At 42.1% G+C, this 144179-nt stretch overlaps 3 protein-coding genes across 5 annotated transcripts; 1 reads left to right on the plus strand and 2 right to left on the minus strand.

Annotated features, from left to right (window-relative positions):
* Positions 1-13921: 13921 nt before the first annotated feature.
* TGFBRAP1 (transforming growth factor beta receptor associated protein 1) lies at positions 13922-49309 on the minus strand. Of its 2 annotated transcripts, none has more exons than XM_086619573.1 (12): positions 49277-49309; positions 45805-46347; positions 38035-38229; positions 36882-37036; positions 31230-31312; positions 23761-24102; positions 22342-22399; positions 20905-21048; positions 19703-19849; positions 17965-18124; positions 15929-16362; positions 13922-14827 (listed from the first exon to the last, which is right to left on the minus strand). In XM_086619573.1, the coding sequence occupies exons 2-12, from the start codon at positions 46328-46330 to the stop codon at positions 14639-14641; spliced, it is 2433 nt and encodes an 810-aa protein (XP_086475699.1). In that variant the 5' UTR covers positions 46331-46347; positions 49277-49309; the 3' UTR covers positions 13922-14638. The 2 variants fall into 2 exon arrangements, with proteins under 2 accessions (XP_086475699.1, XP_086475690.1); XM_086619564.1 differs by having other exon boundaries at positions 45646-46347.
* A 1845-nt stretch (positions 49310-51154) lies between these two features.
* Positions 51155-61998, plus strand: TSLIG2 (tRNA splicing ligase complex subunit 2). 2 transcript variants are annotated; one of them, XM_086619589.1, is made up of 5 exons: positions 51155-51283; positions 53852-54018; positions 56528-56900; positions 59856-59923; positions 60013-61998. In XM_086619589.1, the coding sequence occupies exons 1-4, from the start codon at positions 51155-51157 to the stop codon at positions 59910-59912; spliced, it is 726 nt and encodes a 241-aa protein (XP_086475715.1). In that variant the 3' UTR covers positions 59913-59923; positions 60013-61998. The 2 variants fall into 2 exon arrangements, with proteins under 2 accessions (XP_086475715.1, XP_086475707.1); XM_086619581.1 differs by having other exon boundaries at positions 59856-61998.
* Positions 61999-63784: 1786 nt separating this feature from the next.
* On the minus strand, positions 63785-78970 carry FHL2 (four and a half LIM domains 2). The gene is made up of 5 exons (XM_009983640.2): positions 78815-78970; positions 70793-70967; positions 67551-67720; positions 65477-65663; positions 63785-63936 (listed from the first exon to the last, which is right to left on the minus strand). Exons 1-5 carry the CDS (start codon positions 78968-78970, stop codon positions 63785-63787), a joined length of 840 nt encoding a protein of 279 aa, XP_009981942.2.
* Positions 78971-144179: the final 65209 nt, after the last annotated feature.

The raw sequence follows: 144179 nt of genomic DNA on the forward strand, positions 1-144179 counted from the left end.
AAAGGTGTGAATGTCTGGGACAGACACAGCTTGTTTAATCTGGGCTAGAGATGCATATATTACCTATTCCAAGACAGAAAAAAGATGCTCATCAGGAGATCCTTCAGCTTATAAATAACCATCAAAGAAGAATGGGGAAAGTGTCCTAATATGAGTTATTATCAGGGAAAAAGTGGTTTAAAGACAATACTGGGAAACATACCTCCTATGTGAATCAAAGTAGGCTTTAGCGGTAGCCTGGAATGGATTTTGGCTTCTCCAGTGCTAACATTGTGTGGCCTCAACTGTTCTGACAGTGAAGTGCTACAGCTCCAGGTTTTCTTTCTCAGCTTCAATTACTGCAGAGCTACAACAGCCATTGTATGTTGCATGCATGCACAATGGGTACTGTGCATTTTCAAGGTATTAAAACTGCCCCATAAGGACTGCTGCCCCAGTTTTGTTTTGCTCTGGTGTGTCTTGTGTTCGTAAGATTTTAATGCTGTGAATACAGAAGTCTTGTCCTCACTCGTGTAGAAGCTCACAGGAACTGCCAGTGTCCCCTTCCCTAAAACAACCCCAGCGCTAGCTGCCTGGCAGCATCTCACAAAGCCAAGGGGCTCGCACGTGGTGAGCCTCCATCTCTCAGAGAGTCAGGGTGATACGTTGGCTGGATAAAGCCATGCATCCACAGCAGGTCAAGGCTCAGTCACATTCTGAAGAATTAAAAGCATTTTGGTCATTAATTGGCTGTACAGACCTAAAAACTAAACTTATCCAAAGGAAATGCAGCAAGCTGCCTTAAACTGCTAGTCTCAAGTGTAAAGACAACATCCTTCTTTTTTCACACACATCAGGGCCCTGCCAATTGTTTTTGCAAGAAGGAAACTGAAGAAGGTCAATGACGAAGCGAAGCTGCTGTGTCGGTGGTGACAAAGCCAGCTCACACTCCTTTGCTTACAGAGTTTTCACCGTTGTGGCTGTGCTTGATGTTCCACAGGCAGACATACACCTAGCCGTAACCTGCTGAGTTTTGCCTCTTTACCGTATGCTTCTCCCGTTAAGCTCCTTCCTATAGGAGCTGTGTCTGGTGCCTATATCTAACTATGTTTCATAGAATCATAGACTCATAGAATGGTTTGGGTTGGAAGGGATCTTAAAGATCATCTAGTTCCAACCCCCTTCCATGGGCAGGGACACCTTCCACTACACCAGGTTGCTCAAAGCCTCATCCAACCTGGCCCAAGAGTTTCATTGGTCTTTCCTGGTAGCGGGTGAAGGACCAGGCAGCTGCAGGCGACGGTGCTGCCTGGCGCCCGTGGGGCAGGACTGGCTGTGCCGCCGGATATCGCCTTCGCTGCTCTGCAGCCAGACAAGCATCCTGCTCGCTCAGTCGTTTGTGGCAGATGTGCATGATTAATGGATTATTTACCTTTTGCTGCCTGATTATTATTTTTTCTGTCTCTAACCTTTTCACTTTTACAAATTTATTTTGACTTTGAAATTCTGGGGATTCCACTTATAACCTTTATGTTTATTGGTGAAGTCGCTATTATTAGACTGTTTTTCCCCCCTCTTTCTAATTCTGGAGTTTAATTATATTTTTCCTTCTGCCTTTTGGTACAGGTGCAGTAATTAAATGGCATTAAGTCTGTTTCACGATCATTAAGTAGGCTCATTATTGTCCTTTTTGTATATATTTGAAGTTGTAAATAAGTCACCTTTCTAATGAATCTGCCTGCTAAAACTTCGACATGTCACTGAGATAACACTGCTGTGGTAATATGAAGAAATGTCTTGAGTTAAGTGTAGACCTTGGCCCTTTCCAGCACCGAGAGGTCAGGGTGGAAAGAGAACCGCTGCATTTCAGAGTGCAGCCTAAGGCTTGCAGAGGGAATGAGCAGAGGGGAGGAAAGGAGGAGGGCAGCAGGACAGAGATTTCATTTGATTCGTATCGGCACCATTCCTAAAGCCCCGTATGTAGGCGTCTCCAGCTGGAAAAGTAGTCCTAAGAGCTGAGTGGGTACTGAGAGGATACTTGCATAATCTTATTTTTCCTCTCCCTTTCCTTTTCTTTCACCTTGGCTTTTGCTCCTTTCCCCATTCTGCCAGCCCCCTCCAGCCTCCTCTCTCCATTTTTTTATGCCAGTTCTGTAGTTTTTCTGCTAAGGTGCATTGTGCTGAGTCCCTCCTTAGTTTTCCTTTGGACTGTTTCTCCCTCTCTCTACCTTTCCGATTGTTTACGCATGCTGACCAGGCACAGACACTCCCAGGACTCTCACTCTGTTGCAGCTGTTCTCCTGCATCAACTCTGTAAAAGTGGATCCGAATTGTGTTAAATGTTAAATGGTAAATAACAAATAGAACTACTTAAAACACTGAAATTATCCAGGTATGAGTTTGTTTTTAAACTCAGGCTTGTGAGCTCAGGCCACTTGGATGAGATTCCTGACATTTTCCGTGGGCATGTTTTTTTTTCAGTGTTGCTAAAGTACTGTGAATGGGAGAACTTAATGGGATCTTTTTTAAAACACTGTTTAAGAGGTGAAACACCAGATACCATATTGATGCAGTGTGTAGAATTTCAGAAAGGGTGAATTAATCACCTTCAGGTGATGGGTGTGCAGGAATGGAGCTTGCAAGAATACAGACCACACACTTTAAAATATTGTTATGGGAGACAGCAAACATAGTAGAAATGTCCCAAAGGTGAACTAGGGTGAGGAGCAGAGAGGAAGAAGAGGGGCTTCTTAGTAGCGTAACTCCACAATATTAATGCTCTTTCCAGTACTAGCTAAGGCTGGAAATTTATTCTCCATGATTACACCTGAGGAAAAACATACCCATCTTTTGCAAGGCACATGCACAGGTTTAAAAAATTTTTTGTAGGAAAAGCACATAGAGTTAAAAGCATGGACCTGAATAACCATTGCCTCTGTGGGGTATGCACCTCCATGCCATGAAAGATAAACCTGTCAGTCTTTTCTGGATTATGTGGATTTGTTCAGTGACCTTTACTGATGTCATCAGAACACGCAGAAACGTGTTGCTCCTGAGGCCAGGCTGAGTAATTCGATGGAACAAATAGGTCAAGTGCATGAGCAGTTGTCTGGGGGCATCACCAAGTAGGCTGGATGCTGCGAGTCAATCTTTTTTTTTTTTAAAATATACTGTTATTGTTCTGCTGTGGGGCACGTGGGACTCTAAAGTTTGTACTGGTCTGTGGTGCATCTCCTTGTCAGTGCGCTTTAAGAACAGTGGCATACTGTTGATGTATGGATCTTCCCTCTGGTGCCCTCCTTCCCACCTGCTGCTGGACTTGGCTCAAAGAGAACCTCCATCGGGAGAGGCCGAGCGAAGGACGGCATTGTGAACAGCACGTTTTGCCGCGCCACTGGGGACGTGGCACGGTTGCCTCCAACTTCTGTGCCCACCGCAGTGCTGGAGCTGGTTCTCTCTCTTCGCAGCACTGGGGATCTGCAGCGGGCAAAGCTACGCTGGCGAGGACTTACACTGGTACTGATGCCACCTGCTTTTGTTACAGCATGCTGTATTACCTGCTGGAAAGTGCAGTCAGCGTGAGCACAGTTTTAGCACTGCCACCATCGCTTCGTCGGTAGAGCATGCCGGTATTCAAAGAGAAACGAGGTCCTCTCTACCTCAGTTATGGTTTTCTTCCCCTCAAATGTTACAAAGAACAGGAAAAAAAGCTCTTTGTATGCCAGAGCATTCCCAGTGCTCCGAGAGCAGGACAGCTGTGTAAAGCAATGGCAGGTAATGATGCATAAAATGAGCATATTGACGTTGCTGGGTTTTTTATGATTTCCATTGCTGGGACTACCTGAAAAAGACATTTTGTAAGTTTTCTGTGATGGGTCTGACTCCACGGTGCAGGGAGCACTCAACACTTAGGTGCCATATTATACTAGAACTGAAGTATCTAGATAAGACATGATGGAAAAACATAGATAGCATTTAGCTTTTCCTCCACTGCCCTCTGCTTACCTCTGCCAGAGATGGAGGTCAGCCTGAATGAGAAACCCATAGCCCACGGATTCTTTTGCCTGAAACTGGCATGGACTTCACCCTCAAAATATTAGGCCAAAAAAAAAAAGTATTGTTCTTTAGGAAAATGCTATGAAATGAAGAGAACCATTCAAGCAGGCTGGGTAGCTTTAGCATTTTGATGTTACACTGGTGGCATGAAAGAAATGAGAAAGTTCAGATGTAGTCGTCACTGCTGTCACCCCACTGCCAGGGTCTCAAGCTAAATCCAGAGGGGCTTGGACATAATAAATGAGGAACAGCTCAGTTTCCTGCACTTTTGCCAAATATCCATCATGCTCTGGTGGGCAGGGATCATTGGTTTGGGGGTTTGGAGTTGAAGAATGAAAATTAAGTTGAAGGTATCTCACAAACTATCCCTGTAAAAATGGTTCAGCAATTAAACATTGTCAGTCCTCACTCCATTCATCTCAGCCCAAATCTTGCTACTAGAGAGTAAAATGAAGCAAAACTTGAAGTAGGTTCAAATCCATTTCCTTCGTTTCAGAAAGCAAGGACATCTTCAGGATTCACAATTTTTAATTCAAGACATCTTGTCTGAGACTTTTATTTCACATGAAATCAGCACTTACTATTTACAAGTCCACATACAGCAGGGCTGTCTCCTTGGCTTCCTCAGACTTCTGCAGATAGAGCTGGACAAAATTTGGCAGGACTGCTTACAAATGCCTGCAGACTCCTTTTGGTATTAAAACAGTAAGTTGACATAGTAGCCATTGTTTCCCTAGTAAAACCATCAAAGATGACATTTCGCCATAAACACTTCTTTAAAATAGTGGGTGGATGAAAAAGTTTCAGCATAAAAAGATATTGCTGCCAAGTTCAGAGACCTTGAATTTTTGTGTTAGAACACAGCTTTGCTCTTTATTTAATGTAGGAATGTTCTGCAAAGTCGGGGACCTGTTAATTTTTACTATCTAGCACTTTACTAAATCTTAATATCAAACTGTGCAAAATTTTGACGCAAGTCTGGAGGGGAGAGTGGTCAAACCCAAAGCAAACTCTGCGTTTTGCCCTTTTCACTTGCTCCCAGCTGTAGAAGTTTTTTACCAAGTAACTGGTAGAATTAACCCTCTCCCAACAGCAAAGGGGATTCTGAAAACTTAAAATCATTCACCTTTTGTTAGTTCCTTTCTACTCTCCCTCACAGAGTCCTTTAAAGCCTGTGCACACACCAAGATGTCACAAGAAGATACTAATGTATTTATTGTTGAAGAGCTGGACAGGTGAGAAATTTTTTTTTTTTGAAAAGACACAGCGAAAAAAGGGAAAACTCTTACAATGCCAAGTAAAAAAGGCAAAGATGAGAGAGGGAAAACAACTACTTCCAGCAGACCATGCCAGCAAAACGACGATGGGAACTACCAGTTTTGGCCTTTCCCCATGACCTGCTCCAGTGCTGCCCCTCTAGAGGCTGTGGTCCATCGCAGAGGGCACAGCTGCCAAGCTCCAGCTGCAGCCCCTGGGGCAGGGCACAGAGCCACCCAGCTCTTCAGCCAGGGAAGATGCCTGGAGAACAAGGTGCAGCCAAGCAAGGGAAGCAAGCAAGGAAGCTAGCTGGAAATTGACAAGAGCCTGCAGGCTCAGTGGAGATTGGCAGCACCTGAGAGCAGGAGCAGCGGGCTTTTACTCTAAGGGAGCAAGAAGGGGCTGGATGGAGGGGGCTTTGCAATTTAGGAGGCCCCTGAAGTCTGTTCTGAAGCCTAGAAAGTCAAAACCTGACTTGGTAAGACACAAGGTGAGGGATTTGCTTGCAAACCTTTAAAACTTTCTCCCTACCCAACTCATGAGCTTTTTCCATTTAAAAATTTTTCTAGCTCACGATTTCCTGCAGGCTAGCTTTCACATTCAGAGCCCTCTTGGTGCTTTTCAGGGTACTTGCTTTGAAAAAAGGCCCTGGCAGATCTTCTTGGCAGCCTTTGAACCCTGTCATGGCATGGCTTCAATCGAGGAAGTCTTTCCATTTCTCCTTCCACGGGGAGGAAAGTTATCAGCACAAGTGATTATTTGTACAAAACACTACACACACTTGTAAGTGACGGGAAAACCAAAAGCGCAGGATATTGAGGTATCAAAAATTAATTGCAGCTTAACAAGAGAATTCCTTCCTCCTCTGGGATTGAGATTTCTTTAGTTTGTAGGTTTTATTTTTGACCATCGCATTTCTACAGCCACTCGGCATTACAGAATGAGTGACTGCTGTCAGAAACACTCCTGGTGTGATGACCAGGGTGTCTAGGGGAGATGTACTGAGTGGCTGCTGTCCAGAAGAGGGGCTTCTAGAAAGGTTTTGAAGGGGGAACACAAAACCTTCTGCTTGACAAATCACTGTGTTACAATAGGCTGCAAAGATGCTTTGAAGTAAGATATGACAGGCTAAAACCTAAAGATGGATCAAACAAGTACAGAAATGAAAACCTCCTTTCCTCTTTGCAAATACAAATCCCCAGCGGATAACATTTTTTAAAAAGTAGATACAAATCCATCCTGTGCTCCTCCCTCCCCATCTTCAACTACTTGTGGTTCAAGTAGAAATACCTGTACTTCTGTCAAACTCTGGCAGCTTTCTGGCATGACACTGCAGAGCAACCTTGTACATTACAGGGACTCAAGGGATTGCATCATCTTTGCATGCAGTCTGTGACTTCCAAACAGCTATAAAGAACTTGCCTTTTATTTGAATATACTTCTCCGCGTCAGAGAAGCACTAAGATGACACACTTGAAGTTGTCAGCAGCAGCTCGTTATATTCTAGAAATTCTGTTTATTCAGTCCTTCTGTCATATCTGAAAATAAACCAACCAATTCCTCCAAGACTGATGCACCTTTTAGCCATTTACCCACCACAGTCTTGCAATGCTTAAGCAATACATTCCTCTGGCAAAGAGCTGACCAGAAGACATTTGAACCCTTCCCAATCTGACTTCAAGCTTGTCAGCACTGTTCTAAAACAACACAACCAACCTGACACAGGCTGACCCTGCTTTGAATTGGGCTTGGACAACATGGTCTCTGGAGAACCAAGCAAACCTAAATTTTTCTAGGATTTAAACACACATTGAGAACGTCATGTCGTACTCAATGCACGTACCATGTGGACAAGGCAGTATCTTCAGGGGGTTATTGGCAATTATAGGCAACAGTAATGTTGTTCATGACTGCTACAGGATTTTTAGGCATTATTATTATCAGTCTCATTACCTACTGAAAACCTGCTGTGCGTTCAGCCATCAGCTTTCTGCTGGCAACCCTGGCCTCTTTGACCCTATGCTATCCTGCAGCTACCATTGTTGCAGTGAACCGGACCTTTGGGGCTCATTTCTGCCAAAACTCGGCTATGCTTTATTGATTATTTGTCTTGGAAGGAGTTACCATCCAGATGATTAGCGTGGACCATTTTCTAACCACTGTCTAGAGGCAAAACTAGCTGAAATCCCACCATGTCAAAGCTACAACTGCTTTTTTCTTTTATGCTTTCTGTGTTGCCTTTCCTGACTCGATGGATGGTTGGGGAAATGCAAACCAGGGCTCTCCAGGGTGTATTTCCCACTAGCTGAGCTAACGAACTGATGCTTGTTGCAGTAACATTTTTCATTCCTTTCAGCATCTCATTGCACTCCAACCTTTGTGTCCCAAACATCCTCTGTAAGAGTGTCCCAAGTACCCACCAATGTGCAGCCTTTGCTTCAGCCAAAAGAACAAACTTGACCTGATAGGGCTTAGAAATCTTGCCAGGTTAATGTAGATGTAAACTTCAAATGAAAATCCCTTCACTGCAGTTCCCACTCTTTTGGATTTTCACCCTGACGGCTCCCCAGCTACGCAATCCACAACCTGCCTTCGGCATCCAGTAGATGCCTGTGGTGTTCCTACTGCCCTCATTGCCTGGCTGAGGGCTTGCCCTGTCCTCTACTGCGTGAGCACCAAGATGCTTCAAGAGGTTTGAGCTGAGTTCAGGCATAAGACATCCAGGATTCTCCCCAAAGTGCCTGAACGAGGAAAAATAATACAACCTATGCTTCTGATGAGAATCACTCAACCATCTAAGCAGCAGTTTCAGAGAAGTAGCTGAAAAATCAGGCAAGAACCAGCCAAACTGCACAAATTTTGCTGCTGCATCTTTCTGACCACCCCATAAGTTTTTAATGCACAAACCAAACTGGAGAATGAGCATGTTCCCATTTGTTATTTGGCTTTGAGACATCAAATAAAACTGCAACAGTGCAATGCTATCAAAGCCACTAAAGCAACTAAAACCAAGTTTACCGAATGACACATGGCTACTACTCAACAGTCTTTACGATATTATTTCTTTATATAAACAACTTACTTTTGGATAAAAAATGCAGCATCAAAAAGACAGGTGAAAACATTGTTTGCACAAACTTGCAGCAAGTCCTGATGGTTAAACAGGCTATGCAAAGAGCCACGTGATATTTAGCACAAGAGTAGTAAAAATATTGAGGTTCATACCAAAGTTAAACCACAGCTTCAGTGAAATCTGCCCATTTTATAGTTTCCCTGGACAACCATCACATTCACAAACTGCACGTGAGAGACAATGACAGAGGGATGTAGCAGGCAAAGGACATACCACCTCCTGATGATGCACAGGCCCATGTCAATCCATAAACCTAGCAGCGACCACTTCTCCTCCTGCCTGGTTACTGCCACATTCTCTTAAATTCCTTCCAGTGAGGTTTTTTTCAGTGCTGAGACACATTTAATCCAGTTTCCTCATTTCTCATTACCCAAAGGCCACCATTTGCCTACACTTTCTAGCCAGCATCCTCAGTACATTTCAGTCATGTACAGGATTTCCCCTATACCACAGGCAGGGAAGATGCAGGGAGAAAAGACCCAAGCACATGGACAGTGGGGCTGGAGACCAGCTGAATTAGGTCACGCCAGCACACCTTAAGTAGAGATTCCCCCCTCGCTGCTTCCCCTTGAAGATAACATTGGTTTCCTTGGCCTACCACAGCTTCCGTACCAGCCCTTGCCACCTTCCCTTTCCTGGGGTTTCCTTATGCAGTGGGGTCCTGTAGTGCTGCTGCGGCAGCCCTGGGCCCTTCTGCTGGAAGTGGGAAAACAAGGGCACCTGACCCTTTGGCCCTGATTTTTGCCCTGAGCCAGGACCATTACTCCTGAGAAGCAAGGAGGAAGATGAGTAACAGCATCTCCCTGCTGTAGAGTATATAAGCACCAGCCTCATTGCCACATTGCAGGGATATTCCTGGGAACATGGGCTCTGGCAGTAACTTTGCTTTGGCCTCCTAAGATTGAATTAGGGATCTCTAGTAACAAAAATAATTACCAGCCAACCTTGGTAGCACTTGCATCTTTGTTTTCCCTAAATTTCTGTTTTCACTGAAGAGTGTCCCAGTAGAGAAGCTGCAGATGAAACTCACTTTCTACCTGTTCCCAGAGGTGCCTCTGCGAACGGTGTCATCTGCTTTTACTGCTCTCAACTACCAGTCTATGCTCCCAGATCAACACCGGCCCCGTTTCCAGGTCTTCCCCTCAAAATGCATTAGTACTTCTGTTCGTATTGCTGCACGATGTCCATGCACCCGTCACTGACCAGACCACCCCATGTAAGAGCTGGCTTCAGTCACAGAAGGGATTGCTTTGGCTACACAGAGGCAGATCAAGGTTTTCCAGATCTCTAATGGCAGTAGCCACTTTTGCTCATATCTGTAAAAACTCAGATTCAGTTAAGGAAGAGGTGAAAAAAAAGTAAAACTTCTTCCCAAAAGTAAAATTCACTAGTTTTTAAGAACATCTTTTCATCTCCATTAACACCCTGCACTTGCTTAATCTGGCCTTTTCATCTGACCACTTCTGTCACCCAGATGAATCCTCTATTCACCACTGAAGAATCTTTCTCCTTCACTTGGCCATTCACATCCCAGGGTTTACATATCTAGGAATGAATGACAGAAACATAATTAAAAGATTTTTTTATTAAAAATGAACATATTTATACATTTGTACATTCCACATACTGCTGTGTATGTTCACCAACATAACCATTAAGTCAGAAAGCATTAACAGTACGGATTTCCATCTGAACAAATTTACTGCAGGGGAATTTCAATTTTGTAACCAATCAGACATTACAGAATGTCATTAACTTCTTTTCTTCTTTTCCCTTTAAAAGTAGCAGCACATTTAATTATCAGTGTTCACAAGGCATAAGCCCCAAAGTGTTGTACAGCAAGAGAAAAATTAATTAGTAAATATAGGCAATAGGAGGAGAGCTCATAATGAAAATGTATTAGTTGCTGCCTATTATAAACAGCAGGATGTTAATAAAACACTTAGAGCTATGCTGAATAGAGACTGCAGCAAATTGGGAAGAGCAATAAAATAAGAAGTTACTTCTTGATACAGCTTTTCAAAATAAAATATTTTCAAATGTCATTCAGGACAGGAGCCCTGCAAAGAACAGACATCGTTATAAAGATTCACACACAGGATAGCGCTTGTGTGTTCAAACGTGTAACAAAGGTCTTGGAGAACATACGCATACTCCATCTCTACCACCACCTTTCCACAGTTGACATTATTAGGGTTTCATACGGTTGATGCAATAAAAGTGACGTTTTACTGAACAAAGAGAGACGTGTTGAGGTGTCCACCCAGAACTCAAGATTCACACCTACCTCAATTAAGTGCTAGAAGAGTGACATTAACCAGGTAACGAAGGCTGGAAAGTTTTTGGAGATTGGGAGCTGGGGGAGCAAAGAGAATTGTTCTCCTTGTAATCCAGACTCCTGTGAACACCTGAGCCACCACGGATGGGCTGCCCAAAGAAGTCAGTTCATAGGTACCTGTGGCGTGCTCTGCGTAACAAAACCCAATTGCTTTTTTTCTCAGTATTCAGTATATCAGCATTCTTGTAATATTATCAAGTGATAACTTACCCTTTTAAAGCACAGAAGTGAAGATCTAACTGTTTTTTTTCTCATAAATGTACAGCCATTAATCTTATTTCCAGCAGAGTGCCAGACTCTGGGCAATTTTTTCTCATTAGTGTTTTTCCTCTCTTTTTGACTTAGAGAAGGGAAAAACTGCACATGACAACATATACATGTCATAGATAATTTTTATGTGAGGAAGCATGGAGGTATGGAAGAGTAGAAGAGGGTTTAACGAGTGCTTTTTGTATCTGTTAGCGACGAAACAAAGGATGGCTTAAAAAGTCAGAGTTCCACTATTTCTGTAATTAGAAGCTACATGTTACGCAAACGTGCCTCAATGTCTGCAAAAGCATCTATATGAGACACTAATCTCATCTGTCATATCCTGAATCACAGGCATGCTGTCACATTTACAAAAAAAAAAAATTGCACTACTGTTTTTGTTTCCACACATACAAAGTTGGAGGAGACTCACTGGGGCGAGGGGGAGAGGAGTGAGTAAGAGATGAATTACAAACACAAATAATTTAGTAAGAGCTAAATTAGGAAGAAATAGCCTGACAGTCTCCTCTCTCCAAGGGAAGGTCTAAGACACCCCATTCCCTAACTGGGGAGGAAAATATTGCATCAAGCTTAAAATCATAGAATTGTGTAGGTTGGCAGAGACCTCGAAGATAGTAAGAGTCCAACCATTGATCCCAGAATCCATTTAATCCCAGAACCCATTTAATTTCCAAACTAGGATGGCCAAGGAAATATTCCTCCTTCCTGCCTCTCCTCCTTCACGTATCCAGTCAGCAATTAATAACCAGATGACCATTCATTCCCTTCTTGCTGCTGCAGCCATACCAGAAGAACGTGTCACAGCAGCAAATGCTGTCCCAGGACTTCAGATACTCAAACCAAGAACGAGCAAACCGACAGCGTCAAAATAAAAGGAGGAACGAACTCAGTATCTCCAATGCGAAGTTCTTACCCAAGGGGTGTTGCAGCTGTCCTACCTAAGGGAATTTCAAGGCAGACACCTTTCATAAATTTCCTGGTGATAAAACACAGAATACCACGCACCACTCTGACGTAGGCTGTCATCTCCTCTGGTCGAGCATTATCCCAATTGCTCAAGCGCTGTACACAGACTGGAAGAGCATCCTCTGCCTGCCACTTCCCTGCTGAGCTCCTGTTCTACCTCAGCCTCACATTGATTTTTTTTTTTTTTCTTTTTGTTACTGTGGAAGTTCCACATTAATTCATTCAAATGAGTTCCGGTATAAAATTTAACAACGAAACAGGTAACTACACATGATCAAATGTCAGTGTTTTTCCAGTCCACATGTCTGAGGGGCTGAAAGAATCAGATCCCCCAACGTAAATATTCAGCACCGTTTTGGTCATCTCTGATTGCAAATACAGTATCTTGCATTATTCTGATTGCTGTACTTGTTCTGTATGTGCAATTATTGTTACTGTTGCATTTTAGCCAAAGCAGAAATCTGAAAAAATGTCGAATATTAATATTGTTTGATCTTTTACGGCCGTACCTTTTCATGCAGTAACAACTAAGAATTTTCTTGTGGTCTGGAATTATATGATCTCTATTCCATTGCAACACTGGTTGACAAGACTAAGTTCATTGCTACCTAATGGCTAGAATTAGTCTTTATCACGGAGAGTGACGATCGGTTTAATATCTCCTTATTAGACAGGAACAAAGAGCATACTGAGGATGCTTGAAGCAAAATAAAGTATTTCTTATGAATTGCATGCTCCTGCACACAAAAGGCTTTGTAAAATCACTTCCTCTCTATCAGCAAGTATTTTGAGGACAGGAAACTACAAATTTGTCATCATCGCCAGTTGCATACACAATGTTTGAAAACCATGAATACAAGATACAGAAGAATCTGCTCATACCAGCGCAACACAGAAGAATCACTCATGCCAGAATTCAGTCGGAAACGCTCACATTTGTCTTTTTTGAAGGTGCCTTTCACTAAATGTGGCTTACATGTCTTAGTACAAAGTGCTACAAAACTCCTTAATTGGATTTTGTTTTTTTAAAATCCAACACAACAGCTATACTTTTCTAATTTCAAACTCAGATCCAAAGGTCTTTTCCTTGAAGGAAAGACAAAACAAATGGGGTTATTTCTTTCCCCTAGATGTAGCCTGGCTGCCCCTTCCTGAAGGCAGCACTATGCTTACAAGGCTGTCTCATAAGCCAACTTTTCTGTACCAGGAGACCTCTGCCGAGGCTGTGTCTAGAAGATGCCATGCAGATATCCCATTTTGCTGAGAGTATCCACTCTGATTTGGAATGCTGAAACAGCAAGTAGCCCTACTAACTCCACTGCATGCTGGCCAGTAAGCTTGGTATTTATTAGAGCTTTACAGAATTAAAAGAAATGCTTTGATTTTGACATACTTAAGTTTTATTTAAAGTTGTCATTTTTGAACTTCTCTTGTGGGAAGCTGCTTCTTTTAAATAGATTACTTTAAAATGGTTAAATAGCAATGTGAATACTTATCAGGGCAGTAAAGGGTTTTTGTTTTTTAAAAAAAAATCTTAGTTTACATAATGTTTTGTAGAATATAACAAATCCAGTACCCCTGTAGTGCACCTCTGTAGATTTCTTCCCAATTATACCTTCTTTCCATGATTTTGATTGCACAAAGTCACCCACAAGTACTAAAACCTATTCTTGGGTGTTCCGATCTGCCTAAGTTATGTTATAGCAAACATTTAGCACATTTTCTGTACACTTATGTATCAGCTGCATCTTTATCCTCCAAGGAAACTCTAGAATGATATAAGATCAATTTATTCAACTGTATGTACAGTATATTTGCATATTAATAAATAAATCAATATTAAAGTTAAGGTCTCTTCCCCCTTATAAAAGTGACTACAGTCTGATCAGACAATCTGACTTTGTGGGTTTTTTTTGTTTTTGTTTTTTTTTCATTCAAGCACAGCTGTGACTGAGGCTACCAGTTTCCACTCAGTTTATTACAGTAACTGCAGAAGTCGAAATCTAACAGACCAGTGCTTACATTTAAATTCTATACAGTGAGGCGGGAGTGGGAAGGGGGGATGAGAAGTACTAAAAAGTGCATCAAAAGCCAACAATTTGTAGAGCAAAAACCAAGTTCATAATGTGATCCCGGGGAAAAGAATCCAGCCCAAAAGAAGACACACTGCAGCAAACATTATAACCAACACATATTTTTGTCTTGATAGTAAGCTGCCAGTCTTGTCACACAATGTTCCAAGAATTCGAACTCCAATAGATGCCATCTCCACCTCTACAAATTCATCCACATTCAGTGCAAAGTGACATTTCTTAAAATAACTGTTTGCCTTGTTGCCATAACATTCATCCTTACTGTGAAGAAAAGGTTTATCTTCTTTAACTGGTAATTACTATATACAGAAGAGCCTATATTTGCACCTCTCCATTTCTGGTTGTGAATTTTCTTTTCTATCTACATTCGTTAGAAATCAAAACGATAAGTGGCAATATTTCATGTTTACTGGAAGTCTTCCCATTAACCCAAGGATTAGCAGTTCATCTTGATTTGATACCTAAAGTAGCTGCACTTTGTTCTTTTTTTCCAACCCACTTTCAATGGGGTGTAAGTCATGGGAACCTGTGGGACCGGAACATATTTCAAGTCTGATTGCTGGAGCTGGAAGAGTGATGAGTCACATTTGAATTCTGATGTCTGTTTGCAGCACAGTGTGTGTGGACTATACCCCCATTTGGGTATCTTACAAATACAGGCTCGCAGAAAGGATTTTGGCACGCCTGACAGACCTTTTTGTCCGAAAGAAGAATTGGGGTTCCTTTTTGTTTAACCTAAAGAGAGGGGGAAAAAAATCCAAACATGAATCTAGGAAGAAAGGAAGGGAAATTGAGGCATATAATTTCAGCTGTACCAAATGGACAAACCTGGTCAATGACAGAGGTAGTAGGAAAAACAAGCTTGAATTAGTTAACTTGAATTCAATTTCCACATTTGTACTTACTCATTTTCATGCTTCCTCTTAGCACTGGGGTTTTTTGTCGTTTTTTTTTTTTTTTTTTAATAAAGAAAAGCACTCACATATTTAATGTTTAGGAAGCTGCATCTGGTTTTCAGTCACAAGGTGACAGGACAACTCCACAGCAAACTGAGCACTGATGCGTTTTTATTCCAGACAGATTCTGCTGGATATACTGTTGTTAAAACTAAATAGATTTAAGAATCTGCTGGAAGCTTTAAGCAATACAGCTCTAGCTATGAATAGAAGAAAGCTTCACAAATAAATTTACCACCACCAAGAGCTACTAACAAGCTTCAATTAATACTAATTAATACTTTCTTCACTATGAGAGTGGTGAGACACTAGAACAAGTTGCCCAGAGAGGCTGTGGATGTCCCATGCCTGGAAGTGTTCAAGACCAGGTTGGACGGGGCTTTTAGCAACCTTATCTAGTGGAAGGTGTCCCTGTCCATGGCAGGAGGGTTGGAACTAGATGACCTTTAAGGTCCTTTCCAACACAAACCATACGATAACTCTATGATTTTAAGTGCTGGCTAAACTTTTTTTGCAAATTCTGACAGGTCTCGATCCTAGTGAAAAAAACACTAACTCACATTTAGTAAAGCTTCTGCAAGAACTTTGTTAATCTGCAAATCCAAGATTCACTTCCATTCAGCCCAGGAGTTAACCAAAGCTTTTCCTATTTCAAGGCCCTCATGTTCCCTTTTGTTTTACAGAGAAAGCATAAAATTAAGTTTGAACCTAGTAGTCATGGCAAAACACTAGTAAATGCAGCAAGTTGAATTGCCAAGGACAAGGAGACAACTTTGTCCTAATTCTTCAAACTTCTTCTGATTATTATATAAGAAAGAACTTAATTGTAAAGCTTCAAAGTGCCTTTTTTAAAAAAACAAACAAACAAGCCAACACCTACCTTTTCGTGTTTGTAGATTAAGTTTTCAGCTTGTGCTAACCCAAGTGCAGCCTGAGTCATTCTTTTTGTATGAATGCTTTGCCTCACTGCTCCAGCCAGGAACGGCGAGAGGAGCTGCACTGACCAGCTGTCAGGCACCAGCTGCAAAACTAGAGCCGCATCAAATTCAGCAGCGTGGTTATTCAAGAGATCCACAGCAGCCATGACTAGTGCACAATCCGAAGTGCCTGGATTTAGATACACTGACAGCAGCATATGGAAAAGCCTCCGTCTGTACTGCACATCTCTGTCCTCAGAGTTCCATATACAGTATTCTTCAGCAGCATGGAAGTCCTTTAACTCATGGACAAGGATATGCAAAGCCTTCTCATGTTCTTCTAGCTTTCCATATAAAATTGCACTTTCCATATGAAGGTCTGTGCCCTGGATTTTGTCTGTTAAATGAGAAAGAAGACAATATTTGCTCAGTGGAGAAGACAACTACTCCTTCCCGCAGAGTCAATGCCAACAAGCCCAAAGAACTCAACTCCTGCTACTTCTGCAGGGGTGCTGGTAGCTATAAAGAGGACAGATGTTTTTAAGTACAAAAACGCCTAGATATATGGAAACACATCTCCAACAAAAAATACAGGGAAAAGAAATTACTAAATAACAGCTGATAAAATCAGTGGCACTGACATCTTCTAAATTCTAACATGTCAGTCTTGCACGTTTCTGCACACACTGCTACCGTGTATGATAAACTGTAAGATGAAGCTGCAATATTTACCTCTGTTTCTCCAAATATTTTAGAAAAGTATGGAATAAAGTCCATAAGATCAAATAGTACTTCCCTTTAAGAAAAGGTCACTATGAACTCTTAATCCAGTTTGACGGTTTAAAGTGTCAGCAACAGGCAGGGGAATGGCCAAGTTCATTTGGCATTTCAAGATAAAAATAGAAAATCCTCTACCTATGGTAAAGGTGATAAAGACTTGGCATAGGCCTCTGTAAAAGGTACGAAAATACAATGTTTTTCTCCCCAAAATATTTTGGTTATTCAGGAGGAACATACTAGCATGCATTGATCTCACCTTCACATAAGGTAAGAAGCTGTCATCTAAGAAATCCCGTGTTTTGGAGTACACGGATTTCAAGAGAATAACCCATCTTGTAACTCTTGCCCTTAAAAATTTGGTTAGAAATTAAAAGATGAAAAAGAGCAAGAGTTTCAACAACTGTGTTATACTTGTACGTTTTCTGTCATATAATGTTTTAATGACTGGAAAGGCAAGGAGACATTAAAGGTTGGTAAATTATTTTAGTTGCTACTCAGCTGTCTTTATTTCCACATCCACTGGATCTTTCCACTGACTTTCAGAAAAAACATTTCACATCTTTCAGTACAATAACAAGTCATTTCCCTTTCACTCACTGGAAGGTACATTAAAAAACCCAGTCATTATAAGCACTGGCCAAGGAAAAAATTTAGCTCAACTGCTGCTTGCCTTATACCAACAGGAAGACTTATGTTGCGCTTTTCACTCAAGATGCTGCTCAAATTTTGGCTTAGCATGAAACTCAGCTTTTGGGGTGAGACTGGGTTATGGACAACAAACAAGTCCTTGGTATTCAGATTCCTCAAAGCTTCGCTTCAGTTCACTGAGAAATAGACTGCTTAAGAAGTAAACTTGTTAACTCTTCAATTTGCAGAAGACTGTCAAGTTACATCCTCATCAATAAAAACAAACTTGACTATAAATTAAGAAGATAATTGTATGAAGATATTTTTTCTAGATAGTTGCAGCATTCTGTCTTTGGTGCAGCAGCAAACACACCATTATACCTCACCAGCTACAAGAGATCAAAGACAACAGTAACAGATACGCTTTCTAAATCAACTTGTGCCTGTTAGAAATACAGATGGTAAGCCCATCAACCAAACACACCTAGAAACCTCAGATCTTTTAGCTTTCTATGCTTACAAGCAATTTTTTTAAGTCTGCTTTCTGCTGGAACTAACATATAGCATTTATAATAGACACCATGCATCTTACCCAAAATAAAGTGAATTCTATAGAGATCAGACTTCTGAAGAAGACTGCGTAGTTTAAACAGCAGTTCAGTTGTTTCTGTACAATTATCTGTGGTCACAGATTTTAGCTGAAGTATTGCCTCCAAGTACAAGACCGCTAGGTGAGTATGGTACTTTTCTTTCTACAGATGAAAAGAACAATGTAAGCTCAGTTTACAAAGACAATCCCTTCTCCCCACCAATAACAGTGATGAATATTTACATAATTACATAGAAAAGTGTTTTAATTCATTTATTTAATTCAAGTTAATTAGAAAGTCTTTTGTTCATGCAGCTAGAAAACTTATTCAAGACCAGCTTCACAAGATACACTGTACCTATAGTATGAGATTCTCTATTTCATTAATACAGGTATTTCCAAAATGTAGATATGAAACATCTTATTCCTAAACCCTTCTCTACCTTAAACAAACAGGATCTATAAATAGCTTTTCTTGTGCAAAAATTACTTCCTTTTGAATGTTCACCTAATGAAAGTCAATGCAGTGAAGCAGGTCTCTCTCTCCCTTTGAGTACAAATATGATCTCGAGACACTGTGGCTTCTCCTTTTGTTTCCCTTGTAAAATGAGTAATTTTGATCTAATTCATTCTTCTTCATATTGAAGAATGTTCTTTGACCTTTCCTGTTTCTGCAATAAAATTGGAGACAGCCAACAGAGGTAGACAGGCACTCTGAAGGCACAGTGCTTTTTGTGTTATCCACTACCCAATATTCACCAAAACAAGTTGATGGTTTGACTGTTTGAAACATTTTCACTAACGCATTTACAATACTCTAGTACTTTCTAAAGAGCAAATCAATTTATGACTCAGCCTTTACTAGCAGGTAGATTTAATTATAAATTATTTTTGTTATAAATATTCTACAAGGCATTATGTTTAACTCAAAAAGTTTGTTTGAAAATATTAATGACATCAGAAACTAGACCATTCATCCATTGTGGTGTCACACACCTTGACATATTTGCAACAGCGTCAGAGAGAAAGCATTGATCTAGCACGTGCATTTGAAGGATTTAAATTAGTGAACTGGTCATCAGCTCTGCTGAGTTCTTTCAGGGTTCATTTCTTTGTTTTATGTGCAGGTTAAAGTAACTTATCCTGTGCTTAGTGTCTCATATCCAAGTACCATAACGTCTGGCTGCTTCTGCATTGTGCCTAAAAACCCAAGGGTAGAACACACTGACATTTATGACTTGTGAACACATCTTTTGGGCATTCAACATCTAGAGCTGTTTGGAATTCTACAGTAAGAGGTGCATGGTTTAATCCTATCATTAACTGCTCAAATCTCTCCAGAAGGATAGAATAAAACATAGGTATTAGCTATTTTGATAGCTGAATTAGCAATTTTAGTATATTGCTGCCGCAGTGCAATAGGATTAGCAGTTGCTCAATCATTTTTCTATGATCTTACCAGACAGAGGCTTGAGCCTCATCAGTGAAACAGAAAAATATGCAATAATCAGATATAAAAAAACCCCCAAAACTGAGGGGAGGTAAGCAACTGTCTTGCCATCACGAGAGTTGAAAAATTAAAAATAATAATAAAAGTAATCTTAAAACCACCCCTTCCCTACTCTAAGTACATCTGAAAGCCTTCAAATTATGCTTATTTCTTCTAGACTTCAGCTCTTTTCAGAGTTTTCATCAGAGTTTGCATTCCTACGCATGTTTTTAGCATTCTTGTAGGACTCACCTCTATTTTTCTTTCCAATACTAGATGTTCTAGATATTTAACACGTGCTTTAGGATATTTGTTAAGGCAACTGATGACATCATCTGGATTAATGTTGTTTTTCTCCTGTTCTTCCAAAGGCCTTTTAGTGAAAATCTGTACGCCAACCTAGAAAGAGTTAATTGCCTTTAGGAACTCAGTGGCAACCATTTCATTACCTTTTTACTTTAAATACTTATTTAAAAGCAATATCAGGCTAATTAGTGCAGTATTCAGGAAGATAAACACCACAAAACCCTGCTCAACATCACCAAGATTACACTGCTTGGTGCCTACCATAAGCCCGCTCACTTCTGTCTCCATTACCTCAGTTCGTAGTCTATACATTGTCCAGCCTATAAACCTTGTGTCGGGCACAACCTCCACCAGCCACAAAAAGTATTGAATGGATCTGCCTAACAGCAGAACAAGGGACTTCAGCCCTTTGCAGCAAGAAAGTGTAAGCTGGAGACCAGAACGTTTACAGCCTTACTGCTGCATATATTGTCACTTTTAAGCGACTTCTATAATGACCAAAACAAAGCTTAGAAATCTGTCATTGCATGTAATAACTAAGCTTTAAATTAATGCAAATTAGGCAGTGCAAGCTCCAACAGCACAGACTGACTGATACAGCATAAAGTATCCCATTTAACAGCACATCACACTAATGGATGTTACAAAATTGTTTTATTACTTTTGGTGGATTAAGTTAATTCTTGTAGCAATGAAGTTTTGTCTTCAATTAAGGCTATTTATTCCATATCTTACTGCACAGAGATATCACCCATCCCTGGCGTCTTTTTAGAAAAGAAACAGTGGCAACTGTTAACCTGTTAGGTGTTTTTTTGTTTGTTTGTTTTAAGATCTAAAAATTATCTTGCTTAATATGAAGAAAACCAGAAGACATGCTGTATCTTTCATTGTATGGAATGATTTAAAACTTTGCGTTCAGAAGAAAAAGAGGCAATTATCACTAGTGCTTGTTAACAGAGGGACTGACAAGACTTGAAGAAACCTGGAAGTTTTCCTCTGTTGATCACTCTTCAACTGGCATTAAAATACACTGCAAAAATGACCCAATTAGCTATTAAAATGGAACAATGTTAATGAACACCCAAACACTGCTACAGGGAAATACTTTGTATTTATGATTTTATGGGGAAAGTACAGCAATCACAGACCTCTTCATTTTTTTGTAAAATCCATTCAGAGTATTTCCACACTAGATCTTGGTCCGAGCAGAACGTAAGAAAGTCTACTATATATTCATAGAGATCTGAACGTGTAGAATCTTGAATGTCTCCATCAACTATTTTCACCCATAACTGCAACAAAAACACACAAAGATTAAAGTGCTTAAAACGTACTAGCTTTTCCAACTCAAATTTTATGTGAGCTACTACAACACTTAGTATGAGCCATTGGTACTTGCATAATGAGAAAAAACTCCCAGGAATGCCAATTACAAGAGACCTCACTGGTCACTAAATTCATGCCTCCTCTCCATCAGAGGCTTTTCTTGCATCTGCCATATTCAACTAATTTAGACTCTGTTTCATGCGGGTTCTCACATTCTGAGGATGACTGGCTTTTGATAAAAGGCCTTTTCTCAAACGCATGGCATAGTTTTCATGTGTTCTGTGTGTGCAAAATTAAAAGCAAATGATATAAACAATTTAGAAGGAAATCTGTTTTTCTGGTCTTCTTCCATTTTGACTAGAGAACTTCAAGTACCGCATGAGATTATTTTTATATAAATTATAACTGGAATTAAAAAGTGCCATATCTAGCAGACCAGTTTAGCAATATAAACCTTGTTCCTTAAAACAAAGAAAAATCTCTCGCACATGACAAAGTTTCATACGGGTTTTGTTGTCCTTACTGGTTTTCTGCTCAGGAAATTACTATTTACGTAACTGACTTGAATGCATGCAACACTGTTACTCTCATTAACACACTCAAAAAGCCACACAGTAAGGCAAAATACTTAAGGTATTGGATATGGTCTGAGATATACACGTTATTTATTGATCAAGAACATTGTAATTTTTCCAGATGAAGTTTTGCAAACAGAGATAAAATTATTTAGTCTCCTGTCTACAGACCACTGCAGGTCTCAGTGACATCAGAAGGGAGAGTCTCCAAAGGGATTACTAACCCAGCTGAAACCCACAGATCTTGCAGACTGTGTTCACTGTCCATCATCAGATAAGGAAATAAACTCCTAGCTACTGTCAGTGGCAGCCATGAGATTACAGTACTGCTTTGCTGTCTGTATGCAGACTAAACAGCACAGGATGTGTCTTTGAAATCCCTCAAGCACCTTTTTAAGTGATTTCTTGATTAATTTAGCACTTCTGTCCATCTTTTAAGAGCACAAACATATGTTCTGGTATGCAAAGTTCTGCTTAAAAAATAGCATACAAGCACCTAAATAGCTGCCACCTTCAGTAGGTTCTTCAGGTTTTTCCACATCTAGCATATTAATTTATTCAAGGAAGTCTTACATATACACATCACTATTCATCAAACAGAGAAATCAGCACGTCAGACTTATCTCTGAGGCAAACTGATCTTTTGGAATGGGTTACAGATGACACTAAAAGCTTTATTCTTACCTGAAGTGCTGCAGCATCCTGACCATTGTAGTGATACAGGAGACCAAGGGCAAAATACCTGTATAGAAAGGGAAAACAATATTAAAATCACCAGATCTTTCCTACCAGCTTCATTATGGTTTGATTAGCACAGAATAACAAATAATTGCTTAAAGTAGGATTTTTAAGTGACATGTACACTGCCATGTCTACACTTGAACAAGCATCTGTAGGCTTTTTCAGAATTAAAGAAGTTCTGTTCTAGAAACATGTCTGTGTCTCTCCTGTCTCTAAGTCAGCTTCTAGTTACTAGCTCCAAGTTACACAAAGTATGTGTCAAATTAGATGCGATTCCCATGATGTTCTCTGTATTTTATATACAGATTTAAACAGCTCCAAACAATAAATATTCCTCCAATAGTTAATCAGGTGTCATTAAATCAAACTTTTATGACGCTTTTAATAAAAACTCTGTTTCACTATCAGAAACAACCTCTTTACTGCAGCATGAAATCAAGTCAGGCAAGGAAGAGCTTTGTACAGTGCCATTACAGAGAGGTTTTTGTGTACTGTAATAAAAATAGAGCTGAAGTTCTGTAACGGCTGTTCTCATGGAACAATATTCTACCATTCACATTTGCCATACAAACCATACCTACCAAGAGGACTTAACAAAACATCCGAAATAAATAAAATTATCCTAAATCTAACCACAATTAAAGACTCCTCTTCATCACTGCAGTTGCCACTACTGCACCACATAGTTTAAAGATTAGAGAAGTTAAATTCAGGAGAGAGACACTACCTATGACTGCAGTTTGTATTTTACACATTCACTATCTAGCACTTCCTGCTTAATGACTACCAGCCAATTCCCCACCTGCTGGCATTTCCAATTTGAAGTCATTTGCAGTCATCTTAAGCAACCTGCTTTTGGTGAATCAGTGGGAGCACAGAAAGCAGGCAATTCAAAAGTAAGGTCTCTTTCCTTGAATAAGCAACTACAATTTTAAAGCCACTAACTGGTTAATAGCTTCTACCTAAGGTAGTGCACGCTTTAAGGCACCTTTTTATTCTGTCCACGTACCACTACTGTGTCCATTCAACTCTTACATTGTCACAAGCACAAATAACTGATCCCTTTTTATTTCCGCCCCCCTAAACCTGTACCAGTCCCTTATTTTTGTGTTGGACACAAACTTTCAGGAAGAACTCTGTATTTACCAGCATAAGACGGAATGCATCTCCTTTAACTCCGATTGTCAACTAATACCTTTTCACCAACATTTTTAAATGCTGACAAGTCAGGCCCAGTAGTCATTTTGACCTGAAGGCACCAAAACTACAAGAATTTGAACACGTTGCTTTAGAAGCCAAGAGCATTTAAGACCATTTTCCCCTCTTGGTCTCAAAGGTGCAATACTCAAAAAATCCACTCACTTTTTGTGTTTTTCCAGCCAGGCAGCACTATCCGTTAAAAGACAAAAGTTCTCTGAAACTAGCAGATCCAGCAGGCTTTCATGATTTGCCTCCGCATACAGCTTGAGTAAAGCTGTGTCGATATCTTCCTTGTAGCCGTTTGCAACCTCAGTGCTGCGGACTTCATTCAAGTAACTCATGAGGAATCGTTTGCATTTTGTCATCTTCTCCTGGTCCCCTTGGGTCAGTTGGTTTAGGTCCGCGTACTCATGCAGAGGGGGATGGGACCGTATAAATGAAGAGGAAGTAGGCAACAGGAAGGGGTAGAGAGAGATCAGCTCCCGGACATCAAGCTGGCCGCTTCTGCAATTACAGTGTCAAACTAGATGAAGCAAAAAGAAAGAAAAAGTATACATAGGCACAAAAAAATAACATACTGGGAATGTGTGCGCACATATGCTTAGAGTCAGGACACTAACAGGTTGTCAATTTCTGAAAGTTATTGCCTCCTATGCTGAAGAAAATATATTCAGAACAAATTTGGCATTTTTTTTTATTTCTATCTAAACTTCTTTATCATTGTTTTTCCTCCTCTAGACATTGAAAGCTCTGAGAATTCAGAGACTGGCAGCCTTTTGCCTCTGACATCCCACAGGTCTTTTGTGACATATACAAAAGTCAGCTGAATAGCCTTAGCCCAGTTCCTAGGACTGTCCTAGACTTCATCCATACATTATAGGAGCTAGTCTTCTGATGGAGGCCAAAAAAAAAAAGGGGGGGAGGGGGAAACGGAGAGAGTGAACTCTTTCAAACAAGCCACAAAAACTGTGCAAGCATAATTCTGTAGAAAACAAACTTCTCATAGAAAACTAAAGCTTTTGGAACATGTGTTTGTATGTTGCACGATGAAAACGTTTTCCCCAACCCTGAAATGCACCAGATTCTTCCTTCAGCTCACTTCTTAAGGAGGTTCTGAAAATGAACTGTGGATACTGATTATGCATCCACCTAACCAGTAAGTAGTAGTCTGTTCTACAGGCATAGGTGTTGGGTGTACATTGATGTCAGATACTATGGAGTGGCTTTTCCACTTTGCACGTGAAGGGCATCTACACTTTATCCAGAAGCAAGCTGTAACATAGATATGTTACAAAAAACATTTTTATTTCAGCCTAGATATTCTATTTCAGAAGAAATTCCTCAAAGTGCATGTTGTGACAGAAGAACAAAACAAGAAGTTTCTTCACACACGGCAAATAACTCCTCAATTTTCACAGCTAGAATACCTCCTCCTCCCAGGCCTTGCTTTAGAAGAACAGCAAGAAATCAGGATTTATATTTTATTTCACTGTCAAAGTCACTATTCAGAATTCGTCTTTAAAGATCAACATTCCTGAAACGCAGGACATACTGTTGCTGAACAATCAAAACGAACTGACAGTCCTCTGAAAGAAACCCTGGTTAGTTACTATTTCATTGCAAATAAAACTTTTAAAATATAGCTCTTATCTATCTGGTGATCAGCAACATCAGAAATATTTTCCTTTCACAACCTTGATTGGAAAGAATTCTAAAATGAAACAGGTTATAATCATGGAAGTAGATGAAGCAGCAGATTTCTGCAGGCAATAAAGTGTGAAAGATCCTCATAAGCAGGCTCGTCCCTTCCCGACTCTTGTAACATAACCAAAGCAGTAGGGCATACCCCAAGTTGTTCACTTCTTGCCAGAGACCCCGTTCCAAAGCCATCCAGGAAGCATGAACTAGTAGGAAGTATTGCCATGGCAACACCTATTTAGAACTTTTTGAAGAAACTATTTAAGACAGTAAATACTCTCCTTTGGCTACAACATCTAAAGCAGAAGAATGAAATTTTGGGAGACAGCAGCAATAGTAAGTCTAAAAGCAACAAATATGCTGTTCCAGCACCTAGTGACTGCAAAGCACAAGAACAGTGTCATGGTTTGATGTGGAGGGGGGGGTGGTGCTGGTGGCAGGAGAGGGGTTTTGGAACCAGGTTAGGCTTAGTTCTGGCCACCAGATCAGACTGCCATCCCCCTCGGGATTGAGCCAATAGGGCGCCTCTGCGAATTGCCCTATTTAAGTCAGGACAAAGGGACCAGAAAAGGTGCTTCGCCCAGGATCGAGCAGAGAAGGGAGGAGGGCACTGCCCCCGCTCCCTGGCTCCCGGCTGGGCAGCTGCCTGCGTAGGGCCGGCGCCGCCCACGGAGAATGGCGGCGGCAGAGCCAGCTGGGGAACTCGGGGGCACCCCACTCCCGGGGTGCCCGCTGGGCTGAGTTCACCCGGAGAGGACTGAGACCTGAGAGAAACAGCTGCATCGACAGCAGGTCAGTGAGGATGGAGCGGGAGGAGGTGTGCCGGAGCCGAGTTTCCCCTGCGGCTGATGGTGAGATGGCAGGCGGCCCCCCTGCAACCAGGACGACCTCGGTGGAGCAGAGACCCACTTGCAGCCCGTGAGGAGAAGATGCCTGAGCCTGAGGATGGTCGTGTTGGGGTGCACGGCAAGGCAGAGAGGCATCTGGAGTCTGCGTGACGACCCACGCCGGAGCGAGTGGCTACAGCTCCCTGAGTACCCGAGACTGTGGTAAAGCCCACACCGGAGCAATCTGTGGGGAAGGATTGTTTCCAGTGGGCTGGACTCACGCTGGAGAAGTTTGTGGATTTTTCCTCGTGGGTAGGGGATCCATTGGAGCAGGGGAAAAGGGTGTAAGGACTCCTTCTCCTTTAAGAAAGAAGCAGCAGTAACAGCACGGAATGAACTGAACTGCACTCCCCCAGTCCCTGCCCTCTGTGCTGCTGGGGGGAGGAGGTAGAGCCAGGAGGAAAAGGAAAGGGGGGGGGGGGGGGGGGGGGGGAAGGTGTCGGTTTTAAGATCTGGTTCTGTTTCTTTCTGTCCTCTCGAGTAATCAGTTTTTGTTTCCCTTTGTCCTTCTAAGTAATCATTAATAAACTCTTTTGCTTTGAGAAAGCCCTGTCTGGTTTGCCCGGGACCATGGTTGGTGGGTGCTCCCTCTGTTCTTGTCTCAACCCTCAGTCCCTTTGTGGTTTTTTTTTTTCCCTCTCCTCTCTACTTTAGTGGAGAAGGAGAGACTGTGTGAGTTTTAGTTGCTGGATCAGCCTAAAACCTCGACAAACAGCAACACAAACAACAGAGAAAAATCTGAATACGGGAAGCCTTCTCGTGAGAAGAGGTTTGAATAGCAGCTTTTCTGACTTGTACACAGAGCTCCTACTGCCTAAAAACCACCTCTACTCTAGAAAGGCCAGCCTCTAACTAAGAGTAAAGTGTTCATATCTACTGTGCAGTTTCTGCAGATGAAGTTCCTTAAATCCCTCTTTTCAGACTTCGTATTTGGTTTTGAAACTCTTAGATCTACATTATGATGGAACTCACAAGTAGATGAGGACTTTTTTTCTTTTTTTTAGAGGCAGAATAACCAAGTAGCAGCAAATTCTGTCAGTGCCATAACCTAATGGTTCAAAGAGCATTTGGGCTTTCAGTAGGAACTAAGCTAACTGCAGCTTTGGCTAGTCCAGCTACTCATGAAAGTTTAAGTCTTGAGGACCAACAGATAAAATAGATTACATGATTACACTAGAAAATTAACTCTATTTAAAGAAAGAAGACTTTTTTTCCCCCTTCCAAGGTTCTTCACTGATTTGTTTTAGAACAAGAGTTAACTATAACTTGAATAACATCAACAGTCTACTCAAAATTAGTGTAGAATCAAGAAGTCTTCATAAACCCACAGAAATTCAAGTATAAACATTGGTTCCCTTGCTGGCTATGCTGTCAAATATTTGGAGATGGCCTAAGCTGAGATGGAGACTATGACCATGGAGACAGACGAAGTTGTTAAAAATGCAATATTTAACATGCTCCTTTTACTGAGTTTTAAAACATTTTCTTACTTCTACGGTATCTTCTGCATCCTTTCATCTTACTATCCAGCCTCTCCTAGATGAGGAAGTACTCAGCTACTTCACCTCTGAACTTCACCGATTCTGGCCTTAATGACCATCTGTTTCCAAAAGATGGATGAAACCAGCTTCAACTCAGGCTAGCCCAAACCCTGGGCTGTGAATCACCAGCAGTTGTCTCAGTGGGTCTGACTCAAGCTCACGTTGTACAGATTTGCTCTCCCCACAGCAATGGTAATCAGCAATCAAGCAGCCTCCTTAAAAGCACAGCATCATCCAGAACAAACTTCTTCAGAAAAACAGCAAATACTCAAAAATGACCTCTCCTGCATGAATGGTTAACATTCATCTCAAGGTTTATGGCTCCTGGGATCTGTGGATGTGTTTTGGCTTTGACTCTTTTCACCACATTTGGAGGAAACTGTTTAGGAGCAGAAATGTCGAAGAAGCCCACATAATTAAGCTGTTCTGCCTAGATCCCACTGGCTGTAATAGAAGTTCACATTCTTGAATCACATTTAAGATGCAAATCTCACACTGAGACCTACTTCTTATGTCTTCAGGTATAAATAACAACAATTTTTTAACCTTTCCATTGTGAGAGAGACTTTTAACTATAAGTCTCTCTATAGCCTTTCCCGGATGAGACAACACTGTGAAAAGAGTTAACATTTTGATTTGTTAAAAAGAGCAACAAAGTTTAGAAAAGTTCCAATATCTGGCATGTCAGATTGTAAGCAACATCTAACCAGCCAAAGGACATAAAATACAGGGGAGAGAAATGGTTTCACTGTGACAGCTACCAACATTTCAGCAAGACAGGTAGAATTCAGCAAATGACCTGCTGAATATCGCTGTTTGGTCTAACTACATGTCAGCCTCCAACGACAGCAATATGAAATAGCAAAAATATAATATATAAATCACAATGATACAACACAATCATAATTCTGTTATTGTTTACAACAGAATTTGTCAGACCAAAGAAGCCTCGCTGTGACAGTTCACTCAGTTTAACGGATCCAGCTGAAGAAAGTTCTCCTCCCTTTGTTGAATTATTTGAGTTTCAATAAAGCTACCACTTCCTTCCTTTTTGTCCACTTTCTTCAGCATTTAGAAGTATGGGTAAAGGAACTTAGCAGGAAAGTATTCCTCTTAAAAGTTTCAATATTTAAGAACTATGAAGTTAAGCACGAGATATAATGCATCTTGACAGGGTTATCCAAGAAGGATTACTGATGCAAGAAAAACAGACCTTAAGTCCAATATAATTGTTTCCCCCATTAGCCTGTAACTGACAGGTACTTTCTGAGGAGTGAGACAATCTCACTTCATATTTGGCCAGTAGTCCCTCGTCACACCAAGTTCTTGGAGGTACTGCTGCCACTCTGTTTCACTGCTAAGTCCATCTTTTCTTAGGTACCAAGTTTCCCTTTGGCATTTTTAAGACTGAAATTGTTTCTAACTAACACTAGCTTGAAACACTTGCAGAGCAACACCTGGGGATAGGAGGAAGTGGTTGCACAGACTGCCATTATCTTTCCCATTTTCCTCCTGAGCATCAGTAAGTCTAAAATGAACAAGATTGAGTGCGTATCAGGGCATAATGAGATACTACTCAAACCGAGTTGTGTTCACCAGGGCTAAAAATCACAGAACCTGGATTCCGTAAGGAGTTTTTCAGAGTCACCAAAACACTCTCAGTATCTATGGCTGGCCGTAAGAAAGGCACAGAAAACTTTGCTTTGCTTTCTCCCCACAGCAGACTTCAGCAATTCATGAACAGTTGTTCTGTGTTGGAGTTGCAGCTTTTAGAGGAAGGGAACACCCTAGGATGCTGACTCAGGTCCAAAATTCATGCCTGGACAGCATGTTTTCTTAGGAAACATATTTCTTTCTATAGAGGAGTTCCCATAATCCTGTTCATTGAAGCTCATTTCAGACGGACTGCTAGCTGGATGGAGACTGCATAACTGATCTAGGCTCCTTCCACAAGGTGCTGGAGCTCCCTGCAGGATATGTTTCCCCCTTTTCATTGCTTTTAAAAGATCCTCAGGTCACTACCAGCAAGTCATGGCCTCCAGATTAGACCCCACAGAGAATTATAGCCAGGCAGGGTGGAATAAAGTGATAGGGAAAAAAGGTGAGGTTGAAGTGTCAGCCATCGTCGACAGCTGCAGAGGTATATAATTCTGGCCACCTAAAGAAACCTTGACAGCGAAGACCCTTTACAGCCAGTACAACCTCAGCAAACTACTTTACCCAAGCTGGCCACGCTGAAAACAGTCCGTTGGAAAGTCACACAGATGGGCTTTGTCGGAATTTTGTAAAAGGATTCCTGACTATATACAACTTGTACTACTTCAGATACACAACAGAAGAGAGATTTAGTGGAGTGTTTGGAAGATTACTGGGAAGAAGACTGCAAGTTGCTCATTAACACCAAAAATTAGAAGGTGATACAGAAGTGGTTGTGGCCAGAACAAACTGCCGCTAAATGCTGTTCAGGCCTTTCCTGTCATCCCCCAATCTTCACTCAGTGTACACTGCCCATTCAAGACCAGTGTCTCCCATCATCCTGGTGAGAAGGAGGCAAAATGGCGAAGTTCCTCATCAGTACTAACATTCCTCAAAGCTTTACTTTGCTCGACACATTTCCATAAACCCAAGGACAACTGTTTTCCTACACTGTACACACATACAATATACAGCAAATTGTGTAACGTTAATCCTATTCCATATACTCTAAACTGATTTAAAGTGAATTTCAGCAGATTAATAAGTTATTTTATGTGGTCAGCATGGATTACACTAACTCTGGACAGCGCTCCATCACAGAATGAGGCATGGCTAGCAGAAATGAAATTACCAGGTAAAATAAAGATAATGAGCTGCATTTTTTGAATGAAAGTGGAGCACCAAGGTCAATTTGTAAACAAGTGACTGCTGAAACAGCTAAAGCAAGGTTAGTACAGACTTCAAGAACAAATAATCTGTCTTCTGGAAAAGGCCCAGCAGAGTAAGCATTAAAACAAATTCAGTATCAGCATCCTCAAAAGAATTAGTGCAATTGTGTCAGTAATATTTAAATTGTAACTAACATTTAGATTGTAACTTCATATTAAATTTATTTTTTCTTAAAAAAAAAAAGAAGACGGGGGTTGGGGGGGGGGTAGGGGAAGACAAGAGGTCTGTGGAAAGAACCAAGAAATGTTCATGCTGTAAATCACAGCACAGGCTCAGTAATAAAGCCTTGACCTTCATGGGCATTAATTACAAAAAAAACCCACGCATACAACACTCAGATTACAGGACTATAGCCTTAATATTACTGTATGTTAGCATACCAAAATATCAGTTGCATTAACTCTTCAGTTAAAAAGTTATTTCAATGTTACTCTGTTTTACTCCCAACAAAACTATTTTATCACAGTGCACTCACATCTGCATCACCAAAAATCATTCAAGTGACTCAGTTTTTAAAAGCAAGAACACTAACTCCTTATTTAAAGAAGACAAATTAATAAACGTATTGTCACATAATTACCTGAAGAGTTCTTTTGCTTCAAGGAACTGAAGCTGTGCAAACTGTATAAAACCTGCTTGCTGCAGGATTCGTTTGTACATTACCTACGAAAGAGAAGGGAGGAAAAAGGTCTGTCATATTTGTAAGGAGTGATTTACATAGCACTAGTCACTACTGCAGTAACTGCCTGCCAAAAGCACTGAACACAGGATCTTCAACCAGACCTGCCAAGTTACATGCAAAACAAAGCATTGGTCCTCTACATTTTAAATTGTGTCTGAATACACTGAATATGCTGCCCAGACTCAGTTTCCTGCTCAAAAGTGTGTGTGTGAACACAACACTCTTCATGAGTACTTACTAAAAGTAAAGTCAACAAGTAGCAAGTTTAAGTTTTCTTATTCAAATAATGACTTATCTGACAACAGTCTGACGCCTGAAGTTTTTGCTCATGGTATTTGCAAATGTAAAGGCCAATGGCCATCTTTGAAGTTCCCAGTAATTCAGCAGGTACAAAAATAAGATTTAAACTCAAAGATCTCACTTGACCACACACAGTCAACTTTCTCCCCTTCTCACCTCTTCTGCAGCAACTTTGCTGCTGATTCTCATCATCTCATCCCCTGCTGATGACCTAATTTCTGATTTTCTGCCAGTTCTTGATTTTTTTTTTTAAAATAAAGATACTTCCAAAGCAGTTCAATTTATCCAATACGCAGTACATCATGCAATGTACACAAAAATATGGTTAAAAAGAGAAGCACAAGTAAACCATACGAAAAGCTATTTGTTATGAATTTTTACTGTTAAGATCATGCCTAAACAGAAGAAAGTTTACAAGAAGTTCACTAGAAGAACACAAAACTACTTGAAATGCTAGGTATTTATGTAACCTGGATGGTCGATTAGTCTTGAGATTAAATGAAACCCTGTGTCAGAATATTTCCAACAGCAAAAGGGAATTACTAAAAGTGAGGAACCTAAACCATGTTCTGCAAAGCATCCAGTGTTTGCGACGACGTTGGTATTTTGCAAATACACCGAGCTACGTCCACATGTTCCCAGTTTTTCTCTTCAACTTTCTCATGAATACAGAGCTTTCTAATATTTAACAGTGTAGATGAATGCTGTTATTAATGACAGAGTCCCATTTTCAATGAAAATACCCAGAGAAACTGCAATACATTAGCAACACATTCCAGGCAGGAATTGCTAAAGAGCATCATGCCTCAAGTAGTGTAGACTGATATTCTAATTGGTGATTTTTCACCTTGATTAAAGATTGTGGATTTACCAAGAGAAAAGCTTGGTTTAACTCCATTAAGTCCATGAATGCTTTACTAATGGATTATTTTAAGGAAATACTTAATCTCGATCATTAGTAAGCCATTAAAACCCATTGATTTGCATGGATGGGACTTTTCTTGCCTCCCCAGTGTGGAGGGAGAGAAGAGGGAACAGAGGGAAATGCTGTCTGGCACACCTTTTCAGACAAACGTAACAAAATAAAAATAAATGCACAATACTTCATGACATCCTTATATTATTTTATGTTACTGTCCTTTATGTCCAAGTGTATTAATTCAAAATACAGTTAAGTACAGCTAAAAGTAAAACTGCCCCAAGTGATTAATTCACAAAATATTCAAAATATTTTGGATTTACGACTGTGTTATTACATCAATACTTGGTAATCTGTGGACTAATGAATACCTGTCTGGTCACATTCTTAAGGATGCTGGTAAAGGATTTCAATCTGCAACTATCTGCATCTTGTGACACCAGAAAAACTTCAAAATCTGTCCTCAGACTTTACAGGGAAGGCTGAAGTACAAACATTTCTCACCCTGCTAGAGAAACTAGTATCAAAAGTAGGGTTTATATTTTTTTTGATCAATTTTCAGTCTTTGCAATGGAGTATAATATTTACATATTTAGTAAAAATATGTAAATTTAGTAAATAGTAAAAAAATATTAAAAAATCACTCCTCCCAGTTTAGTGTCATCAGCAAACTTGCTGACCATGCACTCTATTCCCTCATCCAAGTCATTGATGAATACGTTGAACAATACTGGTCCCAGTACCGACCCTTGAGGGACTCCACTGAATACAGGCCTCAAACTGGACTCTGTCCCATTGACCACTACCCTCTGGCTTTGATCCTTCAGCCAGTTCACAATCCACCTCACTACCCGATCATCCAGACCACACTTCCTCAGTTTAGCTGTGAGGATGCCGTGGCAGACTGTGTCAAACACTTTACTGAAGTCAAGACAGACCACATCCACTGCTCTACCATCATCCACCCACTGGGTGATGTCCTCATAAAAGGCTATCAGGTTTGTCAAGCACGACTTCCCCTTATATTTAGTGAATTAGGATATTGGAATGAAGTTTGAATTGATCTAAGACACTGAAAATACTGTTTTAACTGTATAGCTTTGTACAGCAATCTTTTCAACTAGGAGTTGAAAAGAGCTGGTTGATAGTGTAGATATAGGCTCAAGGAATCGGTTTTAAATCTGAACTGATTAAGCGGAATTCACTTTCCCTTAAATATTGACCTATCTTCCCTTAACCCTTACAGCCACGCAACAAAAAAGCTGTAGAATGCCTACAGAGAGACGCTTTCCCAACTTTAAATTTAAAGATGCAGTGATGGAATAGGGACTATTCGGGTTCATTTTTAGCCAACACTAGACATTAAGATGTACTGTGATAAAGATTATGGAAGCAACAGACCAGACTATCTGTGGAAAATTCAATAATGTCTCTTTCTCACAGGGTTTTAAAAACGGGCTAGAAGACCTATATGCCAGCCACATACAGTTAACTTCTGTTTATGATAGAAAAAAACATCTTGAGGTCTTCCAGACCTGTTTGCCAGAATACTGCCATAAGCTTCTTTTAAAAAGGTACTAAGTTACAACCAGCCAAAATTCAACACAGTTTACTCCCTTATCATTTTTGAAGAACCACCATAGGACTTGAAGTGCTTTAGTCAAAATCTATGTTGTTGACTGAATTCACACTAGCTACAAAAACATGAAAGATTTGTATTAATTCCTATCTGAAAGAAGTGCTAGAAAACAGAAAAGTGGCTGCTGAAGCTGCGATTGCTATAGTGAAGCCTTAATTCTCAACTGCTACAAAAGTTCTTACTAAAATGGTCAGAATTACCAACTAGATTGCCAAAAAGATTTTTTTCTACAAAGTCACTTCAGCTTTTGGTCAGGTTTGGGTGTAGTTAGTATGCTTTCTGAAGCCAAAAAGAAATGAGGAAAAAGAAAAAAGAAAAAAGAGAGATACCTATGCAAGATGTGTGTCAATCTAACCAAGGTCTTCACTACCATCAACCATGATTTCTGCAAACTTCAGCTGTCCTGAAAAATTAATAAGTAGTATTCAGTCATTTCATGGTAGTATGGTAGAAAGGCCTTTGTACTCCTCTATCAAAAATGAAATCCAGCAAAGCCATCTCATTGCAACACTTTTGCTTAGTGTTTCTTTACCTAGCAGTAATTCTTGATGCTCAAAGACAAAGGAATTTTCATCTAATACGGCAGAGATAAATTTGCAGACTGTAGGGACCATGGGTTAAGTAACAGGTTAGAGCTACTAATGCATGATCTGCTCTTTTCAAAAACTAAATGTTGGCTGTACACATAATTCTGAGAGTACGATACTTTCCCGTTTCAATCCCACTATCATTCTGCATTACCAGCATAATATATATGTGTGTTATGCTGATATAAAAGTGCTGATATAAAGAGAGACAGCATGTACCTGCATATGCACATATGTAACAGCAATGCTGTATTGAACTGTAGGAAAAAAATCTCCTGTCCTCAAGAACTGTCCTACAATACCATGACTGAGTTCAAGTCACACTGAAGATGGCAAAAGCCTTGGAAAACTGCAGAAACTAAAGCAGCATGTGGAAAAGGGGACACTATACTATATGTATCAGACAATCACTATTGCACTCCTGTACAGATAAATTACAGTGGCTGGATCACGTGTGTTAATGTCAAATCTCTGCCATCCTGCCCCTGCTTGTATAAAATGGCAAAATGAGGCCTTGAAAGTGTCAGCTACTCGGGAATCAGTAAAGCTTGCAAAACGGAGCAGGTCGAGGCAAATGATTCTGCCCCTCTGTTCACGTGAGACCCCACCTGGAGTATTGTGTTCAGCTCTGGGGTCCCCAACATAAGAAAGATGTGGACCTGTTGGAGCGAGTCCAGAGGAGGGCTACAAAGATGACCAGAGACCTGGAGCACCTCTGCTATGAAGACAGGCTGAGAGAGTGGGGGTTCTTGTTCAGCCTGGAGAAGAGAAGGCTCTGGTGAGACCTTCTAGCAGCTTTCCAGTACCTAAAGGGGGCTGACAAGAAAGCTGGAGAGGGAGTTTTTGCAAAGGTATGTAGTGATAAGACAAGGGGCAATGGATTTAAACTGAAAGAGGGGAGATTTCGGTTAGATCTAAGAGAGAAATTCTTCAGTCTGAGGGTGGTGAAGCACTGGAACAGGCTGCCCAGAGAAGCTGTGGATGCCCCATCCCTGGAAGTGTTCAAGGCCAGGTTGGATGAGGCTTTGAACAACCTGATGCAGTGGAAGGTGTCCCTGCATACTGCAGGGGGAGTTGGAGCTAGATGATCTTTAAGGTCCCTTCCAACCCAAACCATTCTCTGATTAGAAGAAACCTATTACCTACCTATCTAGTATCTATTATCTGAAGATAACCATTAGACAGAAGTTAGAAACGAGTGACTACGTGATCAGTTGAAGTATGCCAAAGAAATGTTGCAAGAGACACATGTAAGGCTTATGACTCGGTTGAACTCCATCAGATTTATATTATGAGAGACTATAGTAAAAGAAGGTCTGATGTGTTCGTAACAAACCTGTAATGACAGCATTACGTAGCAGAGGCACATCAGAAAGCAAGCTCAACATGTCACATTTCCAGCCACAGATAAGCTCTGAAAAATTGGACGAATGTTTGGACATTGAACTGAGCCAAGTTGAGTCATTTTAATATGAGTCAGTGGGAGACTCCATCAATTTAAGTTGGTTAATACCAGTCTGCAAACACAGCCCCGAACCAGAACAGGCTATTTCATTTGCAAGTAATATGTTTTCTGGTTTTTAGCAGTAGCATTGACTCAAAGTAACTGAACACCCTTGAAAGCACGTTAAGTTAGAAATATTCTTGGAAACAGTAGTTTCAGGAAGACAGACATTCTGTGCACATATGATATGTGTGAACAGAACATAAATCCTAAAAATTCTGATTTGAAATAAAGTATACTTTTTTAAACAGCAAAAGCAAATAAGAATCTTATTAATAATAAGTACTAAGGAAGCATTGCAGTGGAGTTCCTATCCCTAGTTTTTTGGTTTTGTTCTCGATTTTTTCAAGTTACACTTGAAAAAAAAAACCCACACCAAAAAACCAGCAAAAAACAGCATTCAACTCTGACAATGTCACAGCCTTTACAAACGGCAGCCAATTCAACAGTACATCTATTTCTTCAGGCTGAAAACATAAAACGTATTAAGATTTCTCTTCCATGTAAATTCCTCACCCACCCTCTCTAGTCACTTGAGTATTGGCATACACAGTCTCATTGCGAAAAGTATATTTTCATGAAAATTAAAGGAAGGTCAGACCTGAAATTTCTCTTTCGGAATATTCCTTCGAGCTCCTTTTGCTAGAACAAGGGCTTCTTCCACTCTGTGGCTAGCTAGAAGGTCCTGAATCTGTTTTTCCAAAGGTAGTGGCACCAAGATATACACACCCTTATTAGTGGCAACAATCACCTTTCCTGGACAGAGCAAACAGACATATTCAGTTTACATTCTCTTCAGAAAAAACACATTTCAGAAATAAGCTTTAAGATTTACTATTTAAGATACAAGAACCTAAAGTGTTAAAGCTCTAAACCTCATCTTTGTTGTTACCCTATTCACTAGATGGTATAGTTTACCTGTAAATTGCACCTCAGAAATACAGAGATAATGGTAAATTCATTTATTTACAGCAGATTTTGTTCCACTCTAAGTAAATGAAATTGGCTAGATTCTCTCATGATGAGCTAAGCTGTCAAGTACCACCACTGAAACTATCGTCCAGATTCCAGAGAATAGAGACTTTAAACTGCCTGATACTTCCACAGGCTTACATTATAAAATTTTAAGCTGTATCTCAAAGGTAGCAAGTAACATACAGTTCATAGAGCTAGTATTTATAGCTCTCCTGGGGAAAAAAAAAAAAAAAAACAGCAATGCAACGTATTCCACCCTTAAAAGTTCTTAATTGAAGAACAGATCAAAAGAAATATTTGTATTTTTTGTTTAACAATTCTTTACGAAATATTCCCTTTTAAACCTCTTACACAGATATTTTAGAAAGGAATACAAAAGAACAATTCTTAACATGTTAGAACCTTGTCAGGATAGCCAATGGACAAACACCTGGAGTGCACAATTATTGACTTGTAGCATTAAATTAAGATTGCTCCTTTGAAAGAAATAATTAAGTTACAAGAAAAAGCTCTAACCCCACAGACTCCTACCCAACAATTAACTTGACAATTAGAGCACGTTTAATGAGCATACATTTTGTTAGAAGCATGGAATTTTGGATGACTAAATTTCTCGTATCATAGTCTGCAGCAATCCAATCAGGAAAGCTTTTGCAATGAAAGTTTCAACAGTTAATGTGCTTGCTAGATATTTTGTTTAAAAAACAAACTGAAGTGACTGTGCCCACAGTGGTGGTTGTTCCAGAATTACTGATGAAAAAAAGTGTCCTTTTTAATACCTTCGAAGTCCTGTAGAATGTGACCTTCTTTAAAAGGCAGGGTTTGCTTTTGCTGCTGGTCCAGCATGCTGTGCACTGTAATGAACTCATCATCCAGAGCAACCACGTAAGGAAAGCACAAAGCTGCTCCAATCACGTTCTCTGACCAGTGCACGGGGGCACGCTGGGAAATGCCGTCTACAGTTGCAAACATGCCTACAAAAAAGCAAAAACAAAGCCTGAGGATTGTGCTAGTTGAAGACTGTTTTCCCAAAATGAAACACAGGTACCAAGGTACAGAAATAAAGTCTCAGAACCCATGTGGTACCAGGTGGCACGACGATAGCGCATCACACCCCCCTGGACCTTACAGACCTGTTTGCTAGTTGAGTTTAATTTTTTTTTCTTCCTTCTTTCTCATTCAACACAAACAGACAACATCAAAAACTGAAAAAAGAGGATACTGAAAGAAACTAGCAAGAATTATTCAAGTTTAGTAAATTTCAGATTTTTTTTTTTTTTAAAGAATTATGTCATGCAGTTTGAGTTAATTTCAAAAAACTAATATTCAGTGAGAACCAGCACTCAAGCAATGCCTTTAGTAGGAGCCGCAGACCTGTACTGCCTGACCCGTATGTCAACACAGGCATATTTGTTCCTCGTAGTGTCAAATGTCTAAAGAGCATTTTAGCTGACAGAGAATCATTTACTTATACTTCTTCACTTTTGCTACAGCAAAATTTTCACAGAACGATGGTCCGACTCCTTGGGATGAGTTGATTCCTGTGAGGCATCTGTGTTTTCAATCATTTGAAAAAAAATGCAGAGGCTGTGTATAAAGCATATTTTCCCAAAACCCAAGCACAGAGTAAAGACTTTTTTAATACCCCAATGATACCTCCTATGCTGTCTTCAAAATAACCGTATTAAATCTTCAGTTAATTTGCATTTTTCTTTGCCACCATCTTTCCTCCTATCTATTCTGTCCTCCTTCCTTCTCCTAGCTTAACAGAAGTTTCACTTGCTTTTGGACCACACACCACTGTTTCTGTTTATGCTACTTGATATTCCCCAGTTCTTCCTGAAACACCAATTGAAGAAAAACTCTAGTCAAAGTTTTCAGACCTAGTTCAGTAAACCTTTGCCACCTGAGCCATACTGAAGCACTACGTAAAACTTCTGTTCTAAACATGAACGCATATCCCTTAAAACCAGTATTTTCATGCCATTAAAGAGAGACACCTATGAAAACTGTTCTTCGGCAGGAATGAGCCACTTGACAGCTGGTAGAATAAGACTGAGCTCTAAAGAACAGAGGTGATTAAAAGATTATGTTATTCAATTTACAAAATCTCTTCCAAACAGAGGATAATGAGTTAAGCATAGCTGGGTACGAAGACCATCTTGCAGGGGGAAGAAAAAACCTCAACAAAAAAAACCCAGAAAACAGAAGGTTGTAGATTTTTACAGAACTATGGTGTGGAGACTAAGCTTCTGGATACTTTATGGCAGCTTTGAAATGATCAGCCCTTTACTAAGGGTGCAACACAAAATTAAAATTTCAAATCTATTAGCAAGTAAGGCTATTTGCTTTTTTACAATAACGACCAGCTTTTTCTATCAGGGTGCCTTACAGAAAACACCTTTTTTGGCCATAATATATAATTCCTGATTTCCTCTGTAGACCTTGATATTCTTACAGATCAGAAATGGACTTTCATGCCAGGCAGACCGCACTATCCTCTTTTAATGCCTTCCAGTTGTTACTAATTCCATTTCAAACAGTGGGAGGAAAGGTGAGTTAAATACATACTAACCAGCAGTAAACTGAGGGCTAATTATATTTGAAATACTAATTTCTAAGAATTTTCTATTTTTCTGACATTCTCAAAATTTATTATAGAAATCTGATCTTAAAATCTTTTTTGTTTTAAAAAAATGAGAGGATTTTAAGAAATCCTTTACGGAAGTGAAGGGGTATGCAGAGCAATGTACAGCAGTCTTCCAGGTCAATGTGTCTATCACTCCTCCCTCAATAGGAAGGGCTTCTGTGGTACAACGATGCGTTTTATGTCTTCATCCAGCTCTTACCTAAGGATAACAATAAACATGACAACCACAATCAGAAAACCATGGCCTTTTTATAGTACAGGGATGTGTTTGATGAAACTGAGATGAAGCCAGCAATCAATTCTGTATTAAAAATGCATACGCTATCCAAAGGTTACAAGAGTTACCCAAAACACAGCTACCCTCTTTGCAGCACCAAGAGATTTAGCAATTTATAGAATCATAGACTAACTTAAGTCAGAGGGGTTGCTGAAGGACATCCAGCCCAGTCCAGCCCCCCTGCCCCAAAAGTGGGACCCATGTAGATCAGGTTACTCAGGATTTTGTTCAACAGACTATAGATTTTGTTTATTTGTTTGTTTTAAAACAAAAAGCTTCTTACTGAAAGTATATGTAAAAATTGAAATAAAATTTATTATTACTTGTTTAAAAAGGAATATGAAAACTTTCAGTTATCATAAATGTTGACTGCATGAGGAAGGCTGTAAGTGGGTGGAAAAAAGAAGGGAACGTGCTGGTTATTGTTGACTATCCTGCTTTATGCAGTGTCATCAGCTATAAGCAAAGGTACTGCATAACCTTCTATGAATTATTCTGCTTAGTACCCGTGTGCTTCTTAAAAGGCTCAGTTCTCCAATTCCATTTGTAGTCTACTCAATCACTATGCAACTATTCAAACCATGCACCACTGAGAAGAGTTTATTCTGGAAAAGCAAATGGAATAAACTAAAATTAGGTATTTAACATTTGGGTGGGTTTTTTTTTTACTCAAAGTCATGGAATAGTTGAAGCAGGAAGGGACCTCTGCAAACTGTCTAGTCCAACCTCCCTGCTTAAAACAGGGTCAACTAGGACAGGTTGCTCAAGACCTCACCCAGTCAGGTTTCGAGTATCTCTAAGAACAGAGACTCCATATCCTCTCCAAGACCTGTTTCCTGGTTTGACCACCAGCACAATGAGGAATTTGTTTTCTTACGTTTACGTAGAATTTCCTGTATTTCAGTTTGTACCGACTGCCTCTCATCCTTTCACTGGATACAATACCACTGAGCAGGGACCGGCTCTGTCTTCTTTACTCCCCACCCCTACATGTTGATAAGATCTCTGCAAGCATTTTCTTCTTCAGATTGAACAGCCCCAGCTTTCTCAGCCTCTCCACATACGAGGTGCTTCAATCACTTAGTTGTCTTTCTGGCCCTTCAGTTGATTTACTCCGGTATGTCCATTCCACACCAGGGAGCTCAGTACCAGACCCAGCACTCCAAATGTGGTCTCACTAGGACTGAGGGGAAAAATATTCTTGATATTCCTCTCAGGTCACTTGGCCCTGCTTTCACCTCATTTGCTTCCTTTCTATATTTGAGTTTAGTCAAGAGTTGCTTGTTCATTAATGCAGGCCTCCTGCCACCTTTGCTTGTTTTCCTGCTCACTGGGATGGGCTACTCTTGAACTTGGAGGAGGTACTCCTCTCCAGGATCATATCCCGTGGGATTCTTTTAAGCAGGATCCTGAACCAACCACAGTCTACTGTCCTGTTGTCCAGGCTTGTGGTCTTTTTGCCTTATTCCCTTCTCTCAGGATCCTGAACTTCACTGTCTCATGGACACTGTAGCAAGACTGGTCACCTGCCATTCATATGTCTAATGAGGTTCAAGAGAGCACATCCCCTCACCAGCTCTTCAATCACCTGTGTCAAGAAGTTAACATCCATGGACTCCAGAAATCTCCTGGACTGCTTGTCACTTGCTGTGCTGCCCCTCTAACAGGTACTGGAGTGGTTCAAGTGCTCCCTAAGAACCTGTCTGCAAATGTAGGTTTCTTACTGTTATCTGAAGAAGGCCTTACCTACGCTTTCTTCCTGATAAGGTGGTCTGTAGTAAACACTCACCACAACGCCACCCATGTTAGTCTGCTCTCTAACCTTAATCTATAACCTCTGAGCTGCCTCCTCCTTCATCCCAAGGCACACGACTACACCTTTCTGCTGCTCTCATGAATCGGTAACCCCCACCTCCCCCATAGCTGTACTGATTTCCCAGAGAAAGTGAGAGAGCTTTCACCATCACATTGTTTTGTACATGCTTCTTTGTGTGTATATGCCTAAAGCAGGGCCTCTTCAGTCCTGTTTGTTGATGACGAGGTCTCTCATCCGCATCATCCTGCACTCTGCCAACTCAGCCTCCAACCACCATTCCTAGTTTAAAACCTCCTCACCAGGTTGGTCAGCCTGTTGGCAAAAAACACTTTTGCCTTGCTTGGCCTGGAAGATCCCAGCTCTTCCTTAAATAGGGATCCATAGTCATAAAAGCCAAATACCTTGTCACCACAAGCTGTGCAACCAGTTGATGACCTGCACGATCCACCCACTCCTCAAACTGTTCTTCCTCACCAGCAGGACTGATTACAAAACCTCTGTCTCCAATATGAGGGAGTCTCCCATTACTATTACTTGCTAATTCCTCCTGGTGTTACTGTGTTGTACAGGCTCAGATGATTTGCTGGACAGAGCTTCCTGCTTCTCAGACAGCAGAGCACTGAACAGGTTCTATAGATGCAGATCTGCAGGCAAAGAAGGAGAGTTGTTCCTTTTGTGAGAAGTCACAAGTTTCCAGCCTTCGCCATCACAGAACAAGCAGAGACTCAGCTTTCCCCTCCCTCAGTACAGCTGGGGGTTGAGACTCGCACCTGGGTCCTGTAGAAGATTAAATTTCTTTTTTGTCATCTCTGATACTGTGCACTCTGCTGACCTCCCTCTCGCATCTCCTATACTTGGCAACACAAATCCTCAAATAAGCACACATCTCCTGCAGGCAAGGACAAAACTTCCCCCTGCCCCAGTCTCAGCAAGAGGCACCAGGCACTCCCTTCAGCTCAAGACCTGAGGAGCTGCACCCTCCCTTAGAAGCTTGGTCAGAGTCGAGGCCTCTGATATTTTGGGGCAATTGCTCTTGCTGGTGCCAGGAAGTGTGCCCTGTGCCAATACACAAGAACTGTTTGCTGAAATTTAAGAAACGTAAAGCCTGTTTCCTTCTCTGGCAAGAAATCTGATTAGAGACACGCAACAAGAGCTTAATAAAATGAAAAACTGAATTTTGGTAAGCACAGTTTCATACATAATCAGACAGAACTGATTTTCAATTCTAAATGAACTAATTACTGGTGAGAACGAAGATGCATCAAAAATGAAATTCCTCCTCCCTTTGAAAGAATGAGCTCTATATTAACTGCAAGTAAAGCCAATGAAGCACTGAACGGCTAAGTCTATGGATCAACTATGAACAATTCTAACCATCAGTTTTAAATGCAAAGAGTCCATGTAAGGAAAAAGGTTACATATCCAAGAAACTCCAGGACGTTTTACTTAATATTTAGCATTTTAAGCAGTTGCTTTCTGACATTCTAAATTCCAGTCTTAAGTCAAAAGCAAATTAATCTAGATAAACGTCGCTTCAAACACTATAAAGCCAAATACACTAATGCAGAATACATCCATCTCAGTAAAAGAGGTTGAATTTAGCACAGATGCTCTACCAAGTGCCAAACGAACATGTCTTAACCAATAAGACATACAAGAGCAAACCAAAATTAGAATTGAAGATTCACATCAAGCCTTTCAAGTCAAATGCCAAGATATACAATGCTTATATATTATAAAGGTGCTCAACTATGTTCACAACTTCAAAGAGACAAGCGTTAAAGACACTAAGAATTTTACCAAGGAAGAACAGCAAGATGGATAATGCTAATCAAACCAACAGTGGGGGGGGAATAGAGAAGAGATGATAAAAAAACCCACAAGCTGAACCAGACGAACAAAAACTACACAATCCATAGCAAGCAGTCTTTGTAAGGTGTCTGAGCTAGTGTAAGGTAGACTTTGCCTGTGTTACGGAAAAAAAAAGAAAGTTTATAGCGTGTTTAGAGCTGCAGAAGTGCATTTGCTTAAGATATCACATATCTGATATTTTAACCCCAGAACAATCTACTTACACAAGGATGCTGGATTTTACAAGTAAAGGTCTTATTGTATAGCTCTTTTCCAGGACACCAGATAAAAGCAAAAGTTAGACTGAATAAAATTCTGCTTTCTGAATAAATACAATTATGCTTTTGAAAGTATATCTATTCTTCTTAAATAAAAAAAAATGAACCACTTGAACAGAATCTGGTTTGACATTCCTAAAAAGATAAATAAAGATTAAAGTAAGAATGGGATCTCCTTAGAAACATGTCAAAAGAAAATACTTTCAGTGAATTCACAAATTTTAACTTTCATAGCACTACTAAAACAGTTAATGCCCACAAATACATGTCCACATTTAAATTAACTAATTTTTAATAAGAAGTGGGCAACCAAGATGACTTAGAAAAGCCTTACGTCTGAAAAAAGAAGTTCATCTGGGAACATCTCTAACTTGCATAAACTGATATTCTAATGAGTCTATGTTTTTCAAGAAAAAACAGTGAGCTGACGCACATCTTGCATTCTGGTCACAAGACCAAGCTTCAATACAAACAACTGATTGCACTCTTGCTTTTCTTGGGAATTCTTACTAAAAAACTAAAACCCATACAGATCCCTGAATTAAGGACCTAAATATTTGGGATCTTTGTGCCATGCTATTCCTGATGTGTCAGGGAAGACATATAAACTGCATCTCCTAAATGAAGAGTCATATGGCAAACAGCATGAGAGCATTCTGCCTATGGTCTGCCAGCTCTGAGATATTGCAGCTTTTCTGAAAAAAAAAAAAAAAAAAAAAAGCTCCAGATTATCGACCTCACAGCATATTGTTGATTCAGACAGATTACAGCAGCAGTAGTCCTTACAATCACCTGTCTATTAGACAAGAGCATTATTTCACATGATCTAACTTAGGTTTTGCAATACTTAAACTATCAGTTCCCGTAATACAGAGCTGAAAGATACTATTAAAAAATTAAGCAAGCGGGCATATCTGGCAAAAAAAGACTGGGCAGTATCTGACAATATCTACAGTTAGGACAGAGTTTACTTCTACAGGAGTTAGATACAGTTTACTTCCACTAACATTTCTTACTAGCACTGTAGTACAACACACCTATTTGTGAATTTGTTACAATCTATAAAATGGACTTCATATGAACTCCTCTGAATAGCAACCGAGGAAAAAACTAACTTGTCTACACTAATTTAACAAATTATAGAAACATGAGGCTCCTCAAACCCAGTCCTGCCAGCCACTACAGAGAGGCTATCGGCCTCTGAAGTTTCACTTGCTATCAACCAAGTTTTTTACTCTAGGCTGCAAGATACTGCTACTGTTAGCTGTCTATACAGAAATTAAGCTTTCTACAGACATGATTAGAATACAAGTAATCAGATTTTTGCACATTAAAAAAGCAGGAGAGTTACAACACTTAGTACCAAAAATTTACTATCTATCTTTTAATCTCAACATTCCAGTATAGCCCTGTGAAGAAAATTATCATTATTGTGCACATTTAATTACCAAATCGAGAGAAATTAAGAGAGAGAGAAGTTAAAAGAAACGCAAGAAAAATTACAATCCTTAGTCTCACCTAGGCCTCCAGGGCCAGCCAACAGAAACTCTTGTCTGCCTATCCTTTTCACAATTGGTCGTTTCTCATCACTGCAGTAAGGAAACAGATCCTGGGAGACACCGGTATTGTAATTCAAAATGATATACTGTGTAGTAAGTGCAAGACATAAGTAATAACCATCTACAGCCACGGCACAGGGCTGCTCTGGAGTAAACACTTCCTTCACTATCTGGACTCTGTCTTCGAACACCATGAACATCTGAATGGTCCGCCGCTTGACCGAGATAATGCAGACTTCCACACAGAAAGGATCCCCGCTCACGGGGTTCTCGTTTAACGTGAACGTCACGGCACCTTTGATTCTCGCGCCGGTGGGCACAGGTTCCAAGTTCATCATGTTAACTAGTGTTATGGTGTTGTCGCAAAGCACAAGAAGCCTGGTGAGGGCAGAGGCTGCCTTCAGCTCACTAACGGGCTTCTTCAAGCCCAGGTATTTATGCAGTTGCTTAGTGGCAGCAAAAGTTATCTTTCCAGCTGTTGATATCTTTTCATCCAACAGAAAGTGATAGATAAAGCAGTCGTTGGTTCCGACATAGAGGTTCTTTCCGCAACACTCAATGCATTCGATGTTGATGTGATTCTTGTCTCCCATTAACATCTCCCGCTCAACAGCAGAAACAAGCTTGAAAGCTTTAACACTCATTGTGTCTTCTGGGTGATCTGATTAAAGAGACAAAAACACTGTTTACATCCACGCACATAATCAGACATTAGAGGTAGCAATTTAGCACTCACCAATATAAAAATTTTGTTACTTTTTTTTTTAACAGTCTATACTGTATTTCCAACCTGACTACACAAGCCAGAATGAGTACGTTAATAACCACAGCAATGAGTCGAATTGCATGCTTCCTCTACAAGACTATTCTGAAGCAGATTCACAACAGTACCCAGATGCTTTCTCCACAAGTAACCAACACGTTACTGGTTCCCTCAGACACCTTGGCACTACGAGCGCTTCCTGTCAGTACTTAGTGATTTATAAACCTGTCATGCACAAGTTTATATCAGCTGCACATGAAAACATGCAAGCTTTGGCTCTCCAATTTCTAGAGAAGCCAGAAGGCATTTAGTGCTACAAGTCAACACCTCTTATTGCTTTATGCTCAATTTAGGCCTATCAGTACATAGTCTCTTAGCGAAACATCACAGGCATTTTCCATTTTAACACATACTTTACATTCCTTACTCTCCAGCAATCAGAAATACGTAACTTTCAGGCCACTTAAGTCATAGTCTATGCAAGGTATGATCCAACTCATAATAAAAGTTGTTGTTTTGTGTGGGTTTTGGAGTTGGTTTTGTTGTGGTTTTGGTTTGTGTGGTTTTTTTTTTTAATATCTGCAGAGTGTCTGTTTTAATTCAGTGTTAGTTACACATTCTCTGTACGGGGCTATATGCACCAGCAATTATAAAGCACATTCCCACAGCAAATTTGGAAGCATGGTCCATAAAGCCTTGATTAAGCTCAAGATGCAGTATCATGAAAACAATAAGAGTTTCTGTTCTCAACTATCACAACCATTCCACAAGTCTGTCTTTAAGTACTAAGCAGTACTTCTAATAGTCATTCTACAAACTATATCTATCCTTTTGCAATCAAAATTTAAAAAATGATTACTGTTTTAAAAACAGTCCGTGCAATTTTACTGTACTCTACACTTTTTGTTATTTTTGTAAGAAACCAGCAGACAACTGTGCTCAACACATCAAAGAAAAACAGATGAGAAATCTCTGACCTTGTTTAATCATCTTTTAATTTGTCATGACTGGTCTGTAAGACCACTTATCCAACAGAGGGGAAGACACAACACTAAAAATCTTGAATGGATTTAAGAAATAACATACACAGTTACTTCTAGTCCACATGTACAATGGAGATATAAAACATCAAATGAAATTTCTGCGGACCAACAGAGAAACCAACATCACCAAGAAGCTCTTGTGAACAACCCTGAAACTAAACATAGACAAAATTAATTTAGTTTCAAATTACATCTAAAAAACTCCTTTGCTTTTTCAAGAGAACATTGAAAGCCATGGCAAAAATTTCCAAAGCTGAGTGAGAAACAGTAAGGTACATACCTCACAAGTAACCACCACATAAAATCAGATCAAGTTAACAACATAGACAGAAAGAAAGAGATAGCAGTGATCTTTTTTGCCAAGAACTTCCTATTTTTTTCTCAGATTTTAGTTTGGGCTTCCATGACATTTTCAAATTGCATCTTTACCTGCGGGGGTAAATTAGTTCAACAAAAAAAGCCAAACCCAGGAAGTACTAGAGAAACAGCCCAAGGTAAAATGATAATGCAAGTCTCTGGCAAGACAGCCATGTTATCCTCCAATGTTACCAAAAGAAACACAGCAAATTAAGTTAAAGATGACTGTCCAAAGGTTGACTGAAAAAAAAATTCTAACCGTTTTTAAGAGCCTGTATGTAGCCTGAAGTGACAAACTATCGTCTGGAGGGGTCAGGCAGCTTTCCTACCTGAAGCTGTCAACAATTTAAGTTCCTGTAGTCCAAGGTAAAAATGTTAATGTATACCGCTAGGAGATCTACAGAGTTTTGCTGTTGAGTAAGATGTATTAAAAGCCCCCAAAACCTTACTAAACGAAAGTAGATGAAAAGTAAAAGTAGGAAAGAAATCAAAATAGACACACAATCTCTGAGCAGAAAGAACAAAAAAACAACAGTACTACATAAGCCTGGTAGCAAAGAAGTTAAAATATTTATGCTAGAAAAAAGTAGTGAAAAAAACTCTTAAGAACAACCAACGCCAACACACATAATATGCTTGTGATTTTTTTTTTACATTTATTTTGTTCTCGTTTATAAGAGCTTAGGGGCCAGCGACCACTGCAAAGAAACAGGTTCTGTAGAACATGCCGTTCCTTTAAAGCACAAGAGGTCACCTCGCAGTTACAAATGGAAGCCAGTATGTTACGTTTTAGCTGGTCAGATGTCCGGAAAACACAGTAATGGGGATGTCTGCTGTCAAAAACTAATCATCGGGCAAACAAATTATCAGTCTACTACGCTTTGCTTTCCTAAGGAAGGGCACTAATATAATAACCCCACATGTTGTGCTCATTTCCGGTAAAGTGGAAAGCAGCTCTCTCCCACTTCTGTGAAGCAACACCTTTGCATTTACATTGTTTGCTGCTGCCCCGCAAGCCCGCTCCCCACCTGCCTTACCTCCGCGCTGACCCCCCACGCACAAGCTCCCATGCCCTGTGCAATTAACTGCGCGCGAGCTCTAATTAACCTCCGGATGTGATCCCACAGACCCGCGGCGCGGGGCCACCTCAGCGCCAGCGGCGGCCGGCGCCGCGGCCCCCCGGAGGGCGGGGGATGCGCTTCACCCCGGGAGAGCCCGCACGGCGGAGCACCCGCACCCTGCCCGGCCCGCCGGGCCACGCGGCGACAGCAGCGGCGCCGTTCGCTTCACCCCCGTCCCCTCACACGCCCGCAGCCCCGGCGGGCGGGCGGCGCCAACCAGGCCCGGCAGCGACCGGCCCCGCGGTGCGCCCGCCTCCGCGCCGGCCGGCGACGGAGCCTCTCCCCCCGCTCGCCCTCCCGCAGCACCTGCCGGCGCCAGACGCCGCCGCCACACCGGGAGCCGAGCCCGCCGCTTACGAGGCCGCACCGTGCGCTGCCGGCGGCCACAGCCGGGCGGGGCCGGGCGCCGCCTCGGGCCGCGCTGTCCGCGCCCAGGCCTCGCGGCGCGCGAGGGTCCGCCGGTGGGCGGGGTGCGGGGAGAGACGCGCCGCTTCCGGTGCGGCACAAGCCCCGCCCCGCGCTAGCGTCACCGCTTCCTGGAGGAGAGGCGGGCCGCCTCGCTGAGCTAGGCCGGGGCTTTTCCGGTCACGTGGGGAAGGGGCGCCCAATGGCTGGGGCGGAGGCTCGATGAGCCCGCCCATTGGGGGCGTGGATGGCGGCCGGGACGAAGCGGCGCCGGTGGGTGAGGCGGCTCGGCCTGCGGCGTCCCTGCAGGGGGAGGCGAGGAAGGGTAACGGTGGCCTCATGCTCCTCCTGTAGTGGGAAGCCCCTTCCCCGGGCCGCTGGGCCGCGTCCGGCCCGGCCCGTCCTCGCGGAGCGCCGGGCGTTGCACCCGGACCGCGCATCTACAGAGGGAGCTTCGATCCGACTGCCGGATCAGATCCGCCAGCGGTGCGGGCAGCACACGCCACTCGGGATCTGCGCAGGTCCGGAGAGATCTGCTTATTAATAATTTCCAAATGCTGTAGTGAGCTTACAGAGAGTAGTTGCAGACCGCGTCCAACCCTGACGCGCAAAGGATAAACGCAGGCGGAAAAAGCAGCTCTTCTAGGAAAACCCAAGAAATAACAGTAGCTGCGGATGGTTTGGGAGGAGGGGAAGGGGGAACGCACAAAGCAACATCGCATAAATTGCCCGAAGGCAGTTTTGAGGACGCAATATGAAATCATGGCAATAAACGTTATTAGATCGCTTGCTTGTACACTTAAATGATTTTTAAACATTCAGAACCTGAATTCGTCCTGTTAGAAGCGCTGCATATACGTAGCAATGACCTTACAGTCATACAGACGCGACTCGTTCCGCGTGCACGTACTGTTGTCACAGCAGTCGCGTTACGTTGTCGCCTGCGCCTCTTAACTCCGTAAAATGCATCAAGTGCTACAAATCACATTGCGATTTGATGTTGTCAAGACAACGTGGTTAATTTACGTTATTATTAATTATTTACGTAATTAATTTTTATTAATTGCAAACGTTAATTACAACGTTTGTAACTCCCTATCCCGCTTCTGAACACGTAAGCAGACTACTAACTCGAATGAGCAGGCGGCTGTTTTACTTTGGAATCGCAACGCAACTTCTGTCGCTACAGACCAGGACGCGTTAATTGCCCGTTACCGCTTTTACGGGCAAGACTTAGATCCTGTTTTAACTCGGTGGCAAAGCTCAGGCGTGTCGCAGCGCAAACGCTTTGTACTCTTGTACGCTGACGGAATTACAATAAAATAAGATTTGTTTCCCCTATTCGACGCCACCATCAGTTGGGGGATGACGCCACCTCATCACGGGTACTAAGCTCCTTGCCGACCCTGCCGGCGCAGCCGCCCGGAGGAGCCAACCCGGCCCGGGAAGGCGCACCCCCGGCGATCGCCGTGCTCCAGCCAGGCTGCGCACGTCATACACTGCCTCCCGCCCCAGGACGTGACGCGCGAGAAGCAGTGCCTGCCGCGGCGCGGCTGCTCCGGCCGCCCGTTCCCACCCGCTCCGTGCCCACCTGCCCGCGGCTCCGGCCGGCAGCGGCCACCGCCGGGCGGCCGCTCCGTAACACGCATTCACCGACGTCACGAATGTGCGCAGCGCCCGCGCGGCCCTGACGTCACGCGGCCGCGTCACTTCCCGCGCGAGCCCCCGCCCCCCGCGCGGCATTGTGGGAGGCCGGATAGGGGTCTCCGGGGGAAGAAGATGGCGGCACAGGGAAGGGGCCGGGCGGGCGGCAGCAAGGAGGAGCGGGGGCCGCGGCGCCCGGAGTCGGAGCTGCTGCTGCACCCGGAGCTGCTCTCGGAGGAATTCCTGCTGCTCACGCTGGAGCAGGTGCGCCCGGGCGCCGCCGGGAGCGAGCCGGCCCCGCAGCGGCGGGAAGGGAGGCTCCCGGGCCCGCGGCCCTGCTTCGCGTCGTGCCCCCTCCGCGTTAGGCCCGCCCTGTTTGTTTCTCCACTTCACTCTTTCCTCCTCCCTTGTTACGACTTACCTGGTCTTTGGCTGGTGTGGGGCTTAGGTACGCGGGAGTTGTGCCTTATGAGGAGGGTGACGGGCGGTGTGTACGTGTCCCAGAGCCGGCTTAAAGCAGGCTTACATTGTCCTGCTTTACTGCTAAATCCACCTTCTAGAGGTGGTTTCACACCTCTTTTCGTGGTTTTCTAGCTTAGAAAATGTAGCCCATTTCTTCCTCTCCATAGGCTATACCTTGACCTGTCGTTTTAGCGGGGTGAGGGCTGGCTGTTGTGTCCACTGTTTTGCTCTCAGAGAGGTGGGCTGGTGACGGCGGTATATAGGCTGTTTTGGCAAGGAGAGATTGGGTGTATTGTGGGTTATCGATTATAGAACAGGCTCCTCGAGGTGGATTTGGGGCACCGCCAAGTCGCCTACACTGGAGGCTTTCTAATCCCAGTCCTCCTGCAGTTTCCAGTTGTTGTAGCACCCGTAACAGGCACGCAGGAAGCAATCAGGGAAAAAAAAACCCAAGCAAAACCCGAGACAGTAGTTTGTGGGCTACGGACTTGCTTAGAGGAGGCTGGCAGTGTGAGATGTGTTGGTGTTCGCAAAGGGGCTGTGTTCAAACGCTGCAGCTGCTAAAGAGTAATGTGCCCGAATCAGCATGTCTGTGAGACAGTGTTTGTTTGCATGGAGTGAAATGATCTGCGGAAAGGCGATCTTTACTGTGCTAAAGTTGCCACGTTCGTAGCCGGTGAATGAAGGAAATATGTCCTACATAACCGGTCAAGCTAATGCTTAAGTATGCGTAATCGAAAGAATCCGAAAGTGAGCTCTAACCAGTTTTGGACTGTGTGAAACTTCGCATGATTTGATTTGGAATAGTTGTTGCTGCCTTGCCTGGAAATTCCAGGTGCATGAAACAGTAATCTAAGTTTTAGATTGGAGGGCTGGAGCACCTCTGCTATGAAGACAGGCTGAGAGAGTTGGGGCTGTTCACCCTGGAGAAGAGAAGGCTCCGGGGTGACCTTATAGCAGCTTTCCAGTACCTAAAGGGGGCCTACAGGAAAGCTGGAGAGGGAATTTTTACAAGGGCGTGTAGTGATAGGACAAGGGGCAATGGATTTAAACTGAAAGAGGGCAGATTTAGGTTAGATATAAGAAAGAAATTTTTCACTCTGAGAGTGGTGAAACAGCGGAACAGGTTGCTCAGAGAAGTTGTGGCTGCCCCATCCCTGGAAGTGTTCAAGGCCAGGTTGGATGAGGCTTTGGGCAACCTGGTGTAGTGGTGGTTTTCCCTGCCCATGGCAGGGGGGTTGGAACTAGATGATCTTTAAGGTCCCTTCCAACCCTAACCGTTCTATGATTCTATGATTTTTGTATGAACTTGCTGAATTTTGCATGATCTTGTCCTTGTAGCTTATGTGGACAAAAACGTACGGGTTTTAGGACCACATCAGAAGTCAGGAAGTGTTGTCAAAACCAGCAGTGGCAGAGACTCGACCTACTTTCAGTGACCTCTAGTTTGCAGAAAGTTAGTGTTTTTTTTTCTCTTTTAGTAAATTTGGCAGGAGGTACTGAGAAGTTTTGTTTTCACAATGCTGTATGTGATTAGAAGGAGAACTGGTGTTCAGTTATAACTGACAGTTACTAGAAATCTGACTTATTCTTTGGGAACTGGGGAAGGAAGTACGGCTCTATGTCTGTAAGGTTGAACTGCATTATGTTCTAGTTGCCTGTTGTTTAGAAGTGTGAAGAAGAGCCTCTGGTATTGTAATTGAATTCAGAGAAGTGTGTATAAGAGTGCATGAAAACATCAGTCATTAACAGTATGTCTGTCATAACTTTTTCCTTTTGTTGCTATTTTTGTTAGGAAAAATTGCAGGGGTTTGGATAGGGAGGGGCTGCAGGGTTGACCCATGTGGGCAAAGGTGCTGAACTGCCCAGTACTGGTCACAGCTGGATCCAGCTGTCTCTGATGGAAGCAACCCATCACACACCAAAATTTCAAGCAGACGAGCTCATGCAGTTAACAAAGAGCAGGAGCCACCAGGGGCAGGAGACAGAAAAGGATGCACAGGAAGAGGCACATGAGGAGATATGCAAAGAGATGCACTTGCAGGTAGTGGAAAAAGAAACCACTATGCACTGACCCAAACATGGCACGTTTCCCATTGCCTGACTGAAGGGAGGGACCGAGTGTAATCCACACAGAAAATGAGGAAAGTTGACAGTAGGAAAGCAGGACACCAGGCTGTCATTGGTATGGGGCGATTCGTGGCCTCTCTGTACCAGTCACCTCTGCAGTCCCCTCAGTTCTGAAACCCTGGTATTTATGTCTGATACACTACCTTAAAGTGGCTTTTGAAAAAAGAAGTTATGCCATCACTAAGATATCGTGCTTTGAAATTGTCACAATAATAACAACATTTTTCCTGTTCTCTGCAGAAGAATATACTAGTTGAAAATGATGTAAAGATGGACAAAGACGGTCTCACTGATCTCTATATTCAACATGCCATTCCTCTGCCTCAGCGTGACTTACCAAAAAGTAGATGGGGGAAAATGATGGAAAAGAAAAGACAGCAAAATGAGTTGAAGAGTGAGAATAAAAGGTAATTGGCTTTTATTGGGCTAGATTTGGAGAATTTGGGACAATGCATTTAGTTTAACGTTTGTTTGCCTGATTAATGAAATTTGTGCATATCTTAGACATTGTTCCCTTTTACAGAGAATGTCGTGTCAGGTCTCCTGTGTGAGAAGTGTTGGATTCTACTACTACAATAATAGGAAAAAGGGGAAGATAATCTTTTTTTTGTCATCCAAATGTTATTGATGGTATCTAGCTCGTAGTGCTCCTTTTCATAGAATCATAGAATGGTTTGGATTGGAAGGGATCTTTAGAGTTCATCTGGTCCAACCCTTCTGCAGTGAGCAGGGACATCTTCAACTAGATCAGGTTGCTCAGAGCCCTGTCCATCGTCACCTTGAATATTTCCAGGGATGGGGCTTCTACCAGCTCTCTGGGCAACTTGTTCCAGTGTTTCACCACCCTCATTGTAAAAAATACCTTTTATCTAGTCTGAATCTGCCTTCTTTTAGTTTGAAACCATTATCCCCTTGTCCTGTTGCCACAGGCCCTACTAAAAAGTATGTTCTCATCTTTATTATAAGCCCCCTTTAAGTATTGAAAGGCTACAATGAGGTGTCCCCGGAGCCTTCTCTTCTCCAGGCTGAACAACCCGAACTATCTCAGCCTTTCCTCATAGGAAAGGTGTTCCATCCCTCTGATCATTTTTGTGGCCCTCCTCTGGACCCCCTCCAACAGGTCCATGTCTAGACAAAAATTCCTAGAAATTGTAAGGTTGTAAGTGATGTGCAAGTGAGAGACGGGAACTAAGCGTGCAGTTAGCTGGGTTTAGAAGGCACATAAACTGATTGATCATGGAAACAACAGGAGCTTTCTGATGAGTTCCTCTGTGGAAAGTGCAGCTTTACAATGCGCGCTGGAATTAGTATGAGGCTTGGAGACTTGATCAGCCCAGCCCAGTGTGTGTTTGCATACATCTAGTAGTTACAGATAGGAGGTAAAAACACACTGAAATTTAAAAGTCAGTGTTGAATATTGTGTTTAGTTTTACTGCTGGTGATTGATGGCATATCCTAAAAGACTTACTGTACTTCATCTGAGTTGCTGTAACATGTTATACCTTAATAATACCATCAAACGTCTGAGGTCACAGATGATGGTTTATACATCTTCTTACTGAATATTTGATCTTGCAGACAATCACACCAAATAAAAACCAAATACACTGTCCAACTTCAAACATTTCAGAAAGTATTTGTGTTCAGGGACAATCAGTTTCGTAAATCTGTAAGGTCATCTTGCCTAATGGAAGAAAGGGGATGATATGTAGTTTCCGAAGTGCCAGTGAGTCTGAAGACTCTCACCTGCAGCCTCCTGGTCTCCAGGAGCACTGGCTGTGCACGCTCAGAGCTGTGGCCTTGGTGGAGCTTATTATTTCTCCTTAGTCGCCTGAAAGGCTGCTTCAGCGTCCTCTGAGAACTCCTAATGCACTGATGAGTTCATTGTAAAACACGGTACTCTAACCGGTTTCAGACATTCACAGAAGAGGTAATCACCTGCCCATTTTGGTGAGAGGTGAATATTTAGGATAATCAGGGAGTGGGAGCTAAAACGTACACTTCTCTCTGGTTTTAGGGTGCTGCCTTAAGTACCAGGCTAAGCTAGACAAGAAGAGGAGAATTTTTCATTAAATTGTCCTCATAATTGGGAGTTACCAGAGACTGTCCTGACTACATGAGTAATTACGTGAAACAGTGAAAACCCCGATTGCTCCTGTAGAGAAGCTTTTGCTTCCTCTAGTAAATCTTGTATTCTTTACCGTGCGCTACAAAGTAAACAGCAGGATTAGCAGGTGCCCTCCGTTCAGCCCTGCCCAATGTGAGCCTGGAGCATTTCTCTAGGATGTAGATGTGCATTGAAATCTAGATTTCACAGAGAGTGTCCTGCAGGAGGGGTCACGATCCCAGAATGTTTCTTTTCAGCTGTTAGCTAGTGTCAGTGTCCTCCCGCATAAGAGTGCTGGCTAACATGAGTCCTGCTCTGAAGGTTTTAAGCTGCCTGTACTTTATATAAAGAAAGTGAACGTCACACCCACGATTCGATGTTCTTCTATGAGCCATGTATCTAAAAATTAGATGTGACAGTTCTTGGTGGCACACACTTTCTCAAATATTCACCTTTTGAACTACTTAACAGCTATTATCTCTTTAGTTACTCTGGAGTAGCTACAGTGGTATAAGCATACAGGCTTTGGTCACACAACTGTAATTCTCTGCCCAGGAAGTTCCTCACACAACCCCCTTTGCTGAGGAATGCTGTTCTTCACATGACTCCCTGCCCCACTACCCCTTTGTATTTTGGAAGCAATTTCTGTTGCCTAAGTTTGGAGCAGCTGAGAGTTTAAGGTTAGTATTTTGGGATATATTTTTTACTTCAGGCAAGATTGAATTAGATTTCACTATTCACATATTGGATATGCTGTTTTTGGATCATCTAGCTTGTGTTTCTGAGGATTTTACCGTTTGTATTTTCAGTGTTACAACGGTGGAAGGTTTAAGGAAGCGACCATTAATAGTATTTGATGGCAATTCGACAAGTACAAGCATAAAGGTGAAGAAGACAGAGAACGGAGCTGTTGATCGCCTAAAGCCTCCTCCAGCTGGAAGCACCACCAACACTGTTAGAAGATTATCAGTTCCTTCAAACGCCTCAACATACATTTCGGCCTCCAGTTTCTCAGAGGACGCTAAGCTGGGAATGAGAAATAATGAGGCTAAGCAGGACAATACTTCAAAGACTAACAGCAGTGTATTGGCTAGTCTGAAGGTGTACCCTTTGTCTCCAGTAGCAGGAGCTACTGTTGTGAAGTTAAAGAGAGCTGTTCCAAAAGAAGAATCTGATTTGCCGGTATGTACATTCAGAATCTTGTTTTGCAGCTTTCTTTTTAATGAAACTTGCAGGAGCCAAAGGTAGACTCTTGTAAGAGTTTCCAGGTTTATTTTATTTTGAAGTAATAGTAGAGTCTTTGTTTAGAAATAGGCAAAAGAGTAGCTGATTTGGGAAATACTAGAAGGAAAGAAATGAAGTACTTTGTAGCTTGTTCATGGGAAACTTCTGTGTGAGAGAGGCAGCTTTGTAGAAAACATGCATGTAACTTTAAAATGATTAAGTAGCTAATACTTAAGGTGACGCTGGTAGGAGTCAAATATTAACACAAACAAAATAATCCTACTGGTAGGTCTGAGAGAGAGAACAGGTATTATAGAACAACATGAACAGCCTTAAAGGGAGGACAGGTGGTCTGTTTTCTGTAGTAGGGAAATAAAAACTGGAGTGATAACATTTGTAATCATTACACTTGAGTGGTTGAGTAGGACAAGCTTTCATTTGTCAGAGTGAAGGAAGAGATGTTACAGGAACTGAAGTGAGATGCTGAGAGCTGTAGAATATATCCTTAGAGGAAGAACACCATCTGTTTTAAATCTCACATAGGAATTGGCAAGCTAGAGGAAGGAACTGGATGTGAAAATCCGGACAGCTGCCTAGATTGTGGGTCTGAATGAGAAGCCATAACAACAAATTGTGCTAGTTGAAGTGAGATGCCAAAGGTCGAGTGCTCATTTTGAGCCATGGTGATCTTGGTCAGATACCTGGGCTTCTGTAAGGAGAAAGACGTGCTAAGATCTTGAACAGAAAGGTGCTGGTCTCAAGTAGAAGACTGGTGACTGAGCTGTTAACTGTAAAGGTGAACAGTTATCTCCTTTCTGCAAGTAAGATTCAGCTGCAAACAAGTTTTCTGTAGAAAGGAGAACTACGCTGCGTGTTGGGGCAGAATGAGGCTGATGAGCTGAAGTGATGAGAGAAGAGCTAAGGCAGGATCTGTGAATTCAGGAGGGCATGTTTTTGAAAGTGTAGGTAATTGTGCTGAATGTAGCTGCCAGGTGGGGAGAAAGGTAGAACAGTATTTATTTTTGACAAAGACGTGATTAGTCTTTAGAGGCTTGTCAGTGAGCAAGGAGCAATGGATCATCTCCTCTTTAAAACGTATCGTGAGGTAGGGGTAAGTTTTATATTTGTGTTGTATTCTGTCATAATACAAATGAAGGAATTGGACATTTCCACTGGAATACAGGAATATCTGGAGTAAGTCTGGACTTCAAAGGAAGAAATAGAAATTTCTATTCTCAGTTGAACTGCAGAGGGAGCTTTAGATATGCAGTGTGCAGTTACATTGATTAACACTTTCCCAGGACATCAAACTGAACTTCTTGTTTTCTCAGTATTGGCTTATGAAATGCTTTCTGTCAATTTCTTTTTTGTAAAAAAAAAAAAAATAATAAAAAAATCCTTCCATGAAAGAATGCAGGTAATATCCTTGCTGCATGAATCGGTAGGTTCCATCAGACTTCTGTTCAATGTGAACACCTAAACATGTGGCTGTTCTGAAAGTCAGCTTTAACAGCTTTTACAAGAATCATGACTGAGGCCCTGAGTCAAATTTATGCAGGAGAGGTGTGTTTCCTACTACCAATATCACTAACTTACCGTAGCAATTAGAACTCTTCCAAAAGTTTGGGTTCGATCTGAACCTACAGCGCTTTTGAAACTTGTTTAGTATATTCCTCACAGCTTTTTTTATATTTAATTCAGATGTTTTCTAGACACAATGATGAACACTTTTAAGTGACACTGTAACTGACACTTTGGCGCTGTGACCTCTGACACTTGACTTTCTGTCTTAGCCACAGTTTATGTTGTTCAAGTTCAGTCATGCCTTGGTTAATTTCTGTTAGACACGTTTGAAGTTAGGCAGGTGTGTTTTATGGATGCTACTTTGCTGTCTGAGATTAAAGAAATAATAAAGGATGCAGCCAGGAAGAATCAGTGTACTTGACAGGTGACTGTAGAGTGTAAAGCCTGATGCATTTTTAGCATAATGACAGTAACTACAATTGCCTTTTCAAGCATGTGACTGTTCTTTGACTTTCAAGAAAAACTGAAGTTCTCTTGCTGAATAGCACAAAACTATCTCTCCGATTTTTGGGTCTAATTCGCTTAAACCTCTCAGTGCTTGCAGTCTGCAGGATTGCTGTAAATAAACTTACTCTGAAACTCTTAATGAGAAGAATGATCTCTAGATGGTGCTCCCCAAACTAGCGTGTTGCACAATGTTCTTGAAAACTCATATACCTGTCTTTACTCTACTTGTATGAACTACTAAAGCTCTGATTTCTGAGTTTTTTTCCTTATTTTAGATGGTGAAAGGTAATTATTTCACCACTTCAGTCTCCCAGTGTTTTACTTTGGGCTTGCTTGCTTTTTTTCTGGTTTCTTGGGGCGTCTTGAAAGATGAGTTCATCTGAGACTTTGGAAATTACTTCACTTTTTTGTACAGGTCATTGCAAAGGAAGACAAACTTTTCCTTCTCTTTTTCTAATATTTTTACTATTTGACAAAAGTAAATTGGTTCTAGTTGCATATTTGTTTATTCTTATACAATCAAATTTCAACAAGTATTTTAAGAAGGCAATCTGAAATAACTTTGTGTTTTGAAACTCCAATATGTACCTTTTTCTAAGCTGCATAACTGAGATATTTTTGCATAACTAATTGTAGGATTAAGAAAAAGCAAAAGACATAGATGCTTTGCAGGTAGTTAATTCATTTGCTTTATTTTTATTTTCTCTGGAGAAGTTCTGTGGTATTTAACTTTCTCCACAAGATGGCAATAGAAAGCTGTTGTAATAGCGTATAACTGAGTGCAGCAATAGTCAGTACTAGATTTGAATGTGGCAGGTTAATTACTAGCTTCTACTTGCACAGTATATCTAAGAATACTTAATATATTTTCTTGTATTCCAGAATGACCTAAAGCCTACGGAAGCAAAGAAGAAAATCCAGCATGTTACATGGCCATGAAGTAGCTAATGGTGCTTGAAACATAAATGTTACTTCCATATTTTCAAATACATAAGTCATATTGAAACAGTTTAAGTACAAGTCTTTTTAAACCTTACAGGGATTCAGATTGCTGTGAAGTTTTAACAAGGTTAGAATTTCCCTGTTGTAAAGCTGGAGTCATTATCACCAGTCACCTTAAGAGTGTCTGCTCTTGTACACCAAGTAGTTCATTACTTCTTCAAAAGGTAGTAATGTTACAATATACTAACCCCCCCCCACTTTTAGTTTTCAAGATGATTATAGTTCATCTCCTGCATGTCCCTGTGATTCACGCATATAAATATATATTTTTTTAGTTTCAGTAAGATTCAGTTTTGTTCCACTTCTGGTTAAATGGTTAAAATAGCTATTGAGATTCAGAGTGATCCCAAGAGCCTTCTTAACTTCAAAAAGATAATTCATTTAGATGAGAAAACTGACCATTCTGTTGATAAAAGAGTCTGAGACAATTTTTCTTTTCCTTTTTGTTGCACAGAATAGGAGTGTAGAATTTACAGTGCAAGTCAGGTTGGTAATAAGAGATGAACTATTTAACAACATTACTTCAAATTGAAGTTTCTCTTATTGACGTATGAAATAAGAAATGCACAGATGGAAGTATGTTATTAGCCTGTTTGATATGAATCTCTGAGATGAAGTAGTGAATGGATTAGTGCCGTGTTCTCTTAAATACACAGGCATGTTTTATACATGCATAAGTGTAAAAATGTGCTGATGTAGCAAATTTGCTTGTTTTCCTGGTTACAATCATGCTTATAAAATATGGGGAAGACCTTTGGAATGCAGGCCAGTGCTTTCTCAACTTTGCTAACAGTTGGAGAGGGACAGGGATAGGAAGACAAACAAGTACCTTGAGAGCATTAGTGTATGTAGTTGCACTCTTAAAAAAAAAAAACCCCAAAACAACCAACCAACCCAAAACTGTTTTCCATTCCTTTGATAATTTAACATGGATGTTGGTTTTCTGTGAAACTTGGTGTTTCGTCTGGATTATTGGTAGTGCCTTATAAGGCAGAAATCCAGTTAAGTTGATGGAAACGTTTTTACTAAATGTCAGTGGCTCAGGGTGGAGCCAGTTTAGATCCATTTTACATATGGATGGTAAATAATAATAATGCTCCTAGACTTAGTAAAATAAAAACAAAGAAAGAATCAACTTCTGAATCCACTTAATTAACTCACTAAAAGAAGCTGTCAGTAGTGATCTGAAAGCTTGTTTACATTTTTAACATTGGTTGATACTGAAACCAAAAACTGTAGCTTAATTCATTACTGACAGAAGTTCTCCATTCACTGTTATGACATAAAAGGCACTTCTCGAATGCTGTGAAATGGTAAGAGTGTGTGTGTTTTGAAATGTTGTGTAATGTTTCCCTTTTACTAAACACTTGTGCAGTTTTTGTACTTGAGTACAGCAAACTTTAAGGTAATGTACATTTTGTATGTAAAGAGTTGTCTTTTTAGTAGCCTTACGCTATTTAAATAAATTCAATTAAAAGCAAACAAAGTAGTAGTGAGTTCTTTTTGTGATGTACTTAAGCTTGTTCATTTTATATGGTTGTGTTTCAGCGGACTTAAAGTGATTAGAACTTAAGAAAAAGCTTACAGAGTAAAAGGCTCAGTAGCTACTTTGGAGTTTTAGTATGTGAAGTGCTGGTCCTTGCGCTAGAGTAACAGTCTGGTAGGAGTTCTGTTTTGTGGGTGGTTTCTTGGCAGTGGTTTAGAGCCTAGGCTATATCTTGTTGTAGTTTCAGTTGCTAGAAGCGTGTGTGTGTTGGTACGTGTTAAGGAGCGATATGCAGAACCGTACTGGAATAATAGCATGGTGTTGCTATTGCATGGTAACAGTCTTGTTTTCGGGCCAGCATGCTTTCCAGCCTTGTGATGTTTCACCTACCTTTCCCTGAAGCTGGGACCATTTTGCCATCTGTTGCGGCGCTTGGGGGGCAAGATGCAAGCCATGCTGCTCTTACAACCTTCCACTACCCCCTGAGCTATTAGTAATCCTCCTCTCTCAGCAAAGTACCAGAGCAGAGCTGCAGCGTGCAGGGGGTTTGCCAGACCCCAGAGGAGAGAGTAAGTGAGGTGCTTGCCCTCCTTTGGGATGCATGGATATGAGAGTGATTTTTATGGCTACTCTTTACTACAGCCTTCATCATAGAATGAAGTCACCAAAGGGTCGAATTTAGTCATTCAGTGAGATCAGATTAGCACGGTGTGCACTTCAAAAATGTCAACCACTCAAGTTACTCAAATGGTGTACAGTAAGCCACATCTGTTGATACATCTGTTTAGCTTGTTGAGTTCATGAGAGATGAATGACCTGAGAGCACTTCACACTTGGTACAAAAAGAGACGAATTCAAGAGTGGTAGCAGGAACTAGAAGCAAACTTTCCCTACCTAGTTACACACAGATTAAGTATATTCCTAATTCTTTCCATATCTGAAGATTCCTGTCGGAAGTGACATATTACATCGCTCCTTTTGCTGGATACAAAAGAATTCCATCTGGAGGGTGTACCAAGGTCATGCATTGAATGACATGGTCATATTTCTTGAAGTTTGCTTTGGGAAGACACTTATCTTCCTTTGTTTCCTCTTGATTTTATTGTCCTGCCAGCATGTTGTTGCCAACAGTTGCCTTTGCTGCGAACACACAGCAGAAGTGATTATAGAGCAAAAGATACTACGTATTGCAATATAGAACAAAATTAAAGCATACCATAGCATAGAAATTAAACTTCTGACTTTTGCAAAGGTTAAATGTCTTTTGAGTTGTCTTGACCTCCTTGCTTGCTGAGCACAATAATATTTTAGTTTTGAGTTTAGAGCCTGTGAACACATTTTTATCAGCTGCAGTTGATTCAGTATTTTCATACAGTTGTTCAGTTTTGCTGATAATTTTTTCACTGATTTCAGTTAGTACAAGACTATGTTGTATCAGTAGGGCCCGTATGAGGATTGTCTGAACTCCACAGTTTTATAATGACTGGGTGCAAAAAGGGTTGTGTTTGTATGACTCTTACGTTGTGTTTCTTCAGACTGTGAAAGCATTTTATTTGTAAATATCTAATGTGTAAATGCAATCAAAGCACAATCACAATTTTGTTTTAAACGATTTTATTTTGAAAAATACAATGTTCAGTGTAATGTTGACTAACTGTGATACTGACACTGTCCATCAGAACTTGTACTTCACACAATGATCAGCTAGTCATGCAATAAAATATGTACCTGTTCTGAAGCACTCCCACTTCAACTGTTTTATCATTATCTCGTTACGGCATGGCACGAATCCTTGCCCCTTGAAACACCCTCTACGTTTGCAGTCTTTCTACACACTTGACAGCACACACTAGTCACAGAGCTCGAGAACACTGAGGCGAGACCACAGCCTCACTGAAGTTGAGTGGTGGTTGCTGCTGATTTCAGTGAGCTGAGGGTTTCACCTTGAATATCCATCTACAAACGTATTGTGTGTGGCCATTGCATTCCTTGCACTATATCACTTGCTTGTAATGGGAATATTTAGTGGAAGAAGGAAAAAGAAAAAAAAGACTATGTTATGTCAATAACACCCAAATGGTTTTACATCTCAGGTTTTGCTTTAGTTGTGGTTAGCTGTAAAAATCTTAAACACCAGCACTGCTACTAGACATTTTGAAGTTGTTTCCTCTCCAGATTTGGAGAGTTTGGAGAAAAAGGTTAAGTAATGTTAATAGCACAGTGAAACACAGAGTGGCAAAGCTAGTTCCGAATTTCCGTGTATCTCAGACTATATATTGCAAGCACGGCTTTCCTCCTCTCTGCCCACTTCTTATTTTGAGCTTTAAATATCCTTCCCACATTCAGGGCAAAGGATGTCGTCCCTTTCTGTAAGGAAGCCGCGACCCACTAGTGAGAGCGAGCACTTCTTACAGTTAAAGCAATCATTATGCCACTGCCGTTCTTCAAAGGAGATGTACTTGGTTCCTCCGAGTCCTGTTTGAAAACCAAAAGTGTTCTGTTAGAAGAAAAGAATAGCACATCAGCCATCAAGTGATGCTTTTTGAGTTTCCCCTCGTGGATTGCTATGGAGATCCCACATAGAGTAGTGAAAAAATGCCATTGTGACAAATCTATTTGTTGCTGTGCTAATTTTGCCACCCTTATTCTGTAGCAAGTAGTATTTTCATCCTCAAATAGTTCTGTTGCTTTCAGCTAAGTTAGTGAACTAGGCTGTTATCACTGGTGATAGGTAAGGGCAGAAATGAACCTTCAAGGGATGATGCTATGATATACGGCAGAAGAAAAGGAAAGCAACTGCCTCAAAACAGAAGACCAACATTTTTTTACAGACCGTTTTATAGCATCTGAGTAAATTAATTTTGTTTTGTAAAACTACACTTAAATTGTTAAAAAAGAAATCTGACAGGTTGTGTCGGGACTTGAGTCATAGCTTTGAAAAAGGAGTGTCTCAAGAAAAGAAGCAGATTAGCAAGTTGCAAAAAACATTGAAGAGTTCGAGGTTATGGAGGTTATCAAAAGGGGTATTGAAATTGTACAGACAAAACAGAAAAGGGGCAAATGTCTCGGTACTAATTGTCTCTTGCTTAACCTCAGAAATGACGAGCAACTTGAATATGATGCATTGGAATGACTAGCTGGGAGTCAGTGAAAAGATTTAGTTGGGCATCTCTCTTACCTGATGAGAGGGGTTTTTGTTTTGTTTTGCCTTTAGTGGCAACATTTTGAAGAAACAGCATGTGATAGAAGGGACTGCAGTATTCGAGAGAGAAATGCCTCTTTCGCACGAGCAGAAAAGAGTGCCAGTGGAACGCGCTGAATTTTCTAGGAGCTATGCAATCAGGCATATGTTAGTGAGGGACAGGTGCAAGGGCAGAGCAATGCCGTGAGAGAAAATGGTCCAGATATAACTCAGATTTGCAATCTTGGACTGTATGGATCGTGCTGTTAAATGCTGATTACTTTATAGAGGAGGTTATATTTTTATGTTAAGCGTTTCATAGTAAAGCTCTAAGCAGTTGCTTCTTCAAAGTACTTTTGTACTGGAAAGCAGTATCTGAGAGCCTTGTGATTTCTCCGTTGCTGTCCTGAAGAGTCAGAGAAGAAGTGAGCTGTGCTACAGCATGAAGGATAAGCCAGTTAGACACTTTTTACTGATGAAGGAACTGTTGTTGCTGAGATCAGTGATCCCTCTGATGAACGCAAGTGGAATGACATACAGAACATGCATATCCCACTACATGGCTAGCTCTGTTACTGTATGTTCACTGCATTCCATGAAATTCAGGTGAAAAGGAGAAAACTTCAATTTAAATACCTCTTCCATTTCTGTTAGGCACTTGAAAGGCATCTTAAATATTTAATTTTCACACATGTTGAATTGTATAGTGTCTTGAGTCTCTCAAGTTATTCAGGATGAATTATTGAACCATTTTTAATACTATAAGCAGTTGATTAAAAAAACCCAAAAAAACAACAACCCAAAATTTAAAGTCATTGGCCATGAGAGACCTACCACTGATTGGATTTGTGCATCCAGCACACTTCTTGGCATACAGGTTGCAGAAGCAGCTCAGGCAATATGCGAACTCATCCCTGGATGTAAAGCGTTGTCCAGACAACTGCTTCTTGCATCCAGTACAAACGAAGCACTCCTTATGCCACGGCTGCTCCCGGTAAGTAACACCTCCTGTGGTGATAGCCTGTTTTATGGAAAGTAAGAAAGAAAGAGTTTTCTTGAGGGTGACAGGTTTGTACCTTGGTTTGGTAGAGAGGAAGGGTGTGAGTGGGAGGAGGGAAAGAAGGCTTAACAGCAGCAAAATCATAATTTTGGCTGGAGTTGACTTTGAGAAAATCATGGAGGTGATTGATTATAATTTCCTAATTTATACAAAGAAGCCCCATACTAAAAATACTTTATTCTCCATATATTGTATAATCTGACTCTCAGTTGTGCTCTTTGGTTTTAAAGCCAGTCTTTGTATGTCACTTTTCATATATATGTGCTAGGATTCGTCTCATCTCTGTTCGTTCACCTGTCTCATTCTTCATGGTGAAGGAACTACTTTATGCATTTCAACTTCCCTGTTATTTTCCTCGGCAAAGACTGTTTTATTTCAAATTTTACCCAGAGTCTTTGCTTTCTGCTTGTTCAGACTTTGTTTGGGGTTTTTCCTCTTATAACAAGTCATTTTCTACAAAAACAGCTCTCCTGATGTTAGACAAACTGAGCTTTTTTTGATCCTTTGAGTATTCCTAAGAAGGCTGTAAAATGTACAGTTTTTTCTTCCTTTCTTCCCTGAAGGAAGATTCCCTGGGAATCAGGTTTGTATGTGATCATGCTACCTAATATGTGTATTCATCTGTGTTTTTGCCTCTTTCCGAAGTATTTTTGAGCCTGTTCTTAAATGTGGTTAAAATTGGACACTAGGAGTTTTTAAGATACGAAAATCCTAGAATCTTCAGAAAATTGGTGGATGGATGGGAGATAGTAAAGATGCTTAGGTATACTAGGAAAAACTTAGCCTTTCATAGAATCACAAAATACCTCAAATTGGAAGGAACCTGTAAGGATCATGGAGTCCAGTTCTCCGCTCCTCACAGGACTGCCTAATACTAAACCATATGACTATGAGCATTGTCCAGATGCTCCCTGAACTCTGACAGGCTTGGTGCTGTGACCACTGCCCTGTGACCAGTTTACCTGCTTTGTTTTGCCTGTGCAGCAGCACGGTTGCTGTCGTTTCTGGCCAGGTAGTATGTCTGACCAGACTGCAGCTTTGCTCGACTGGAAGGGCAAACAAGCAGGTAGCACGTATGGAAGAAAGTCTGGGTAGTGTGGGCACAGGTGGTGGCTGGAAGTACACAGAGGGTAAAGGGAGACAAAGGGGAAACCATGGCAGTGGGAATTTACTGCGGATATAGCCATAGTTTTGATTGTCTTTTCCTGCGCATACGTCTGTAGGAAACTGGGATTCGTTGGTTCCATAAGTGTTGAGATGGTTCTTTCTAGGAAAGAATCCTAAAATTCTTATCAGTGTCTGTGTATAGAATTTAGGAAGTTCACAAATAAAAGGTCCTTAGCTTGGAAAGTCATGATCCTGAGCATATTGAGTTTACTAGTGTTTATTTCGGGAGCAGCATTTGCTCTATGTAAAGATTATCTCTCTGTCTTGAACTTCCTTAGAATTTTAACAAATGATCAATGATGTTAGCTCATCTTCCTTGCAGTTGAAATGTTTGGATATATGATGAGTTATCTTGGAATGAAATTGTTGCATGCAGAGTTTTTACTTTGTTTTGGTTTTCTGTTTTCTGTTTTTTTTTTTTATTATTATTATTTTTTTCTTAAAGTATGTTCTCTGTATGCTTTCAATACTAAGGGATCTTTAACCTTGAGTAAGAGAATTCTCAGTGTAGTAAATGCTGTGCCTGGTGCAGGATGGAAGCTGAAATGACATCATTCTTAAGATTGGTTGATTCTGAATCTTTTCACACAAGTAGAAAAATAAGATATTCTACCTACTTGGATGTAAAATGGAGTGGACTTCAATCCCTTAGGTTCTAGGTAAATGAAATAAGAGCACTACCTTCTTGCACTGGACGCACTGCATGGCAAACTGCTTTTCATAGCAGGGTACGCAAAAGTTTTGATTGTCCTTGGGGATGAAACTCTTTGTCCCAATAGGCTGTTGGCAGCGGTAGCAGATAAAGCAGGTCTCGTGCCAGCTGTTGCCCTTGTATTCCATTTTCCGAGTACCTGTAATGAGACCAAAGCATCAACTGAACTTCTTCTGGCTGAGACTGATGCAATTTGTAGCTCTTGTTTGCCAGACAGCTGGCTGTCAGTCAGTAAGCAGTGCAGCTATAAGTTAGGGGCTATTTCACGTTCTCACCAGCTTTGCATGGTATTGGGTACCGTTTTAAGTTTTTGGAGAGTGAGTGGTTCTTCTCCTCCTGGAAAGAAGGGAAACATTTACTGCTAATAATGAAGGCTTAGGACACATTTTTGTGTTATTATTAGAGTTAATAATGAATTCTAATGAAAAGGAAGATTTTGGAGAATTGGGGAGACACCAATAAAAGCTGCTGCTAGTGCTGAGTGAAGGTAAGGCCGTTCCTCCTTACAGTTTGACTTCATTCACTCCAAGTCCCTTTTGCTTCTTTTTTAGACAGCTGCAAGCTACCCGGTTAATTCCAGGCAAACTTCTTGCCTGCCTTTCCCAATAGAGTGTAGTCATCCTCTGAGAAAAAGAATGATTTCATATCTACTCTGTGGCCTCGTTCCTGTCCTCATTGAAGTCCACTAAATTTGCAATGGTTTCCAGTTCTCCAACACCTATCCTAAATGGTTTTCTATCTCCTGAAACTTTCAGTGAGAGCAGCTTTCTCTCTGTCTTCAGTTGTATTTAAACCATGGTTGCTACGTGAAAGGAAGAAAAATCTTTAAACAGTCGTTTACTGAAAATCAGAAAAGTGATACGGTAGTTAAGAGCTAAACGTACTTGTCTAGAATGAAGTTTAGGGTACAGATACTGTACTTTGCAGATTCAGTCCACTGTATTTCCTTCCAGGAAATTGGAGATGCCATATTATGTGGAAAAATTTCTTTGCACACTGTATAATTTCCTATGTACCAGTTTCAGTCAGGATATTTGATATTGGCCAGAAGGGAAAGCAAACAAATGATGCTCCTACAGTTGTGCATTACTTCTGGAGCTTGTAGCAACAAACATGATGTCAAGCACTTGGCAGACTGACAAGCTGATCACATGTTGGCTAATGATGAAGAACCCTACCAGCTCCTTTGATGCCAGCTCTCCCTACCCCCATTACTGCAAGGTGAAGTTTTACCATTTTCCCTGTCTCAAGTATTAATGTCTCTTTGTTCACTCATTGCATATTTTTTTTTCTTTTTCTTTTTATGTCTCATTAAACTCTGTGCAGAGGCATACTTAAGGTTTTGTGAGTTTTTTTTAAAGAATTGACTTGCAGCAGTGTAGTAAGGGAGCTGTTAATCATGCTCCTGTCTGATTCTTGCATGCTTGAATATTTCTGATCCATTTTATTAATGGACAGCTTTTAAGAATTATGCCCTCTCTGTGCTGGTAACTTTCTGTATTGTACCAAGGAGCAACTAAATCAGTCCTTGAAGGAATAGCGTTCTGGAAAAAGGAGATGTGGATACATATTTTTAATAGTCTAGTTTTTATTTTCCCATTTTTAACTCTCTCTCTTGGGATAGTTTTGTCACTGAAACTCAAGACAAGGGAAGCCCTGTTTGTTAGCTGCTGGACCGAAGTCAGTGGGAGTTTAGTTTGCAGAAGGCCTGAAAGATCAAGCTTATAATTTAGTATTTAATGGGCTTGTCATGATAATGCTTTATTAATCTAAATTGTACATTTAATGGAGCAAAGCTAAGGGCAAGTGTAGTATTAACAGTCTCCATAAAGAGTATCCAGCCACTTGCTGGTTCTTTCAAAATGAAGTATGCTTCAGTTGATGATGGCAGTGCTCTGGTGTAGCTTCTGTACTAACATGGTGTGCTGTGTATGTAGAAAATACATGCTGGGTGTACTGCTCTCCAAATGTGGTGACATCACAGCTATCTCGAGTAAGCAGCTAAAGACCAGTTGGTGGTTGTAAAGCTTCATAGAAATTGATTTCTTCTGTTTCAGATTATAATAGAAGGATTCTCTGGGTTGCTGAATCCAGCCTCCATTACTACTTACCAATCCATAGCTGGCATTGTAGGCAAAAAGAGATCCGTTTGCTAAATAAGCTCATTGATCATGGGGGCGAATTTAAAAATGTATACATATATGTAATTCCAGCTTTAAAATTAGCACTGGTAATTCCCAAACATGTCAGTTGTTAGTCCTGTATCAGTAAAAACAGGTGCACATGGAATAATGGAAGGAGATGCCTAAACTCCATCATGAATAGATAGGGCCATCTGCTTTTACATATCATTGTTGTTTCTATTTATACGTCCTATTTCATCATCAAGCCCTCATTTTTACACCTTAGGTGCACAATATTGCAGTTTTCAGCTTTTGTCTAAGGTGACCAATGTCAGAACCAGCCAAGGAAAAAATTTGCTGGAAAAAGTAACTAGTAATTGGTATGGAGCATGCATGTGGTTTCTTCAAATTGCCTTTCAGTATTTTATTTCAGGGCCAATATTCCTTCCACTTTAAGCCCTCAAATCATCACAGAATGCTATAGTATTGACATGAGCAGATGAGGTTTTAGCAATCTATTACTATAACCTCACGTTCCATGTTGAAAAAGAAAATAGATCTTTCCTGTTTCTTTGTATCTTTGTGCTCAAGAAAGACCTTTAGAAGCACTTTGACCAATTATTCGTTTTTTGGGGAGAAGCTAAATTTAGAGTAATTACATAAAAGGCTAAATTGCGAATTAAGTTAAATTTGCAAGCTGCTTCTGATCTTCGAGCAGTGGAAGCCAATCAAGACAGTACAAAATTGGAATTGGACGGAAAGATCAATTTTAGTTGTCCAGCTATCAAAAGCCTTTTAATGAATACTGCTGTAGAAAAATATAAATCCCCTTAATAAAGATGCTAAGTGAAATAAATATTGATTTTCAAGAGTAATCCGCTTTATGTAAGAGTTCTGTCATGATCCATTATGAAAATTACCTGTTCTCTTCACAGAAATGACTTAGAATGCACCATCAACTGTATTTTAGAAAGTTCACCATTACTTAGCAGAGGCAGTCAAGGAAAAACATTTGTCACAAATGCTGCTGAATTTGGGCTTGATGTTTAGCCTAATGTTTTCTTAGTCCAAAAAGCGAGCGTCCTAACCTGGCATAATAGTCTTCTTGCACTCATTACATTTGGAAGAGTATTCATTGGAGTAGCAATCAGTACAAAGTAGATGTTCCTCTTTTGCAGCAAAAGGTTTGTCCACCAATGAATTCTTGCACTGGAAGCAGTGGAAGCAGGTCTCGTGCCAGTGCCGATCCTTGTAAGACAGATCCTGTAGAAATCCAAAACCAGAGAGCAAGTAGAACGAATATTTTGCACAACTGGAAGCTCAGAGAATGCAAACAAGTCCAAATCTGAACCACAACCAGGAGCTGAGGCTAATTCGCACAGCTCATGAAAACAAAATGTTCTGATGAAAGTGAACTTATTTTGCTATGATAACCAAGAACAGCTCATGATAACGATCAACCTTTTTTCAGTTCAAGGTAACCTTCATTTTTTGTACGTGGCAGAGGAACAACTAATTGCATTTAGGTATTTCCTATGAGAATAAAGCCCCATTTTTGAGTCAGATTAAAACTTGTTAACCTAATAGATATAACAGACTACCCCTATTTGTCTTAGCTATTGCTGATTTCTAGGTGGTTTCATAGCTGCTCACTCTGGACAGTAATCCTTTTCCCAGTTACTTTCTCGTATTTATTCAGTTCAACAGATTTACACCGAGAGTGGAATTGGTCTGATCTCTGTTCCTTTTGTTTTCACTGCAAATAATTTTTACTAACTCTTATGTTTTGGTTTAGCTATGTTTCAAACGTGGATCAGACTAAAAGATGAGAGACCACGTTGTACCTGCAGCCAGTGATCCAGAACACTCTGGCCAAGGGATTAGCACAGGTGTGTAAGTATTTAAAATACTCTCTGCATTGGTGTTTTTATTACTTAAAAAAAAAATCCTTCTAAAAATTGTGACCTAAAGGGATAGATTGTGCCTTTTAGAATTTAAATTAAGGTGGCTTAATCATGTGACACTTGAACAGTGTCTTTGTACTTCAAACAAAATGGAATTTAAGCCATTAAAAGAAAAGGTGTCCGCCCCGAAATACACGGGCTTCGGTTTGAGGTGGGAGTGTGAAGGGCTAGTATTGTCATGAATGCGGAGTATAAAAATTTAGCAGAAATAACTTCTCAGGTTCTAGCTCAAGACCCATTATGTATTAACTAGAAGCACTAGATTAATCTGGTTAACTGAAGGAAGAGAATGAGTTGTAGAATATCAGATTTTTTAATTGTGTAAATGGAAGCATCACAAAGTGTTCAAACATAATCTGGCCTAAACTGATCGTGTTGTTCAGTACAGTCACAGGTAGCTCTAAATGGGCAATCTTAGCTGAGACCAAACAAAAGATACTATGGATTTAGGTCAACCTGGAATAACCACGCTTTATGTCTGCAGGAGCCTTGTTTTCATAAATAGCTAACAAGAAACACTGAAATAGTTTTGCCTAGCTCAGCTGACGTGTGGTAACTTGTTAAACTACAGTAACTGCAGTTGGAATTTGGCCATGCAATAAAGAATTTTTGTTTGGAAATCTGTGCTACTTACCTGAATTTCTTAAATCACTGTGAGTAACAACTAGTAACCAATGTGTCTTTCATCTTGGAGGTTGCACTCTGCAACAGAATATCTAAGCCTCCTACTTTACAGCTTTCAGCCAGTTGTTTATTCAACTTGCCTATTCATTTCAGCTAACTCCTTTTGAAGCAACCCAAACTTCTGACTGTAAAGTTTTAATCTTTTCTAATAGCAAAATGAAAAAAAAACTTCTTTGAAAGTTGTTTACATTTTTTTCTCTGTAAATGAAGATGGATAGCCTAAAGCTAATCTCAGAGGGGAATATTTTCAACAGAAAAATACAATGTACAGCCAACAGAGTTTTCAAAAATGTGAAATTTGACTGCTAGAAAATAGAATGACAACAGATCTGCTTTTCTTTATTTTATCTCTTTCCCACTTGCTGACTTCTCTTTTTGCAATATTCTGCAAGCTATTTTTTATCTCTAAAATTCATATGCTGATATCTGCTTTTGTTTTGCCTTATTTTATCAATAAAATTGTAGCCTGGAGAAACACGTGCCTTTTAGGAGAGGAGTAATGAAGACAAGGTTTAGGTGTCAATGATGAAAGGTTTAATCCTTGAGCCAGTTATGATGGCAGCTTGTATAGGCACTAGCTGGGCAGGTGAAAGTCGCGGATATTTTGTCATGGCAGAACAATGAAGTGCAACTACAACCCCAAGTACCAAGATACAGACTGACTTGAATAATCTTTAGCTACCTTGGATTGTTATAACAGATATTGTCCTTGAATGTAGAGGGAGTCTAAGATGTCTGGCTTTGACATGCCTGCAGCAGAATATTAAACAGATGAAATGGTTTAGTGGTAGACTTGGCAGTGTTGGGTTAATGGTAGGACCTGATGATCTTAAAGGTCTTTTCCAACCTAAATGATTCTATGATTCTATGATATTTCTTTGTCCCTCTGTCACATCTAAAGCAAGGAAGTCCAAGATACTGATAAAACCATTTCTGCATCATGGTTGTTCTTAGGTCAGTGTAATAAAGTCACCAGAAGTCAGGTTTGGTCTACTTCACTGTTTTGTGTATCAAACTGGAGCCTTTGCCTTGTGCATAAGCTGTGGATGTATTGATCTGGAACAGAGTCTACACTGGAGAATCTGCATGTGCTAAACTGACTTCAAGCTTGTCTGACTCTTAGGCTGGTCTTCAGATAAGCTGAAAGAGCATTAGCTTTACTCTAGGCATGTGAACTCTAGGTTACACTAGCTGATTGTAACCCAAATAAATTGTTCCAGAAGAAGGTACAAGTGATACACAACTAATTCCTGTTTATTGCATGGATTTCCAGTAAGAACTAATAAAGAAAATTACTATTGTGGACTCAGAACTGGAGTGTATTCTTAAAATATTGATGAGCATGACTTCTTATCTGCTTTATGCAGCTCAAGGGAAATGAGGTGCTATATATTTTAACTGCAGCTTTTAATGCAGCCTCCTATCTTGCCTAAAAGAAACATAGAGAATGACTCTTCTTGTCATCAATCTGTGCATCTGTCTATGAAAACTGTCAGCCACATGCTCTTGTTAGATAAAGCACACATAAGCACAGATAAAAGACCTTTTAGATAAAGCACAGACAAAAGACTGAAGAATTACCATGGATTGACAAGTGAGAAGTGGAATGGTGTTTACATATATAGAGAAGCAGGCACACAGATGCTCATGGACATGGTCTGTCCGGTACACATGTTTTGCAGCTGAAGTGCTGAGAGCTCCAGATCAGCTCCAGACGTTCTACCAGTGAAAGGGGAAGGGGAGGAGGGCAATGCTTATCTCTGCAGAGCTGTGATAAATTCTGCAGCAGAATTTGCAGAGAAAAATATTTAATGCTTCATTCAGTTGCATTTCTTCTGAATGTGGGAAATAATCTTTGCCTTATCTGTTTTCATTTGAAGGTAAAAAATAGCCAGATTAGCGGTCCCTGTCATGACTCAAATTTGAATGGACCTCTTACTCAGCCTACTCTTAGAATCAACTGCAGCAATTTCTGCTCAGCATTTCTTGGACAACCAAATGAATGGTGGATGTTTCTCAAACAGACGTCAGAGAGTGGGCCAAGTGGAGGTCCTTTGTATACACTCAGCTGACTGTATGGAAATGGAGCAAGCAAAACTTAATGCAGATCCTATTTGTATGCAAAAATTTTCGAGTCATACCTTGCAAAATGGGTTTGAAACTTACAGTTTCAAAAGCCATTATGTGTTTTTCAAGCAGTTCTATTTTCTCTTATTTTTATTATGTCATCCTCAGAGAAAAATTTGTCAAGATAACTGTTTCCAGCATTGGCAAAATCACATTTGACAGTTCCTCCACAGTTCTGTGTAGTTTTGATCCAGCATGGTTTATTGGGCCTCTAGGATGGAACTGAGATGACTTATTTTGTTTTTTAAACTAGAAGAGCCCGAAGACTAGAGTTACCAGGTAACTGGGTTAAGGACAGACTCCTCATATCCTGCAACTGCCTTCTACTCTGACTTTATAAGTCTGAGTAAACTTAAGCCATTTTGTATTACCTTTTCTCCTGAACTGGCTTTCAACAGAGACCCAACAGGAAGAAGGAGATTAGAGAGATTATTACCAGAAGAGTAACATATATGTTTTTTCCTGAATGAAGACTACATCAGACTATTTTGCTCCCCGCAATGTTCTTTTCAGAAGGTTGAGCAGAGGAAATGGGATACAACAATAAAATGCTGTGCAGACTTTAGCCATGCACACCCTGTAGCAAAACACTTAAATATGTCAGACTGGCACATACCTATCAAAAGCATGTTTAGAAAAGGTAGAAATTAGAGACATTGTGGTGAACCCAGCACCTTAGGGACATGAGCAGAGGTGAAGTTATCTGCCTCTTTTACTATTCCACTTCACAACAACTAGTCTGATGTTCAGTAAGGCACTGAAAAAAGTGTTGCAACTCAGGGCAGGGTTTAAGCATTAGAAATTAGAAAGACAAATATTTTCTTCCTTTACTGATTTATGTTACTGGAGGCTTTATTTTTTGTTTAGTTTATGTATAAGACTGACGCTTTAATCCATTTTTGGCCTACGTGCTGACACAGTAGCTTTATCTCACAATCCCCTTTTAATTTCATTCTCACAGTTTGCCGACAGAGTTTTTACCCCTCCTGCCTGCCAAGGGAGTGGACTGCATTAAGTACTGGATTACTATAGGTATTTCCTGCATTTGTGATGATTTCTGTGCCATAGAACCTTAAAGGAAACTATTAAAAAAGCCAAAATCAACCACCAGTCACACTTCAGCTGTTAATAATGGACGGATTTCCAGAAAGAAACGTGGAAGTGTAGGTGTGGTGAGCATTCACCAGAGATGTAGGTGATGAAATGCCAGTTCCTTTCACAAAGAGTAAATTTCTATTAGAACCTGCTGGCATACGGATAATGTGTAATAGCTGCAAGAGAAACGACATCGTGTTTTTCTACTGCCTGCCAGTGCCTCCTACCACTCAGTGTATGATGCTTTTAATCTGTCTGTGAAAGTTTCATAAACATCAGCTAGAATTGTTTGCAGTTAATGAAATGGCTTGAGTCCAGAGGTGTCATTCAGATGCATGTTGTCATTCAGAGTTTTTTTTAAGGCAAAAGAAAACATTTAAAATACAGAACAAGTTAGTTATTACTCAGTTACATTCACAGTTACCCATAAAATACCATAGGAAGATTTGAGAGTGAAGCAAATTATCTCCTGATTTGAATTCAGAGAAAGCTTGTCTTCAGGATGGTTGTCTTATGGGCTTTCTGTGTTGTAGCTAACACACAAGGTGAAAATCTGGCATCAGTTTGACCCTCTCAGTCCCCAGTGATATCAAAGTTGGAGTATTACCAGTGTCTGAGCAGGCTTGAGTTCAACTCAGGTGAGATGATGCTTTGCACCAGTGCTGATACACTACAGCAGTGTCAGAGATGGAGAGCTGGCTGTCCTCTTGCCAACACCTGTTTTACTTTGCTGTAACTCTTTCAGCTATAGGAGGGTTGCTTTTAATTGGGAGGGCTGGTAGGAGGGAAATTAAGAGCATCTCAACTGCAGCTGGGTTCTCGATTTGGCTCTTCTCAGCGTAGAGAAATAGCAGTGGCCAAGGAGGGACTTGAAAAGGAGGATCTGAAGCAAGAACTACATGGAAGTCTTCAGGTTGTAATGTTGATGTGAGGATGCATGTCCCTATCAGACACAGAGGCTCAAATGTGACCCTTTCTGATTACACTGTCACTCCATTAGGTTTTAGTTTGCAATTTTACAGCTGTGTTAAAGCTATGTCAGAACATACAAATAAATATGGAGTCTGTTTTGTACATGCAGTAAACATACTGGTGTTATTCCCAAACACAGTACATCTTATCTTCTTTGCTCAGAGGAAAATGCAAATGCAATGTGTAAAAAGAAATATATAAAAATACATACATATGTGTCTGTATATATGTGTATATTTATTATGTGTTTTTATATATATACACACAGTTTAATGAGGAGCAGAAGCATGATTTTTTGTGACTTTGTGTTTCATGACTGAACTATGCTCAGCCATACAGTGCACAAGCTTAAGCTGGTACTTACCTTGTGGCTGAGGCACTTACAAGATCTCTCTCAAATATATTCTCTATCATCTATTACTGTCATTTAAAAACTACTCTAGTTTTCCCCTCAGTGGGAACATTCATAGGATCCCTTTTTCTACTCAACCACATATTTTTTTCAGGAAACTGGTAGGAATTTAAGTTTGCAACTTTTATCCATCTATTAGAATTTGGTTAAAATTCGTCGACAGGTTCAAAAGCTGCAGCATAGAGCATGGACAGGCACAAACAGCAGTCACAGAAACAAAAAAGGACACATTTGTTTCTGGTACACTTTATAGCTTTTTAAGAAATCTTTATTTACTCTCTTATAGTTGTGTTTTCCACATATAGTTCTTGTTCTTTACATATATAAAATATTATTGCGTTGCAGACAATTAGGGGCTTATTTTCTATCCGCTATTAGAGCATGTCATGCTTAAAAGTATAGAAGAGCGATATATCGGGTAACACCCACACTCCCTAAATCCGTAAATCTGGGTTGAAAAGTTCAGCCTGATTAATTCCTGAATACTTTGTCCGAGATTTGTTGAAGCTGGTCCAAGTTTTTAAATTCTTGAACATCAACACATGGAAATATCTTCTCAGGGGATTAGAAAGAGACCTTAAAACAAAAGCGTATTCTGGAATAGGGCAGAAATATTTTGCTTTTTCAGGTCAGACGAGCTGTATCTCTTCTCTGGTCTGAATATTTATGAACTGTAGGAAAGCTGGCAGTTTTATACCCTCTTACACATTCTTGCCAGTTCCCTGTCATGATGGTGAAACATTCTCACCTTTTTAAGGCTTCTCAAAGGGGCTTTCCTCCTGATTTGTCAATAGGGTGGGATAGATCAATTTGGAAGATATGAGACATTTATTTTTCCCAATCTGAGTAAGCACGTATTTTGACATCTCTGAACTAGTGATACAGTGGTAGTATCAGTAATAGGGATTGATTAGTGCTTCTAGAGGCATGGATCAGCAATGCAGGAAATCAAACGTCAGACCTCCTCATATCAGTTAAGAATCCCATGGCCATGCAATGCAAATTGCTGCTCTAGTGCAAGCTCACCCTGCCAGTGAAACTCTTGGCCAACTTCGAACATGTCAGTTTTGTGCAAGGAGGATGTATATTGGATGAAGTCTGTCTGTAGCAGTCCAACAGACGCTTCACTGGGTGGCTCAAATATAATCTGCCTTCATTCAGAGTAAAATTGGCATGGACTTCATTTTGGTTAATTTAAAAGAAATGCAGGTGGTCACACCTTGTTTGTACCAGCCAGGTGTTCCCATGTGGTGCAGCAGTGTATAGCTCAAGCAAGCAAGGCCTCTGCTGTGTCCTGTGCAATCTTTAGTTAGGCTCCACTATCATAATTCTGTATTTAAAAGACTAATTATTCTATGTTCCTGCCGATTTATTACTCAGGTCAGCATTAGCCAGATTTTTGGGGTTCATGTGGCAGCTTTTTTAGAGTGTGTCTTGTCTCTTGATGGCAAATGCATTGTTTGTCTGCAAAGCCAGCAGTGGCTTAGCTCCCTCTGACCGAAAGGTAGGCAAAATCAGCTTCTTCCACCCTTCCAGATCTCAGCTGACCCCAAGGCCTGTTGGACTCTCCTAATAAGTTAGAGATACTTTCTAACATCAGATGATCAGATCATCCTATGACTTACAGGAAGAAAGAGATGTTCTTCCATTTCTATTAACATGCCTGGTAAAGAAAGGCTTGCCAAGTGAAGCAGTGAAAAGCAGATACAGGGGTCCAGAAAGCATGCTCTCCCGCCAAAAGAATCCCCTAGGTAGCTGTTAAGCTGGATCCTTCCAGGTGATAACACTGTGTCTCAGAGCTATGTGTCCAGGCTACTCTGTCAAGATATCTGTAACAAGACACAAATCTGGCATACCTTACAGTCAGCTCCAATAGGTTTTTTGCATTCCTCACAGGTGTTGGAATAAAGGTTTTCATAGCATTTCACGCAGTAGGGGCTATCCTCTCTCAGGATGTACTTCTTACCAAACAGGGACTCTTTGCAGTAGTGGCAGTCAAAGCGTTCAGTCATGTTGATGTCTGGTGTCCAGCTATCCTGCCACAAAGACAGAAGTAGATACATGTCAGACTGAACTACGCTTGACCCAATCCCCCAAGAAAGGTTTGTCAATTCTGGTTTATCACATTGTACCTCAATTTTAATTGAACTTTCAGTCTGATAAGCCAACACAATAGGAAGAAACTGGACTATAAATTTTGCAGTGCAGAGTAATGAGAGTTGCCCATCTACTTTAGCCATCCTCTGACCTGTCCTTGACTAGAGCTAGTGTTAGAGACCAGTGAGGGGAGCAAATCCTGAGTTTGAAGAATTCACATGGGATTTGCGAGTGGGATTTGACCAATTGTTCCAAAGCAAGAAGCTCTCTCTGTAGGGGATGGACAGAGCCAAGTACTTCAAGAGGATGAGCCAGCTAATCTTCAGAAGGAGCAACATCTCCTCCATGAGGCAAGAGGAAGGTTTGTATTTCTGGTAGACTAGTCGTGAATAGACTCTTGGACATCACTGTTATATGCTTCTGCTCTTTCCTTCTCTACATCCTCAATGAGCCAATGTCTGGCAATCATCGCCCTCCAGTGAGGCACCAACTCTCCATCTCTGCTCATGCATGAGACTACAGGCACCATTAACAGCAGGAGATGTGAGGTTGGAGATTGTATATCTGATTCTTCTCCACTGACACTGAATGAATTAACCAACAGCTGTGGCATACTGGGACACAAACGAGAGCTAGGTACCCTGTTTCGGGCAAATGACATGCAATGGTTATGGACCGAGAGAAGCAAGTAGAAGGAACTGCAAATGATGTATCAGCTTGTCTAAACTAGGGACAACTGCTGTTTGCTCCTCAGGTCTTGTTACCTCTCCAGCATTTTCTGGATGCACACACAAGCAACGGTGACACAAATGCCTTTGATTACTTGTGTGAATGTTCATTATTGCCTGACATAATTTATTTTGGGTTTCATTGGAGTCATCAGCATCTTTCTTAACCTGAGGCTTGCAGTGTGCGTTGCATCTGAAACCTGTTTGGAGGTTACAGCTGGAACAGGGCATAGCTGCCTGCTTAGGAAGGAGAATTTCCCAGGCCGAAAACACATTCCACCTGGACTGCGCAATCTTCACTGCCTGCCAGGCCCGATTTTCTCTTTAAGCCACATTTGATCTATAAAGCCTTAAATGTTTCGAGTACTAACGGTTTAAGTGTCCACCTATATCTTTCACACACAAGTGACATTTACAGCAGCTGCAGTCCTTTTGCCAACTTCAGCACTCAGTTTTAAACAAAAAGTTGTTGCTTGCCTAGTGTTCTTGGCACAGGTTGCTTAATTCTGGAGTTTGTCCTCTCCTTCTGGCAGTAGGAGTCACCCTTAGGGCATTCTGAAATCCTGATTTTTTTTCCCAGGATTTCAGTTTTATCAATATTTTCTATTCTCTGTAGCTGGGTTTTGATTAAGGTTTTAGGGCAGTCTGAATGGGCAAAGTTTGTTTTGATGGCTAGAAAGATTTTAAAATTTATTTTGTTTGTAATGCTCTGTCAACTGTTGAATTGTGTGGTGACTAGCACAGACTAAGGGGGTGAATGGTGGCTCAGCTGCTGGGAAGTCTTTTGAACTCCAAGTAACTACTAAAGAAGAAAGAGACAAACAACCAAATGCCAAAATGTGCTTGGAAGAAAAATCCTGACAGCTGGTCATCTGTGCAATGGTCAACCCAAAAAAGAGTACCAATCCAGTTGTTTTGACCCTATAGATGATGTAGAGATGAACTAACTAATTTTTTTTATCCCAAAGGGGAGCTAGGAGCATGTTAGGTGTTCTTGGTCCTTAAGGACTAGAGGGGATCATAGGACTGATAACAAAAAGACGGAAAGTAAGAAGAATTATGCCGGAGAGAGAAGAGCAAAGACCACCCAAAGTTCCCCTCTAGCCCACCTCCAATGGCAGTGGCTAGCAATGAAAATACAAAGGAAGAGAGGGAGACAGAGGGCTGGTACAGAGCAACATTTCCTTAATATCTATTTCCAGCATGTTAGTCTCCTTTTGGAGAAGAGGTGCAGTCTTTACCAGAACATTTGAATGGTGACGGTGCATTTATTTTCCCCTCTGTTTTGAGCCCATTTATACCCTCAACCTACATAACACATTTGTACTTCTCATGAAAGAACTAGTGAGGACTTTGAATTTCTTTGAATTTCTTTCAAGGAGTAATTTCAGCAGGATGAATGGAGTCAGACCAGCATAAACTAGTGTGTATATGTATGACTGAGTCTGAGAGGAGTGATAGCTTTGTCCAAATAGTCTGTGTTTAGGACAGAAATCTGTAATTTTTACCAGACTTTATTAGATATTTTTTCCAAATGGCAGGATTTGATTGCACAGTTAATTTGAGGTATTATTAAGTTAAAATGTGAGGAGGAACCATTTATGAATTTGCATGTTTCACCTTTCTTCGGAATTAGCTCTTTCTAGACCTGAATTAGAAGTACAGGTGTGATACCAAAGAGTGAAAAATTTCTCTGCAGTCAAGATGTGTAAAAGCAAAAGACAAGAATGTGATTCCTTTACAGGTTTATAGTATTTCTGTCCTTCATCCAAAGCTGCTAAATGTAAAATATAGAAGTGGTTTGTGACTGGAAGAAGGACCATTGCCTTAGAGGTGGATATTCCTGTCTCTTGTTCACAGGAGGTTTCTTCCTGAGTGCTATATTATTTTCTTAATGCAGGCTTTATGCACTGCTTTGGGCTTTAAGAAAAAAAAAACCAAAGAATTTCACAGTTGTGGATGGACACAAGTTGCAATTCAACCTCCTTGCCATTGATCTATTTCTTCCTCTTGTGTTTGATACTTGTTGACTGTACAGCTTTGTGGGCCAGAGTCTCAACTTTATTACACGTCTTTGTGGTACAACGAGGTCGTTAAATTTTATCGCAGCAGTCATTTTATACTTGTGCTTTTTCAGATTGCTCCCAACATTATCATGAAGGAGAAACCGTTTTTAATGCCATACAGTCTCCCTCCCACAATGTCAGATATAGCAAGTACATCTCCAAAAGGAAAAGAGCTTTCTGCTGCATGCCCAGAGGAGAAGTTACAGCTTATGCCAAATGTTAGCACTTCCCACGTTGTGTCTTCCAGGAAGTAAGAATTGGCACAAAAACTATCAAGAAGTTAGTAGGCTGACTTAATACTTCTTTGCTCTTCTTCCTACTTGCTCAAACAATCTCATTTTACTAGGAGTAATTGTCAAAGTTATCCTCTTACCTCATAAAAATTAGGGCTCGTAGTGTCATCTGGTGTTCTCTCATCCCATGACACTATTGACTACTGGAAAAGGGGACTAGCTGCCCCAAACCTTGCCTACTTTTTCAACTATGTCTGCAAACCTAATAAGAGGTGTTCTGTGCACCTCTTATTTCAACTCTTCTTAGGGGGTGTTGAACACTGATGTGTACAGATGCCCAAACACAAGAGAGAGAAAGAAGCCAAGGAAAACTGTCTAAAAAATGTAGTTTAGTTTATTCAGTGAAGTGAAGCTCTGACCTCGTCTTGTAACAATATCTGGAGGCACAGCACTAAACCCCTGTAGATGCCAAAGAGGGACTTGCTATTGACCTCAGTTAGGTCAATAGGGCTGGGGTCTACCTGTGCCCCTGGCACGGCATGTTCTTTTAGCCACCTGGGCAGGAAATAGAAGTTCTTCGGAGGCACCCATCTTCCTCCAAGATGTACACACTTTTCTCCCACCTGACTTTTTTTCCAGAAGAACTGTGCACATAGAGAATTTTCTATCTGTTTATTTTCCTTCCCCTGAGAAAGGAAGATTTGTGTCTGGCAACTCCAGTGACATAAGCCATACAGGTCTAGAATGTTTGGAAACAATTTGTGTTAATGTTCCAAAGGCTAAAATGCAAAGATTTATGCTATTCTTTACAACTATGAACTAGCAGTTCAAACTATGCTGGTCTTTCTGGCAAGAGGGGATTATTTTCCTGTAACTTAGCAGCTATTGCCACATTAGTTATCTATCATCTCATTGAAGCAACTGCAAGCCACTCTTAGAAGAGCTAATCATTTTTCCAAACCAGGCCATAATGCCATGCAAGGGGAGAGAGGGGAAAGATAATTTTATTTCTTTTTAATTTACTTTAGGAAAAGCAGAAATGACCATTTTCCAGTACTCAACCTGGTGTCCCCCAGCTCCCCATATTGATGCCAGCCTTAGCACAGATGCCCAACATGTGGCATGAACACATGACTCTGAGATTGTCTCATGCTCTATCGACTCTGGGTAGATGGGACTCATACCCACCATCCTGAGCTCTGGGGGCTGAGGACAAGAAGGAGACGGGGGAAAATGTTACCTACAGTCAGAATCCACCTGAACTTCAGTGTGTGGAAGCTAGCTGGTGTAGATGCACACCATGGACACCCAAACCAGTCCTGTGTGTTTAGATGTACCAAAACAAATTAAGAGTCTGTAGCCGTCTTTCTTCGGCTGGCCAAATGTAGCTTATGCTCTGCTTCATGGGATCGGTGCTTGCAAACGCTGTCACGATAGAGCAGAGGGAAAGCAAAGGGAACCTGAGTGGCTGGAGATCTAGCTGACTGTAGGGCAGGTTTTGCCTTTTTGAGTTGCTTGGATCTCTGACCCTCCAGCAGCGGGCTCCCAGCCACGGGGAGCCAAGCCAGCTGATCCAGAACAGCCAAGTCTCCCACCATGGGCCACAGAGGGACATTCTCTTCCTTCTGCTGAAGATGGCCAATGCGAAAGCTACCCAGGTGCAGAGAGGCAAGTGATGCACAGCTCATCCTGCAGGAAGCCTAGCCAACCACTTGTCCCTTCCATAGGCCTCTGTCCCTGCTAGTGGCTACTGGGATACCGCTGCGTGAAGGTGCATTTCTTGATTAAAGAGAGGAAAAGGAGAATATTTTTGCAAGGTTATTGAGACTCTGAAGCTTATTACTATGACTGTTGTTCATGTCATCATCTTTGTGTAGGTCCTTAAAAAGGAGAGTCATGATTACTGTAGGGAACAAGTCGTTGGGTATTCCTCTGTCACATAATCTGGGGTTTATGCTAAGCTCGTAAAGAAGACAAGGATGCTTAGACAGATGTGGCTGCACTCTAAATTTTGAAGTTGAGAAGAAAGTGGAAACTTTTTTCTTTTGCTGCTGCTACAGAAGAACAATCCTGTAGTAAGACCATCAAAAGAATCTGGCACCCTGTCTTCAAGAAATCAAGGCCTATAACGTCATTTCTCTCTCAGAACAGCCCTGTTAACAAGCCCAAACTACTTTACCAGTGTCTGGATTAAGGTTAGGCTATTAGAAATACTAATTACAGAGGTGTTCATTGCTGCTTCTGAAGATTTTAAGCTCAGAGTAGAGATTCATAGATCTCCTAGAAGCTCCCAGCAAAAGCCAGGAAAACTTCATTTGATATTTGAACATGATAGTGATAATAAAAACCAGTAAAAAATCAAACCCAAGTAAAGAAACTTCTTCCTAAATATCCCTCTCAGGCCTTTCTATATACATGCTTAATATTAAAAACTATTTTAAAGAATGTTTAGTTTTTAATGGACTTTTTAAAGTTACCTTAAAACATTCTTCAGAATCCCAGGTTTTTCCAGCGACTCAGCTTCCTTGTACACGGCTGACTTATTTTGCCCGTAGTACAACATTCCGGTGTCTCTTTTAAAGTACTTTAGCGCAATTTTCTGAGCAGATGGACTGCATTAACACATGCAGATAACCAAAGCATACCTGGTTCCTGTCTGGATTGCACAGTCAGCCTATCATGAATTGGAAAGTGGATAGTCTGCTATTTAAGATTGTTTTCCTTAACATAATATTAATAATTAAAAAAGCTCCAGAAAATGTTTTTGTATGGTAAGGTTCCTCATGCGCCTGACTAAAGTAATCCCAGTTATAGCAGTGGAGAGGGAACACTCCAGTTGTGGTTTCTGTGTGGTTTGTTGGTTTTGGCAGTCAGTAAGGATCTACTCCAGTTTAGAGCCACTCCAGCAGTGATAGAGTAAGCACCAGTGGTAGGAACTACAGAGGCCACAGACGAACTGAGCGCTGACACTTTGAAAGTGTACCCCACACAATTTACACTATGATTGTCTGAGGGTGATATTGAAATGACTGGAGGATGTATGGTCTTACCAACATTCCTGCATACATTTCAATTACAAAAGGAGCCTATTGAAGCAACATGAAGCATGACTCTTAAATCCACCATAGCAAGCAAGAGCACAGTTCAAGAGGAAAGGCTTGCTCTTATTTTCTACTTTAAAGCCTTTTGAAACTGCTGTCTTCCTTCTTTCTCTTGCAGAATAAGCAAAGGCTTATTCAAAGAGAAAGATCAAATACTTAATATTATTTAAGCATAGAAAATCATATTTTTAATAAAAGCATTTAAGCAGATAACAGAAAATAACAGAGGAGAAAAATAGTCTAAGATTAATAAAACTGATGGTAGTCTCTGGCCCTACCCTACAGAAATAATGTATAAGCTAAATGACTGCAGACAGTAAACTTCAATGGAGGTTTGCTTTTCCGGAAAAGGATTGCTTTCTCTTATTGACAGGAACACTGCTCATCTCAGAGAAATTAGATCCTAAACCAAAAATAGCCAGAAAATGCCATGTGCTATCATACAGTGACATTTCTGAATTCTCCTATATTTTTTAAATCCTGCATAATACAATCCAGGGCACAAAACCAAAACAATGTCCCGAATATTCTATGTTTCCTTCTTTCTAGAAAAGATGGAAGCAAAACTGGGAGGACCCTATGGAGGAAGAACACTTTGTTCTTTGTCCTGGCCTCCAGCAAAACAGCTCTGGGTCTCACTGTTTGGTTGTGTTTACAGAGGCAAGACCACAAAGCCCCTTTCTGCCTAAGATAATTGGCACACGTGTTGATTTGAAGGATCAGTTAACGTATGCCTTTCAGCTGCCATATAAAACTATTGCAGCAGTGAAAGCCTCAGGGCTGCGTGGCATCTGTACTTCTCTGCTTAGCTGCTGTGCCTTTGGCTTTCCAAAATGTGGCAAAGGAGGCTCCATAGACCTTAGGGGAACCCATTCATCTGGGCACATCTTAGTGAAATAGGTTGATTACACTTGGGTGAAACCAGTTTGGTCCAATTTATTTGCTGGGGTTTGGGGCTGGAGGCTGGACACAGAGAGCAAAGAGATCAGCTGTTAACATGGAGTCAAAGTGCCTGTGGTGCATGAGAGATGCAGGAGCAAGCACAGAAACACACAGGGAGCCTGGGGACGAGGACAAAGGCAAGCTTTTTGTGGGCAAGATCCTTTGTAACTGAAGGAGGAAGATGTTGGGCCCACCATGGAGAGATGCACTGCATGGTGTGGTGAGGGGGAATTAATCAGAGGGAAGGTCCTGGTCTCTGAAGATGCTTTTGGTCTAAATCTCCAGAGTGCTTCAGAGCAATGACGAAACAGGGCTAGGGAGATGCTTGCAGGTATTTTGTGGTTTTATGCAACTCACTACTTTTATTATGCAAGATGAAATAAAGAGTGGTTGGATTTGAGCCCTTGCACCTGTGCTCACCAAGGGTCTAGAACCACCTCCTGCCACCAAAAGTGCAACCTTAGGGCTTGCTCTGCTGTGGTTGATAGATTTCTAACTAATGTTGAAAATTTGCTGTAAAAGGGAGAAATGAATATTCTTATGTCAGTGCTACACTCACCTACATTCTTCTTACAGCATATTGCTATATGTACAGTAGCCATTTAGCATCTCAGTTAATATTATCCAATATAATATAGAAGAGTACGTGAAAAGGAACGTTTCACCTGGCATGAGTACTATGATGTTCGGCCTTAAAAGAAATCTCTAGTGGTTTTTAATCAAACCCTCTCTCTATATGCAGCTAATTAGTATTGTTGAAATGTTCATGCTTCAGCAGCTGTCAATGTATCTGAGATTTATTTCCATGAAACCTGTCATCACCCTGCCATTTCACACTTTCGCTTGGGGTGAATCTGCATCACAAATAACTGTGCATATGTAAATGAAACATTAAAACTACACAATTAGAATCAATCAGTCTAAAAACGCAAATTAGGAGCTCTCCAATCTCTGAAGCAGTACCCAAGCGAGGGAAGGTGACTGTCTACAACACTATACCATCCAGAGTTTCTCTGAAGATGGTCAGGACAGATTTGTCCATCAGAGTAACATGAATGCACCTCAGACCTGCTTGTAACTCATTTGTGTGGATTTAGAAATAGTGGAAGCATTCTCATCAGCAGCAACAGGCATTACTTCAGTTTTCAGCCTGATTTTCGTGGAGAAGAAGCCATTTCCTCTCGCTGATCATGTTAACATTTATTCAACTCTCCTTTATTTCTGAATGCCCTGACTGCTGTGAGGCGAGGCAAGGAGGTGAGGACCATAGCAGGTAAGGCTTAGCTCTCAGGCTTAAGCCTCAATGCTCTGGAGAACTGAGCCAGGAGTCACTCGTGAATATAGGTCTTTATAGCCCTCCTTATCCCTTTCATTTGGGATAAAAGCTTGAATTTGCAGTGCAATGCAGCAGAAACTGTCTCCAGCCCGTTATCCTTGCAGAAATTGTACTTTGTCACTAACTTTTGAGGGTTTTTTGGCTCCTAATGTCTAAAGTGTGATGGGATCCTGGAGAACTGTGTTGCATGTGATTGAAGGAGTTGTCTGATTTTTTTCTAAGGCAAAGTGTGTGCCAGCTGGGAGTGCTGATGTCTGTGTGGACAGGAAAGATATGACTTTGGGGAAAAGGCTTCACTAGACTTTCTTAAGGAACTGTATAATTGTAAGTAGGAAATGGGGCCTCATCTGTACCTGAGTACTTTAGTTGGGAAACACCATTACATGCTCTTCACAGCAGGAGTTTTGCATATACAAACAATCTCTGACACAGTAGAGCCGCTACTATGCGATAACAGTGATCTCACAAAAATTAGTAATATTTTGCTATAAAACCCAGCCACCTGGAAGTCACTGCTTGGTGCTTGCAGTGGGATTCCTGTGGGAGCACATTTGGCTATATGGTGAGAACCAAAAGTAAGTATAATCTACCCCGGCGATTCTGCCATCTTGAGATCTTCAAAGGTTTACCAAAAGACTTCAAGAACTGGACCATCCCCCAGCCTCAGGCCTGCTAGTCAGATGGAGATGTCAGATGGGAACCCCAGGTACTTTTCACAAATACGATTTCTCAGCAATAGTGATTTGTGTCATTTCAGCTGCCCCAGTGACCTCAACCACGTATTGGCTTGGAAGCCAAAGATCATTATCTATGTTACAGTTAGGGTAAAAGATAGTTTTACTGGTGCTGTGGTCAGATTTTGGATACAGTAGTTCCACTATGGCAGCGTTTGGAACTGAGTTTTCAATAAATATAGTACTTTATATAATTATTTTTTTAAACTTTCTCGAAATGTGGTGAAGAATATACACAGGCTCTATTGACACACCAGCCTTTAGAGTGCATCCTTTCCCAGTTATATGTGAGCGGCAGAAAACAAACAGAAATTTTTATAAAATAAAAAGAATAAATAGACTATTTCTCTGCCTTCCAAATCCAAATGCCTGAAGCAATCATTTTCAGTGTACCATCTGGCTGACAAAAGGCACAGAACGTTTTAGCCAGAAAGCAAGGAGCCCCGTAAATGTATGAACTGATGAAAATAAGGCTCATAACAGAAACCAAATGTCAACATCAGTTATAGCATTCCTTCACATTCAGATGCTTGTGAGTATCTAATAACACACCCCCTTCTGTTGGTCCCTTCTAAGACAATTCCTATTTAAGACAGCGTACAAATATGTATAGCCAACAATAAATGTTATAGATCCATGTTCATGACAATCTCAGTGTCAATCAGCAATCTCAGTTAATATGCCTCTAGATAGGAGTCAGAGGGTAGCAATAACAGACTGACTGCTGCTGATACATAGATTTTATAAGGTTTGCTTTCTTGTGACTCTGTGTGTGTCTCTCTACACAACAAAGCTGAAATATGCAGGTATCCGATGAACCAAATAAAAGCCATATCCCTTTAGGAAAGTAGAAAGTTTAGAACAGCCGTTAACACAGACAATGAAAGTTAGTATTTCCTTTATTATGTACACAGAGAAATCCATGTCAGACAGAATATGTTACGGACTTGGCTTATTGTGGCTGCACACACATGCATGCAGAGGAAGGAATTCAGAGCTATTAATTGGAATTTGCATTCTAATTTATTCTCTCCACATAAAAAAAAGAAATACAATGCTGATGGCTCCCCGCTTTTGCCATATACAATCTGTCCACTGTGTTTGCCTGCAAAGAGGAAAGGCTACCTTTGTTTCATGTGCATCTGCTCTTGCTACAGTGCGAAAATCCTCCTTTGTTGAGCTCAGCAGCAGGAGCATGCACAGAGGTGTAAGGAATCTAAGACCCCAGCTTCTACTTTTTCTCGCCTCCCCAGTGGATTACACACGCAGCACAATACAGTCATTAAAAATAGTTACACGTGAAATGACCCAGTGCCTCATCAGCTTGCTGATGTGTCACTTTACGGATGGACATGCAGCAGTAATTGCTCTGATAAGAAATTTGTCTTTTTCTCCTCTTCACACCCCTTGCTGTGTGCTCAGGAGAAGGGGGGACCGGCAATCTCTCTCCTCGCATCCTTACCCAACAACCCACTGGGACATGAAACAACCCTCTTCTCCTCTCTGCCCCCTTTGTTTAAAGCGACACCTTCAAAGAGATATTCTGTGGGCAGTGGGGAGGGAGGGAGGGGGAAAAAAAGGGATATTTACTTACAGAGTGGTAGCGGGTAGTTAATGTCACCTCCTGGACCAGGGACTGGGGGTCACATCCATTAAGGAACGTGTCAAGAGCACACCGGCCTGCCTGCGGAGGAGAGCTGTACAGCGAGCCGGGGCTTTCTACTGCCTGCGAAGAGCAGCTCTTCCGATTTCAGCTCCGCAGCCAGTGTTGTGTGGAAAGAGGCTGCTGCCTTCCCCAGCCCAGTGAAACCCCTCGCTATCATTTTACCATATAAGGAGACAAAAGCATCGGAGACACTCATTCTTTTAGGCGCTCTGCAGCTGGCATTCGACACTTTCCCTATTCCAAGGGCGTCGAGACTTCCCCCTCCTAAACATCTTGTCTTTCTTGGCCCCCTTCCTAAAATAAGGCTCCCCCCACCCCTCCTCCAGCCTTTGTTTCTCAAAACCCCCAATGCTTATTAATAATGTAGCTTTGCTACATCCCAGGAATTGCGCTTTACGGGAGGAAATGTTTTCCAGTGACTCAACCCCAAATATTTGCAGGGCTCTTCACCTTGCTGAGAGAATAAAGTGTTTGGTTAAAATTGGTATGAGGCTTTATTCACTTTGGTTGCTTTGCCTTGCCCAGAGAAGAGTGAAACAAACTGTCTCTCTTCTTCTTCATGGGGAGTTGCACGTTTTTATGAGGAGCAAGTGTGCAGGCATTTCTTTACAAGTGTTCAGAGCCCATTCTTGCTTCTCTCCACCCTTCTTTCTTTCCAAGTTCCCCCATAGTGAGGAGGGAAAAGAAGAAAAGCAGGGGAAATTAATGAAACTAAAAAATCCCTTGTGTAAAAGAAAGCCAAAGGAACAGATTGTCTCGGCTCATGCTCAGGACCCAGTGGAGAGCCCTGCCAGTGGGCACATGTTAAAGAGAAGGGGAGCCATTAATCCTCCTATAACCAGGAACTAATTTTTCTGCCACAAAATCCAATTTCATCCATCAACCACTCTAGCAGAAACACATTCTGTTAATCAAAACAGTGAGGGTCCTGGGAAACCTCCCAGAGGGAAGAATTTTGATCAGAAGCACACGGGAGATGTCTGCTCTCTGCCATTTGAGGGGTAGGGTGGGGAGGCAATTCAGGGTAATGCTTCAGTAATTACTGGTGCTTGCCAAAGGGAGGTGCTTTAATTTGAATACTTTCAACCTTAAAAGGAACCAGTAGGATGAAGACGTAAAGCCCATTAGCCCGAGAGAGTGTTCCTCTTGTTTTGCATCCAGATGACGCAAGGTAGTCCAGTGTCCTTCTGTGTTGGACACTGGGTCCTGGCACATGTCTGGGTGGTGGTGCAGGTGTGTGTATGGGTTGGCTAAGGGTTTCTTCTGCAAAACAAAATTATGCCAGAACCCTGACCTGTACTTACTGTCCTTTTGTGTACCCAAATGGTAGTCAGATTTGGAATGGGAATGTGTTAGTTGGTCTCAGTGCTACTCAAAATCTACAAATTCACAGACAGTATAAAATGGTGGGAAAGGGCCATTCCTAGTTCTTCTGTCAATCAAGAGCAAAACCTCCTTTACAGATGGGAGTTATTCTGATGACCAGCAATGCCCATGGGTCAGTCTGTCTGTTCCCGCAGCCCTTGAAGTTGCAATTTCAAAATGCAGACATTTTGCCCTGGAGGACTGATCATGGACATATGGGATTAAGGAATTTGATTCTATGGCGATTAAAGCTTATTTAAATTAAAGCTGCTGCACTCCTCAGCCACATGTCCCTGGCTCCTCCCTTGCATTTGCACTGGTGCTGGAAGATGCGTTAAACCAGACAGCCAGCAATTTTCTGTGAGCCCTTGAGCTATCACTGAGTGTCACCTATGTCTTGGGAGAGTGCTGGCTGGGTTTCCAGCTCCATCACTGTCTTACTGGATGTCCTTGGACAAGACATTGCAGCTTTCTGTTCTTAAGCTTCACTGTCTATAAATATAGACAAACTCTTGCATGAGTTGTTAGCAAATTTACAAAGGGCTAGTTAGTGCAGAACAATAACAACAACAACAATAATAACAAAAACACCACCACCACCATCAATACTAATTATTATTGTTGTTATTGTTATTTCTTTTAGATTAAACTATTGCATAGTGACAACAATAATCATTATTTTCCATCTTAGTTACTGTTCTTACCTCAGCTCTGATTTAGAAGTGCATGTAAAGAAGAAAAATGGGCTCTGAAGGTGATTAAATTTGGGCTATCTGAGCCAGTTTACTGCCAAACTTTTCTAAAACAAATTAAATATTCCAAACATATTATTTGTTTTTTTTTTTTTTTTCAATTTCCATGATATTTTCATTTCCCTATCTGTCCACAGCCACTGCAGCAACTCTGCCAGAGATTGTCTGATGTGACCTGCTGGAATAAAATACGAGTGTTTTCCACAGTTGCAAGTTAAAATGCATACTAGCCCTAGCTGAAATGGTTTAGTTTAACTGTTGCAGGTCATGGGTTGACTTTAGGAAGATAAGATCATTTTTGTCTGATTTAATCTATCATGTCTGACTCCTTGAAGGCAGAAAAGCCTCTGCCAGTTTATAACATGACTATCTGTGGGGTTGTGGGCTCATTATGGGATCTGATGCACAGCAGCCACATCAAGACTGCATGGAGCTGAGAAGGGGATGAGGAAGAGTTACCAGGCAGCTCCTTTCTTCATCCCAGGATTAGTATATGGACTCCATTGAACACTACCAGGCATGGCAGGGGGAACTTCTGATGGCTTATCCTTCAGTCGGTCCACCCCTGCTCAATTCAACTTTTTATCTGACAGGTAAATATTCATCAGTGATTGCCAACCTCCCCCCACCCTTTTTCCCACTGCCATCAAATCCACTGGGAGTGGGTGGGAGGACAGGAGAAAACCTCATTTCCTTAATTGTCAAGGACAGGGAGAGAAAATGGCAGAGGATTTTTTCACTGGCAAATTCAACGCTTAAGTGACCTATTTTTTTTTTTTTTCACTTCATTGGTTCTCTGACTAACCCAGCACAGATCAGTCATCCTCAAGGCTTCAGAGGAGACAATGCAATGAAAATAGGGGGCAATGTTTATAAAAGGGTGCCTAAATTTAAGGTTGAAAATACAAGTATCATTCAGTGTCATCCTGTGAATTAGAAACATACTCCATGGCTTATATATTTCTCATATACGTAGCCTTTGTGTAGCATATATTGCTTGTTCTTCAGTGGCCTATGTGCTTTAACAGGTTTAATTCTATGTGGAGAAGGTCATACCTCACATATAGGAAACAAGATGGAAAAAGTATCATCTTCATAGCAGGACCTCTCAATGATTTTACTAATACTTCAGAAATCTCACTTCAGATACTGGATTGATGCCAGAATAACTACAATTTCATCACTTATCTCCTTTTCTGGCCGAAAAGAATGAACAAAGAAAAATAGTGGAAAGAAATGGCTGGAAGTTGGATATTTCTGTTATTTCCCCCAGTTTGAGCCACAGAGAAATTTAATGTCTCTGAGATGGCAGGGGAGGTGCAAAGCTACACTTTTAGGTTTGAAAATGGTTAAACTGCTGATTGATTCCTCCCACCACTGTTTTATCCTGGAAATTGTTAAGTTACGTTATCAGAATTCAGCAAATCCCTCTCTGATGCTGGAATCTGTGTAACACAAGCTTCCATAGAATATGAGAGGGTGCTTTTAGAACTGCTGGTTTTGGCACTATGGCTTAGGAAGTAGTATAGACTCATGCAGACGTTGCATTTTAGTTCATTAAACCTAAAATAACAGCCAGCCAATATTAGATCTTTCTGAAGTTTCATTCTCATAAGATGTTTTCAGATATGTAGTTTTCCTGAAGCATAGGAGGAACATGCAAAGGGTAAATAGATTTTTTAGCGTGTATTTTCTCTTCTCATTCAGTCTCCCAGTCACAAGGCTTTTTGCAGTATTCTGATCTTCATTTCTTCCCCTAGATGACTAGACCCTCAAGTAGAAATACTCAGCAAGTAAGAAATATCAGTGTTTCACAGACTTCGATGAAGGAATTACAGATACCTTCAGACAACCCATTAAAACTCCTGCAGCCAAGGCAGACAGGGAACTTTGCACGAAATGAAACTCTGTCTATTTTGCGTTGATGCAAGACTAGCTTTGTTTTTGGTAGGGTGTGTAGCCTAAATCAATGTGAAAAGCTTAATGTTTTAGAAACTCCAATCTAATCTGGAAAAAACCCCACATTTCCATGTTTACATTCTTAACCTGTTTGAATAGTTTTCACACGTAGTCTTTAAGAATTTTCTTCAGTGACTTTGGAGAAAGGTGCCGTGGCTCAGTAGCACCAAAGAACTTCTGGTTTTGTATAGGAAAAGTTTTCTTCAAAAAGGTAGTGTATTGCTATGTGATAAGATAGAAGATACTGACTCAAATTCAGGGCTCTTTCTGTGATAGCATGGTCTGGAATAGAGCTGAAAGCAATTTAGATCGTTACGGTCAGTTTGGACAAAAATTTTGTTCAGTTTTTAAAGTTACTTGGGACCTTTTCTATCCAGTTAGCCCCAGTTTCATTCAGAGAAATCTATCTCCCGAAAAAGATGTCTTAAAGTAGATGTAACAGTGTGACACCGGTCAACATGTGGTCTGTTGCTGTCTATGTAATTGCACCTATGCCCTTTTCTTCATGGGAAATTGAGATGTAGAGATGGTTTGCCATGAGTGACAAGACAGAAAGACAGCTATGTCCCTGTTGCTGGAATTTTCTCTATCTCAGCTGTAGTGACAAATAACTCTTGACAGTGATGAGCGGTGGGGCATGAATGGAGGGAGTCACAAGAGAGAAGAGTGTTGGTGCTTGAGGAAGGAGAGGACAGAGCACACCAGAAGAAGCTTCAAGGAGCATGCCAGGATTTTAAGGAACTTGTATCTGCTAAGGAAAAATCCCTCTTGCTGATGGCTGAGTTTTCAACAGTTTGGAAAGCTGAGACACCATGTTATGAGACTTGACAGGTGTGTCACTGGAAAAGCAGCATCGTCAGAAGAGCCATCCCAGATCTTCATGGATTAATAAAAGCCATTGCAGGATAAAAGAAGATGGTCAAACATCTCCCCAAGCAGCAAGTATTTGTGCTGTGTGGGGTAGGCATCCTGGAGAGCCTTCACCAGGCTGCTGACCAAGTGAAGAAGAAATCATGAAGAGCTGTAATGAAGTAAATGGAATGCAACAATTCACATTGTTGAATATAGTCTTCTCCTTCCCTGCTTTCTCTACCATTCTTTCTCTTTTTTCCCTCTCACTAGGGAATGAATAGTGTCTCTACTTTTAAGGAAACCAGAGTGAAACATTTTAGTCTTTGCCATTCTCACACATCTTTGAACTCTAAGCATTCCATAACTCCTCAGCTCTATAATTTGTTCATCTATAACCAGGGATAGGAAGCCTGGTGACATGTCTTTGGAAGTGCTTTGGGATCCAGAGACAACCTCTGACAAGAGATGAGTGGTCTCTATAAACACTGGCTCTAAACAACGACAATGCAGAGACCTATACAGGGAAGCTGTTGCTTCTTTCCTTCCCTCTGGATTTAGCTTGATTGCTGTGTGGGGCCCTGAGTGTGACAGAAGGGAAGAGGCTTTTGGGTTTCCTACCCCTGCGGGTGGAACCCGGGATGACAGATTACAAAGAGTTTGCAGTAATTGCTGGTCTTCTGAACTGGCAAATACTACCCCTTAATTTAGGATTTATTCATTTTAGTATAATCATGATTTATGGTTCCCCGTTTCAGGCACATGAAACAAGCACACTGTGATTGTTCCAAAAACCTAATTGCTCTGTGTTTTTGATAGCACAAGAAACGTACAATTCTGTACAAAATAGCTCACATACCTAGTATTCCCCGCAGTGTTCCCAGCATGCTCCAGTGTTTTAAGGCAAAGTCCCCTTTCCAGAATCCTCCCCCTTCCACTGCTCCACTGCTCATGACTTCTTCTCCAAAACCTTACTTCTATGTGAATAATTTCCTTCTGCTCCCCTTAACGTTTTTTCTGCCTTCATCCCTGACGTCTTTTATGACCCTCTAGAAATAGCCAACAGCAATGTTTGCAACTGCCATTTCCCCTTATCAGCCAGCCAAAGACCCCCGGGAACTTCTGAGCAAAGAGACGTTTGTAAAACTGAGCAATCGGCCGACACTTCAAGAACTTGTCTAACTCATTCCCAAGGCAGGAGTGAAAACATCTAACTCATTCCTGGCAGCTCTTTGTCTAATTTGCCCTTAAGGATTAACGTTGGGACTCCACAACCTCCAAAGTCAAATAAGCATAAGTTTTGACAGTTCAACACAGATACAAAAAAGTAGAAAGAAAGAAAAGGACATTTGGACTGGAGTTTTCAGTCTAACATTCATGCCTGTAAAGGATAACTAGTGTCAGGCAGAACCTGTAATTTGCAGGTATTCGGATCATGCCATAACAATACGAGAATTGTTGAATAGAAGGGCTCCTCCAACTCATTATCCTGTTCTTGGTGACTGAGAAGTGTCTCAGGAAGAAAGTGGGAATAACCTGTAATGATATGTCCTCATAATACTCTCCTAGCCTCCAACAACTTTTGACTCAGAGATTTCTCAACCCAGAGGCAGTATCCGTACTGAATATCACTTTCATGAACTTGCACAGTTTCCTCCTCATCCCCTGAAAGGAAATTCATGGTTTCCTGGAACAGATAGCTCTATGTTGTTGAAGAACCATCTCTTTGTGTTCATTTTGAACGTATTACCCGCTAGCTTCATCTGATGACTCCTAGGTCTGACATTTGGAGAGATAATGAGCAACCGATCTTCATTCACATGCTACAGGCTGTTCATGTCTTTGTCAATCTTTATCATATCTTCCCTCAGCCATCTCTCTCCAACGCTGGAGATTCCCAGCCTACCTAGTCACTCTGTATGAAAGATACTCCCCATGTTTTATCGTCCTTCCCCAAACTTTTTCCAATATGACAATTTACTTTTTTTTTTATGAAGTGGCCAGAACTTTTAACATTCAATTTTCTTTTTGGCTGTTTCACCACTGAGCAGGTTTTTTTTTTTGCAAACCTATGTAACCCCCAAATTTCACACCCAGGTGGTCAGCTCACAACCTTTACTCTATAGCTAAAGTTACATTTTTCCCCACGTGCACTGCTTTATGCTTATCTACGTTCAGTTTAAGATGCTGTTACAGTGCCCGCTCATCCTGCTGCTGAAGATCCTTCTGTTTCTCAGTCTCAGCAGAATTTCTGCTAATAATCTCCTATTAATCTCCTTTGCTGTAAGAACTGCCTCTTTATCTTTCAACCAATTTTATGCAATACATGCAAAGATCTCCCCTCTTATCCTGTGGCTGCTTACGTGTTTTTAAGGGTGTTTCATACAGATCCTTGTTGAATATATGGAAAAGTGCAAGTAAGCAAATGCTGCTAAACAAAGATCTCCTGTATCTGCACATTTACCATCTTATAGGAACCCAGTGGTTTATAGAGCATGATTTGCCTTTATAAAGCTATACTGAATTTCTCCCAGTGTGTCACATTTGTTTGTCTTCTCTACCCTGCATGGTAATTTCTACTAAATTTATCAAACTTACCAGGCTCTAATTCTCCCAGTTTCTCTTGGAACCGTTTAAAGAGACTGGCACCATATTAGCCACTTTCAGGTCCTCGTTCTAGGTCTGTTTTAAATAAGAGGATGTGCATTATTATTATTTCAGCTAATTCATCCTTGAGCCCTTTTAGATCTCTTCGGTGAACACCATCTGGTTATAACATTTTCTTCCTGTTCATTCTATTTATTTGTTCCATACCTCTTCTACAGACACTTCAGCTTGAAATAGATCCTCTGACGATCCCCATAAGGAAGTGTTCTGCTGTGGGAAGCTCTCCAAGTTCCTCACAGTGAACACAGGAGCAAAAAAAATTATTTAGTTTTCTCTGTTACAGCCATCTCTTCCGTGAGGACTCTTTTTGTATCCTGGTTATCTATTGTCTTTATCATTCCCCAAACCATTCAACTTGCCTAGTACTCAAAAGAAGCATACAGTTGCAAATCACTTCCCAGATTACTTCAGACTCCTAATATTTTGATGTGAGTAGAAACAGTCACCCTCGCCAATCTGAATACGATGAGGGACATCCTGTTTTACAGAGAGATCCTTCTGTATGGCAACAGTTATTTTTCTGCTCAATCACTGTTTGTATATACTCTGCATAAACTGAGAGGGTCTGAGACGTAGGCTCAGACATATATTATGATTGAAAATATGGTCTTCAATTGTGCACTTTGAAGTAGAGTCCTTGCTGCTGATCCTCTTAGGCCTGTGCTTACTTTGAACAGTTTAAGTGCTCAGGCCCTTTAAATAATAGGATTAAAACAATCATTTAGCTGCTGATGTGAATTTCATGTCTAACACTTCACATATAGCTAAAAAAATATACCATCCATTGTCAGCCTGATAGACATATGGATCGTGTTTGTCTCTGCCAAGTTTATATTCACATGGCTGTCTAGTGGAGTTGCTGTCTTAATGTGAATGAAAATCAACTGTTGTGAGTAAAACGAAACAAAAGCTTGTAACAATGACTTGTCTTGAAGATGATGTGTCTCATGCTGGAAGATAAGTAATTTTTTTAAATCATTAGAGAGGAGTTAGAAATCACATTATGAAGCAGTGCTAGTGCTTTGATGTATCCCTAACCATAAAGTCTAGCAAGTCCTTGCTGGGTTGCAACAATACAAATGCCCTAAATGACTGAGCACTGACTGTCTGGCTGACCACTCCACAAAGAGCAGCTGGTCCACAGCGATGCTGGCTCTTCTTTATAGCCAAAAGGATTTTGAGGAATCCAGACCCCTCATTTGCATGGAAGAGTTCCTAACACTTCAATGTCCAGAAGAATAATGCAGGGAAGGGGCTGGCTTGTCTGGCTGCAAACACAGAACTGACAGGCTGCAGAAATTTGAGAGGGCAGAGGAAGACCTGGGAGAAAGGCAGGCTGCTCTGCTTGGGTGCCCACAACTCTCCTACAGCCATGGCCATACTGCTTCTCCTGCTGGCTTTCTATGTGAGCACGCCTCGGACCCAGCGCTGTTTGCTCTTTCCTTTAGTAAGCTGCATATCCACTGTACACTTGCATTTGTAAGGACGGGGAAATGGCAGAAAGGAGGCATGGCTGTAGGTACCTAGGCAGGAATCCAGGCTGAGAGTCTGATCACAAATCCTCTCCCATGACCTGACACAACCACCTGTGTAACTGAATCCCAACCCCTTCCAGGCACAATGAGCGGGATGTGCCAGGTCTCTGTTAACTCAACCACTCTCATTCAACAAATGAGGAAACCATTACCAAAAGCAGGCAACTGGGAGGAGTGGCAGGCTCCAGTAAGAGGTAATGGTCACAGCGGAAAGGATGGCTAAGACGACAGGAAGACCATGCATGGGTCCACATGATCCCCAGCACGCAAGCTGGGTACTCCTGCTCATGGTGGTGAGAGAGGATGGCTCGGCCACACCACCCTTCTGTGTGTTTTGCCACTGGAAGCAAAGCGAGGGCTGCTGAGAAGAAAAGGATGGATGAACAAACTGCCCTCGCATGCTGCAACCTTGCAACCTCCTTGTGCCAATGACAGGAAGATCTTCTCAGGCTGACTGATTCACCCATTCATCTGGCCCCACTGCCTTCCCTGCCTGCATCTATACCAGTAGCTTGTGTTGGCCCAAACACAGCAGAGGATGGTCCACACTGTTCAGCTGTAAGTGCGGACCCCAGCCTGGCTGAGCCCAAAGCCCCCATGGCTGTCCCAAGGGAATCTCTGGCATGGCTAAAAGACTGGCCTGCACGAAGGACTGCTCCTAACAGAAGGGTGGATGTGTCCATCTCATTTTGCCTGGTAAGATGGTACAATTGTATGGACACCAGCTGTACCATGCTGGCTAGCCTCAGGGTCAATATTTTGTTATGAATCAAAATGTTTCTAACTGAGACAAAGCTAGCTAACAGAGAAACATGGCAGTAAATCAGATCTACCTGTTTTCCACAAGGATGTGCTTAGAAAACCTGTTCTTCAGATTTCTATGGTTTGTTTGATGTAGTCTCTTCCTTTATCTCACGCACTATTTGTTCCTCAGGGTCAGGTGAAAGCCTTTTTGGCCCACTGTAGTGCCTCTTTCTCAAATTCTTTGATGCTTGTAGTTCTGTGGTCCCTTGGTCTCCAGACGTGGTGGAGCATGGATATAAGATCCTTAAAACAGGCAGTTTTGCTTGTTGTTTTTCAAGTGTGTGCTGGAGAGCCAACACCTGCAACCACTGCCTTCCTCATTTCTGTCTGCCTAAAGATATTTTTAAGCAGAATGATATATCTTTTTACTGTGCACATTATGTACTATGTTACTGTAATCAAGTCCATATAATTACACTCTCTGCTTAGCCACAAGTATTAGCAACAAATAATTGTATCTTAAAACGTTAATTGCACTAATAAATCTAGATCCTTCTTAGGTTATGAATCTGCAAGTTATTGAACTGCAGGATTTAAGTAAGATAACACTACAAACAACACTATGGCTTTATTTAAGATTGTGGTCTACAAAGAAATGTGAATATTACTTCCATGAAGTTCAGCAATGTTTCTGCAGCCAGTCTTGGATATCTTAGAGGCTCTTATTGAATTCAATTAGATGGAGAGTGAAACAGTTTATAAATGAATAGCCTTGGTATCAGTTCTGATAAGAAGTTCCAGTTGTCTTTTATAATAGGTTATTTATAACGATTGAATATTTTCCATTGATTGCTTAACTAACAAAGTTACATAAACACCTTCCATTATTAGGTAAAATTCTGTTCTTTTTCTGATTTTAAATGATCATTCTAAATAAGAGACACCAGTGTCCTAGCTAGCTGATTGTCATTGTTATCATGGTCACACTGATGTTTTCTGAAAGCAGTTCAATGAAAATAATTAGGAATATAAGTCTAACTCGTAGCATCACATCAGGAAAGTACCAATCATCTCATGCAAAACCTCTTCTTTCCATTCAAGATTTCTACAAAAGACTGTTAACGCTTCCATTGCAATCTCCAAATTTTCGGAGACCTTCAACTTTTCACAAGAAGGTGCATTGGATGGAAACTTTTTCAAGTTTGTGTCATTTTCTCCCTGCAGATGAGAATGGACGGTCTAGAAAAACATCACTGTACAGTCCCTCCTGCTAAGTTTCATTGCTCTTTCATAACCCTCCATTCCTGAATAAACTCTTTCACACCCTTTTGTTTTGAGAGGCAAAGTAATTTCTGCAGATATTGCCCTCTGTTACAGCCCCGCCAAGCGAGGAAAAATTCCTAACAAAATATTTCCACTTCCTACATCAGTTCTTGTTTCCACCAAGAGTACTTCTCATTCATCTGATGTGCTCCTTCTGTGCTCTGGGTCCCACTTTGCACCTGGAAGCAGACTTTCAAGAGTTCCTACAGCACCAGGGTAGCTTTGGTTCATCACACGAATCTTCAGAGAATGCCCCAGAACACATAAATATACAGGAAAACCAATGCAAGAAGCAGAAATGATGAAGGAGAAAGATGAGAAGAAAGCACAACCCAGTTCTTACTTCAGAGAGTCCACGTTACTAAAGCACCGTGGTTCCTAGAAGTAGAAAAGGGAGTAGAGTTTGCAGGTAGTGGCCAGAGACTTGTGTTAACAAAGTTTGTTTCTCAATCAACAAAATACTTTGGGTAAAGTTTGCAAATAACCTATGATGGCATCCATCTCACTTCATTTTAACTGACCAAGTGTTAGCTGATCCAAACAAGCCGTTCATGATCACCCATGGAGAAAGAGAGGCACTTGCGAGGGGTGATTTGTTAGACACTTGTTGAGGATGAAATGAAGTGCCTTATACATGTGCTTTTCTTTCCTCTTTGAATCTAGAGTTGAATTCAGCTGTCTAGTTCAGAAAGACACTTGGCCTTAGATAGCTAAAGCAGGGCAGACATGTCCAGGCAGAACTTACACGCCTGAATTCAGCCACTATATTTCCCCTTGCTTATTTGAGCAGAGCTGGACACAACATCCCACGTGGCGGCTAGAGGATTTTTAAAGCAGATGAAAGGAAGAAAGGAGAGAGGCTCTCTCCAAGACTTATTCCTTGGAGCCCTGGGTCACTGCAGCCCTGAGCTGGGTTTCACAGCCTGCCAGTCCTCACAGCACTTCAGTACTTGTGTCTGCCCTCAGATCTGTCCCTTACTTCTCCTTTCTGAATTCTGAAAGAGTTCTATTTTTATCCCCTAAAAGGATGTTGAGAGAAGAAATACTCGACGATATGAAATATGGGCCATATGAGTACATACGGCACAACATGTTTAACCTGTGCTCATGTGAATTCCTGAGCTGGGGCTTACACCCAGAAGTTGAAAACTTGAACAAATAAAGTTTATCCTGATAGCTTCCTCTCTTTCATTGTTGAGTACCAGGAGTGCCATGCTATACAGCGTTGGCATCTCTCTTTCTTTGTACTGTAAGTGATGTCCTAACCCCTTGAGTGTCCTGCTGCCTCCTGCACCCAATGGCCCAGAGCCTGTGGGGCTGTTGCAGTCAATGGGCTTCATGCACAGGAAATTAGGATATCGAGCATTTACAAAATGGGGTGAATAACAGAATAATGGGCTTCTGTGTGGTGGCATCTGTGGATTGCAGGTATCTCTGTTTTCGTATGGTAATCTCTAGGCATGCCAGGCTTTGCTCCCCTAGCTGCAGAGTACCAAAAAGGAGCACTAGTCAATGTTACCTATTTCTTTCCAACAGTATGCATGCAAATTTCTAGCCAGACTTTGGTGAAAATCCATTAAGCTTGACAGGGAAGACGCAGATCTGAAATCCCACTGGCTTTGTTTATGAAGTGTGTGAAACAATTTCTGTCTGTGCCTATTCTACTTCCATGACAACGTGGTTTCATAGTGCACTTATTTTCTTTTTTTAAAGGAGAGTTTTCCTCTCATTTGTTGAGATATGAAAGTTTCACAGAAACAGCAGGAAAAAAATATTATGAAAGACAAACTGTACAACTGGCTTCACACTAAAGCGAAATTGGGGGAAAATAGTTTTCCTTCTAGTTCTTTCAATTTCACTACTTCTTGGTGGCATGTTTTAGCAGTAGCCAGTAAATCAACCTGCAGCAGAAACATTTTGAGTTTTATGCAGTTGACGGATCCCTTTAAAATGTGTACGGTAGTGTTCCTTCCATGTTTGTGTCAGAGCGAGCTGAGCAAAACCAGGCAGAATCGCTCCAGCTGCTTTCAGAAAAACTAGGACTGTGTGTAATACGACCTATGCTTCTCAAAGCTAATCAGTGTTAGATGATGAACATTGTTGAAACAGCCTGAGATTTATCAGCATGAAACTGTACTCACTGAGATGCAAAGTCAAAGATAAAATATTACTGCCAGTAATAACTCATCTCACTGAAAAACAACCGTGTCTGGAGCATTCGGAGTGCCTGTCCTCTGGTTAGGCAATACACAGCTACAAAAAAGGAAAACTGGTAAGGCAAAATGTGAAAACACACTTTAGTGGTGCAAATCTACACAAGTGTGGCACTATTAAAATTTGAAGGAAAAGGAGATCTGAGCTTTGCCAAAATCAGTGAATATTTCTGAGAAAACTCCCATTGATTTCAGTGGGGGCAGGATTTCACCCCAAGTCAGTCTTCACATTCTCCTCCTTCTCTGTTTTTCTTCCTTGTAAAATGGCCTTTTACATTTTCTGTGTTAAAGAAGTGTTTGAATGAGTCTGCCCCCTCCCAGCCTCTTGCCAGCTGCAATCAAAGGTCTGCCTTGTTCTGATGGCTTGCTGTTTGGAAGGGAAAAAGTAAAGTTATTCATCCATTAATCATATTTTCAAATGCTAGGTAAGAACAAAGTATTATTGTTCGAAAGACTGCCTTTAAAATGGGTTCACTCTGGGAACAGGCTTTGGGTCTTTTTGTTTTATTTCACTTTTAAATTCAAATCCAGTGAAAAATCACTGCATTAGTATGTATGTTCCTGCACTTTTTGAAGCTAAAGATCTTTGGCCAACATATTTAAAAAACCCCAACTTTAATGTCCTGCTGCACGTGATTGGAATGCTGCTTCTGCTTCTTGTTTTTTTGGGGAGGGAACACTGTCAATAAACCAGTGACAATACTTTAACATTAAGCACTCAACTAGAATGATTTTAGTATTTTGATTGTTTTAGCCTGAGGGTTGGACGATAGACAAAGAATTTGAGGACATGAAAAATTTCTAGTATGGGAGAAGTGAGACTATAAAAAATACTAGTTTTGAACATGACTTCTTTATTGCACAATTTACTGTGGAGGCACATCAGTTAAGCTTCATGGTAGGATCTTGGGAAAAAAATACAGACCAAGTGGAGAAGCAGGTCCAGCTGAAGGCAGCTGCTGGGTCCTGCTGGTGGCCCATTAAGAGTCAATGCTGCACTCCCTGGTGGGACGCACTACCTTTGGCCTCCAGCCAACTTACAAAACTCATCTCACCAGTGCTGGGGAGCAGAAGATCAGAGCTCTGTGCAGATCTGAACAGAGCAGACCATGGTCTAGCAGTGAGACCATTACTGCTGGAGAACAGAGGGGTGTGCAGAGGCACCGGCTGCAGTTAAGCCTTCCAAGGCATCCATGTGGGGACAGTAAGCCTTGAGATAAGATAGGCGTGTGTGCAGATGATTTGGTATTTTACATTCCTTTTTTCTTTCACTTAAGTTATGTGCTGTTCTTTATGTGAAAGGTGAAGCAAGCTTGCTCCTAAGTGTGCTATCTTGATGCTGTCTACACTCACTGTAACAGTCCCCATCCAGCAAAAGCCTGGAGAGCTCAGCCAGACAAGACATGTTAACAGAGGACATCCACCATGGGAGGTGGTCCCCATTGCAGATGAGGCTGGATAGGCGGGGGCACCCTCAGAGGCCATGTCTGTGCTCATAAATCGAACAGAACCACAGGGTTCTCCCAGGAGCTGAGACTCAGTCAACCATTCTGGTCAGTTGTCCAGACACCAGCTAGGGCTCTCCCACCTGGGCATGACCTGGGAGCACATCCTATCCCAGGACATGTTTTGGATGTGGCCACTTGGTTTCAGAGACCAGGAGTGTGTAACAGCGCCAGGGCTGCATCTCCTGCTGGAGCATTGCTGGGCGTATTGCACACACTGCGTGACAGAGCCCGAGAGACAGCCCTGGGACTGGACCCAACTTCTACACGTCTACCTGCCCAATCAGCACCTGATACAAACCTCCATCTCTCAGCTAAAGTTGGTGGATGTCCAACAGCTTTGGACTGACTAAGGACCTGCCTTTTTGCCTTAGGGATTGAGCCCAATCCCAAACACCTTTGAAGTGATCTGACTATTCACAAACTCATAGAATCACAGAATGATTTGGATTGGAAGGGACCTTAAAGATCATCTAGTTCCAAACCCCCTGCCATGGGCAGGGACACCTTCCGCTAGATCAGGTTGCTCAAAGTCTCATCCAATCTGGCCTTGAACACCTCCAGGGATGAGGCAGCCACAACTTCTCTAAGCAATCTATTCCTTGGCTTTGGGTCAGGTCTAAGGAGTCCTGCTCCCCAGGGGTGCTGGGGACCTGTGATCCTGTCAAAGCCTGTGGAGCAATGGTCGCTTAGCATTTTGAAAAAAAGCCTTCTCTCATTTAATTTTCTAAATAATGGAATAGTAAACAAACTCAGGTGGAAAATGTGATAGCTTTAGTTCTCAGGCTAAAAGTAAATTAGTGTTTCTTACCTTTGTGTCATACTTTGTGATCCTTGGATGAAAGAGCCTTTCATTGTAAGAATGTTTTTATTAAAAAATGCATGTGTAAATGCATCCAAACAAACATGCACAAATAATCTTATTTTTCCAAAGAGATCTTCTTTTATTGGTTTCATTTGAAAATTAATACTCTCACAAGATGAGGTTAAAAGTAATTTAATGTAACAATAGCCTGATAATTGGCATTTGGCAGTTATTGCTAATGTTATTTTGCAGGCTGGTTCTGACAAATTCCCACTTTGACATCCAGTTATGTTTCAGAGCTTCGCTTTCTTTTCCCTTTTTCCACAGCTGCTGTAATCCATAACTAGTAATTGTTTAAACATGAAATCAGCAAGCATGTATTTTGCCTGTAATTTACCTCTCTTTCTTTCGTGGCCATTAGGAAATGGTCTGAAAGAGAGGAATAAAGTAAAATAGTCCTGCTATCCTCTTTTTTTTTTCCCCACTATCTAGTCATTTCCCAAATATTCATCATAAAAAAGAAAACACTGATAGAGAGAAAAAAAACAAACAAAAACCTAATCAAAAGCTTTCTGCCTGAAGTCATTCAGTTTGCTATTCAAACCAGGAAAGTGTCTATAGTTAGACATGGTTGTGTTCCTTGAGAACATGAAAACATGACAACGTATTATTAGTGCAGAAACTAAAGAGCAGCTGTTAGTTAGCACCTGGTTCCCAACAGCAGACTGGAAATACAAAGAGAAACGCTCTGTATGAGCTCTGGCAGTGAGACAGGAACAAACATCTTAAAATCCACTCTCCCTCTACGAAATAAGCTCTCCCCTCATGATGTCTCCACAGAACCCTGAGAAATTGCCAGCCCCCTTTGCAAAGGGAGGGTGAAAAGGAGAAAAGGGCCCAAAGGACAGTGAAAACCAAACCGAGGCACTGTCTTACCTTGCTGCAGCTCGGTGCTGCCTCTGCTCGTGAGTCTGCGAACGAGAGAGGACGGGGACAGACTCGCTGCTTTATTGGATTGCTCAGACTATGTGTTTAGTAATTAGACAGTGGGGCATTCGTGCTTCGGGTGAGCTATAAATATAATATCTCCAGAGTACCAGCCATCGGCAGAAGATAAGGACTGCAGCATCTCCGTGCTACCAGCCTTTTAAGGCATCACAGCTAAAGCAGCACGAGGCCACCGATGGAAAGGGCTGCCATGCTCCTGAGCAGCCCCAACCCTTCGCTCTGCTCCGTTTGGGAGTGCCTGATCTTAAAATACACTCACCTGCTGTAGGGAGGTCCTGAGAGGGACCCCAAAGAGCCGGTGATATTTCAGGGCTTGATATTTTGGCCAAGCTATGAGCAACTCTAATTTCTCAATCAGATTATCTGTCAGGGTTCTGGGATGGACAGAAATACCCTAAGAAATGCCAATTGCTTTGCAGGTGTAACAAACTCCATCTCCCTTCTGTCTGTCTGTCTGTCCATCCCAGGTGTGCAGCTTTACTGCAGGGGAGTCTGTGTCTCCTGTCCCGCCTTGGTTTACCCCTGCACTGCCTCTTGTGGAAGCAATAGTGCCAGCGCTGCCATTTGACAGCAAAAGATACAGCAACTTTAGAGACTTGCCTGAGGTCATTAAATAAATCCACATGGGCAGTGGGGCCATAGCTCAGGAGTGAGCTCTCTGCTCAGGGCTCTCTTCCTGCTGGAAGGCAGATGTCATGCTGGGTGAAGCGGACAGTCATACATGGAAGGAGTGAGAGACTAGAGTTGGAAAAAAAGCTCTTCCAACAGCTCCTGTGGGCAGCGTCTGGAGGAAAACATATCCAACTAAGGCTCAGTGCAGAGGTGGGATTACAACCTGCCTACCTCCTTGCCAGTATTGGGTCCATCTCTGCATTTCAGTGTACTTCTGCAGAGAAATTTGCAGCAGAGACAGGGTCCTTGATATGAAGTTGAACCTTTTTAAGTTTGTTTTTTTTTTTTTTAAGAGGAGGGAAAGGAAAACCTCTCTTTAAGACAGAGAGCTGAAGAAATAGCAGCAGGCAGCCTCCATGTGCAGGCAAATGACTCTCTTTTACACAGCAGCATACTTCTCCAAAGAAGTACTGTGCTATTGAACTGAGATTGCCTGTTGTTCCTTGTCCTGGCTGAGTATTTTCTGAGGGATTTGATTCCTTTGCTGGATTTATTTATTACTTCCACGGTCCTGAAGAATGCCCCATTCCTTCATCTCCTTCTTCTCTCTCTTCTCTTCAGAGTGTTGGTTGAGCAATAGTCTTTAGGAGACAGCGTCACCTCCCAGTTTCTCTCTGAGCAGCTTGTTTGGATAGCGAGCATGGGTCAAGCCATGGAGACTGGATACTAACACAAACTGTGTGCCAGGCTTTCTGACATGACAAACTGATTTACGGTTTCACATGGAGCCTAGTCAGGTTTTATGGTTTTAACTCCAAACCAATGAGGAATTGGCATCTGCAGGGTTCATCCTAACATAAAAAAGCTCATAATAACATGTCCTTGGCCCTTGCCAAGCAATATGATTTGACAGCTTGAGTCAAGTCTCTTGGAGCAAATGACATTCACACATCTCCTTTTGTCCATGCAGAAACACCCAGCTTCCAAGCACTGTGGACAAGGAGCACGGCCTAGAGACTTAGGTTAGAGAGATAAGAGAAATGTCTCACAGATTCCTGATGAAATATTATTTATCCTAGAGCTAGCGGCCTTTTGCCGCATGTTCCTTTAGCTACCGTGTAAACAGCCCTTTCTCATTTCCCAGAACAATAAACAGTTCTGAAAAGCTGTATAAGCAGCAAAAATGTGGTAGTTAGGCCATATGTTTGGACAGCTCTGGAAAGCCTCAACCTTTTCATGTTAGCCAATTTTTCTGTTTGCACAATTCAAAGGTCCAGGCGACGTTGTAGAAACAACCTGGATAAAAGATAGTTGTCCCCTGCCCCAGTGCAGGATTAACATGTTTAATCCCCAGGTGTCAGCCCAATTACAGAGCATGTTTGGATCTGACGTAAACATTGAGCAACTGGGCACCAGCTTGGGGTAAACGTGGCATTCTGATACACTTCATCTAACTAGTTGAGTAGGTGGATTACAGACCTGTTAACATAAACATTGCTGCTTTCTCTCTGAAAAAAGCAAATGACCTGTAAGGCTGGTTGCCCCACACTGTCCCTCTAATTAAACTGTCCCAGTTTCATTTTGGGTATCTCTCTAGTCTCTGATGAGGCTCACCAGGGAAAAGATGACTCCTTGAAAAAAGATGTTTGTCAGAAGGCTAAAGCACCAGGGACAAGTCAGGCTGCTGGGCCTGATTCTCTGCTCCCTGCAGCAGGTAACAGCTGAGCTGCCCCCTTGAGATAGGCACAGAAATGCCCCCACGCCGGGTTCTCCAGAACTTCTAAGATACGGAAGGGTGGAGGGCTAACGATGGAGGAGTTGTATTCCTGTGGATGTTGCCTAGGAGCAGAGACATCTCCAGGCTCCTCAGCTTTATAATGGCGTTAGAAATTAGCCCTTTAAAAAGAGGAATGGGGGCTGAAGCGCTCTGGCCCAAAGCAGTGGTGGCATGAAGGACCCCCTTGCCATGGTTGTGCGGCACCAGTCATCCCGGTTGCTCCCATGGCTAAGGCACAGGGAGGAAGCAAAGCAAGAATTTCAGTCGGTTTTCTACTCTGAGACAATGAGAGGTGCGTGTGTTAGAAGAAATGCTTTCTGTGCTTTGGAAACACAAAGGAAAAGCTGCAAGCTTTAAAGCACAGCACCCTGCAGAAACAGTACCAAGGTCCTGTTACCCAGTCGTTACACTGTGGTTAGAAGTTTCATCACTGACCAGAACTCGCCCCACCATCCTCTGCAAGTCACAGAAGATGCCAGAGTGTGGGCATCCAAGAAGGATGTAAAACTTCAGGATAGATTTAACAAAAAGAAGCTCACCTGCTTGCACAGGTACAGCCTTTTCTAAAGGAAGAGCTCTACTGACAGATATTCATGGGAATCTGACCTTACTGTCCTGACATTTGTGTTCATGGTCAGTAGCACAGGGATTAAAACCTCGTTATGATGTTGTTGAGCCTTTAATCTAATTTGAAGGATTTAGAGGCAGGTTCTGTATGTATGATATTGACTGCCAGAGACTTAGCAGCAGAGTCAGAGGGGAAGAGGGAGCCTGCGGAGACTTTGCTGGTAGTCAGTATTTTGCAAACACCTTACCCTCAGGGGTGAGGAAGAGGAGATTAGCGTTTGCTGCTACGAACTGGGGGTTCAGCTGTGCCAGCAAGCCATCGGCCTCTGCTTCTTTTCGCTCTTCACAGCCACAGGTCACACCAGTACCCCCCTTCCGAATAAGACATTTGCACGTGTGACCCCAAACACAGCTGCCCCACAGGCAGAGGGAGAGCATGCTCCAACGCCAGCCCCCATGGATGCCAGTGGGCATGAGGAGCACAGGTGAGGCGGAGATGCCTTCATATGAAGCAGCAAAGCACGTGTGATTTCCAAGGGCCTCGTCTCTGACCAGCTTCCCCTCCTGCCCTGTGTGGTGATCCGAGGCTCCAGGAAGGTGCCATGGCTGCGGAGCTGCGCACGGGCTCAGGGCGGGCTGTGACCTCCACGTCTGCCGTGGGCGCTACCAGCAGCAGCTCACCTTGCCTGCTTTTTGCCATCAAAAGCTGGCATGCAACGTAAAGCTGGTTATCTGCGTGCTGTCTGTGGGGAGCCGAGATGCCCATTCCCGCTGCTGGCTACAGGGGGAGAGGAGATGGCTCCCACCAGACAGCTGACTTCTGTTGACCGAAGGTTTGTGAAACGCACCTCACTCCGTGCGAGATGCCCTTGCTGTGTGTAGTGTGCCACAAAAATACTGGTCTTAGGCCAGATGTAGGTTAGCCTAGCCTATTTTCTTGCCTCCAGCGATGGCCGGTAGCTCATGCTCGGGAATATATATTCCCCAGAACGATTTCCTGGATTCCCACAAGTTTTGGTTTGAGGACTCTCTGAGACAGAAGCAAACTACATTTTATGACCTTGATGGATTCCTTTCCCTTCCCTTCCCTTCCCTTCCCTTCCCTTCCCTTCCTTCCCTTCCCTTCCCTTCCTTCCCTTCCCTTCCCTTCCCTTCCCTTCCCTTCCCTCCCTTCCTTTCCTTTCCTTTTTCTTTCCTTTTTCTTTCCTTTCTTTCCTTTTTCTTTCCTTTTCTTTCCTTTCTTTCCTTTTTCTTTCCTTTCTTTCCTTTTTCTTTCCTTTTTCTTTCCTTTTTTCTTTCCTTTCTTTCCTTTTTCTTTCCTTTTTCTTTCCTTTTTCTTTCCTTTCTTTCCTTTTTCTTTCCTTTTTCTTTCCTTTTTCTTTTCCTTTATTTTCTCTTGAATTTTTTCAGCTGTTTCTGAAACCAAAAAGGCTCAGGGCATTTGGTCTTCTCCATGCTGTCTCTGCAGCTCACAGCACCCCAAGACTGGGGGCCAGCAGAGGCTCAGAGTGGGAGCTCTCCCTCCAGCACAAACAATACCACATTGGGGTAAATGATGCAGACGAGCCTCGGTTTGAAAAGTCAGACACCCAACTCTCCAAAACCTCTAAATCCAAACTTTTCATGGAAAATCTAGGGAGCTTTCTCCTTTCTCCTCCTCTCCATCCCCTGTCCCACTCAACACTGATGGAGATGAATGCAGTCCCCAGTCTGCACTGCTGCCTTTCTGCTCCTATTTAATGGCCCCATATCTCAGGGTTCACTTTGTCAATCTAGTGGCACAGCACTGACAAATGCCCTGAGTAAAGAGAGGATTGGATGGTGCCTCTAGCCAGAGGGAGCTCTGGATATATTTTCAGAGTGCAAACAAGGTTGGAAAAGCAGGAATCGTTTCTTCTTCACTCCTCCATTTATCTGCCCAGCAAATGTTACAGCTCACAAAAGGCCACTGCTCTCAGCAGCTGTTTCATCGCCCCCACCTCTGCCCTTTCCCATTTTGGCTGAAATACTCGTTCACTCCTCTTTAGCTGCTGTTTTTGGATCATGCTAAGACTTCTTCAGTCCAAAACTAAATCTACCCTCATAATCTGCCAAACTAAGTCCTGATAAAGCTAAGCAGGATTGACTTAACAACGAGTTGAGATATAACTATTTGTGGGTTACGGTGACAAAGGGTTTCAAGTGATTGCCTGAGTTGAAAGCGGATGGAAGAGGCAATCCCAGTAACACCCAGTTTCGGTGCCCCATTTTTACGTTTACCTACCTGTTTGAATTAATGTCCTTACAACATTGTGCTCAACTCTGCCAGTAAGTATGAGTGCACATGCAAGAGAAACTTTCAGGACTCCTTTTACAAGAGAGATATTTTTTTTGTGAGATAACTGTTATCTGAGAGAAGAACAGCACTGTGAATCCAGTAGCAGGAGTCGGGAATTGCCACCAGCAAAATTAAGCAAGTAAGAGTCCAGTCTGCTTCTCCTGCTTGCAATACAAGGGTGCTTGTATAGATAAGGAATTTCAGCTTAAGCAGTTTTATTTTGGCATGCACAAGAGACTTTTGTAACAGAAGCTGTAGATTGCCTTAAGCATAGGTGTAATCGCCAGCCCGCCCATAAGTAATAATAATCCCAGCTGTGGCATTAATTCATTGTGTGACCTTGGATGCGACACTCACATTCAAATTATCAAACCTGGCAAGTGCATGTAAGTCTCACTGAAGGACAGGGAAGCTGCAAGTGCCAAGCACTTAAAAAAAAAAAGAAAAAAATCAAATTAAGCTCCCTGGGGCTCAAGTTTCCCACTTACAGGGAAAAGTATGAGACAGATCATTGCTGAGAACAAGATCTCAAAAATATACTGAGATCATAAAAAAAACCCTACTCTCAGAGGACTAAGATTTTCTCAGATCTCTATAGCCATTAGAAGGATTCTTCTGGCAGGAGCACATTTCTCAGCAAAAAGCCCCAAGACTTGCTGTGCTAGCCCTTTCCCTACATCTTCTGTCTCAGGGTTCATATTAAGTGGGGAGCATATGGTCTCAAGAAGAGGTGCTCCAGCACCCCAGAATCTACCTGTTTACGTGCACTAAATCGCAATCAATAGGCTGTTCTTAGGACACATCAAGTAGGACTTCAGTCTTCAGTTGTAAAAGTAGCGTGACACTGTACTACCTTCAAAGGCACCTCTCAAAACAGCATAGAAATAGAAACTAGGAGAATGCAGCTGGTGGTGGTGATAAATCTAAAACTTCTACAGAATGTTTAAACCTTGTATTGTCTCTGCACACTGTGGAATAGGGCAGAGACCCCTCCTTTTTGGCATTGCCTTGATGTAAGCCTGGTGAGTCAAGGTAGCCTGCTGAAGGCCATCGTGTGCAATTTGAAACAAGCCCAGCAATATTAAAGAGATATGTTTATAAAGAACAGCTGTTCATGTTACAGTGTATATCCTTCCCCTGGAGACATAATCAACTGAGTAACTGGTAACTCAATCTTTGCGAGAGGTTTGTTGTGTTGCCAATAAAAGTTCAGCCCAGGGCTACCATGTACCTTTTAGGCCATTTAGCACAATGTGAAAAATTTCACTGGAGAGCCTACATGCAAGTGCCAAAATTAATGTCAAACCTGACACCTACCATTTCCCCTTACCCGGATCTTGTGCATGACTGTGATGATCCTCAAATGCTTGTTTTCTCTCTTCATTGAGTCACTGATGTGCTTCTATTGTCATCCATAACATAAAAAGTCTTCATCTGACTATAGTAATACTTTATCTGTTTCAGTGATGACTTTTGTGAGAGCTCACAATGTTTTTACTGGTGGCTGGAAGAAGCTATGTGTATGAAAACTGGCACCCTAATTTTATGGCTGAGTTTGACAGAGAACATGACATTTACCAGGAGGACAGCTCTTTATGGTACCTCAGTTAAACAACAGAGCTATTTCTATCACCATCAGAGCTGCTCAGATTTTTCAAAAATTATTCAAAGACAAATAATCAGTTCTATGGCCATACACTAATTTAAATGTCTTGACAGACACATTTAGCCATTAAGTTGTTGGAGCGCAGAAATCAAAACCAAAGCATGCTGAACAAGGAAGTGACAGATCTTTCCTATGTGTGTCTCATCAGCTGAGACTAGCTGAATCGTTAGTTACACACTGATCAAAGTACACAGAGATCTGCGATTTTGAGATTGTTAGGGAAAAAAACCCACAGTGCCAAAACACAGTGCCTTTTTTTTCTTGCTTTAAGAAGATACACTTACATACAGAGTAACTGGAGATCTACATTCTGGTTTTGCACAAATCCTGGCTATGAATTTGCTGATCATTTTCAAATTGCCACCTGTGTGCCTCATAAGACCACCATACAAAGTAATACTAGACCACTTCAGCATTACTATAATTTTCTTTGCTTTCTTTCCACGTTCCACCACCTCCTCTCCTCTCGACTGTTACAGTTGGCAGGTCACATCTCTCCCCTGCTTCCTTTTTGCCCCAGGCACATGCAATCTCAGCAGCATGGTCTGCCAACCTCCCCTCTCCGCTCAAGACATGAAACCCGAAAGCTAATCTTTTCAATCTCTGCCTCCTTAGCATCCTTGCCACCACGCCTTTTCTCTCAAGGATTAGCAGGTGTTTCCCCCTTCACCTCGCTCCTCATATCTCTCCGTTTAACTTCATGTCCCTATGGTACATCAGTCCTCTTCGTTTTCAGTTGACAAACGTTCTCGCCTTATTCCTCTTTCCTCAAGCCCTGCTCAAGCGTGCGGGCGTCTAGTGCTGTTTTGGCAGGGCACGCCAGACCAAGGCGAGAGCTGAAGCCATCTGTTGCAGCTGTTGTTTTATGGCTCCTCCGCCATGCTGGAGCGTGCCCCTGCCTCGCAAGCGGGAATTTGTGGAAAGCAGTTTGAATCGATTAACCACTCAGACACGCAAGGTACGCCCAGCACCAGCCATAAGGGCAGCTGCCGAGCGTAGCCCAAGTATCTCTTGGAAAACACTTCTGTAAACAAATCTGCTCTTTATTTTTGGGTACAAGCATTAAATATTCTGGAGAGCGCCCTACTAAGATGGAAACGAGAGGTTCACGCCTCTCTTTGATCTGTGATTGCACTAAACTTGGCTCCTGTGCAGCAGACAGCAGCGCTTCTTTCTTTCTTTTAGAAAGAATGTGCTCCTTTGCAAGAACATATGAAGAAGGCAGCTTTTTTCTGAGTCTCTGTGCAAGCTGTGGGCGTTGCCCATGGTTTGCAATTGATCTTGAGCCTGAAGAGGTTCGAAAGCTGCCAAACGTAAAAGAGTATAGAAAGAAAGGCCTCCTGACATTGAAGACTCTACAACAGAGGGAGATGAACAAGTTGAAAGAAAGAGAAGTTATTATCTTTGCCTTGCAAGTTGAAATGCTTTTAGGGCATTCAACTCTGTGCATCATCACACCAATTCCTAAAACAACACCAGATCCTGACCTGTGGGCTCTCTGGCTCTGATCTACACCAGATCCTGACCTGTGGGCTCTCTGGCTCTGATCTTACTTTGTTCCTGATCTATCTTTGTGTACAGGAAAGGCTCCAGAGACAACTTTGCCTTCTGGAGATCAAATTTTTAGAAAAACGAATACTGAATTGTATAGAAATACAGTAATTTCAGTAATAGAATCTAATAGGTTCTAAAGTCTATAATCTGAGTGCTGCCAAAGAGGTATGAATCTCCATTTGCTGTACAGCTGGGTGCCAAAACAGCACAGAGGATGCTTGCGCCCCTGCAAAGCTGCAGGACATTTCTAGGATGGCTTGTACAGAGCCATGGAAGAGCATTGGTAGGAGCTCACCTGGGCACTTCACCCACTCAGCTGCTCTCTTCATTCCCCTGGTTTATGGCATCCAGATCTGACCTGAAAAGATTAACAACCAAAAGCTAAGCTCTGCAACGGGCCCCCTAAAAGCCCTTTCCATGGGGTCTCGCAATGCCTCAGCCCCGGCAGAAGAAAATCCTCATTCCTAAACCTCTGCTGCACCTTCACGCCCAAGAGGAGCTGCTCTGCATTCATAGCCATCTGCTGCCAAACGTGATGTAAAGTCACTTTCCTATCTATCAAAGAGTGCTATACCACCACAATTACACATGCTGCAGGGCACTGGCTCAAGGGAAGAGGAGGAAGATGTGGTAGGGGAGGCCCAGGGGATTCCAGAAACACAGCTCCCAAAGTCTCCTTTCTGTCACAGAAGTGTTAAAGGACTGAATAGAGAAGCCTTTTGAATGTATGACCTATTGTAGCTATGGTGGAAAATGATTTTTTCCATGTGACTGTGAATTAACAGAACATTTCTGCTCCTTTTCAAACAGCATTGTGCTAGCAGCTCAAATTGCTTGGCTTTTTTTTTGGTAGGACAACCCTCCTGCGTGACACCTGCCAGCTAGCAGTGCTTGCGCAAAGCAAAGTAACCTGAGGTGAAAACCACTCTTCACAGAGGAGACACCAGGTTAACGCCAAGCAACCCAAGATCATTCCTCCTGATGCTAGTGTAACAATGGCAGGTATGTCTACAGTCCTTACAAAAGAAGTGAAAACTTCCATATGCTTGCCATCAGTGGCCAGTTTTGAAACTTTGCAAGTGAGGATGGGCACTAGTGTCACGTATGAGATCTAAACACAGGAGCTGCTTGATACATAGTGTTAGCTAACGTGGATCCTGGATTTGGGAGAACAGATGGAAAATAAAACTATGTTAATACAATACGAAGTATGGTAAATGACTTTTGGTTTTAATGTTTTCCAAAAATCTCTCATCCAGTACATCCATACCTTCAAAGGAAGAAAATGCCCTCACAGGGTATTGCAGGGGCATTGCTCATGCCAAGCATGTTCATGTCATTGTTGTCCTGACGTAGTTTGGTTGCCATTAATCCTTGTCTCGATGCAGCCAAGACCTAATTAACTACATGCATTATCACTGTTTATATGTTTATAGCTGCTATGATTGTTAGCTTATGCATATATATGAGCTGGTGTTTTGAATGTATAAAGAATTAATGCAAAGAGGCTTGAATCCTGCTCTGCCTTCGCGGAGAAGCTTTCCTTCTCAGTCAGCATGCATTAAGGTAAGTGTCAGGATGGTGATATTTTTTCCCTGTTGGGGCTGGAGGAGAACCCACCTATCCAGCAGACACTGACACTTCTCAGATTGGGTGATGGCATGAATGGAAAAGGTGTGAGGGAGACCTGAAACATCCCAGGGTAGAAAAGACATGTGCAAGGACATATAAATCCCTGAATCAAGATCCCTTTGATGAATTACATGCTTTGGACCAGGTCTTGCTTAAAGACGAGTTTCCAGCTGAAAGGTATGTAAACATGCTGAGAGCGTTTTAACTTGATAAAACAGAGAACAGAGTTAGAAAAATCTGTCTGCAGCTGTAAGTTTTCTTTTATTTCTACACAGCTGCCTCTAAATAAGGAGACCGTACTGCTGATCTTTGGATTCCTGAATAAATTCATTCCTTGCTTTATCTTCAAGGCTGTCTGGTGGTAGGAGTGATTTAAGGATAACTGGCAAACCACAGTCATTCCATTCCCAAAGAAGTGACGATTCAGTAAAGGGAGGTGTTGGATCATTCTCCTAGAAGAGATACAAAGCCAGAGGTAGCCAGATGCTTCTCCTCGAGTTGCATGAGACACTGTGAAAGTAGATGATAAGGCCTGGAAAAGAAGACCTCTTGGAACAGTCTGTCTCTGGAAAGCTAGGAAAGCACCGCAATACAAAGTCTCCAGCAAGCTCGTGATGTTAGGGGTGATCAAATCTGGTGAGCTTTGGGATGTAGATGAGGCTGCTGCAGCTCCACATTCGTGGGCCAGCCTGTAGCCAAGCTGAGTATGTGTTCCCGATGGGCAAACACACATGTGCACGTGCACACACCCACACACATAGACTATGTGCGCATCACCAGTCACACGCATCAGCATGAAGAGGAATTGGTGCCTTTACTGACGTAGCCAGCACTCACACAAACATGAGCATTGCAAACAGCCTCATCCTCTTCTCCCTCTCTGGGGCATCAGGATTATACACACAATGTACAGGTCACTCACTGTTGTGGTTTAATCCGGCCAGCAACTAAACAGCCACTCACTCACCCTCCCCCACCTCCAGGGAATGCAGAAGATAATTAAAGGGGACAAGGGAAGGAGATTCGTGGGCTGAGATAAGAATAATTTAATAATAATAATAATAACAATAATAGAACTTTTAAAGTAGTAGTGATAAAATAAAAATACTAATAATTTTATATGAAAAAATGTAAAAAATAATATATGCAAACAAGTGATGCATGGTGTAATTGCTCACCACTTAGTGACCAATGCCTTTCCTGTCCCAGCAAGCGATCCTGAAACAGATGAGTCCCGACACCGCAATCCCAGATGAGTGAGAGGCCCGAAAAGAGAGCAAGAGAGAGAGAGATCTCCTAGAGTCTGAGAGAGCCCTCAGAAAAGCATTCCCAAACTTCCTGGTAAACCCTCATCTATATACTGAGCATGACGCTGCATGATATGAAATACTCCGTTGGCCAATTTGGCCCTCAATCCTAAGTCTAAGTTCAAATCATGAGAGTAGCTGTGGACCTTTTGTCCCAGCCATTCTCCCCCCGAGCCTGTTGTGCTCCTGCACACTGGCAAAACACACAGGAAGCTGAAAGATCCTTGATGTCTCAGCACCCACTATAAACATCAGTGTGCTATCAACATTCTTCTCATAACAAATCACACACTAAATGCAAAACACAGAGCTCTTCTAGTTACTAAAAAGAAAAACTAACCCTGTCCCAGTCGAAACCAGGACAGTAGCTCCATGAGCTGGTCTTAGACACTCTGTCCTCTAGTTGACACCTAACTCTTGGTCTCCTCCAGCTGCTGATGCTTGGACCTATGAGCCCCAGAGGTTCACAGTCTTCATAGTCTCCCTCTGAGTGCTGGTACTCTCTAATCCTAGTAGTCTGGTGTGAAGCTTGGTAGCACTCACACAAGATGACTCAGGACATTAGTACACCCTCACAGAAGCCAGTTAGATACAGGATTTAGTGAGGATACAGGATAGATGGTGGTGATGAAGCGCAGGACTCAGTCAGCCAAGTGTACACTCAACCGGGCCCTTTTATCTCCTTTTGTCCTCTATTTCCTCATGTTTGTTATTCCTCCAATTCACCTTGATACCTCCATTTTTCAATCTCTGGTCTTTCCTATAAGCATCTCTTACTGAGACCCATACGTTCCCACAGTCCCCTGAAAACCTTCCGTAAGAAATTTTATACAAACCTCAAATTCTTCTTCCTGTGCATATCATAGAATCATAGAATCATAGAATGGTTAGGGCTGGAAGGGACCTTCAAAGGTCATCTAGTCCAACCCCCCTGCAAGGAACAGGGATATCTCCAACTAGATCAGGTTGCTCAGGGCCTTGTCCAACCTGGCCTTGAACGTCTCCAGGGATGGAGCATCCACCACCTCTCTGGGCAACCTGTTCCAGTGTTCTACCACTCTCATAGTAAAAAATTTTTTCCTAATATCCAACCTGAACCTACCTCCCTCTATTTTAAAACCATTACCCCTTGTCCTATCATAACTGGCCCTCCTGAACAGCCTCTCCCCATCTTTCTTGTAGGCCCCCTTGAGGTACTGGAAGACCGCTATAAGGTCACCCCAGAGCCTCCTCTTCTCCAGGGTGAACTAAGTCATCATACTAAGTCCTACATCCTGTTAGATAGTATCTCCCTCTCCTGTGCATGGCTGTCTGATCCATTTGTCTGCCCCATCATAGAGTGTTTCACACCAGCAATAGTCTAATCCTTCCCCTTTGGTGGTCACAGGGAGTGGCTGATTCAGTGAGCCCTATTTTCACCACTCAGGTCACTAGGTGGCCTCCATCTGTCACTGATCCTTGCTGATCCTCCTGCTTGCTCTGGTTGCCCTTTAGTCACATAGCTTAGCACATAGAAACCTAATGTTGCCCTTTGGGTGACTAGTAAAAGTAGAGGCCAAGCAGAGCTTCCCATAGGGAGCCATGTCTGGCTGCATGGAGGATATCTAAACCATTTAAAAATACTTCTTTAGCACAGAGGAATAGGTGGATGTCTAGCTCTCGTTGCAAGCATTAAGACAAAGTTTCCACAAGTGAGCTTGATGGCTTCCATTTTGGAGTGTGCAGCTTGAAATATGTGAAAGGAGTATGACTTCTAGAGGATTCGGATGCTAATGAAATTCAGCCCTCTGAAAGCTTCATTTTCACACAGAGCAAAGTCTATCCCTTTCCCTGAAAGTGCAAGTGCCGTGTTTATCCTCAGCATCTGCCTCAGATACTCTGAAACTGAAATAACCCCAGTTGCCATAATTTAATTAAACTATCAGTTTGAAATGTCTGAGTGTTGTATTGAGACTGTGTGGAAAATATGAGTACAGATAATCGCTTTAGCTAGGAATAACGAGACAGCTTGCAGTGTTAGACTAGAAAGGCAGATGTTCAATGCAATCCAAGATGACAAATCCTGAGATTATGACATTAGGCTGGTCCTGTTGTGGACTGCTGAAGAACTGAGAGTCTAAATGTTTATTTTAAAATGGGCATCCAAGGGTGTGTTCCGGATCATTTGTTACTCCCTAGTGTGATTGTATGTATTCCCTTAATATCCACTATTGATATTAGCTCAGCCAGCGCTTGATACCGCTTGAGCAAAGCCATTTGTAAAAGGGAGCGTGCAAGACCTGAACTCGTTGTTGGCAACATCTAGATCACAGAGATGCTTAGAGACATCAGGAGACACAGCCAAGGAGGTTTTGGCCTCTTTTATTTATACTCAGATGGCTTTTTTCTCTACTGACATTATGTTTATCGGCACATGGCTCAGATTGAAGGGATCTCCCATGAGAAAGAGGAGAGTTGTAAGGGAGCATCATGGCAGCTGCACAACGCTCGCCGCCTCTGAAACAGCCGCTGGGTATCCCAGTCCCCTGGGTGAGGGCGTACACCGCCTGGTTTCCTCTGGGCTTTGCACTTTGATTTAGCAGCAGAGAAGCTTGTCACAAGACTGTAGCAACAGCCTTCTGCTCCATCCTCCTGGCCACTTCAGCCCTACTGAGGGGTGTCCCCAGCCCCAGCCCTTCCTGGCAACTCCTGCCAGAGCAGGTGGGTGATGCAGCAGGTTTGATGTTCGGAGGGATGCAGCCAGAGGTGGCCATTAGTGGGGAGAAAGCAGCACCGTTGTGCTTGCTTATCCCTTATCGACGTACTTTGAATAAAAGACCGTAATGCTTGATGGTTTTATTGACAAACACTACAAACAACCTCTGCCAAGAGATTGGAAGTTATAGCACCCAATTAGTAGAAAAGCTATTAAAAGGCATTTTATCCCAAAAGTAGCAAGGTGTGAAAACTGCTTTTTGTTTGTATGGCTTGTTGATTGTACAAAATCTGTTCATAAAGTAGGGCTACTTAAGGTAATCGTTAAAAAGTCAAAATCTTGATTTTCTGATTGTTCTGAAGATATTATTTTTAGGGTGTGTGTTCCTGTTAAATGTATGTATGTGCTTCTAAACGAAAAGGATGTGAAAGGAAACAAATGTGAGACTTTTGTTTCACATTAACAGCCTGACTGATAGGGGTTTCATGCTGGGAACCTGCTCTTTGGTCTCCCTCAAGAACGGAAAAGCAAAGCTTAGTTCAGCCAGAACACAAACTGGAGCATTAAGACTGGCTTTGGACCAGGCCCAGACTAAACAAGAACATGGCTCACGTTAGCCCAAATCAAACCTCTTTCCCAGAGCTTGCTCACGAGTCCCTGGGATAGTCACAAGGACTGCTGTAATTCTCCTGTTGAATCTATGGGCTCAGGGGTCACCCCATTATCTGGGGTCACCTTCAGCCCCCCACAGCAGCATCTGCCCAGCATGACTCTGGGAAAAGGACATCTGAGCACGGCTCTGCAACCTCGTCCTGCTCCAGTGGCCCCCGCTTTCCCCAGCCCTTTGGGAGCCCCTGCTGCCGGCTGGGTCATGGATCGTGCTTCTCTGCAGCAGCTCCTGCTGCTTCCTTTCAGCTGTCTGCCGGGCCCCGCGGCCAAAGGCCCTGCGGGCTGTTCTCCTTAGAAATCACAACAAGAAGAGGAATGTAACATTAAAAATAATCCAGGCGTTAGATTATGAGCTGCTGTGGGGAAGAAAATCCCTACCAAACAGCAACAAGAAACACAACAAAACCAAAAAACCCACAATATCCTACTTCTCTCTGCCTGAACTATTTTCCTGGATCTTTCCAGGGGAAAAAGTCAGTTTATCTTTTCCCCCTTCCAGGCTGCTGTGCGGCTTTAATATATGATTCAAACTCCACTGAAGTTATCGGAAAGTTTTCATGGTCTCTGAACCAGGCCCTGAATGCAGGGTGATAAAAAGTGTGAGTATCCTGCCTTACACTCGGAGTGAAAAAAGCCCATCCTACAAGTATCACATGTTAGTACTCTGAAAGGAGTCCTCTCTGTTTCCCAGTTTCTCCAGCACATGAACAGGTCTCTCTGGTGATATGGTAGTTGAACTTCTTCTCAGAAAGGAGGACGGGCCTGACTCCCTTCTAGCAATAAAGCTGCCATTAGCAATAGAGTTGCACATCACAGGAATGGTCCTTCTCCTGGTCCTTGTCTGCATAATTTCACAGAGAACCCTGTGGCCGTGACTCTGTAACATACGACACTTTACCTGGTAACACTGTATGTCTCTGGGTAATGCACTGTCTGCTTTGGGTCGGACTGAAGAGCTCTACATGATCTTGCAAATAGTCACCAAACCATCCATTTGGCCCTTCTGTGTTTTAAGCTGTCTTTAAATTTTATACTGTGTTTTAAGCTGCCTTTAAATTTTATTCTTGGATATGAAAACAACCTTAGATAGCAAGTTTTTTCAGTCTAATAGACGAGACATTGGCTGATGCCACAGACAGGTAAACTTCTACAGAACTGAGTGCTTGCTAATGTGAGCCCTTGCACCAAGGCTGTTAAAAAGGCCAGATGAGGATTTGGCCATAAAAACAGTCCCACATGCAGACAGACAGAGTGGTAGATGCTGAGATGATGAAAACTGTTTTAAACCCTCTGATTTATTCGATCTATTGTGAGTTAGACCAACTCTGCTTCCCAGAGCTTACTTTGCAAATAGCTGAGGTGAAGGCTAAAGACTTACCAGTGACTTCGTAAGCTCTGTTTGGTACAGTCTGTGCCAGGCACACCTTAGGACAAGGTTTGCCAAAGCCTCTCACCATGCTCTTTCACAAAGGCACTGAAACTTGTAGCGAAAAACCGCACACTCCTCTCCTCGCTTAGCACCATTTTCGAGTGAAAATGAACATCACATAGCTGTAAGGAAAACCCCACGTCAAGCCACTATTTGCTATAGTAACTTGATTTTTCCAGAAGTGATGCCTCAGGCAAGTTTCAAAATTTAAATTTCTGATACTATTCACATTTCCCCAAAGCTGTTTTTTCATAAACTTTTTTTTTTTTTTCTAAGCTGTTACAACTTCATGAGAAATTTGAGGTCTCTGGGGCTTCCTCTAGCTTGCTTTCTTCTGACCGTAGGACTCACTGAATACCACAGAGTAACAGAAAAACAAGGCTGGATCCTCTGCCCCTGGGCAAGATCAGTGGCAGACATACCATTTCTGACAGATGTCCTGACAAAATGTTAGCTTGTTCTTAAAAACCCATAGCACCTGTGAGATAGTCATCTGCCTTCCTGAAGTGTTTCTGCCTTTTTGACCCATGCCTCACTCAAGCCTTTAGCTCAACCTGTCAACAAAAACTCCGGAGTCCTGCTGTGGTCAGGGAGGCCCTGGAGGGTGCTGAGCAGAGTTAGCTCAGTTGCTGAGGTGCCCATGCACTGGGCGGGTTAGGTTAGGCAACGTGAATACACTGCTGTGTGCATTTCTGTGTTGTACCAGACTGATTTGGAATAAAAATCTTCTAAGGATCTTCTCCCAACCCCCACAGTGTGGTAAAGACTAAAGAGGTGAAGCACATCTGACCAGCTGTGCTGTAGGTGGTCAGAGAAGGTGACCAGTGGTGGCACCACAGGTGGAGGCATGCAAAGATATGCAAGAAGAGATTATTTTTGTTTTCCATGAAAGCTGTTTGTCAAAATTCCTCTTCTTGGTACCAGTTGTTATGAAAGCAGCCCATACATGCACACCGCAGCACACAAGAAAATGAGTCTGAGCTAGGGCTAGTCCCCAGTCACCTCACATCTTCCCTTCCCTGCTATCAGAGTCTGGGCTGTTCTGACCTCTACATCGCACAGCAGAAGAATCATTGTCCTTTTCTCGTTACAGTGTTAGTGCTAGCCATTTCAGACACAGTAATTGTGTTTTCTTTGTGGGTGGGTTAACTACACCTGCATCATTGTGGCAGAGGTGAAAAAAAAACATTTCCTAAGCAAAGATTTTGCAGCCTACTTGCTGGGGTACTCTGATTTCCCAACAAGATGACAGCATTGTACAGGACCATACTGAGCTAAATATTTCATAATGTCAAATAATTTTGAGTGCCTAAACAATCTTCAGAGTAAAAACATTTTGTCAGCCTGTAAGTGTACCCAGACAGATGAGTGGACCATTTCCATCTGTGGAAATAATGTCGATCCCTTGAGGAATGGTCTGTTTCTCCATAGTGCCATGGCACAAAAAGCCTCTGTCCTTAGTGATGTCCCTGGCTTTGTTTAGGATCACTGTCGGGTACTCAAGGAGAGGCTCTAGGTTTGGATTGTCTGAGGGAGTTTATTTTTTCAATTACAATTTCACTACTTAGACTGTACATGTTTTCATAGCCTACACAGACTTTACAGTGGATCTTAAAAATATGCAGTGCTGGTTGTTTTTTTTTTTTCTTTAATATGCAGTCACTCTTAGGGATCACGCACTGTACAGCACAACAAACAAGCAAGTAAGGATGTGGGGCAGTGAGCCTGCTGTGGGCACCCCATCCTACATTGAGTAGTTAATATTATTATTATTGTTGCTGTTACTGCTATTATTATTGATACTTTTAACAACACCAATAAATGTAGCAGCTGTTTTAGGTTAGCTTCTATCAGCGTCTTCCCTTTTAGTGAAGTAAAGGTCCTTGCTAAAACTGCTTCCTGCTGCAAAATATTATTCTGAACCACTTCTTCCATCACGCTTACAACAGACACTTTCCAGATACTCTAGCTCATGAGACACTCCTTGGAAATGTCAGATATGTCTTTTGCGAAGAGCTCCTGGTTTTAACAGTATATTAATATTTCAAGCAAATGCTTGGCAAGTCTTCAGATTTTGCCAGTGGGTCCTAACATCTTTGGAAAAAAACTGTGATTTATGGGCAGTGCTGGTGGGTGGAGGGGTGGACATCAGGCGTGTAAAACGCGTACCTTGTGGTTTTGGTGACGCACGGATTATAATCACAGATGGTAGTGGGGTGCATTCCAGTCACTGTGACAAAGATAAAAGGCAAAGCAAAGATTTGCAATACTAATTGTTTATGAGAGCCTGATGTTCAACTGTGTACCTCTGCCGTGGGTAAATTGCTTTTCAGAAAAGTACCGTGTTAGCTGTCCCTCAAAACACCCACTCAGTTATTTTTGCATAGATGAGAAGTGATGTGGCAGAAGTACTACTTGTCGTGGAGGCGTGACTGGAGTGTGGGGCACCTGGAGGTTACTCCCTGTGCTACCAGCCAAGTCATGTTTTACCACAGAACAGGGATGCACGTGGCTGCTCAAGAAAGATGATCTCAGTCATCCTGCTCTACCCAGGATGAAACTCCAGATGGGCACAAGTCCTTCCTGCCCTTTCTCTTGCCCTTTCTCACCTCCCTCTCCCTTCACTCTGGATTACAGTCTGACCCGTTTTAACGTGTCGTTTGGCAGGCACCTTTTTAGCTTGCTATTTATTACCAGATGGCTTAGATGACTATTGCTTGGCCCTTGTCTTGGCAAGGTACTAATCAGTACCCACAAACTACCTCCCTGGCTAGGCTGGAATAAGGTAGGTTTTTTCAAATTTTTGTTTTATTTTTTTGTTTGCTTGCCTTTTTTTTTTTTCCATCCGTATTGGTTGCTAAGTCTGGCACAACAGCAGAAGTGGAGCTGTGGGAACAGGGAGAAGGGGGAACATCATAAGCCAGGTTCTGCAGCAGGGCTGCCACGTGTGGAAAGCAGAGCCCTGGTCAGTGATGTGATGGGCTGAGGAGAGCCTCTCGCCAACCTCGCTCTGCTGAGTGAGTGTAAAAGCAGTGTCACCTCGAAGTATTTAAAATACAGAGGGAGTATATGGCTTCTGCTTGAGGTTATTCCTGAGCTGCCAGGCACCAAGGTGGGTTTTTCATGGTGTAAGTCTGGTTATGCAATGCAGTCATTTTATGTCCTGCCACATAAAGCCAAATGTACACATATACAGAAGGGAGGGTACCAGCTGAGGGCACATAGATGCTACAGCTTAAATATCTACATCTGAGTGAGCCACCTCAGGTGCCATGTGCAGCCTGCGGAGCCCAGACTACCCTTCAGCTTACCCCAAAGTATGAGGATTTCCTCACTTGTTTAAACATCCTCACTTGTTTAAAAATCCTTGCTTGTTTAAGCAGTGATCATTGCTAAAACAAAACAAGACAAAAAACTAGCGATTAGCTGTAAAGACTAACTCAGAAAAACAGTTGCTCCAAGTCAGTGTCCAGTCAGAAATCAGCCCCTGATGTTCTTCTGAGTTAGCAAAGATTGTCTTCAGAGCTGAATTCAGAGAGGGAGAAGGGCAAGAGGATCCTCCTGTGATCCACGGGTAACTTTTTCAATATTTTCTTTTACCAAACAGTGCTTTTTATACAGCTGTAGCAGCACAGCACCAAAAAACCTACTACGCCTCCTCCTAAAATGAAGTTGGTTCGTGCACACCCTGGGCCGGGCTAATACAGGCTCGAAGAAGAAGGTTTTAAAGAGGAGCTGCTTAAAGCTTGCTAGCGGATGGCAGGTTATTTGCATGTCAAAAAACACTCCTGATGGAGATGTAGAATCATAAACACTGACCCTTTACAAGCCTGCTTTCATGCTTAAAGAAACCCGATGCTCAGCCATGTGGAGGAATCATTTCTCTCCTCTCCATAGCAGAAAATTCGCTGAAATGGAAAGCCGCTCTTCCAGCTGAGTGCTCCAACTGGAATTATTAACTGTATTTTAATAGCTGGCAAAATGATGTATTCACTTTATCTGTTATCATGTAAATACTTTGTACTAAACGCACTAAACCATCTTTTGCAAGATTAGATTGGATTAGACACATACTGTAAAAATTACTCTTAATGAAAATGTTTAGGTCTGAAAGGGGATTTAAATATTATTTTCTATCACTTTAGGGCCTTTATATAAAGGAGAATCTGGTCTTTTACATTTAAATGGTTTGAAGCATCCAGCTCAAACTGCGTTACTCAGGAATTTCCGTGTTGCCATTAATAGCCCACTCTTAATTTGAAGTACAGAGGAAGAATAATAATAAAAACTCGAATTTCCAGACATTTTATAATTCAAACCAATTTCATTTTCCTAAATTAAAAGATGTGATTTATATGCTGAGTTAACAGACTCTTAAAATACAACACTAAAAGCGGAGGTTATAAAGCATATAGTTTACCTGAGCTGCCTCGAGGTGTCCTTCTATATCACACGCTTGCCTGGGCTGAGCCTTTAAGGCTGAGTTAATCGGGATTTAACAGGAAAACACTGCCAGGAGCTTACCAGGCCGGCAGGCACGGCTCCCTGCAAGGATGCCCTCCTTCTCTGTCTGCCTCGCTGCTGTGCCTGCAGGCAGGGTGGACAAGTGAGGCTTGCAGCCAGGTCTAGATGGAAATCAGGTGCATTGCCCGCGGGAGCCCTGGAGGGGCTGCTCCTGCCCATGGACCTCCGTGGGTGCCTTCTCTTCTTCAGCTTGTCTCCCTCAAGCTGGAGTTGGATTCCATGTTATGCAGCTACGTGCAATGGTAACTGTAGCTATCAGATGGACAGACTGCACCGGGGCCAGACATTTTCCCCACTGAAGCCACTGCTTTCATGGATCTTCCTTCTCCTCCACCTTCTCTCTGAGATTAAACCCGCATCTTTCCGCTGTCTCAGTGGGGAAGAGGTGCTGGGGGTCGACACCTGGAGGTGGGAGGAAACGTCTACGGTTTGCAGGACTAGGGACCCACTATATTTGTGGTACCTGGATCTGTGTCCACCTCACTTCCTCTCTGGGATCCACTCCCAACCCTGGTTTTCGAGTCTGTGACTCCACAGCCTCAGGAAGACACCTAAAACTGTGCTCAGCTCTGAGAACTGTACATGCTCGTGTTGTGTTTCAGACAGTATGGGCATTCGCACACACTTAAATCTTTTCCTGACCCAGGGGTGTTAAGCACATGCTCAGAGTTTAGGGATCGATTCCAGGGGAATCAGTTTTGTAATTTGGAAGCCACTTCCCAGCACAACGTGGACATTTGCTCATCTTGAATTATGGATACTCACCCTGATGAGGATTCTCAGGTACAAGTTTGGGATGGTCTGAAAGCTGCAACTGGGGAGAACCACTGAGATAGATGTTCGTGTTTGGCCACAGCTCTTTTCCTTTCAGAGCAGAGGGAGGTGGCTTTCTGCAACAAGGTGATGCTCCCAGCAGGAGCTCTTCAGCCCTGCTTGGGAGGGCACAATCCCGCCTCCACCATGTCTCCCCCTCACCTGTGGGCATGCATCCTGCTTAAAGGCGATTTAACAACCCTCAGGCCTCTGCCAGGGTTTTTGGCTTTTTAATGAGGAATCTTGGTACCTTTCAGTACATTTTATTTTGAAAGAAACTAAACCACTTCCACCTATATGCTTAGGTGATTTTAAAATGTGTTTTTACATTACCTGAACAGTCAGTGAATACTGTACAAGATTTAATATTCCGGAAAAAAATATCTACATTTTTCACTAGCCTGCAATGCCTAGCTCCACGGAGATGTAAGATCATTTTATAAGCACCCAGCAGGGTGGCAAACCTGGATCTTGCAGAGGGAGCCGCCTGCACCCCTCCCCTCTGTACCCTCATCCAGGCAGGGCAGCATGTGGGCATGGAACACGCGTTACGGGGCGTCCCTGCAGGGTCTGGGCGAGGTGACCCCAGTGTTCGTGCAGGTGACCATGTTGTCCTGTCTGGTAGGCTGTCATGGTTTAACCAGGACACAGGCAGAGAGAGAAGAGGCAGCAGCAGCCTTTTTGCCCACGCGCTTGCGAAAAGGCAGATGTTTCTCATTTGTTTGTTTGCCAGTGAAACATGGGTTGGCTTGGGAAATTTCAGCTGTGAGGCGGTCGGTATTTGAAGAATTGTGTGGGCTCTCTGTTTCAGCTCTCTATTTTATTTCTGCTTTTTTCTTCATCTCAGAGAAAAAGTTCATTGAGAATACTGGAATATCCGAGAGAGGTTTGGAGCTGGTTTTGGATTGGTTTTCAGTCCCTTTTGATCTGGAGACATGATGTCCATATCATCAGTCCAAAACAGTGGTCCAAAAAAACCCCATAGCCTCTGCTCAGGGACTGCCTTACATACAGCATAGCCCTTCTCCTGCCTGCAAATGCTCTCCCCTTTCCCAGAGCTTACATCTCGGTGTTAGGTCAGCCACCTACTCCTGGTGGCTGAGTCCTTGCCCTTACAAATCTCTCTCCTGCACGAGAGCTAGCCCTCTGCTCGACGTTCTCCCCTGCTGGAGAAGCTCATTTTGGTTCTACCACCTTAGGTCTTCTATTAAGGGGTGGCACAAGAGAGCAGAAAACCTAAGCTGTGTGATCTGAGCACAGGTCACGATGGTCACAAATGTGATGGGGAAATGCCTGTTTCAGAAATAGGAGGCAAGCACGTCTAGTAGCCTATAAATAAACAACTTTGAGGCCCAGGCTTTCCGACATATGTATGTGTCACAGAAATGCCTGTTACAGCTCTTCAGCACTTTAAAACTGAAGTTACAGCGACAGGCACATGACAGGGAGCAAGAGTGTGGGGAGACCTGAGATGTAGAGCAGGTCACATATGGCATTTGTAGATTATGATAGAACAACATCACGCTCACAGAAAAACGAAAGAGCTTGCAGAAGGCTACCTGCGACCCTGGTCCAACCTATCAGGCTACATTTGTCTTATTTTGGGTCAATGTACCACCTCTTAAGGTGACAGCTGTAACCTATTTTGTCTACAGTAATCTGTCATGCTCTCTAGCTGCCTCAGTTGCCCTGCCTTCTGCATCCAGAAATGCAGCCTGGAATACTTCCAGTGACCATGCGCCTAAGGGATCAATCACTTTCCAAGACTATCAAATCAAGAAAAACAGATGGGTTAAATTGTCATTTAACAAAATACAGTGAAAATGTGATTGTGGGCCAGCTCAGTGTGTCTCGTGGAAATAAGCAGTGTAGGTAGGTACAAGGTAGCCTGAAGGTTAGACGGACTACGAATGCCTGATTTCTCCAGGGATGTGCTCTAGATGAAGTGTGCTCTAAATGGCAGTCTCCTCTGCCTCTGTGTAAGAAGTTAGATGGATTAAGCAAGCGCAGGTATGCAGGCTCATGCAAGCATCACACCTTCTCCTTGCATGAAGACATACTGCTAGGGCTTGCCACCTCACAGGCTGTGGTACCATAGGAAGCTGCCCGCACTGTGGGAAGTGCCATGATCAGAAAGTTTCAAGCTAAGTCTCTGTGTTTGCAACCATCCACTCCCAAGATATCAGAAGGAAAAACAGTATAACAGGTTAACAGAGGTGGCCAGAGAATTTTGAGCATGACTCATTTCTGTGTGCTTTTCCCCAAAAAGAGTTTCTTGTCTAGTGTATCTCCAACCCCACACAGAGACCATAACTTACACCTCAGATCAGTGTTACCTGCTGTGGGAAGGTGGCCAAATAACTAAAATAAACAGGAGAGCTCAACAGATGCCTCCTGCTACGATTGGGTTGTAACATGATCCGTATTTCACTGTTTTTCTCTTGATAAGAGGGCATGCAATCTGCCTGTGAGAGTCAAGCAGCAAGAAGACTTCGGTCTCATGATTAAGGGGAACAAAGTATTAGGAAAAATCTGTGCATGGGAAACAATACTATTTTGAGCACAGTTTGGTGGAGTGCTTGTTCAGTTAACAGATAAGTCAGTCAGTGGACAAGCTTTCAGATGAAGCTTTGATTTGTTCTTCAGAAGAGGATCAGAAGGTAAGTATGGAAGGAGGAAACCACACACCCTGGAAAAGAATACAGGAGTCTTTCCTCTATAGTCTTTCCCTTGTAATTTTAACCGAGGCATGTAACAGGAGACATTTTTTAAATGAATGCAAACCACAGGTTTACTACAGAAAGATGGTTGTCCCCAGCTTAAAATGTGGAGCAGGCTGACATAAAACTGCACGGTGAGATTTTGAGTGCTCCTTTTTGCTTTGTTTTTGCACAGCACCCACCACAACTGAGCCATTGACCTGTCTGACTCCCGAGTGCTGCAGTAATTAAAAATATTTGTTTAAAACCAAATGTGGCTGTTGCTTTTAAGAGGATTCTTGTTAGCATAGATTATTTCAGCAGTCTCATGTGCCATGGAAAAGCTCCTGAAATAAGTTTTTTTTATGCTGAAGAATAATTATGAGACTTATTAATGCATATGAATCCTTGCTTAAAATTTCTCTGTTAACCACTTAAAGGATGCTAATGTTATCTATTTACACCTTCAGTGTCTCATGCTTTCGTACATAGGCAAATGTAGGGGGCGACCATTAAACTGTGGAAAGGCTTTGTGCAGATGAGGGTCTGCTGTTCAGGACTTCTGTCATCAGGGGATCACTGTCCCCTTTCACATCCTGACCAGTTCAGTCCAGGGAAGCATACTACTTTGGGCCACCTTCTTATTCTGGTTACCATCACAGTCTCTGAACAACAGGCTATTACTTATTCTTGTGGTCAGGTCTTTTGAAGCCCTCCAAAGGGTCAAGCAGTCAAGACCTCTGGTTACTAAACGTGAAAGAATAAAAAAGTGAGTACAGAATGCTGAAGCTGCCTCTGAAGTGCCCGCAATCCCTTGCGAAAGAGCAGGAGAGTAAAGTTCTCCCTTTTCACTGAGTTAATCCTAGAGACAGACTCTGCCTTACTGTTTCCCCGTATCTTACAGTGGCTCCCTCAGCACGACAGCAGGTGACTTTGGCCCCTGGAGCGCCTCCCTGATTACTGCTGCTGACCTCGGGGCTGCTCGTGCAGAGCCAAATTCTGCCATTGCTTCCCAGGAGCTCAGTTTCTGAGAATGCTCTCTGCTGCCTATCAGCCCCTCTTCAGAGGTGATGAATTGCAGCTGATAGTCCTCTTCAAGTGAGCCAAACAAACGAGGAGGAGCTGTGTAAGGCTTTGAAATTGGTTAAGGCGTGCGGTGTTCATCCACCGTCATGTGTCTGTCATTAGCTATTAATTAAGCTAAGTAAAAGATAAACATTGGCTTTAGGAGCCATTCCCAAGCATTAAGAGTTTGCTCTTACTGTATATCCATACCCTAGCATCTGCAGAGAGCAAGTCAAGTAGTTCTCAATTTCTCTGGCTATATGTGTCAAACAGTATTTGCTCTTAGTTTTAGAGAATGACATCTTGCTTCTGGCGTGGCTGAAATTTTACGCCGTGTTCAGTTTTTAGCAACCTGCCTACTGTCAGCCTACACCAATGATGGCAACTAAATTTGTCTGACAGTCATCTGGAAGTCTGAAAAGGATTTCCAGGAAAACCCTTGGCAGGATGATACAGTGCATTATTTGAGACGGTGCTGGTCGATCTTCCTGGCTCTGAAGCCAAATGCATATTTTGGCTGGCATGGGGCTTCCCCCGCAGCCGCAGCTCCTCACCCCTCCTACAGTACCTGTGATGGCTCCTAGAGGTCTGTAGGCTGCGGGAACCCATTGGAACAGGCTGGACACACACACGTGCCCACACGAGCACCTTCCAGCCCAGCTGCTTGTTACTCTCATCCTCACCTGTCGTCTCCAGTCTCCAAGTGCAGAGGTGCCCATGGCAGCAGAGCCTGAGCCAGGGCATATGGGTGGCAGTGCTAGCACTGCGTGGACTCGCTTACCAGCCTGGGTCTCACTCAGACCTCTGCTAGTGTGCCAATGCCTCTTCTCATCCATCCCAGGAGTTAGAGGGTGGCTGAGTCATTTTTGCAGATGAGCCATCATCATATGATCCATCTGCTTGTGTCCAGCCATGAAGATGTATTCTTAATCAGTCCCTAGCAGAGGGCCTGGCTTTCTCTGGCTTTCTGCTGCTGTGTCAACAGGTTCCCTTCTGGTACCACTGACCATTACCCTAATGTCTAAAAGTCAATCATCTCTTTTCAGGCCATGCTCTTCCTCTTCACTGAGACATAAACATCAAGGGCAGGCAGGGAGGAGAGAGATCTTGGCCCCAGAAGCAGGAACATCTCCTGTTGTCTGCCATTCAGACAGCAGTCTCAGCAAGCATTAGTTGAATGTAGTGTGTGTTTTCGATATAGGTGTTCTTGGAAAATTGAAAATCTGCAAAAATTGCAGAAAGTATTCTATGAAAAGGAAATTGCTGCTGATTCAAAATGACGGTGTGTATTCAGATAAGCGGAGCGTTTCTCAGGAGCCCACAGAGGATAGTGTCATTGCCTTAAACCTGAATAAAACCAAAAGAGGATGCAGTAAGATCTACCTTTAACTGCGTATCATAACAAAACACATCCTAGTGATGCCTCAAAGGAAAATTTCATCTGTGCTTTCCTTATTCTCTATTCTCATGACTTTTCTGTACTAATTACTAAATGTTCCTGAAATTCTGAAAAGAAAAATATTGATGAATAATTTTATTCTTTAGACACACCACTCTTCTCTATTCCTGTGCAAGCCTCATGCCTTATATAAGCATGTACGAACGGTCAGCTGCTTAATATGTTTAGCCAAAATAATATTTAAGCAAAGAAAATGTTTTTAACATTGAACTTAACAGACATCTTCATTTCTATTATCATGGTAGATTCAAGACACCAGATTTTGTAAGATAATAGGTTTTGAAACCTCCATGCTCTGAAGGTCCTGGAATCCAGGATATGAATAGTCAGGGCAATGCCAAGCACAAATACAGGCTGTGTGGAGAATGGATTGAGAGCAACCCTGAGGAAAAGGACTTTGGGGTGTTGGTTGATAACGGGCTCAACATGAGCCAGCAATGTGCACTTGCAGCCCAGAAAGCCTGCCGTGTCCTGGGCTGCATTCAAAGGAATGTGGCCAACAGGTTGAGGGGGGTGATTCTGCCCCTCTGCTCTGCTCTTGTGACATCCCACCTGGAGCACTGCGTTCAACTCTGGGCCCCCCAACTTAAGAGAAACATTGTTCTGTTTCTAAGCAAGACCAGAGGAGGGCCACAAAGGTGATCTGAGGTATCAAGCCCTCTCCTCTGAAGACAGGATGAGTGAGTTGGAGTTGTTCGTCCTGGAGAAGAGAAGGCTCTGGGGTGATCTTATAGCAGCTTTCCAGTACTTAAAGGGGGCCTACAGGAAAGCTGGAGAGGGATTTTTTGCAAGGGCATGTAGTGATAGACAAGGGGCAATGGCTTTAAACTGAAAGAGGGCAGATTTCAATTAGATAGAAGGAAGAAATTCTTCACTGTGAGGTTGGTGAGGTGATGGAACAGGTTGCCCAGAGAGGTTGTGAATGCCTCATCCTGGAAGTGTTCAAGGCCAGGTTGGATGAGGCTTTAAGCAACCTGATCTAGGGGAAGGTGTCACTGCCCATGGCAGGGCGGTTGGAACTAGGTGGTCTTTAAGGTCCCATCCAACTCAAACCATTCTATGATTCTATGATTCTATGAAACAAGTGGAACTATAGCTTTCATCTCAAAGGGATTTAGCATAAATAATGTTTAGAACTGAGTTTTCTCAGACTATGCCTTCTCACCTCAAAGACAGAGAGGTCTTTTCTATCTTTGTTCACCATGAAAGAAATTCAAGCTGCAACCTAAACTAGCATTCTGTCTTTGTGGATCTCCCATCTATGACTCACCAGATAAAACAGTGCTTGCTCAAGTCTAGTAAGGGTTCAGCAGTAGCCACGAACTGTTTTGCAGCACACATTTTTGCATTAGAAGTGAAGGAGTGAACTTTCAGCTTTGGGGTTACATCTCTGCTAAGGCTCACGCATTCCTCTGCCGCTTTGCTAATAGTGTCCTGGAAAGTAATACAGCTGGAAGGATTTTGAAAGTCAAAAGTAGCTTTTGCTGTCTTGCTCGATAAATACACGAGGCTTTGATTTAACGTATCTGTGCCTGTCTGAACGTATAGTATCTAACCACCACTCATCTTCCTAGCTTTGCCTAGACACTCCCTCTTAGACAATTCCTTTTTCAACTGTCGTGCTTTGTGCCAGGCACTTTGTTTGCCATCCGCCTGAGCAGATGGAAATATGCATGCCTCTAACAAATGTGACCTTGTTAGGCTGCTCGTCCTTCACGTCTGAGCAAGAGAGAGATGTAAAACTTTACACCCACTACCTTCCAGAGGGCGAAGAGACTCCAACAGTGTGTGTCTGCCGTGCTGCGAGGTGTCTCCTGGTAACGCTGCCTTGATATGATCAACATTGCAGCTACTGCTCTTCAGCATCTCGGCGTTGTTATAAAGCGTATGCTCGGCCACTCCCGCGCACGCCAACGCTCACTCTCTCTTCACCTCCTGGAAATCGCACCTGGGGGCTGAAACCTGGCGTGCCAGGAAGCAGCCGTGACACAGTGCGTGGTATCAGTAGCTGTCCTTTTGGCAGTTGGTAACAAGGGAATTTGAGAGAGAAGCGCAAAAATAGAAAGATAACATGTGAATGGGAAAAGAGGATAAACGGAGGTTTGTAAACAGTTTCGATCTGTGACTTGATCCTAAATGAAAGTTCTGAAAAATTACTACAGTCTGCTTTGCCTGCATCACATTTTGCTGCAGTGTAAGCGGGATTTGTCCCTCGTTATACAAAATACAAGAAAGTTGTAAGTCTTTGACTTGACCAAAAAGGTGAAACATCAGCTTCCAGAGAGCAATCCATCTGACCTCCCTTAGATGTTTAATTGTCCTCTAGAGAAGCCTATTCATACCCAGAAAAAGAGACTATATTATTCTCAGTCCTCGAGGGCTCCAGGCAGTTGCCCACAGTGAGCTGTTTAGTGCTACTGGATATGCTCTGGGGTCTCTGAGACATCTGTATGGGGCAGGAGAGAGGACACAGGAGCTGGAGGTGACCCGTGCTGTTGTGGCTGCCCAGGACATCCCAGGGCACCTCACAGCACAGCAGCCACCTCTGTGTGGGTGGCTGAATGAACTCCCTGACTTGCAGACCCTTCTATCAGGGCTGGTAAATCTTTTCACAAATACCCTAAATAACCACACTCAGCTCATAGCCTTAATAAGAATAAAAAGTGTTCCTGTTATAACTCCATGAACTTCGGGATGCCAAGCCCCACCCCTGCTCCTCTGCCAAAATGTGCAATAAGGCTGAACGTGAGGGCCAGGGACTGTTCCCAGTGTGAATCACAGCTGAGGGCAACATTTCAGTGCCTTACAAGTTCCCTTCCCATCTTAAGCATCTCTTTTGTGGAAGAGTGTTGCAAAGCAGCGGGTGGATCCAAGGGAAGGGATGTAAACATGAGGCTGGAGAGTGTCAGCAGTGAGCAGCAGGAGGAAGGAGGTGCAATTCCCTCCTGTCTATCCTAAGCCTTCTCTCTCCACCTCCACACCTCTGTTTAGCTGCCAAACCCCCTTTTCTACTGCTGGCGTTTCTTTCCGAGTTATGTAGCTGCTATATATAAGGGAAGGAAGAATATGCAATCAGAATATACTAAGATACCATTAGGGATAAATGGGATTTTTTTGTCTCTATATTCACATAGGATGCAGCTGGCACTACAATCACTTGAAATGAAATAAATCTAGGCCATTTCAGCACATTTAAGACTGCTGAATCCTGACAATGGACAGCGGAATAACTTGGCTTCAATCCTCCGCCCTCCATCATCAGTGTCAGGATCCCACCGATGCAGCGGGATAAGGATCGAGCCACCAAAATCATTTCATGTCTATTTTCCAGATCAGGCAGCATGGGTGACTGATAGCGGCTCTTAAGAAGTATTAGCTCACCGAGCAGTTGTTAGCAATAGACAAGCAAGAGCCAAAAGACAGACAGCCTGAAAATCAGAAACAAGTCAGCACTCGGGATGACTTAAAAGCAACTAGCGATACCCTATATCTCTCCTTTGTTCGGGGTGGCAAGGAGGGTGCCAGCTAAAAGCGTGTTCTCTCCTTTTAGGGTGTAAGTCCCTGCTGTTGGCAAATTGTTTTCATGTTTGGTAAACGGGCCAAGTCGTGACCTATTAGTTGCTGACAAGTGAAGAGGGTGCTCTTCTATCCTCGGGACAATAATCAAAAATAATAGGCCAGATTCTCAGACCTGATCTGGCACTTGCATGGTGTTCAGGAGGTGAAAAGGAGCTGGCAAACATCCAGCTGCGAATGGCCAGCCAAAAATGCGCCTCCCGGTCACCCCACCTCACAGGTAGAGCAAAACTGAGAAGAAGCAGGTGGAGATCTGCCCCATGTAGAGCTAAGCTTAACCCAGGTCACTGCATCAGTGTAAGTGAGGTGTCTTAACCCACAGCGTGGGTACGGACTGCTAAGGTAACCCAGCTGGCCTCATCCTGAAAGCCCTCATTTTCTGGATCGACCTAGAGCAAGCTGTAGGTCAATCAAATTACTCTGATTACAGCTTTCTGCCAAGCAGCATTTATTGGGATGACTTGCAGAGGTACAGTGCTGTGCCTGAGGAGCGGAGAGGAGAGGTTATCAGCACCTTCTGAGTTACCTTTTGGCAGAAGCAGAAAAGAAAGGGAAAAACTCTTTGGAGCTCCTTGCCTCCTTCCCCATTGCTCTTGACCCACAAGAAATTTGTAAACTGCTGCTTTTCCTTCCTTCTTTTCAACTTGGAACTACCTCTCCTGAAAGGGGCACGAGATTTCCATCCTCCTCCTTAGCTACTCTCCCCGTAGGTGAGGGAGGAAAGGCGACCCTGGAGTGAGAGGTGTCTCCAGGCTTCGCTGGCTCTCCAGAGAGGAAAGAAACGTCTTTCCTGGTGAGGAAAATGTTGGCAGCATTAATCATTGCTAATGCCAAGTGTTAAGAAAAAGACAAACAAAGAGACAGATTTCAGCAAACTAGAGATTAAAAACAGTGTCTCTGGCTTGTGCTAATGGCATCCTGATACTTGAGCTTGTGGTGTGAGGAAAGGTTGGGTATGCGTGGGAAGGGGAGGATTAGCTGTTACTTCTACAGGCTTTCTTTATCTATAACAAGGCTTGAAGATGTCCTTTTAAGAAATGAAATCTGAGGTTCTTATTCATTCCTGCTTCTTCAGGATCTGGACCTTGAAGGAAAAGATTGAGTATTATTTAACCATCGAACGAAACGATATGTGAGCATCACCATCAAAGCACAACATGTTCTGGCCTTCTTAAAGACACCAGCGTTTCCGATGAAAACTTCATCCAGTAATCCTCTACCACAACTAAGATCTGGGAGAAGCATGCAGTCTTGCAGCAGTAAGCGTCTCAGTTTTAGATTTTGTGGCTGTGTAGATGCTTCCTTCCTTTGGCTGGATACTGGGAGTCACAAACCATCCCTACAGAATTGACATACTCTACTTATTGATTAGGTTAGTCTAAAATTTTCCTTCAAAATTATTTTTGGTGAAAACCAATGTAACTTTTTTTTCCCTGATTAAATATTTCCTTTCCAAAGCAAATGTTTAATTTATTGAGAGAACAGCTTAAATTAATTGAAACCTTAACCCTAGGACCTTATGAAAGTTGTGGTTCAGTGCTTCTCCTCCCTCAGCTTGATTTCTGCCCTGCCACACCGCTTCCACTGGGAACACAGCCCCTCAGCAGCGGAGTGGCAGTGCCTGCTCCAGGCGCGGATCACCTGGAGAGCCCGCTGTGTGCGGAAAGCATGGCGATGTGAGAGAGCTAATAAACAGCTCTCAACAGTCACTGCAGATGCACTTCAAAAATACGTTTTTCCTGGTGGTGGTTGTTTTTTTTTTAAAAAAATAAGAAATGATAACCTAAAGGTTTCTGTTCTTTTTTCAGAAAATCAAATTTTCCTTGCAAACTGAGGAGGAAGCATTCATTCTCTACTCAGCTGGTACAAACTATTTTTTGCACCTGTGCCATTTCGCACGAGATGTAGTTAATATTTCTGTGTATTACCATAGCGCCTAGGAGCCCTGACAGAGACCAGAAACTCATACAAACCAGAACAACATTTCTTCAGTGAAGTCGAGGTAACATAGTTTTTAGCTAACAAATAACAAATCCTTACAGTTGTTTGACAAAACCCTTCCTGTCCTTCAGACTGTGATGAGAATTTAAAATATAGACAAATTAAAATAGGGATGTGTTGAGGTTTCCTATCTATAAGGTAATAAATCTGAACAAATGCCAGTACACATGCACATGTACACCAGATACGACTAGAAGCAGAGACTTTTTGGCAATTAAAACCAAGAACAAGGTCCTACCGCTCTATACAAATACAAAACGATGGAAGAAGTATTTTTTTGTGGTTTTGTGTTAGATACAGCACTATCAAATAATGCATAAGCTCAGACTGAAATATCTCGTTTGTTTGGGGCCTTCGGTGTAGATTCTCTGATGGCTACTTCAACCCTACATGCTTCTACGGTTTTATTTCTCTAGCTAGCTGCTTTTTATCATGACTCTTGTAGGAAAAAAAATATATTTGAAAGCACTACCCCTCTAAAAATTTATATAGAAATTATCAAGGGATTTCAATGATTATTGGGCGATAGGCACACACACATGTACACAGAAGAAGACTGGACAGAGACATTTTCCGTAATGGACCTGACAAGTTGCTCTCCCATAAAAGTCAGAGTTTTGCAGAGTTCAGCAGACTGAAAACCTTATCTGTCAGATTCCTTTATTTCAAATTATTTAGAAAAAGTATTTGGAAGGCTTTTTTTGCCTTCATGTTACCATTTTAGAATTTTCTTCAGAACCAGCTCTAGTGTTTTAAAGAAAGTGCAATGTGGGAGGGGAGAAATAGTGCTGAGCAAGAGCAGGAATGGCATGGGAAGGCTGCCTGCCAGGTTTTGCCTTGTCATCCTGAAATTCACTTTTGAGAGGGTTGTGAGTCACTTTTATGGATATAAAAGTAGAAATTTGTGCAAACCCAAGAAGAGCTATGGGCTTTTATTTCCAGTTCCTGGCTGGCTGCTCAGCTCTAACTTTTCTTGCCTGCTTCTCCATCTTATCCTTGGATTTTCTCAGCCCTCATCTACTCAGTAATTTTCTGTTTTGTCTCTACAGCCTTGCTAGTTGTGTCACTCAGATGCTGCAGGTAAAATGAGCTTGCTGATGTCCAGAGGAGAAAAGGAAGGGTGGGTAGATCAGATCATACCTCCGACAAGTTCATACCTGTGCTGTGGCTGACCTGCTAAACGGACTGGGAGTGTCTTCCCACTGGACACCCCAGCCAGTCCCAGGAGACCCAGAGGAGAGGCTGTGCTTTCTCTGATAGCGTTTGTGAGACAGGTGAGGAGGTAAAGGAGGGGAGTCTTCAGGCGGAAAAGAAAATGAAATGAGAGAGTTTCCTGTCTCTGGGATTAATGGCCTTCACTGGCAAATGCTAAGGCAAGCCCAGGCAGGAATCTTTTCTCATTCAAGTGTTGAGAGAGAGGGGCAGGGGAAAGAGAGAGAGAATTAATTTGATATGATTGTTTCTGGGCCTTGAGTAAGGAAGAGTCAATAGGTCCCAGAGCAGATGCAGATGGGTCAGGCAGCAGCATGGGCAGTGTTGGTCAAACACTCATCAGCCATCAACAGACCCCAAATCTCTTCCTTGATCAGACTGTGGCCACGGCGAAAGACACACCTACCCTGAAATTCAGTTCTCTTCTACCAGTGCAGAAGACACTAGTCCCCAGTCTGTTTAACTTCAGAAACAGAAGGGTTTGACCCTTACTCATTACCTTTTCAGAAATAGTGTAAAGACCTTCTCTGGTTTTGGTAGCTATTAAAAATAAATATATGAAAAGGTCACATGGACTGCAATTTATGGCAAAACTTTGATGATTGTGCAGAGCTTTGCTGTGTCATGGGAGTGAATGAGGGAACTGCTCTTGGTCTTTTCTCTTTAAAGTCATAAGGGAGGATTATGTAGGTTTTTTCTTCATTTACAGAAGTGATTTAAATTAGTACATTGGTAAAAAACCCATTCTATATAAAGATGGTTTTACTGAACTACTAGATCATATGATTTATTTTCTCCTGCTTTTACTGGGTTTTCTTTCAGGTTACAAAGCATGGTAACTGAGCCTTTTTATTTCTTACAGCTCTACTGATTTATCTTTCCCTTCTTCTTGCTTCTTCCACAAAGTCTGAGTAACAGTCAGTCATCTGCAACACCTCAGCTAATGATATGACAATGTCTTAAGACTTTTGATGAGAGATAGAGTATGATTAGGGCTTTCTACTTAGCTATTTCTGATGCTTATTTTTATATCTTCACTAACAAATTAGAGGGAAGACACACAAAGGTCAAGATACAGTCCAGAAGTAAAGTCACCAGAGAACAATGCACTTACGGTTTTCAAATGGCCCATAGGACTAAATTTTAGTCAGCAATTAAGAAGCAGTAGCTGATGGCAGATTAAGTCAAGTGGAGGTCATAAAAATTTCTGTCATATCATGGCTGCTCATTAGCCATTGTGAAATAAAAAGAATTTGATCCATCCACAATACTACCTCAGGTTATCCAACTGAGAAAGATACCCAGGGAATAAGGCATCTATACTACTGATGTAAATTGCCCAAACTACAGCTGCTTTGGAGAAGAGTGTTACAAAACTACTCATAATCAGGGACTGTCTGTGTTTGCTGTTATTTAGAAAACAGCTTTCTTTTGGGGGAAGGAAACTATAATGACATACAAACAAAAGTCCAGTCATCTCAGTAACCTGCCTCCAAAAGTGCCTGAAAACAGATATGTAGAGATCAATACAAGAACAGGAATCCTCCCACGCAGTATACTGCTAGTTTCCAAAAATGAATATTACATTGATCTTAAGAAAGAAAGGTATGGTATGTCTAAGCAATAAATTAAAAAAAAATAATTGTAAGAGGCTACAGTTAGCTAAGGTTAGATCTGCTGTGCTGTAGGAGTGGCAGCAAGAATGACAATTTAGCAGATAATACTGCTTTGGTCTGCTACTCTGTGTACTTCTGAGTATAAATCATGAGAAGAAAAAAAAAAAAGTCTGTTTGAAGAAGCCTGCTTGGGATTAGGCATTTATAACATCTCCATAGGTGTATCTCTCCTACCTCTCCTCCATCCTGTAGCTCACTTTCAACTACCAGAAGGCGATGCCCAAGCACCTGCTGGAGAGTGAAGAGTGAGCATCATCCCCCAGTGCCTGCAGAGAGACCACTTTCAAGTTAGCAAGTACCTCCCCAGGAAAAACATCTTTATTTTTGTTAGTGTAACCACTGTCCTGTGGCCTGTTTTTTGAAGCTTCCTGCGGAGTCTTTCAACAGCAGTAAACATCCAGATGTCTCTCATCTCAACTGAAGAGAGCTTTCTGGACGGTTTTCCTACCCTGCGCTTCTGCAGTTCATAACTCTAACATGAACCATCTTTTTGTGGGGTAGAGTCACCTCATGCAATCAGCATGGCAACGTTTTGTGGATCATTAGGCAGCCCAGTGCAAGAGGATTATTTTGAGGAACATAGGGCAAATGGAGGGTACAGTGATTGACATTTTTACTCTGGCACATCCTAAATCCTGAATGCTTGAATAAACATCCTAAATCCTGAATGCTTGAATAAGTTATGCTTATGCACAGATTCCTTAGTGAGAGGACAAAACAAAATCTGATAATGTTTCTTTTAAACAAGTCTCCAACAAAATCATAGCTCTTACTTGCCAAATAATGAGCCTGCTGTTTTTCCTTCTTTTTTGAAGGCATTGTACGAATTTTTGTAGTCTTGGGTTATTGCCCTGGGGAATGGCCTGTAATCTGAGTGACTGAACATATTGTCTTTGTTTTGACTTTGAACGGGGTTGGCTCTAAATAAATTATGAATAACAAGAAAAATGCAGCAAACAAATACGGAAGCATCCACGTGACCAGCCCAGACAAGACTAGCCTTTTGTATCCAAGCAAATCATGTGGTGGGAAATAGATCTGCTCACATTGCAAACAGCAGTTAAAAATCCTGGTGATGACCATGAACTTCACATGCTCATCACACCAATGGTTAGTGTGCTTCCTTGTGCTTTCTGTGGTGGGTTTTCTCAAGCAGCAGAGAAAGCTCCACCTGCAGTAGGAAGGTCATACAAGTTCAGACAAGGAAGACGTGGGGCCTTCAGCATGCGTGAGCCATTGGAGCCACCTACACAGAAAAGCAAGGAGCCCATGAAGGGTAATATAGCACTCAGGCCACCACAGGCACATTCCCTTACCGGAGGGGTAGGAGGAAGATGGAGACCTGGGGCTAAGGACAAACTTCTTCTGGAAGAGAATCAGCAACAGAGTCTCTGGCAGTTGTGTGGGCACGGGGTTGCCTGTGCCATGAGATGAACTCGCTTTTCTTGGTTGGCACATTTGGACAATTTGTGGCTTGCCATCATTTCAGGAATTCCCCATCTTCGGTCAGCTGGAGAGGGGCTGCGTAGAGAGGTGTTCCTCTTGGCTACTGCAGGGCAGGCTTCCTGCCACTACAGTGCATGCACCCACAAAACATGGTCCATTTCTGGAGGAAAGGGACAGAGCCAGAGGTGGCTCCATATGTGTTGTGGCCACCTTGAAGGAGAACTTCCCAGCTTCCTTCCTCCAATTTTATACCAAGCCTGGAAGCTGCAGACAAAGGAGCTCCAGCAGTCCCCAGGCTGCAGATGTTTCTGGAACTGATGGCTGATATGAACAAATATTTAGGGTATTAAAAAAACAACTGTAGTATAAAAACAATTATTTCTTTATTAACTTATGTCAAGGCCTACAAACTTAGAGTTAATAAAAGCTTTGTCTCTGTTTTCTACTTTAGAACTGGTACAATTAGGGTTCAGTCCTTTTCTGGTTTAAACTGAATCATATGCTGTAAATCCTAACATGTAGGTGGTGTGCTGGTATGTGGGAAAGAATAAATGAACTAGAAATATAAATACACCAAAAGGAATAAAAAAAAAAAAGGGGGGGGGGGAACAATGTGAAATGATCATTTAAATGACAAAAAAGCAAGCAACAGTTTGCTTCACATGAAGTAGGCAAGGAAAATACTCAAAAAGTCATTTTTATCTTTGCTGTAGCCCTTTGAAAACTAGGAAAATGTTTGTAGTTGGCTGAAGATCCTGTAGGAAAACATCTACGTTTTAGCAGCATTATCTTCGCAGTCTGTTCCTATGACTTCTGTGTACTGCTGTTGTGACTACAGATCAGTTACAGCTATTCCAGTTTCCAATTGAATTTGGACTAAAGGGACATTTTAAAGTC

The sequence above is a fragment of the Tauraco erythrolophus genome, chromosome 1 (genome assembly GCF_009769465.1).
Source record: "Tauraco erythrolophus isolate bTauEry1 chromosome 1, bTauEry1.pri, whole genome shotgun sequence".
Taxonomy (NCBI): domain Eukaryota; kingdom Metazoa; phylum Chordata; class Aves; order Musophagiformes; family Musophagidae; genus Tauraco; species Tauraco erythrolophus.

Coding starts and splice junctions, on each gene's coding strand:
- TSLIG2 (XM_086619581.1), top strand. CDS start 51,155: ATGGCGGCACAGGGAAGGGGCCGGGCGGGCGGCAGCAAGGAGGAGCGG. Junction 51,284..53,851: donor TGCTGCTCACGCTGGAGCAG/GTGCGCCCGGGC, acceptor TGTTCTCTGCAG/AAGAATATACTAGTTGAAAA. Junction 54,019..56,527: donor TTGAAGAGTGAGAATAAAAG/GTAATTGGCTTT, acceptor TTGTATTTTCAG/TGTTACAACGGTGGAAGGTT.
- FHL2 (XM_009983640.2), bottom strand. CDS start 78,970: ATGACTGAACGCTTTGACTGCCACTACTGCAAAGAGTCCCTGTTTGGT. Junction 70,968..78,814: donor CTATTGGAGCTGACTGTAAG/GTATGCCAGATT, acceptor GGATTTCTACAG/GATCTGTCTTACAAGGATCG. Junction 65,664..67,550: donor AGTGCGTCCAGTGCAAGAAG/GTAGTGCTCTTA, acceptor TCCATAAAACAG/GCTATCACCACAGGAGGTGT.
- TGFBRAP1 (XM_086619564.1), bottom strand. CDS start 46,330: ATGAGTGTTAAAGCTTTCAAGCTTGTTTCTGCTGTTGAGCGGGAGATG. Junction 21,049..22,341: donor AGGATGCTGCAGCACTTCAG/GTAAGAATAAAG, acceptor TTTTTGTTGCAG/TTATGGGTGAAAATAGTTGA. Junction 14,828..15,928: donor TAATCTACAAACACGAAAAG/GTAGGTGTTGGC, acceptor CCCTCTCTTTAG/GTTAAACAAAAAGGAACCCC.